The sequence below is a fragment of the Melanerpes formicivorus genome, unplaced genomic scaffold (assembly GCF_026170545.1).
Source record: "Melanerpes formicivorus ecotype bairdi unplaced genomic scaffold, bMelFor1.0.p_v2 SCAF_20, whole genome shotgun sequence".
Taxonomy (NCBI): Eukaryota; Metazoa; Chordata; class Aves; order Piciformes; family Picidae; genus Melanerpes; species Melanerpes formicivorus.
Genome location: NW_027142372.1, coordinates 6,410,041 through 6,520,022, shown reverse-complemented (window position 1 = coordinate 6,520,022; position 109,982 = coordinate 6,410,041). Strand labels below are relative to the sequence as shown.

General features: G+C 44.0%; 4 protein-coding genes and 1 long non-coding RNA gene across 8 annotated transcripts; 2 read left to right on the top strand and 3 right to left on the bottom strand.

The window, feature by feature from the left end:
• Positions 1–12,432: 12,432 nt before the first annotated feature.
• LOC137447411 (protein C19orf12-like) lies at positions 12,433–15,554 on the top strand. Its single transcript, XM_068150894.1, has 2 exons — positions 12,433–12,740; positions 14,773–15,554. The coding sequence occupies exons 1-2, from the start codon at positions 12,581–12,583 to the stop codon at positions 15,036–15,038; spliced, it is 426 nt and encodes a 141-aa protein (XP_068006995.1). The 5' UTR covers positions 12,433–12,580; the 3' UTR covers positions 15,039–15,554.
• Positions 15,555–18,402: 2,848 nt separating this feature from the next.
• PLEKHF1 (pleckstrin homology and FYVE domain containing 1) lies at positions 18,403–28,262 on the bottom strand. The gene is made up of 2 exons (XM_068150608.1): positions 28,189–28,262; positions 18,403–23,604 (listed from the first exon to the last, which is right to left on the bottom strand). Exon 2 carries the CDS (start codon positions 23,590–23,592, stop codon positions 22,771–22,773), a length of 822 nt encoding a protein of 273 aa, XP_068006709.1. The 5' UTR covers positions 23,593–23,604; positions 28,189–28,262; the 3' UTR covers positions 18,403–22,770.
• A 3,565-nt stretch (positions 28,263–31,827) lies between these two features.
• On the top strand, positions 31,828–76,421 carry LOC137447254 (uncharacterized). 2 transcript variants are annotated; one of them, XR_010988835.1, is made up of 7 exons: positions 31,828–32,368; positions 33,325–33,469; positions 53,953–54,075; positions 71,214–71,344; positions 73,928–74,143; positions 74,842–75,006; positions 75,180–76,421. It is a non-coding gene; the product is annotated as an uncharacterized lncRNA (long non-coding RNA). The 2 variants fall into 2 exon arrangements; XR_010988834.1 differs by having other exon boundaries at positions 74,842–76,421.
• On the bottom strand, positions 48,088–51,101 carry POP4 (POP4 homolog, ribonuclease P/MRP subunit). The gene is made up of 7 exons (XM_068150603.1): positions 51,070–51,101; positions 50,944–50,996; positions 50,281–50,504; positions 49,418–49,495; positions 49,175–49,236; positions 48,751–48,852; positions 48,088–48,468 (listed from the first exon to the last, which is right to left on the bottom strand). Exons 1-7 carry the CDS (start codon positions 51,074–51,076, stop codon positions 48,332–48,334), a joined length of 663 nt encoding a protein of 220 aa, XP_068006704.1. The 5' UTR covers positions 51,077–51,101; the 3' UTR covers positions 48,088–48,331.
• VSTM2B (V-set and transmembrane domain containing 2B) lies at positions 70,213–91,932 on the bottom strand. Of its 3 annotated transcripts, none has more exons than XM_068150606.1 (5): positions 91,553–91,932; positions 90,500–90,684; positions 88,869–88,898; positions 87,408–87,819; positions 70,213–70,754 (listed from the first exon to the last, which is right to left on the bottom strand). In XM_068150606.1, exons 2-5 carry the CDS (start codon positions 90,626–90,628, stop codon positions 70,666–70,668), a joined length of 660 nt encoding a protein of 219 aa, XP_068006707.1. In that variant the 5' UTR covers positions 90,629–90,684; positions 91,553–91,932; the 3' UTR covers positions 70,213–70,665. The 3 variants fall into 3 exon arrangements, with proteins under 3 accessions (XP_068006707.1, XP_068006708.1, XP_068006706.1); XM_068150607.1 differs by having other exon boundaries at positions 91,356–91,679; XM_068150605.1 differs by lacking the exons at positions 88,869–88,898; positions 91,553–91,932 and adding an exon at positions 91,356–91,525.
• Positions 91,933–109,982: the final 18,050 nt, after the last annotated feature.

The following is a 109,982-nucleotide window of genomic DNA, read 5'->3' as shown; positions in this document are numbered from 1 at the left end:
ATGTCCAGTATTTAAGCAGATGAGTACAAGTTTCAGATTGATTTCAGACATCAATATTGTGATTCACATTTTACAGGTAGTCATAAATGTGGGTCAAAACCTAGGGGGTGAACTGATTTTTATTACTCAGTGTAATAGACATGAATGGAGCGTAGATTATGTGAGTCGTATCTTGTCTTCTGTGTTATCTGTTTCTTAGAATGTTCTTCCAAATGCTTTTTATTGTGCCCTTAATAAGCTAGTTAGAACTATGATCTTTTAGCCTTCATTGCGGTGTAAAGGAGTTTTGTGTCATATGGATACCCACAGGAATTGGGGGAGGTCTGCATGAACCAGTGTAGCTCATGTTAAAACACACTACTGCTGACCTGAGAAGCTTCATACTCTGTGCCACATAGTACCATGCCCTTAGTCATAATAAATTTATCTTACATAGATTTTCAGATGACTGAAGTGGAACCTGGAAGAAATTGAATTCTGTTTGTTCTGTCTCACTATTCAACAGGTTTGATGCTTGTGGAACTTGGAAGGTGGCAAGTATGCATTTTCAAAATGGTAACAATAGATTTGCAGTTTAGTCTGAAACACATTTTACTGCTGGTAAAAGAAGAGGAGCAGAACCCAGCTCAGGTGTTCATCTCAAGTAGGACATAGGAGTTTGGACATAGAAATAACCACTTCTGATTGTGGTAACCCTATTCACAAGTACTGAGGGTGAACAAGCATGGTATCCCACAGTGGATTTGTTGTTTGTGTTTTGGTAGTTTATGACAGTTCACACTGGTGAATGCTGTGGAAAAATCAAGTCCTACCTTTACTGCTCTGATTACAGCCCTATGCTATCATATCAAGATAAGTGTGATATTTGATATGTGGGTTTATGCAGGCATTTGGGCAGGTTAAATCTCTTCAGTTTTGATCATCTGAAGAAAAGACTAGCTGCATGAGAATGTATTAATACCTATCTGTTGAAGTTCTTGGGTAGAGATGTGGCTGTCCACTGCTCTGTCTGTTGGTACTGGAGACAGCCACAGGCAGGGATGGCATCTTCTGAAATCTGTTCCAGCTGCCCAACATCCAGAGCTGAGTGTGAAGTGCAGTTATCACCTAGGAAACAAGCAGTTCAGGGAAGCAGCTGAAAGAATCACTATGTACATATTTATGTAAAGAAACCATCTGTGATTCTGGGTATTAACCTGGTTTGGATGTAGATGTGACACAATCAAGCTAGGTTTTCAATGGCAGATGCTGGATTTTTAGTTTACAATTCCTTTTCTTTTTTTTTCCCTCACAGAATGTTAGGGGTTGGAAGGGACCTTGAAAGATCATCTAGTCCAAACCGTTTGCCAGAGCAGGATCACCTAGAGTAGATCACACAGGAATGCATCCAGGCAGGTTTTGAATATCTCCAGAGAAAGAGTCAACAAATCCCCTAGGCAGCCTGTTCCAGTGTGCTTTTTTTAAAGCTGTCTGATTTCAAAATAGAAAGCAAACATGATTATAAACTGTTTTGTTAGTGAAGAGGGAATATCTTCTTTTATTTTTTTCCTACAGAAAGAAAACCTGTCGTGAATTCAGATGGATTAGTAATTGAGATGTGCCATCTAGTGGCCGTTAGATAATTTCTTACATTCCTATAAAAGCAGCCTCATATGGGTAATACATTTATATTTTTCCATGAAAAGTAAGATTAATTCCTATTTTTGCTCTTACTCTGTTCAAATGCATGAAATTTAGATCTTTTATTAGATTAGAAATATCAGGACAGCCACAGACTAGGTTAGAATTCATGTACATTCCCTGCTGAAGTAGTTTGGGTTTCTTTATCAGTTTCAAGTCTGGAGCTCACTCAAAGTTTGGAGACATTCTTGCCTCATGTGTGCGCCTGGCCACGTGTAACTGCTGCTCACATGGATCCTGCAGGACTGAGGAATACCAGCCCTGAAAATTCTGTCTTTTGCTAGTCACTGCCACAGCACAGACTTCCTAAAGGTCCTGTCCCAGTGGCATCACAGAGACTCCTGGCTCTGGAAGAGCATGAGAGCATGAGAACACAACAGAGGCCTTGAACAGATGGGGAGCAGGATGCTTGAGTAGTACGCCATGGTGGCTCACTAGATGTGGTACTGTGGTACTGCTTAATTAGTTGCTATGGTTCTCATTATCTGGAGGACTTTTCTACAGGATTTTGGAGAGATCCTTCTGCAGTGGAAGATGCTTCCATGTGTTGGCCCACTGACTCCAGAAAGCACAAAGAACAATAAAAGCAGAACAATTCTGAGATGCCTTTAGCTGACTGAGGTTGAGTTGACAGCAGGCAGTAAGGACCTTCCCAGCAGCAGTAATCTGCCCAAAATGTGATGGGGCAGAGAGCTGCTTTGAACTTGAGAGCAGAGTAAGGAGATTCCCCCACAAAGGAGGATCTGATGGCTCTCATCTCCGCCTGTTAACATCTCATCTCTCAACTCCTACTCCAGGATGGAAAGTAATATGGACCAACATTGTGTGGGCAGTTTTTGTAAGAGCAGCCTCTCTCTTCCAGGGCTGCATACCTGCACATACAGAGCCCTTTGCTGGGGAAGAGCATTCCCACAAGAATCAGTCTCCATCTCTCTCAAAGAGATCACCCATGGGCTGCTGGCCGGAGGAAGCGCTGGGCAACCATCTGTGTGGGGATCCTTGCTTGCCAGGGGAAGCCAGTGGTTTCCTCTGCTGGCTCCTGTTGGCCTGCCAATGCCTGCAGGCTCTGAATGGAAGGGCAGCCTGGAGAGGTGCTTGGCTGCCCAAAAAATGGCAGGATTATCTCCTGCAGCAATAGTTTGCTCTAATGACCTGATTAGCATTGCTTATGTACAACATGGAGGACAAGTCAGATTGTCACTTCATCTCCTGGATTCTTCGTGATTGTCAATGGTGAACTAACTTTTTGGACAAATCTTTTATATCCTTTAAGGTATGTACTGTTTCAGTTTTGGGCTCCTCAGTTTAGGAAGGATGTTGACTTGCTGGAGTGTGTCCAGAGAAGGGCAGCAAAGTTGGTGAGGAGCTTGGAACACAAGCCCTGTGAGGAGAGACTGAGGGAGCTGGGGCTGCTAGCCTGGAGAAGAGGAGACTCAGGGGTGACCTTATTGCTCTCTACAACTACTTTAAGGGGGGTTGTAGACAGGCAGAGGCTGGTCTCTTATCCCAGGCAACCAGTACCAGAACAAGAGGACACAGTCTCAGGCTGCACCAGGGGAGGTTTAGGCTAGAGGTTAGGAGGAAGTTTTACACAGAGAGAGTGATTGCCCATTGGAATGGGCTGCCCGAGGAGGTGGTGGAGTCACCATCACTGGAGGTGTTCAGGAAGAGACTTGATAGGGTGCTTGGTTGCATGATTTAGTTGATTAGGTGGGCTTCTCAGTTTAAGAAGGACATCAAGACACTTGAACGTGTCCAGAGAAGGGCAACAAGGCTGGGGAGAGGCCTTGAACACAAGCCCTATGAGGAGAGGCTGAGGGAGCTGGGATTGTTTAGCCTAGAGAAGAGGAGGCTCAGGGGTGACCTCATTGCCCTCTACAACTACCTGAAAGGTGGTTGTAGCCAGGAAGGGGTTGGCCTCTTCTCCCAGGCAACCAGCACCAGAACAAGAGGACACAGTCTCAAGCTGCGCCAGGGGAGGTTTAGACTCGAGGTGAGGAGAAAGTTCTTCACCGAGCGAGTCATTGGTCATTGGAATGTGCTGCCCAGGGAGGTGGTTGAGTCACCGTCCCTGGAGGTGTTCAAGAGGGGATTGGACGTGGCACTTGGTGCCATGGTCTAGTCATGGGGTCTGTGTTGATAGGTTGGACTTGATGATCCTCGAGGTCCTTTCCAACCTAAGTTATACTGTGATACTGTGGATGATAGGTTGGACACGATGATCTTGAAGGTCTCTTCCAACCTGGTCCGGTCCTGTTCTGTTCTGTTCTATTCTGTTCTATTCTATTCTATTCTTTGCCAGCTTGGTGATCAGAAGGAGGATTGGCACATGTGATTTGCTGCAACCTCCACCACTGTCCTGCTGTCAGTGCAGCAGTCTTCTATCCAGGAGCCACCTGTCCTGTGCTCTTAAGAGCATGGGGTTCTGAGGCTTGACAACAGCAACACATGCTCCATGTGATGATGTGACATCTCTTTTAACTTTCTTGTGCCTTCACATACATATCTTTCTAGTCATACATAATTTTTATCTATTTTAAAGTTTCTGTTAAAATCTATGCAGATTGATGTAGAAATTAATTTATTTTTCTCCCCTCACAGTGTTGCAGCAGCTCCAGTAGTACTCATTACTGAAATACAGGCAGACTCAGGGGTTTAATCCTGCGTAGCTGCAGCAGTAGAACCTGCTGAGCTCAGTCTCCAGCAGTTCAGCAGCACAGTGCAGGCAGAGGATATATAAGCAATGCATTTTTTTTCCCGAGATTTTAAGCTTTTATGGAGAAGGCAATAACTTCTTAGGCTGACATTGCTTGAACAGCTGATGTTTAACTCCAGACTAATTGAATAGCAGCCTTTCAGCTGGGTTGGAAAGCTTTTAAAAAAGCAAAGGTGTTTGCATTACAGTCAACTAAAGCTATTAGGCTCTAATTAGAACATGAGGTTTCATCTTTACCTTTCTAGAGATCACAGAAACCTATGTATTTTCAGGCTGTAAGCCAGAAATCAAACATTGATCATGTAATTGCAGTAGATGTGTGCTAGTACTTCTCATTAAGTGTGATTTATGAATTCCAGAAGATCCTATGAGGTAAATACATACAATAATTCTGAAGACTGCAAAAATGCAGTGTTAATTTTTTTGGATAACTTTACAGCAGGAAGGATTTTGACATATGTGAACATTCTGGCTTTTGGCATTTGGTAAAGACACTGCATTCTGACATCAGTACCTTTGCAAAAGTCTGGCCTCGTTAGTGTCACTGCTGGTCTTTCAGCAAAGACAACCCTTCAGCTGTCAGCAGGGAAGGCATTGTGCAAAGCCCATTTTGCTGGGCCTCATCTTTGCTGCCTCTCTTGCTGTTTGCTGGGTGGCCTTGAGTAATTTCCTGTCTTGATCCAGAACAGGGAATGATGTTAAAAAAAAATGTGATAGCACTATTTTATGCAGCTAACCACTACCTAACCACAGAACTATAGAATTGTTTTGTTTGGAAAAAGGCTTTTAAGATCATTGAGTCCAGCCATTACCTAACTCTACCAAGTCTGATGCTGAACTATGGCCCTTGGTACTACATATGTGCATCTTTTAAACATCTGCAGGGATGATGATTCAGCCACCTCCCTTGGAAGCTTATTCCAGGGTTTGAGAACCCTTTCAGTGATGTTTGTTTTAATATGCAGTCTAAACCTCCCCTGGTGCAACTTGAGGTCATTTCCTGTCATCCTGTCACTTGTTACTTAAGAGATGAGACCTACATCCACCTCAACACAATCTCCTTACAGGCAGTTGTAGAGTGTGAAAAGGACTCCCCTGAGCCTCCTTTTCTCCAGACTAAACAACCCCAGTTCCTTCAACTGTTCCTCATAAGACCTGCTCCCCAGACCCTCCACCAGCTTCATTGCCCTTCTCTGGACCTGCTCCACTGCAATTCTGCAGTCAAGACATAAGCATCAAAAAAGGAGAAGTGTAATAAATGTTAGGAGAGGTTCGCAGCGATTGAGATGCAGAAGAAACTACTAGGTTGTGAAATGTGCAGGAGAATAAAAGCTTTACAGTGGTATTTGACCTGATGTAATTAGACCCTGCACAGGAGTGTCTAACAGAGGATGCATGTCTTGTATTCCTTATTTTCTGCTCAGCCTCAGTGGGCAGAAGTAATTTAGGTTGAAATTAAATTTTTCCTGTGCTCTGACATGCTACTTCAGAATAGAGCACTGTCATATACTCCCTTACACGTGTAATCTGAAGGCAGCATGAAGGGTTTGTTAGTTCTCTATCAGTCAACAAGGTATGATGAATAATCTTTGTAATTTGGGATCAAAACTGATCTTAACAAAACAAAAGCTTTGAAAGTCTTATTTTTACCTCAACCCACTGCAGCTTCCTGAGCAACAAATTGTGTTAGAATACTATGACAAAATAATTGGAGAATCACCCAGCTGAGGCAGAGACAGGAGCAATTCCAGTGAAGAGAGATCATGGAGCCAGGGCAGGTATGTACCCTCAACTACACCTTTCCAGGCACCACCACTCCCTCACAGCTGAAGTGTGTGAGCCACTGGGTAAAGCCTGTTCTGGGTGCAGAACTGTTGGTAAACTTGTTCTTATATTTGCATGAATTGACAACATGATTTTTTGTTCTCACTCAGCTAACTGTGCCAATGGCTAATTCCTTTAGATTTTTGCCCTCTCCCCGGCAGGTAATTCTGCCTTATATTAATGGAAGTTTTCTGCAAGAAAGGAGGCCAAGGCAGCTCTGATTTCTGACTGCCATCAGCATTTCCACAAACTTCTCTCACTCTAACAATCTCCTCTTACAGACAAAAAGGAGGAGGCCATCTAACTTTTCTACCTTGCCATTCCAGGTTAATTTTAAGCCCTATATAACTAGATGTAAAAAAAGAAAATAAAAATCTTAAGTTAAACCTTTGCTCTCTTTTGGAACAGCAAAGAATATAAAAGATGAAACAGCCAAATGTAACACTTGGGATTGAGATAGTGCAAGAGCAAATTTGTCAAGTTCCTCAAGAAAGCAAGGGGATGGGACAAAACAGTTTAGCAAATAACTGAGTTAAAGCAGAAGGCTTGCTGGAGTATCAGTAGGAATCAGCTGCCTGCCCTTTGCCTGTCTGTGAGCTAAAGTTCATGCAGCAGACTTCTGGCCAAACTGCAGTTTATTAATTGCTTATGCAGGAACAAACTCACTCATAAAACATTAAACAGGGTGCTGCAAGGGAGGCTCCTTGGTCTGGCTCTGTTGGTTTCCATAAAAGGGGCTTACTTGTTTTTTTTCCCAGCCATTCTCTCCAGGAATCTGTATAAAACAATTTGTTCCATAACCACAGTGAACAGCCTTCTATTGCCAAGCAGCTGTCTGCATACTTGAGGCTTTCTGCCATCTCTGAAGTTTAACTCTGCAGAAGCCTGTGCTGACATTGACCCTAGTCATAAATTCAGCAGTTCATGTATGCATCCTGGCCCTGTGGGACTGGGGCTGATGATAATGGTGGCAGCACATCCTCGGTGAGTACAGGGCAAAGATTAGCCTTCGCTTTGCACCACTAATGATAAGTAGTAGTGAGGATAATAAGGAGCACAATTTCATAGTGCTCTGCTGATACTAGCTAATTAAGCTGCCACCCAGCCTTTCGACCAAGGTGTGTATTCCTGCTGTTCTGTATTGTTAAGCAATAAGCAAAAATCGGATGGTATCTTCAGTTGGCAATCAGGAAGTCAATTAGCCAACACCTGGCAGCTCAGCCCCAACAACTGAGCCAGCTTCAAAGCTGCCCTGTGTCTTCTGGTTAGCCTTGGTGCATCTTTGGGAACCTCAAATATTTATGCAAAGCAGCACAATGCCAAGTGTTTAACAAAGTGACTCCAGTGTTTTGGTGGCAGCTAAGTTTCTGTCCATGCATATGACTTGCATCATCCCTTAACCGTGCTCAGAGGATGCAGTCCCAGTGCCACAGAATTAAACCCAGGCACTGCTGTGCTAAACTGGTTTCTGTGGTGTTGGTGCTGTGTTCTAAATACAGTATCATACTGGTGTGTACTGGTCACAAAGGAAAACAAGATCACACTGTGCCATGCAGACTTGTGAAGGAGTAGAGTAAATGCTCTGCTTTAACTTCAAAACTTCAAACTTCAGCCTGTTTAAGAAACTTATTTGTAAAGTTCCCTGGGTATCAACCCTCAAGAACTGAGGGGTCCAGGATGGTTGGGCCTACTTCAAACAGGAGCTCTTGAAGGCACAGGAACTGGCAGATCCCATGTGCCAAAAGATGAGCCGGCCTGGATGAGCAAGATGCTCCTGGAGGATTTAAGGGAATAAAAGAGGCTGTATCACCTTTGGAAGGAAGGGAAGGCTTGTCGAGGTATGTTTAAGGAAGTTGTTAGATTATGTAGGAAAAAAATTAGAGAGGCAAAGGCCCAGTTGGAACTGAAGCTGGCCACCTCTGTCAAAGACAATAAAAAGCATTTTTACAAATACATTAACACTAAAAAGAAGGGCAGGAAGAACCTGCACTCCTTATTGGACCTGGAGGGGAACACTGACTGAAGATGAGGCAAAGGCTGAGGTCCTGAACACTTTCTTTGCCTCAATTTTTAACAGCAAGGCAGGAGTTCAAGACGAGTGGCCTCCTGAGCTGGGCAATGGGGTTGGGGAGCAGTGTAATGCCCCGGTAATCCATGAGGAATTAGTTCGGGACCTGCTGAGCCACTTGGACACTCACAAATCCATGGGAGTGGATGGGATCCATCCTAGGGTGCTGAGAGAGCTGGCAGATGAGCTGGCCAAGCCGCTCTCCATAATTTTCCTCCAGTCCTGGCTCACCAGTGAGGTCCCAGATGACTGGAAACTGGCCAGTGTGGTCCCCATCCACAAGAAGGGTCAGATGGAGGAACCTGGAAACCCCAGGCCAGTCAGCCTGATCTCAGTGCCAGGGAAAATGATGGAGCAGATTATCCTGGTGGCAATAACTGTGCACCTGAAGGATGGCCAAGGGATCAGGTCCAGCCAACATGGATTTAGGAAGGGCAGGTCCTGCCTCTCTGACCTGATCTCCTTCTATGATCAGGTGACCCGTCTGGTGGACGTGGGGAGGCCTGTGGATGTGGTCTACCTGGACTTCAGAAAGGCCTTTGACACTGTCCCCCACAGCAAACTGCTGTCTAAGCTGTCAGCTTGTGGCTTGGACCGCAACACTCTGTGCTGGGTTAGGAACTGGCTGGAGGGATGAGCCCAGAGAGTGGTGGTGAATGGTGCCACATCCAGCTGGCGGCCAGTCACTAGTGGCATCTCCCAGGGATCAGTACTGGGCCACATCCTTTTTAACATCTTCATTGATGATCTGGATGAGGGGCTTGAGTCAGTCATCAGCAAGTTTGCACATGACACCAAGTTAGGAGCAGATGTTGGTCAGTTAGAGGGTAGAAGGGCTCTGTAGAGGGACCTCGACCAACTAGACAGATGGGCGGAGTCCAATGGGATGGCATTTAACAAGTCCAAGTGCCAGGTGCTGCACTTTGGCCACGGCAACCCCATGCAGAGCTACAGGCTGGGGTTGGAGTGGCTGGAGAGCTCTCAAACAGAGAGGGACCTGGGGGTGCAGATTGACAGCTGCCTGAATGTGAGCCAGCAGTGTGCCCAGGAGGCCAAGAAGGCCAATGGCATCCTGGCCTGCATTAGGAATAGTGTGGCCAGCAGGAGCAGGGAAGTCACTGTGCCCTGTACTCTGCATTGGTTAGACCGCACCTTGAGTACTGTGTCCAGTTCTGGGCCCCTCAGTTTAGGAAGGACATCAAAACACTTGAACGTGTCCAGAGAAGGGCAACAAGGCTGGTGAGAGGCCTTGAGCACAAGCCCTATGAGGAGAGGCTGAGGGTGCTGGGATTGTTTAGCCTGGAGAAGAGGAGGCTCAGGGGTGACCTCATTGCTCTCTATAATTACCTGAAGGGTGGTTGTAGCCAGGAAGGGGTTGGTCTCTTCTCCCAGGCAACCAGCACCAGAACAAGGGGACACAGTCTCAAGCTGCGCCAGGGGAAGTGTTTAGGCTTTAGGTGAGAAAGTTCTTCACTGAGAGAGTCATTGGTCATTGGAATGGGCTGCCCAGGGAGGTGGAGACACCATCCCTGGAGGTGTTCAAGAGGAGATTGGACGTGGCACTTTGTTGCGGTGGGAAGCAGACAATCAATATGATTGGTAATCAGGCTTCAACTTTATTGTTCAAAAACACAGCTTATATAGTATATTCAGCAGCTAAATAGGCATATGTGTCATTATTCTATTAGCTATTAGTCCAGGGTTATATCATAATATCCAGTCTACTTGTGGTTAGGCCTACATGCAACTCCACAACCTCCTTTCTCAGTAGGTCTTTGTTTCACATATATGCTTTGTTTCACATACTACTGTCTTGTAAGTAACTATTTCACATAGTGCTATCTTATGAGAAACTGCAAGCACAGTCACGGGGCTGTGGTGACCTTGCTACATCAGCATACCAGCTAAGCTGTGAGCAGTAAACAGCAAGATGGAGTCTGGCCTATACTCTCTGATCAAACAGTTGTTCCATAGAACCATGTCCCTGCGATTCAAGCCATTCCTCAACAGCACTTGGTGCCATGGTCTAGTCATGAGGTCTGTGGTGACAGGTTGGACTCGATGATCCTCGAGGTCTCTTCCAACCTTAGTGATACTGTGATACTGTGAACTGCAAGGTTTCAAAGCCTTTATGAGCAGCGGAGTCTCCTGCCCACAGCATTCCAGCACATGGCGTCAACTATCAGGATTGATATGAACCAGCAGTCAGTAGATATTGCCTAATAAGGGTAAATACCACCATAAGAAAGATACTGCTGATTATACTGCCACAGAGCTGGGCTCCGAGTGACCTGTGTGCTGCCAAAGAAACTGCTTTCTGAGAACATGGAACCCTTGGTATCGTACAAAAGGCTTTTCCTGTGATAGGGCAAGACCTGCCCATTTACTTTTGTGCCTATCATCTAGCTCAGAAGTGGAGCCTTCCTCCTGGAGCGTTTTCCTGTGTACAAATAGGTTATTAAGCAGAGCTAGGAAAGTCTAACCTCTTGTGATCCGTGAGTTGCAATCAGTTATTTTATGTTCTCAAAATTAAAAATCAGCTTAAAAATTAGCCCAAATGTTTTTATTGCTTGCACCAACCAGAAAAAATGTGTCTGCCACCAGAATCCAAGTTACTAGGCAGGAAATCTCCTTTCCTTCTGTTCACACCCACGTATGGTGGAAGTTATATTAAGATGTGGTCATGCTATTGTTTTGCTTTGCAGAAAAGAATTCAAGTGCTGGTGGGAGGGAGGCATAGCTGTACTGGAGGCCATCAGGATGCTGTGCTTCAAACAGCTGTTAATGCCACATCTGTTTCTGGAGCTGCCTGTGAAAGCTTATGTGTGGGAAACTGCATTGCTCGTGCTTGGGTAACAGCCAGCTTCTCCGCCTGCTTCCAACACAGGACCATTCCCCATCTCCCAAGGGGAAGAGGAGTTGCAATCCTCTGCAAGTCTGGAGGCTCCTGCCTCCTCATGCTTTGTGGATTGCCCTCATGGTTCTCCTGAGTGGTGAGAGTGCTAAAATGAGGGGGGGGGGGGGGAACTGTGTGGAGTAGTTACCCTGTTTTTACCAGTCTGTCTGTAACTTGTAAGACCTGAACCAACAAACATACTCTTTAGAATCCCATCTCTGCCACTGCCATGTGCTGGGCATTGCCCATGGTATGTTCCTGAGGAGAGAGAGGAAATGTCAGTGATGTGAAGGATGCTTGCCTGGTGATTGCCAAGCTGCTTGCAGTGCTGCTGCTCCAGAAAGGGATGCTGTGAGGAGCTGCCCTTGCTCAGGAGCTACATCAGCTGCATCACAGACCCCTTTTTATGAAGGTAACCTACGTGTACTGCTTAAGTCTTGAGAGAGCAAAGTGAGGCAGTCTCCTTTTGTCATCCTCCCCACATTAATACTGCAGCTCTTTACCAGTGGATTTTGGGAGACCTCTCCTCATTAAGGCTGTTTTCTTGCGAAAAAGGTGGATGCAGCCTGTGACCTCCCGGCTGCCCTTTTTGTCAGTGGTAGTTGCAGCAGCAGCATTATGTAGCCACACTCTGTTGGCTTCTGCAGAAGTGAGTGGGCTTAGGCAGCAGCAACAAGTGAATGAGATGGAAAAGGTTTAGTCTTGGAGTGATCATTCTCAGGACCCACTACTTGCCCCACACTGAGCCTTTTCACTGTGTCTCATCTTGCTGCCTCCTTGTATGCATGAGACTCATCTCACCTGTCTGCTCAGAGTCCTGACTGTCATACATGTGTGCTTACATTTCTGAGGCCCTGTTTCCAGAACTTCTAGTTTATTCACAGTCCCAGGTCTCCTCTGACTCCTGAAATCTGTTCTCTTCCTCAGGCAGCTTCTTGCCTTCAGAAACCAGCATGGAAAGATTTATCAAGCATGTAACAAAATGGGGAGAAGAACTGAGATGTGGAAACAGCAAGGGATTTGCAGCAGGACTTTGGACAAGGAGAAAACACCTGACAGATCTGTCAATTGTAATCTGCTGATTGTGGTAGAGTGAGGCTTTAGTTTGTCTTTTTCCCAGAGCTGAGCACGATGCTGAACATTCTGTGTTTTTTCTTCTGAATTTGTCGTAATTTTTTTTTCTGGTCTGCTCTATTGTTTTGTTTGCAGATTCAGTGACTGTTGGCTGCTCCGAAATAGGAGTGCTTTTCCCAGAACTTAAAGAGAAAGCAAAACTAATTTTGTCTATATTAGCTGTGCCTCTCCTAGTTCAGACTCACAGACACATCAGTTCACTTTTTGCTGCAGCAATCAAAAGATAACTTAAACCTCTTTTCCAGCATCTTAACTTGCCAAAATGCCCATCTACATTCAGGATGTGATGGACCTGTTCTCCCATCTCGCTAAGGTGAAGGGCATGAAGGCTGCTGTCATACACTCTGGTAAAAGAGCACTGGTGGCAGGTGCATCAGCCTTTACTGGGGGGATCTTGGCAGGTCCACTTGGCACTGCTGTAGGTAAGTCTCTTTTGTGTTAGGAACAAGAAGTGTTGTTAACTCCCTGAGTGGAGAAACTGGGAAATCTATGTAGTAGGTGTGGGTTGAAGATTGTTGAGATTTCATGTGTTTGGGCTTGAACAAGATGCCATTTATACATTGTCATTTTAGAAAAGAGGAGGGGGTGTGTCAGCATTTCCTTCTAGGGTTTGATAGCAACCTACCTGACTTTGGTCCTGTGTGGCAAATGGGAAGGCCTCCATAGATCTGAAGTTGAGATAGTAGTGCCTTTGAAATCCTTTGAACAAGTTGTTAACAAAGAGGTGTCTTTGGTTTTGGTTTTGGCTTTTTTTTGTGGGTAGAGCCCTGGTTCCTATGTGCTGATGTAGACCAGTGTCCAAGGTATGGGACAAACCAGAACAAACTCACAGGTCCTGAGCTTGTTAGTGCAGACTCTGCCCAGTGCTGTGGCTGGGGAGTGAAGAGGAGAGGATTGAGGTGGGGGTGAAGGAGCCCAAAAGATGGTGGTAGCAGTCAGGGGTATGTTAGTACCTGGTGACCTCATAGAAAGAAATTTTGTGTGTAAAGCAAAGGTGAATAAGTTTCTTAGTCAGCCTTAGCATGGCATAGGATTATCGTCCTAATGAATTTATTTCTGTATTTCTACCAGTACCTGCTATCTGCTCCCTGGTGAACTTGTTTTCTAACTCTGAATCTCATTATTCTCTGTCACTTTGGGGCTTTTTCCTTGTGTGGAAAATTATGGGGAGGACAGATTCTAATAGAAAACAGTAGTGTCTCTTCCATGTCTGTGGAAGTAAGAGTTGTCTAGCTTGAAAGCTGCCTGGTCACTGAATGCTCCTTACTCCTGTGAGCAGCTCCAGCAATTTCTCAGGCTTATTGGTAGGGGAGTGAATTGCAGTATGCCTGTGTGAGGGCTGGCAAGGTTGAGCTTACAAATATACACAAATATTACCACATGAGGAGTGATAACAGAAATACAAAATTAAGCTATGTATTTACTCTTGTTCCAAGTACAGATATTAATAAATAGGTGAAAATAATACTGTGACAAGTGTTTGAGGTTATCAGGAAAAAAGCAACGAAACTGAGCTTTTGTAAGACATTTGTAACCTGTAAATCAGAAATAAAAGTAAAAATTGGCTTAACGCTTGAGTGAGATGATGAGAATCACTGGAGCTATTCTTGGGTGTGTTTTTTCATTGTGTTTGTTTACAATGTTCTCCAGTCAAGCTGAGTTATTCTACAACCCGTGGTGAAGGCACTGGTTTTGGTGTACAATATACTGTGTACATAGTGAGAATAGTAAGTCTTAAATGTAGCAAAAGCCATGTCCCGATTACAGTGCAACTAAATCAGGAGACCCTCATTTAACCTTATACATTACAAAGGAAAATGACCCAGAGTCTTCAGAGGGGTTTAGGACAGTTGCAGTCAGGTGCACTTCCACTTACACAAACAGCCTGCATAGGTGCAGGACAGTGTTGGCAGGGATTGTCCTTACTCCTGCACCAAGAATTAGAGGATGAGTTACCTGCACTCTGCAGCAGTGACCACAGAAACTTGCAGTGTTTCTTGCACTTTCTGAGGTATGGACTTCATGGGAGTAGGAAGCTGCAAAGTGTGGTGCTACAAAAGCAGAAAGCTTGGATCACTCTGAGAATCTGGGAAGAGATTGTGTTAATGGCAGAGAATGAAATTGATAGTTGGGTGTTTTCCTTAGGCATGGTTTCATTGAAGAGTGGGGCTTATCTTTGAGAGACCAGTGCCCTGTGGAGGGTTGATTTGTTTCTGATTCCTAGCTTGAAGCTATTGCCTTTGATTGTGTCAGGAGTTGCTTTGTGATTGCTGTGGGTGTAAAAAGCTTTACAAATCCTTCCTGGTGCTCTGAGCATCACATATAAACCAGATTAAAGCAGACACAAGCACAGCTCTGCAGTGATTTCTAATAAAGGTGGGAACATTGCTGATGAAGGCTGTGAATAAAGGTTCAGGTATTTAAAAGGTAAAGACTCACATATCTCTTTTCTAGGAGCAGCAGTGGGTGTAATTCTTGGTACCTGGATAGCTACAGGACAGTCCAAGTCAGTCCCTGTGATTCTATCAGAATTGCCTTCAACTGAGCGGAAGAAACTCTATGATGAGGCCATGGCTATTCTTAGGACCTTCAACGTCACTGATGCTTTTGCTCTGATTCCTCTTGTAATGGGAAACGCTCATCTTCAGCAGAGATTCACACAAGTGCTGATAAATTACTTCTCCAAAGAGCTAAATGCAAAGTTGAAGTGTAGTAAATAACCCTTTCCGGAGCAGGCTTTTCACAGTGTGAAGAAATGTAGTCTGACAGTTGTAATTCTTCAACATAGCAATTACTAGTTATCAGTACTAATTATAAACATAGACAGATCTAAGTAGTGTTTTGACTTTTGGTATTTGATTTTTTTCCTTGGTTTTGTTTGTTTGTTGTTTGGTGGTTTGTTGTTTTTTTTTTCTTCCCTGTTTCTGGTTGGGTTGGGTTGGGGTTTTTTGTAAGGATAGTATTAGATCTCTGGAATGTCCTGAGAGTAACTAGCTATGTAATTTTGAATTACTCTGCACTAGAAGTGGATTAGAAATCACTGTTATGCCTCTAGTCAAATTTTCAATATCATTGTGTTTTATTTAGGAGATTTAGTCCTGTTTGTGTAAGTGCTTGAAATTTCAGCTATGAATGGCATGTAGGTGCCAAAGTAGCTAAGGCACTTGGAATAATTTTCCTTACTGTTTCAGTCCTGCAAAGGCAAGTTACAATAAAGTATGTTATTCTACTGTGAACTCAAAGGTCTCAATTCTGACTTTGTTCCTTGTCACATTTATTGTCATTGTCAAGGTTTCTTTCCATTCTGTCAGAAGTGAAACAAATGCCTAAACAGGATTTAAAGCAACAGGTAAAGTGTTTTATACTTGAATGACCACAGTTGGATTGACAAGACAATACAGAGTAATTGCTTGTTTCTTGGAGAGCTGCATTTCTTTGTTCAGTTTTATCATCTTCAAGTCTGCACCTGTAGTACCTCCACCTGGGCTCACACTGCCTTTGGAGAGGTTCTTGCCTCCTGTGTGTGCCTGGCCGTGTGTAACTGCTGCTCACATGGACCCTGCAGGACTGAGGAGTACCAGCCCTCAACAGGCTGTTAGAGTGGTACACCATGGTGGCACACTATGATGCCCACTGTACTGCTTAATTAGTTGCTATGGTTCTCATTATCTGGAGGACTTTCCTACAGGATTTTGGAGAGATCCTTCTGCAGTGGAAAATGCTTCCATGTGTTGACCCACTGACTCCAGAGGGCACAAAGAACAGTAAAAGCAGAACAATTCTGAGATGCCTTTAGCTGACTGAGGTTGAGTTGACAGCAGGCAGTAAGGACCTTCCCAGCAGCAGTAATCTGCCCAAAATGTGATGGGGCAGAGAGCTGCTTTGAACTTTAGAGCTGAAGTTCTGCAGAAGCATCTTTTTATGAGGGTAACCTACCTGTACTGCTTAAGTCTTGAGACAGCAAAGTGAGGCAGTCTCCCCACATTAACACCACAGCTCTTTACCAGTGGATTTTGGGGGACCTCTCCTTGTTAAGGATGTTTCCTTGCAAACAGGTGGCTGCAGCCTGTGATATCCCAAGGGCTTGTTGGAAACTAGCACAGACACAGGGGCTCACTCAGCCTGCTGACTTACAGATGTTGTATGTGTTCTGTCTGCCTTGGTAATGGTAGAAAAAATGTGGCTGCAGCATGATATCCTGTGGTGTAAGTTCTCCTCTGGCCACAGGACAGGTGTGACTGACACCAGCCTGTCTCTGCTGAGGTTTTGGGGTAAGACATTTCCCCTGCATGAACTGCAGCAGCAAGCTCTGCTGCGGAAGCCCTTTCAGGGTTAATGTACCGTGTTGCTCCTCCCTCAGCTCTGCCGGGGTGATTCAGTGAAGTCAGCTGTATTAGAAGTGTGGGGGTAGAGCAGCTGGACGCTGCCAAGCTGGGGGAAAACCTGCCTCTCCTTGCTGAGGATACAGCCCTAAGAGTGCTGTGAGGCTCCCTCCTGCCTTAGCTGTGCAGGGGAAAAAATGCTTGGGCAGCTCTCTCACTTCTGTGGCCACCACCATAGTGGTGCTTGCTCCAGGACTGCTTCTGGAGAGCATGGTTGGGCTGCACAGGGCTTGCAGTCTTTCGGGAGGGTATGAAAGACCTTTGGATTGAAGCAGCCATGCAAAGCGACCCTTTGTTGGGCAGCCGGGCTTCTGGAGGCTGGCCAGTAAACAAGGGTGCTCAAGGTCATTGTTTGGAAGGAGCTGGAGGCTCAGGGTGGTTTCCCTGAAACTTACTGCTGAGCAAACACTCATCAAGTGTCTCTGTCTCTGTGACTTTGATAGAAACCAGGTAGTTGTGACCTGGGTGCTCGTGGCTCTGGTTTGTAGGTTGGGTTGCTGGCTCCATCAGGGTTCCTGAGGCATTCCAGTCACTGGAGGATGACTGTAAGGAGTGCCCCCATAAGCATTGCTCTCGTGTGTGCTCCAAGGTACAGAACTCACTCTGCAGCACTGGCACAATGCAGAACCTGTGTGCAGCAGAGGTGATGTGCAGCTCGGGCAGGCTGCTGACAGGTTCCCCCAGCACACACTCTCTGGCCCCTGCTGCCCTTGTCACAGGCTGAGGGCTCATGCAGATGTGACCTGTGTTAGGTGCCATGACTCCTCCTGCAGGCCTTGACCAGAGTGGAACAAATCTGCAGAGAGGCCGTGGTGTCACACTGCTCCTTCCTCTGGTGCCTCTGGAAATGTCTTTGGATAGGAAACCACTAAGGGTCTGGTTTTGCCTTATCTGTAACTCCTCTGACAATAGACAGCCATGCCTTTTTCTCTTGTTGCTGTCTGTGAGAGGAAGAGAAGCCTGTCTGGCCTTGAGTTAATGCTTTTCCCTTCTCACATCCATGTTTTCTAAGGTTCTCACCAGAGCACACTGTTTAGGACACACAAGGAGAGGCTGGACAATGCTCATGGGAGCACAGCTTTACCTTTCTGCTTGGGGCAGCCTGGGCAGCAGGATGATGGCAGGGAGCAAGATTACGGGCGGCAGCATCACTGTTGGCAGCAAATGCTGTGCGCTAGTGGGGCTTGACCATGCAAGAGAACACTCTGTGAACACAAAGCATCTTATGTGCCTCTTTTCCTCCCTTCTCTGTCCTTCCTACAATAGCAAACTGGGACTCTTGGCTGGTAACTTCTCAAGAAGAGCTTTGTGGAAAACCTGCTTATGGTTTGTTTGCATTTCCAGTCTACTGGAAATGAAGTCAGATGTGAATTTCAGAGGGCCTCTTTTGGTGTTCATCAGCACTCAACAGTGGCTCCCAGTATGCCTCATCTGCTCCAGCTGCTGTGTCAGGACAGCAACACTGACAGCTGTGTCTGTTTGGAGATTCTATGAACAAGTGACACAGCCTGTTGTTCCCTGAAGTGCAGCATCCCACTCCAGGTGCTGTGGAGAGCATTTCCAATGCTCAGGTCTTCATATTTTCCCAGAGCTGTTTTGCTGTATGGTGACCACTGTCAAAGTGACAGTAGAGTAACACCTTCCTGTCTTTTCTTGAGAGTCTATGGCCTGAAACACAAAAAGACAGAAACAGAAGCCTGTATTTTTTTTATTGGACACAATGACTTTAAAGCTCAGCAGTACCTGAGACTATCTGTGCTCCTCAGCTCGTCATCCTGACCAAAAATCCCAGGCTGAGGAACATGATGTAGTGGTTTGGGAGGCCAATTCTCCCACCACAGGCAAAAAATAACAACTCAGACAAACAGATTGCAGAAGTGATGGAAAGTTTAAATGGGAAAACAATAAAAACAACAATGAAAAGTTTTACAGAGAACCACAAGCACTGTGACAAAAGAGAGAGATCCCAGAACATACCCAAGAACATCCCATCCCCACCTAGGGGTACACCCAAAACCCCTCCCAGGGCTCTTTCTCCCACCCCCCCCCAACCCAGTCTTGGGCCTGTCTTGCAGCATTAGTGAGTCAGAAGAAGCTGTGGACTTTGGCAGGGCCAGAACTTCTGCTTGAATAAAAGTGGAGTGTTTGAGTAACCAGGGGCAAGACTGACTGAGAAGCTGTCTGGCTTTACCCCTGCTGCCTCTGAATGCTCGTGCAGTGCTGAGTGAGCACCATCCTGCAGAGTTGATGGTGTGCCTTGCCTGTGCCTTGGGATGGCGGAACATGTTTCTTAGAAACACTTTGTCCTTTCTTTTCAGTTTATTCACAGAGCCAGTCTCCCCATTACCTTTCCTTTGGCTTTGTGATTGGCTGCTACAGCAGTGCCATCCTCTTCCTTGTCTTCCTACTAACTTTAGAGAGCAGAAGAGGATTGCCTCATTGCATGCCTCTTACCTCTATTTTTCTGTCTCTTTGCTACAGAATTCCAAGCAGTTTCAGCAGGTCTGATGCTAACATTCAGGTTTTGATTTCCCTGTTCCATGTTTTGTTTCCTTTTTATTTTTGCTCCTGACAGCTACAGAGACCATCCTCTGGCTTCTGTGTGCCCAGCTGAGAAGGAACCATTTTCCTGAGGGCATTTTTCTAAATATGCCTGGGCTCCAGTTTCTCCTCAAGGGAGCAGTAGAAGGAATTTTCAGCCAGTCCAGTTTCCTAAACCAGCACACCCCAGGGTTGAGCAGTACCATGGCTGGTGTGCCAGTGCTGCACGGTGCTGTGCCTGTTAGGCTGTGACACCTTCAGGTAGAGGCTGAGTTCCTTCTGGCAGCTGATCTCCACACATCATGTTTGGGAGGCTTTCAGGATATGACTCCACAAAATCCCCAGCCTGCAGATGTTTATGTGAAGTGAGCATTCAAACTACTGCTCTTCCTAGTCTATGGGTTTGCAAACTTAATGAATCCCTGCTAAGACATTTATTTACCTCAAAAAATAAAAAAACCCCGTATCATCAGGAAATGCCCCATTAATGCACCAGAGACAAAATCAAGATGAAAAACAAGGCACAGCTCATGATCTAAACTCCATGTGTTCAGCAGGCCAGCAGCCAAGAGCTCCAGGCTCTAATCCCAGCACTCAGCTCCCTAGCCTGGCTAATAAAACTACAGGAAGGAGAGGAGAAGCTTTGCTTATTTCCCCTTTTTCTCCTGGGCAGGCTCCTTTAACCGTATGTATTAACAGTTTACCAGTTACTAAGTTACACGTAGCTTCCATGTGTGATGCATTCTCCAACCTGAGGCAGCTCAGGCCTTTCCAGGTCTTCCCACTCAGCAGCAGCTGTGGCACGACACTGCACAGGGTGCACCTAGCTGGCAATCGGAACGCTCTGGGAGAAGGCACTGGAACACGCACAAGGCAGTGTGCAAGGAAGAAGCCTCTGGAAGTGCAAAGTGCTCGTGTGCACCTCCTCAGCTCCTACCAACCATGTTTCAAAATAGCAGGGTATGTATGTGGTAAGAGTTGCCCTTACGGGGAGTTACCAGAAGTGTTGCAGCTTTTCCATTCTTCACCATTCCCACTTCCTGTAAGGAAAGGGGATGTCCCAGTTTCTGGAGGGTGTATTCCCAGAAAGGCCACAGTATACACAAAAAAGGCAGAGTTGGTTTTGGTGGAGTTTGTTTGGGTTTGGTGTTTTCCTTTGATGCTGTGATTATGAGAAGCTCTTTCCCAACACAAAGGCATTTGTTAGAGGCATGCCTGTCCTTCATTACTGGATAAAACCAGTCCATAGCTCTTTTGGTGCTGATAGTACTAAGATCTTTGGACACATAAGATAACGAATATCTGATATCTAAGAGAACTAAGGGCTAAGTTCAAAACTGGGATACATTTCTGGAGCCAGTTACTAGGAAGAAACTGAGTTTAACCTCAGAAGCAGGGAACTGGAACATCAGCTATGGATGCAGATTCAGCAGCTGGGCTATTTTTGGCTTGTGACTCATTCTAGTGGCTGTTTATTTTTAAGGTAATTTTCTGTTGGCATAGAATGCACACCCTTTTGGTGGGTGGGAGCCATTATACAATCACTGCTGTGCAGAGTTAAGAACTAAGCTTGGAGAGGGATGGAAAAAACAGACCTTGGTGTACTTACTGCTTTAATACTCTGAAACATCTGCTTAGGTCATAAGGTTTGTTGACCTACTGTAAGTTGTGCCCCCACTGGAAAAACACTATTTCAGTTAATACAGACTACTGCAGAGGATTATGAAAGACTTGGAAAAACTCAGAAAGGAAGCATCAGATTTGGCACTTTTTTCGCTCACGCTTAGCTTCAAGCAGCAAATACAAACCCAGAGCATTCACCTCACAGCTGAGGAGTCAGAACTCATGCTGGCCAGCTGGGCCTGAACCTCAGCTCTTGCTTAAGACTCCAGTTAAATAACAACAGACTTCACTGTCACATTTTCCTGGCTTCTTCCTGCTGGCCATATCTTTATTCACACACACTCAAGCGATACAAATTCACTGGCATCGTGGCAGTTTACAAAAGACAGTAAGGATGATTACTTTGAACTGAATTTAAAAAAGCCAAGTCTGTCCATCTGGCAGGCAGTGTACTGTTTGGAACAGGTCATAGTAGTATCATAGTAGTATCAGTTGGGGTTGGAAGGGACCACAAGGATCATCTAGTTCCAACCCCCCTGCCATGGGCAGGGACACCCCACACTAGATCAGGCTGGCCAGAGCCTCATCCAGCCTGGTCTTAAACGCCTCCAGGGACGGGGCCTCGACCACCTCCCTGGACAACCCATCCCTTTATAACATTGGCAGTGTACTCCCAGCCATGTTCCTTTTCCAGAGTATAAAATACACAATATACCATAAGCAATAACAGAGTTTGTAGAAATGTGTGCTGCAAAACAATTGCTGTTGTCTGGTTTTCAGTATATATACTCCCCTGCTATATCATGATAGAATACTTGAATAAACACTCATAAACTCTCTCACTTAATTTGAACTTTACAGTTAATTTCGGATCAACTTTAAAGACTCGGGCTCCAAACAAGGAAGTACATAAAGGACCTTAACTTTGGACTTGTGAGAGTCACAGACAAGAGGCGACCTCACAATTGAGCATTCAATACCTCCTGCTCAGGAGAAGTGAAAGTTGAAGTGCTCTACTTAACAGGATCAAAATTTGGGGTATTTTCCTGGATTTTCCAAGACTTTTAAGTTTTCCCTGGGCTATCCTTTTATCCAACAGGCTTGAGCTCATCAAGTTGCTGGTAATCTGGTGGAATGGCCTGGTTTTGAGATATAGGGCTCTGCACTTAGTTTAGTCAACTGAGTCTCTCCCTTCATATCTCACTCTGTGTAATTTTACCAATACCTCCCCTGTCTCCTTCCTCCCTCCTGGCCCAGAACCACCAAAACCACTTCCGTGTGAGAGAGATGGATGCTCCAGTGCTTTGCTAAGTCTGCTCACACCAAGCATCATATGAGCTCCTTGAATTCAGAGCATTGTGTTTCCAATGTTGAGACACTTGGGTGTAGAAATGGAAGCCTGTGCCAACCTTACCATGCAGAGTTGGAAGACTATCTCCTCAGGCTGGCACACTTGCACTTCTGATGCTCCTGCAGCATCCAGAGTGCCCCATGCCATGACAGGTGAACACACTGCTAGCAGACTTGTATGTTTAAATTCAAGATTTCTTGCTCCTTTTTCTCCCAAGAGGCACTTCAAAGCATTTGAGAAAAGAAATTAGTATTGCTCTCTTTTTGCAGACAGGAAGACTAAGGCACCAAAGGGTGAACTCCTTTGGCCAAGGCTGTTAAACAGGTTTCTGCCCCAGTCTGTGCTTTTCATTGAGCTGTTGCTTTCTGTGCTCCTGTTGTATGAGACACACTTTCAGAGGGGTAGCCCCATCTCTGCTCCCCATGCAGACATCACACACAGGGAACAAAATCCACCTTCCTAAGCACAGCCTTCAGAGAAAACATCAGTAAGGACATGCACAGGAGGCCAGAAGTTGGCTTCCCAATGTCTAAATGCCACTGATTCCCAAGGAGGTCAGCTATGGAAAGACGACCAAGATACTTCTGAGGTATAAAACTCTGTGTCTGCTGGCCACTGGTCAGTTTTGTCATCATCAGACTTGTCGCTGTCATCACCGCTGGAAGGTTCGTAGCCTGGGATAGCAGAGCAGATTGGCTCTGGCTGCCTACGATCTGCCTCCGCCTCTTTCTTCTTTTCTGCCAGCAGCTGCCTGTAGCACAGGTTGCAGACCCTCAGGGGCTTGGGAGACAGTCGGGGCATCAGGAACCTCTGCCTGGAGCAGTCTGCGCAGACAACAAAGCCGCACTTGCGGCAGTGGTGCCTTCGGGTGAGCGTGGAGAACTTGGTCTGTGTGCAGCGCATGCAGATGTCCGTCGCCTTGTCTGGGATCCAGGGAGCTGCGTGCTCTGTGGAGGGCTGCCGGCCCGTCTTCGTCAGCAGGTGCCTGATGCACTCCTCCAGATGGCTGATCCACTCCTTCCTCTCCGTGAGGGAGGCAGCAGAAACCACAAAAGACTTCTTGGAGGTTTTAATCATCCAGCGGTTCTTCATCTGCAAGGTGTCTGGCAGCGTCTCCAAAGTGACATCTTCAAGGGGAATGATGTGCTGGGAATTGTACTTCCTTTTGTTGATGACTATGCTGCCGTAGACAAGGATGTCATTGAAAAGGAAGAATATGCGAGGCTTTGGTTTCTTGCGGCATTCTTTGGTTAAAATCCCTTCTCCTAGAAGGACCCTGCCCGGCACAGCTAGAGGCTGTCCAGAAGCCCCAAAGCAGTTTTCCACAGCAGCAATGCGCTGGCTGTTGATCTCAGTATTTGCAAGATGGTCCACCATCTCCAGCTTGCTCTGAAAAGAGGAGAGTAAACAGGGAAGTGGTGAAGCTGCAGACATCTGCACTCAGGTGAGGCTCAGTAGCAAATGTATGCACAGGTAAGATGCTCTTAATGCAACCTCAGGTTACAAGTAACCTCCTTACCACTCTTCACTTTAGATTGTTACGTTAAATTTTTACACTGAATTTTCAAACTTTCTGGCCTGACTATGCAACAGCCCTGTCTACACTGGGGCAGTTCAGTTTGCAGCAAGGGAAGCCCTTGAAGGCAGACACAGCCATTCCATTACAGCTGTGCTTTTTACCAGTATGATTGTATGCCTGCAGTAAAGGAAACTGGTTGATCTAAACCTGCTCTTATGCAGGTATGAGTACTTGCTCGGGACATACCATACTGTGACAGCTGAAGAGTACTTCGACCTGTCCTGTTCTATCCCTCTTGGAGCTAACTGATACTGGTCTCAGGGAGGGGATGTATGGTCTTGGGAGCAAACCTCCCAATTCTGAATGCATACCTGCTTTCCCAAACATTAGTTGCAGACACATGCACCCCACAAGGCCATTTTGTGCCAGAGCTAAGGCAGGAAAAACCAGTGCGGTATCACTTGTTTCCACTGCTCCTTCTTGCATGATAAAACAGGTTAAAAAACCCAAGCAAACAAACAAGAAAAAAAAGCACCTGCTATGTGAGTAGCCCCACAAGTCAAGTCCCTCCTCCATTACCTCAGTTACAGTGGGGCTGCCCATACTTCCAGCTACAAGACAGATGATTCTGAAAATAGTCTAACCACTGCTGAAAGGGAAGTGGAAGACAACACACTCATACCTTCCCACACCTCCATGTCCTACTTCTCACACAATCTGGGGTTTCGATAGCTTGTTGGGTTTTTTTTTTTAATAGGAAAACCTACATAATGTTACTCTGAAGTTAAAGCAAATGTTTGCTATTGGTGGTTTGCAGTAAGGAATGTGCTCCCTGTTCTAAGTCCATTTTTCGCCTCACCTAGCTCCTCCTGCACTGAAGGGTGCTGCCCAAGGCCAGCCAGCCATGGGAACGTTAGTCATTTCCTGCTCCAGTGAGGTAGCTCAGCCATCACGAGGTGGCTCCGAGGTCACAGGGATATGTGTTGCCCTGATTGCCATTAGCAGTGCATCAAATCACTAGCACAGAGCTGCTCACTGACATTTTCCCCATCCTCCTTCTCCAGAGTCTCTGTAGCCATGGAGGTTGGAGAGGAAAGGGAAGAGGAGGAAGATAACAGGTCCTGGGTGTTTGGGATAAGGATGATTTATATTCTTCCCTTGCCCTTCACCCCAAATCATCCCTTTGGTATTCTAGAAGTGAAACCACAGAGCTGCTGCCACATGCCCACCTGAGCTATCTGGCAGACAGTCTGGACAGTTCCTCTGAGTTCCCAGGATTTTATTCTCCAGAGCAGGCCAGGGTACAGAGGCACAAAGGTAGGAAATGTTTAGCTCTGGAAGATGTAAATGAAGCGATCTACACTACAGAAATAGCTTTCCTATGGAGTGGCCTGTGCTCCTCAACAGCTGGCTTCTTCAGAGTTCTCCCTTGAACTAGAGGGAGGGTTCCAAGGCTTCCAACTCCCTTCGGGCAGGATGTGTATCTTCAAGGCCTGAAGGGACCAGAATGGATTTGACGGAGTTGGATAGTGTTAAGCATATCCACTCATGGGCAGGTTTGCCAGCATGAAGGGCAATTCACCATTAACTGCAATGCTCCAACTGGGGACCATGCTGGAGGGAATGCAGGGGCCTGACACCATCTGCAGCAGCTGAAGGAATATCCCAACCAACCTGCCCTTTCGGCATGGACGTGCCGAAATTGTGCAAAGGGATTACTTGCTGTCAGTGGAAAAGAAACTATGGCTTGGGAAGCTGGGTGTGCAAAGATTCCTAATGCAACAAAATACTGTCAAAAATGTTTGTAACCAACAACACCAAGTAGGATAAACTGAAGCAGGGGATGGACACAAGCCTGCAATGTGAAAGAAATGAAAGTGAACTCTCATCAGGCATCACATTTCCACTGCAGGGTATGTCCTTATTCCCCTACTCTCTGGTTTGTTACCTAGTTAAAGTGACATGAGTGAACCAAAGAAAACCTAACTGTGCTTGGAAATATTCCCTGCTAAGGCTAGTCCAAGGCATTTCTCAAAAGAGTTTTCCCAGGGAAACAAAACCAGAGGTTTTTCCTTCCATCTCTCCCCCCTCTGGCATAAATGGCTAGAGAACAGCACATACTAAGCAGCAAAAACCCAGGAGGGGTGGGATTCACACTGCCCACCTTCAGAATTGGTAACTGACTCTGTTCCTCCACACATTCCTTTTTCAGTCAGGGGGAGCAACAGCCATCTGCAGAAGGTGACTCATCTTGCCCCACCATACAACATCAACCCTGTCCAAGTTCTAGATAATGGTCAGCCTGAACAACCACATACAAGCCCATTTCATGTTAGTATGAAACTCACTATGAACAATATTTTAGACAGTACTCTGTGAACTTGGTAAATAAGCATAGCTGCGGAGTCTTATCATATCCTCCTTTCCTGTGAGGCAAGAGCCTCACTCTTTGGAACAACAGTGGTGAGTTATAAAGTTGAGGATATAAATTCTAATCTAATTTATTAATTTTGGTACTTTTTTCCCTATTTGTTCAAGTGTCTCCCATCAGGTCAGCAGGGTCACAGGGCTTATTGCCAAGTAGCACATACGCATTTACACCCCTTGCAGCAGAAGCTCACACAGTTGAAATGAGGGTGGGAAGTTGTACTGTATTGGCATGCTACTTTTCCTACGAGTTTTTGGCATGGGTAAGTTTGGGATTGGTCTTTTCATCAAGATCTATTGCTTTTGCATGTGATCAAGTATTACGTGGTGAATATATGTGAATGACTATGACTGATACATGAAGAAAAACACCCACAAAACTATTTGGCACCCTACTACAGAAGTAGGCAAGCCACTTCTTTTAACAACGAGTGCTTGTTCACTTGTGATTATAAATAGCCATGTTGATGCATGCCAGGCAGAGCATTTCAACTTAACCTCCCGGGTCAGTGAGTTTGGGGTATGGTTTACAAATCTGTATGGATCTAAGGCCTAGGTGTAGAAATATAGTGAGCTGTTCTACCCAATTCTTCTATTCTTACTGTCAGACAGAACTGACAGTCTTGGTATTCATTGTATGCCTAATGTATACCACATGTAAGGAATGGCCCAGTAGTATCAGCACACTGAGGACTGACTGCTGAATGTATGCAAGCAGTAAATTCCGAACCTCAACTCTCTTTCTCAGAGTCAAGGCTGGCATAAGCTCTCCTTCATCAAGCACGGTAAGCAGGATGCAGCCACCTTTTAGCCAGAGCAGGCATTCAGAGCAAGAGCTGCTGGAAGGGATTTGAGCTTGCCTTTCCCTATCTCCTGGCATATTACAACTGCTGGGCCACTGGGGGCAACAGGGGCCAGCTGTGGCAAACTCCTTCCAGCCAGGCTCATAAAGAATCCAATTCAGTACGTGTACATTCTGGGACTGACTTGACATTAGGCCTTTGAGAAATTCCACCGGGATATGGATTTACTGAGCTTCTTGCCACTACTGTCCAGCATGCCCAGGACCTCTGGCATGTAGGGCCATAGCAAGAGAACAACTGAGAGGTGGTTTGTGAGAAGCTCTGACTGATGCTACCAAAACTAGGGAATTGGTAGTCCAAACTCAGCTGTGGCTCTTGCATGTGCTTACCAGGTTCAGGGGTGTCTGAGTAGTTTTGTATGAAAGAAGGAAAACCTGAAACTCAAAGAAGAGCTTCCCCCACTCCCTCTTCTCTGCTCTCTGCCCACGTACACATCCTTAGGCAGTGCAGCTAGGCAGTGCTTCACCAGCATATCCTGCTCCCAGCTCTGACACTCATCTGTCAGCCTGGTGAGCGGCCACCACGAAGACACCTCTCAGGCACTGGAGCTGGAGGTGCCAGAACTAACCTAACTGCATTTGGTCAGGGCACCCTTACATGCTCAGGCTGGACAAAGGCTCATGACAAAGGACCTGCACAGACTTGCTGGTGAGATGAATTCTCTGCCTCTCCCCGTGTCTGAAAGCCCACGTCTTTTAGAAGAGCTGTACGGCCAAAGGTGGAGGATCCCCCCGCAGAGGCACCGATTTCTCTAGTTTAGTCAATTTCGGGAGTCTCGGTACGTGGCCAAGCTTGGTAACGTAAGAGTGCCTTCGAAAAAACACTTAAAAATCATTACCGTATAGGGCGCTTAGGCCACGAACAGTGTGCTGAGAAGCGGCGGCTGCCTACTTAGCACTGCCTTGCTCCTGCCTGGCGGGACACCCGTGTGTGGGCGCAGATCCCAAACGGGCAGGACATGCATGCCTGCAGGGCCGAGCCTTCCCGGCGGCGAGCGCGGCTTTCCCCACCTCACAGCGGGCTGAGCGCGGCCGCCCGGCTCCCTCTAGCCGCACCGGCCCGGAGCCGAAACCCCTCAGCTTTTCCAAAACTTTCCCCTTCCGCACAAACTGCCCGCCCAGCCGCCGCGCCGCGCCCCGACCGCAACACCGCTCGGCCCCTTACCTCCGCGGAAGGCCCCGGCCGCCCCACAGCTGGCAGCTCCGCTCCACCGAAGCTGAACTGCGCCCCCGCCCACTCGTGCCCCCGACTGCCAATGGGCGCCGGCCGGCCTCGGCGCACGGCGGGGAGCCGTTCCCCCTCGCTGGTTGACGGCCAATGGCGGAGCTGGGCAGGCGGCGGAGGACGGGGCGGGACGCCACCAGGGGGAGCCCGAGCGCGGGCTGCTGCTGCTCGCGCCGGGGGCCGTGAGCAGGTGGCCGGGAGTGTCTGGCGACGCGCGGGCGTTCAGGATTTTCCCTTCCCTCCTGTACGTGTCAAGATGGACATACAGCTTGGTGTCATCCGCAAACTCATCCCTGTCACCGGCAACGATGTTAAGCAGCACTGCTCTCAGTACCGACCCCTTAGGAACGCCACTTGTCACTCGCCTCCCTTTGGACATTGTGCTGTTGAGCACAACTGAGTGCAGCCATCCAGCAGATTCCAGGCACAGCCATGGTCTCCCTGGGGCTGTGTCTCCCTGGTGGCTCGTGGGCCAGCGAGTGCCCCTCCTGCATGCCATTGCCGCGAGGGTGGCACAGGTGAGCAGAGGCCGTGGGCACGCTTTGGCACCCACTGCAGGTGCTCAAGGCCAGAGTAATGGGTGAGCCAAGCGCTGGGCCTTGCCCGGTGCTGCAAAACAGCCCCCGGCTAACCAGGCCCACACTGATCTATAATTCAGGTGCTTGCTCACTCTCTGTAATAGCTTTTCTATTTTTAATGGGAACTGAAGGACCTGTCAAGGTTTTAGAAATATTTTTTTTTCTCCCAGGTTTTGGTTTTATTTGGTAATAATAATGTGGTCTGGGAAGCTCATGGGGCGCTTTAGACCTGAAGTACTTTGGGCCTTCATGAGTGTTTCCATAAGACCTTATTTCTTCATACTTTATGTTTGTGCTAGATAACAGATGGATGAGAACGTGGACTAAGGCAATTGCACTATGTGGTTTCCTGGCAGTGTATGAGGGAGGGTCATAGGGTGGGCCACTGGGTCATCACAAAACCTAGGAACAGAGAATGCACCACAGAGGGCAGGCTGCTGGGCCGAGCAGAGATTTTCAGGTTATTGCTAGGACTTTTGTGGGGGGTCTTGTCTGTCTTTGTGGGAGAGCAGGACTGAATGGCCCGTTACTGGAAGGAGGAGCAGATCATTTGCAGACAACTGGGAGCTGTTTTGTGTTGATCTTGGACATCGACTGTCTCTGTCTTGGCTTCCTTGAGAGCAGTCTTCAAGGTCTGGGGAGATACGCCCAGCTTAAACATTAATCCTTGACAAAATGCCTTTTTAAATGTAAAGCTAACTGTAAACATACAAAGCACTGAACAAAGTATGTCAGAGTTTGTCTTAGCAGACAGAAAATTTTAGATCTAACCAGCCTTAGATTATTATTCATAAATGGTTATTTTCTCATGTGCTAAAGTCATTATGAGTTTGCTCTCATGTTAGCCTCATCGTAGCCTTTATCACTGAGACGCAATGCTTTGCTTTATGTTTCTTGCTGTTTCTCAATACACTTACCTGGCAATAATTAGTACATGTCATCTCAACATAGCATTGGGTTAGCCAAATAGCCTGGGATTTGAGGGTTGTTTCTACTCTCTGATTTCAGAAGGGGAGGTGTGTTTAAGCAACTGCTGCATGCAGCGAGGGGAGCCTCAAGGTACGGGCTGGGCTGGGTGTGCAGTTGGTATTAAGTAGTTGCACTTGAGAGATTACTTTCTCTTGGTATTTTGTGTGTATTGGAAGCTGTTACATCCTTGTTTGAATGCCTTTTTGGGATACAAACTCAGAGTTTAACCAGTAATCTTAAGAGCTATTTGATAGGTAGGTTCAGGAGCTCTTTTTTTCTGGACAGAAAAATGAAACATTTGTGGGACCACCACAAAAACCTGCAGCCAAAATTACTAGCTTTTAATGCAACCGGAGCAAGGTAAAGAGACTATCTGATCTATTGCCTGTGGCATTTTCTCCAAACCCAGTTGTTTCTCCGTAGCAGAAATATCTTGCCCAACTGGGATGCAATAATTTAAAAGCAAGTGAAGGAAACTGCAGCTGCTCAGCTGAGTCAGCCAAAGGTAAGCTCTGCAGGGGAGAAAATGGCTTTTTATTATCTTCTAGTGGCAAAATTACTACAGCAGCCTGCAGGAAAAGATTAGATTATAATGCTAACAGAAACATCTGTTAAAATCTGAGCTCAGTATATGTTTAGTGCATGTTTTTTTAAAAAACAAACATGACACTTGATAAAATTATTTTGGATAAAACTCAATATTGACATTCAGTTTGGGATGTTAGGAACCCAGTGCAATCATATGATAGAGAATGGTTTTAACTAACTGAATACACAGGGCATTTCCTCAGTGGATCAGACAGCTTTTAGCTATGGAGATTTTACTGACTTGAGCTTGGAATACTCCTGTTACTTAATGAGTGAATAAGTCAACATGTGTTCATTATGCAAATTACCTGTAAGCATGAACAACCTCTGTCCTAGGCTCTGTGAGAGTGTGGTGTGCATGTAGGGATGAATGTTTGTCTGATTTGGCTCCAGCTGATTTGGATTCAGCTAATCAGCCTATTGAAGAAATTTATGAATTGATTTGTGTCTCTGAAGCCCTAGCAGTATTATTTTGTAGAATTTTGAAATTAGGTGCTTCCAAGTCTGATGGTACAGAAACCAGAGCTCTGCTCAGCTCATTCTGAAACTTTAGAGCATCCGTTTACATCACCAGTCCACGTCTAAAATGCCAGGCAATCCTGTTTCAGAGGGTCGTTGTGTCCTTGGGGTTTCTCTCAGCTCATGTGTGGGAAGTTACTCACTTCCTGAGTTGTTCCTGGGAGCCTGACTGCAAAACGATTGTCAGAGGGATGAAATTATTCCTGAAAGCAACCTTGAGACTTGTTTGTTCCTCTGCCTTTTGCATAAGAAAGTAATATGCAGCCAATGTGGTTTTGTTTTTACAACGGCATTGCTGTGCTTTGCATGTGGGCAGCACTTTATTCTAAGGATCTCGAAGTGTAGCATGAATGAGAGGGTTTGTACCCTCCTTACAGAGAGTAAAACTGAAACTTGAAGTTACACATAGTCATATACAGTTTGATCCCTGGAATAGGAATAGTGGATTATTTGCAATTGTTTTCAGCATCAACGGGCTCTGTCTCAGAGTGAATCACTTGGGAGACTGAGTCCCCAGAGCTCCTGACTCACTACCCCGTGTGCCACCACCCCCACCACAGGGTCATGTCCCAGCTCAGAAATCTCAGTGATTGTTACAAAAGTCATGTGCAAGGAGCAAAAAACACTTAGGTTTGCAGATTCTGAAATTGCAGGTTTGTATCATAAGATACTCTGTGCTGTTTGTGTCTTTCCCTTTGCAATGGACCGAAAATTATTGTGGATGTGGGAGAATGGTTTGAGACACAGGGAGCCTAGCCTTTGCCCCCCGGGGGTCGACCGAGGCACTTTGGGACCCCGGAGACTCTCCAGTCACGGCACCGGGCATGCGTTCCGCTGCCGAGACGGGGCGGGTGGCTATTTTTGGCAGCCGTGGGAAGCTATAAAAGGCGCCACAGTATGGCAAAGGCGGGGGGGGAAAGGCGACTGGGGGCTCGGCTACTGAGTGTCAGCTAGCTAGGTGCGTGGGAGAGGAATTGCCGGGGAAGTTTTGTTGTTGGAATCCGCTGTGAGACTGACTAGTCCACTGTCGCAGACAGCTAGAACTGCTTGAGGGGTTTGCCGAGAAGCGGCTGGCAGAGCTTGCTGCCAGTGTCATCCCAGCTGCCGTGGGCGCGACGGATGCTCCCTATAGAGCGGACCGCCGCCGTATTCATACCTGCTGCCTGTTAAATAAAAGCGGTTTGGTACTTGGCCCCGCTTGAGTCTCAACTCTGTTCCCGATAATGTTAAGTCGCACTGAAAGATACAATTGCACAGCACTCAGGAGTTAAGCCCAGCCGCCCCCAGCACCTCTGAAATTTGAGGACAAGCTGGAAAGCAAGGGGGTTCAACTTCTGCCAAATTATTCACCGCTGGATCGTGACACCCTTCCCAGCTTGGACCTTCAGCCCTATTCCTCGCTTATGTGCATGGCCTTTGCTTAGAGCTGGAACTGAAGTCGTGAACAGCCAATACTGACCAAGCAGGTAAACAGCAGAGGCCAAATTCAATGTGTTTAAATACACAATAACTATTTGCTCTTAGTTGAGTGCTAGGGAAAAGAAAGATCTCCCCAGTACAAAAGATGTGTGGTTGTCAGCACTATGAGAAGGGTTTGAAATCCATGTTACCTTCAGGCTATATGCTGATATTTGAGATAAGCCTTGACTGCTGTTTGTGCTCTGAAGGCATAAGGTATTTTGCTTCCCTCTGATTTTCTGTGATGATTAGCAGTGGTGAAACATACAGTGGGAGAGGAATGCTGGGGCTTTCTCTGCTAAGCCAAATTCAGTTTTAATAGTTTGTTCTCTTCACAGTGGTCTGTAACTGTACTCACGAAGTGGTTAGAAGATTTGATACAAGGCTTAGTAAGAGTTTTAATTTGTTTTGGAAAAGCATGTTATTTGTTGATTTACAGCCCCCTTCTTAACTGTAAAATACTCAGTATTTTGTCACCAAACTGTTCTATATGTGATGTCAGTGGTGTGCATTCTGTTCTGTATGATAGACTATACTGTGAGTAGGAGGCATGATAAAACTTGAAACTAAAGACATGAGCAAACCAAATACACTGATTTATGCTTGTGGGGTTGAGGGGAGAGTGTTCAGGAGCGTGGTGGATGTCAGAGGGACATGCTGAACCTCTGGTGCTGCGTGTTCACACAGTACTAAGTGGGAAGCTGCTGCCACCAGGACTGTGGATGCACCTTTCCTTGTGCAGAAACATTCCCATCATCCCTTACAATGACAGCTCTTTGGCTTCTCCCATGTGGGCTGTTGGGTTGAAGGTTAGCAAGGACATGTAGCTGAAAAGCGAGCAGGTGCAAGTAAGGAAGGAGCTGTGTTGTTTCAGTAGAAAAGCCTTTTTTTAAAATCCAGGTTACACAGTCTCAGTTTTTTTCAGGATGTGTCACTAACCCATGCTTTCTTTCATACTTAACAGCACGAGCTTCCTGTACGTTTTCTGAGTGGCTTGACCAAGTCCTTTGGTCACTGTGAGTCTCTGGGGTGCACCCAAGAACTGCCCAGTACATGGATGTACAAGAGGGAAAACTCAGACCTTTGTTGTCATCAGAGGAGTGGTATGGGTGAGTATGCAGTGAAAGACAAGTAGCAGGTTTCATATGCTGCTGGAACGCTATTTCTGAGTAGTGTTCCCCCGTAATGGGCAAAAGTTCTGATCAATATATGAAAGAAGAAGGTGAGAAAGAGGTGAGGTAAAAGTGTGAAATGCCAGAACTGTGAGCAGCTGCAGGAATTCAGTGCAGAGAGGGGTGTTATTTTCAATGTTAATTGTATGTTTTTCCTTTAATATAAAAAAGAGGTGTGTCTAAAAAAGCTGCTGAAAGCTGTGGGAGAGTACTGCGCTTCTTGGGGTCAGCTTTCCTTTCAGAATAACACTATTCTGTGCGTGATCCTCAGCTGAACTCTTTTCTTGCTATTGCTATTCTCTTTAACCAGTGATCTCATAACCAGTGTGCTTTTATTGCACAAGATAAATCACAGTGAACAGTCAGGTATTTCAAACACTAAACTTAGGTGTGGATTAGGCATTTCCAATACTAAGGTGGAGAAAAGACCACGGAGAACAAGAGTGTGATAATCATCAGTTAATTTAAAAAGTTGTAAATATGTTCACCTATGATTGACTGGTGAGTCAAAGACAGATAAAGGAGTTTCATTCATAAACTCTGCTTTGCTCATGGGTATAGCTTCTGTTTATGAGAAGAACATGCTTTAGTCTTGTGCCATTGGAGTTGCTACCTGGGCTGAGTGCAGAAAGGAAAAAAATTGTCTCTGTGTGAGGGACCTGCGCCTTGCTCCACACCAATGCTTTTTGTGCAGGAAGGCATCTGTGATTGCCTGGGGAGGTTCTGTGCATCAAGTGTATAGTGCAGAGAGCTGTGAAAAAGGGAAAGGCCAATAAAAAGGAAATCCACATTTCCTTTTGTATTCTTCAAATATAAGAGAAAACAGAAAGGCAGTGTGTTGGGGTTTTTTTTTCTGTTCTCATTATGTCCTTCTGATATCCTAGGAAACAAGAGAGCAAATTTCAGCTTGGCTTGGATCTCCACCATTGGCATGATGGATCTATAAATGAAGCAGTGCTGAGCTGAAGGAAGAGCCATAGGGATTTTTCACCAGATGGAAGAAGCCTATTTGCTTTTAGAGAGTATATTAATGCCGCAGTTGTGCGAGGGTGTGGAGATGTGACATAGGCTAGGGTGTGGTGCGTGAAAGATGCAGAAAGCTTTGGGTTTTGTTTTCTGGTTGTGGTTTTGGGGTTTTGTGTGTCTCAGAATGAAGTATTATCTTCTCTAACCTCAACCCTGAAGAGCAGCTGCAGGCTGGCAGGGGAAGGTACTGCAGTTTGGCTCATAATTTGGTCTGTCTGGGGAACCTGAAGATACACAAGTCCACAGCACTGAATGCGATGCATCCCAGAGTCCTGAGGGAATCAGCTGATGTAGTTACCAAGCCGCACTTCATGATATTTGAACAGTCGTGGCAGTCCCTGGTGACTGGAAGAAAGAAAACATGACACCCATTTGTAAAAAGGGTAGAAAGGAGGACCCTGGGAACCACCAACCAGTCAGCCTCACCTCTGTGCCTAGGAATATCATGGAACAGATCCTCCTAGATGACATGCTAAGACACATGGAGGACAGGGAGGTGATTCCAGACAGTCAGCTTTGCTTCACTAGGGGCAAATCCTGCCTGTCCAACCTAGTGATTTTCTGTGATAAAGTGATCTCTCTGGACTTGTGCAAGGCCTTTGTCATGGTCCCCCACAACATCCTGCTTGCCAAGTTGGAGTGATACAGATTTGATGGGTGGACTGTCCAGAGGATAGTGGTCAATGGCTTGAAGTCCAGATGGAGAGCAGTGATAAGTGGTGTCCCTCATGGATCTGTACTGGGATCTATACTGTCTAATATTTTTACTGATTATGGGGCTGGAGCACCTCTCCTATGAAGACAGGCTGAGGGAGCTGGGGTTGTTCAGTCTGGAGAACAGAAGGCTCTGGAAGGAGACCTAATCATGACCTTCCAGTACCCAAAAGGGGGCCTACAAGGAGGCTGGAGAGGGACTGTTTATGAAGGCCTGCAGTGATAGGATGAGCGGCAATAGCTTCAAACTAGAGAAGAATAGATTTAGACTGGATGTTAGGAAAAAGTTACAACAGATTGCCCAGAGAGGTGGTTGAGGCCCCATCCCTGAAGATAGATATTCAGGGTGAGGCTTGATAGAGCTCTGGGCCACCTGATGTAACTGAGGATGTCCCTGCTCACTGCAGGGGGTTTGGACGAGATCATTTATAGAGGTCTCTTTCAACCCAGGTAATTCTATGATTCTGATGGAATTCATTAGCTTGGGAGCTCCCACAAATGCCTCAGGCTGTGTACCTCCTCATCCACCCAGTTTGGGAGAATCTCTTACCATTAGTGCATCCATTAGCCTTCATTAATACAATTAGCATAATAGCAATTAGGATTCATTATTCCCTACAAAAAGATAAAGCCAGTAATACGTATCTCAGACTCAAATTCCTCAGTGCCTTGTTTTCTGATTATTTTGGAGTTGTTTGCTCTTTATATCTTTCCATCTCCTAGGAAAGAAGAATGCCACTTAATTGTAAAATTGTTTGGGTCAATGAAATGCACTGTGATGATCTTTCATGCATGCTAAATAGGTGAATTGATCTATGGGACCCACACAGCTCAGCCAGCCACTCAACAGTCCAAACTGTGAACTTCATCTTCTTCAAGCAAAAAAGCTACTTAGTTTCCCTGTGTTGAAGACTTTTTATAATAGCAATAAGACAACTCTAGAGAGAACCATCTAATATTAACTCCAGGGAGTAATCATCTAATCACAATCTGGGGGTGATTTGAAGCACTCATCTGGACCAAATGCCTCACAACACCCCAGGAGTGGTTTTATTGCATGATAGCAGTACCCCATTGAGCCTTATTGCTTAATTAAAAACAAATTCCCAAGTAATTTTTTTGCCTTTCCATAAAAACACAGTAGTACATAGCATGTATAAAACATCCATTAAATGATGGTAGATGCAAATTTACATTGTGAGATACAATCCGTTTCTTTACCACTTGGGGTTGAAGTTAAATGTAAAACCATTTCCTGTAATCTGTGCACTGCTGTGTTTAGAGAGGAATAAATATGGGAAAGAGAGGTTCATTGTAGGATGCCTTGTTTTTATTAACTGATATGTTTGGTCTCCTTAGAAAGGAGTTAAAATTTATCATCCATCTTGCAGACACAATAGTCACTCTGCTTCCTCCTGGAGATTTTCTCAGCCTGCAGTCATTTCAGTAGGAATCCTGTGTTATCTGTCCAGGATTTCCATTTCTCTCTAAGCAGAGAGAGCACAAACAGTGCAGGTGATGTGTTTGGGATACCTCTAGCATGCTATACCTGGGTGCCCTTCGTGGGTTTTGTAGTCTAATGCAAATTAAGCTTGGTAGATGCATAGTAGAGCCACTTTTCATGGGTTTACTGCACAGCTGACCCCTGCCTGCAGTGGGTGCACCACTGAGATGTCTCCACCACCTGCAGGTTGTCTGGGACCACTGCCACAACTGTGGCTGCTCTGCAAGGGACCCAGACCACAAATAGGAGGAGTATAAAAGTAGTTTTTGTTCATGTTGAGGCATCCCTTAGCATCACAACTCACAGCTCCCTTTCCCCTTTACAGAGTGCTTTCATAGCACCGAAGTGATCCCCAAATGTAATGCTCCCCTGAGTACTGTTCATATATTACAGGCAAAAGAAGCAAATCCAAGTTTTTAAGTATATGTCCAAAAATCATACAGGCAGCACTGGAGGCACAGCTCAGAAATCCTGGCAGCCAAGGCTGTAACTGGGCTTATGGACACTGAAGTAAATGGAGGAAAAAGGGCTGGTATGACCCGTTCCTGATTTGTTAGGCTGTCTTTTATTAATCAGTGAAGACAAGCTTGCAAGTGTATCTTTCTTTTTAAAATAAAAAGCTTCTGCTTCTGCTGCCTCAGATCAGTCTGAAAGAGTGGCAAGAGTGTGTGTGTATTTTAAAAGAGTTCTGTAGTAACTTGGGACATTGCCAGGTCAGGAAAAGACATGAAAGGATCTGATAGCTTTCTTCAACAATCAACGTTTTTACCTGAAGTATATCTGCTGGCTTTATTAGGAATGCCATTATCTTGCTTTGATCTGACTCTCTAGGACCAGCTGCTCATACAGCTGACACAGAGCAAGTGGCCAGCAAAGGAAAACCCTAATAGGTTTTAATACCTTCAGTGAACAATGTATCTTTGTCTCAGATGTATGTCATTTTACAAAGGCTTTCATCTTAAAGTACCATGGAGATGGCTGTATGCAGTAGGACGAGCATGCCCTGCTGGCTAAGGGGCAGGGTTTTAGCAGACTTGCTGTCAGACTTGATCTGCCCTGTCCCACTGATCTGTATGGAGCTGCAGGGAGGTCAGCAATGCTTCTTGCCTGTCCTGCCTGTGGAGCAGCGGCCACTGGCACTGCTACATCCTGGATGCATCTGCAGGGCAATGGATGGGAGCAGCCCTGGAGCAGGGCTTGAGAGAGCAGCCATGCTAGAGCATCTCCCACTCTATCATTGGTTGTTTTCTTTTGGCAAGTAGGTTTTGAAGCAGAACAGGGAGTTTACTGTTCAACAGAGTGTGAAAAAACAGCTGTTCCTTACCTCATGGCAACCAGTCACACTGGGCAGCATCATGCTGCTGTGATAGCAAAGGCTTGCACCGCATGTGTGGCTTGCTCTGAGTGACTGCAGCAGTGCTCAAGGATTTTCAGTGTACAAGCCTCACCTATTATTTCATCTAAGCACATATTTTTAAGCTTTAAGACATTGAGTAAGCATGACATTATATTTGCATTTATTTGGCCTTTTAACAAGATGAGGCAATAAGATGCATCCATTGATGGTTCTGGGACATGTGTGACTTCCTCTAAGAGGATATAATTCCATGAAGGAAACAAATAGTGTGATAGCTTAGCAGTTGGAAATTTCTGGCTTAGTTTGGTTCTGTTTCCTGATTTCATTTTGACATGGTAAGCAATCCAGAAAATATATTTGCAGTGAGGAGAATTCAGTTGTTATGGAAACATCTGAGAAATGCAGCTGACATAGGCTGAGGCATGCACTAGATTAGCAGTATGCACAGATACAGTTAAAAGGCAAGTTCATGTAAGGTAAGGGAGCAGTTTCTAGGCACTGTCTGCTTCATAGGTGCTTTTTCTGTAGGAGCAAGGATAAAAACCAAACCACCAAAACACTTCAAAAATGTGAGCATGTGGCTCCATCTGGTGGTACAAAAGCAAAATATGTTGCCCTTGGCATAGACGGTGAGGGGATTTTTCTCTTAGCTGCCACAAAAGCAACAATAACAAAAAAGACAGCAACAGTAATAAATACCTGTGCCTCAGAGCCAACCCACAAGTGATTAATGTAGTTTTCCTCAAACTACAAACCATTCTGCTGTGTAGGAAGAAAACTGTCTTTGGAAAGAGCTGTCTCAAGGTGTGACCCCAAAAGTGGCTTGTTTTCCAAAGCATGGCACTGCTGTGCTACACAAACCCAATCTTTGATCAGAGCATGGACTGTACAGAGAAGCTTGATGCCTGTGCAGGTGCTGTTATTACCTTCTGCTTATAGCTCTATGGTGTTTTTCTTTGTTTTCCCTGCCCCAGCAAAAGCAGCTAAGATTTGTGGTATGTCTTCCTGGAATTGTTAGCTGGGTAGGACTAGGAGTAGGAATGATAAGTTTTGAGGTAGATTGCCAGAAGACAAAAGAAAAACCAGTTATATTACTTCATCAAAGAGTGACTGTTGTAACAGTCCACATTGGGCATGCCTAACTGAGCTTGATTACTCAATTTGTTCACCTTAGTAACTCGTTTTAATTGGAAGTCATTGTTCAAAACCAGAAGATGTTATCATTCTCTGAGTAAGTTTTGGGTTTTCAAAGTAATCCTAAAGAATTGCCCCAACTTTGTGGCTTTAAAAAACCCAATACTGACCCCAAAACTCAACAACAAACCAGAAACAAAGGTAATCACCTTGATGCAGTGCTGTCCTAAAACTGTTGTTCACAAATCATTGCAAATAGAAGGTATGGCACTCTAAGTGCAAAATTAAAAATGTGGATTGTGTGTTTGATTTTACTTCTGTGTACCTTGAATCTAGGATATAAGGGACCCTGTATTCTTTGTATGAAGCATTAGATTTCAGTCCCACTCCTGCAAGGCAGAAATGAGAATGAAGATGAGGGAACATGAAGTTAGTGTCACCGCTGCTTCTGCCCATACTTGTGTCACCCTTCCAGTAATACAAATGATGAATTATATGCATGCAGCACTTATCCATGGGGAGGGTTGTGTGGAGACCTTCTTGGAAAGAGTGTGTTCATGTGTGTCCACCTTCTGTATGCCAGAGAATCATATCACAAAAATCATCCCTAAAGTAAGCAACTAGCAAAGGCTACTTGTCGTGGCCTCAGCAAGGCTGTGGATTGAAACCAGAGGCAGAACCAGCCTTTACTCTTCCATGTGGTTCTTGTAAGATCCCATATAGAGGGAAGCATTTTAAATGGCCACAGTCTGTGCTGATTAATATGATTGCATCCTCCATGGCTTGCATTTAGTGTTCCTAACTTGTCTCTGCAGTCAGAGATCACTGGACTTCCCCTTGGCACTACCTGAGGTTTCCTTCCTATGTTTTTTTCCCCCCTCTGCTCCCTATATTTAACCTGCAGCTTCATCCTGTTTCATTTCATCATGGTAACACACTTGAATTTGTAGAGTCCTCACCTCTCTATATCCTGTGAGTTATTCTAAAGGGATGTACTCAATTTTTCTGAAAGATGTCACAAGGGTAACACCTTTCACTGACACTGATAGAAAATAAAAACCACAGACCTTGTATTAGGAAGTACAAACCCACAACAGATCCTGCCTGGAGTGTTGATAAACCAGATCTTCTGCAAGACATCTGGAGATTGTGTTTGCAGATTCTCAGCCAGCTTGTTTTGTAGTCATTGTTACCATAATTCAGGTTAATGTTGTTGCCACTTTTTACTTGCTAAAACACATGTGGTGCTTTATTGCTGAAAAAAAGTGGCTGCCATGGAACAGAAGTTCTTTTAAAACCCTACTTGGAAGTTTGCTGTTTGGAGAAACAAATGCCAGATCAATTGTCCTAGCTCTGAACTGCCATTCTGAAACTGCAGCTGTGAAAAGAGATTACTTGGGTACTGTGATGGGGAGCATGTTAGAATCTGGATTGAGAATTATGTAGCAATAGAGACCTAAAACAACAAGTGGAACAAGTAAACTTTTAGCTTTTCCTGCAAAGATTTGCTTAACAAATAGTAGAACCCAAGTGAGAATGTTCATGCCATGCTCTAACTCTCATTTGAATTTTTATAGCTGGTATAATCTCTGATATATGATCTTGGAAATAGGATCTCATAACAGAAATGCCGAGTCCCTTGACTATTGCCTCACAACAGAGAGTTGCTGCAATAGGCTGCAATTCTGAGACGAGTTTCCAAGGCTGGCTTATGTCTGCATATCATCACTCAAATGGGTCTGTGCTGGGCTCTTCACATCATTTGAAGGTATTTTTGTGTATGTGATCAGCCATCTGCAGCTGTTCCAGTAATGTCAGCCTTCTCAGTATAACAGGCACAATCCAGTGTATCCTTATCCACTGAAATCATAGACTCAATAAGGTTGGAAAAGACCTCAAAGATCATCAAGTCCAACCCATCATCCAAGACTAAACCGTGGCACCAAGTGCCAAGTTGTCACAGGGAGAGGCTCAGAGCTGGGACACACAGTCATGCCTGGAGAAAAGGAAGCTCAGGTGTAACCTTATGGATCTCTACAACTACCTGAAAAAAGGTTGTAGCAAGGGGGGTGTCAGTTTCTTCTCTCATGTACTAAACGATAGGAGAAGATGAAATGGCCTTTAGTTGCACCAAGGCAGGTTTAGTTTGGATATTAGGAAAAATTTCATCCCCAAACAGATTGTAAATCCCTGGAACAGGCTGCTCAGGAAAGTGGTTGGATCACTAGTCCTGGAGGTATTCAAAAGACATGGAGATGTGGTATTGAGGGACCTGGTTTAGTGGTGGACTTGGCAATGCTGAATTATGGTTGGACTTGATGATCTTAAAGGTCTTTTCCAACCTAAACAATTCTATGAAAAGCAACAAATAGCTTCTTTTAATTTTCCCCCCCCTCTTTCTGTCCTTATTGTTCTGTATTTCTGTGGTGGAAATGGAAGTTCCCAAGGACCCTGGGCTACAGGATTCCATGTGCCAGTGCTCTTTTCTCTCTCATTATCATATGCTTGCAATCACACTCTAATTTTTGAAATAAAAAACCTGCAGGATTCTTTATTGGGACTATTAAAACTTCAATCTTCATTATTTAGGATGGCTACTTACCTTTTGCTCAATGAAGCCATAACGCAACAGCTCCTATAAAAACTATCAAAATGGCTGCTGTGGCAGTGAGGAGATTTTCCTCCGTGTAAAATAATCCTCGGTGAGTGAGACATAACTACCATTTACATTAATTAGGCAGCCATATAATGGGGTGTTCAATAGCTATTACACCATTTAAATTCTTCAGTGAGCACCTCAGCCACCCAAGAACTATCCAGCTGAACATTTCTGAGTCCATAATTTTGAAATAATCCTTTAGAGGAAGAATCTGCATGGCAGGCTGTGCAGACCGTTTCATTAACAAAAAGAAACTCAGATTTATGGGATTATTTTAACAAGTGCATAACCCTGTTTCTCCCTCCCAGAGTAACAGTGCTAGTCATTCATTTTGGGGCAGATACTGAGTATACACTAAATGGATGACCAAGGAACTTGTAGCCAGAGGTCTGCATTAGCAGCCAGACTCACATACAAAACAAGCATGCTTCCTAAACATGCTCTTACAACCCTGCAGCCTGAGAGCTATGTGGCTCAACTGAGAAGCCCTGACTCATGGGTAAGTGAGTGTAGCTGAGCTTGAGGCTTTAAGTCTTAACTTTTGCCTTTAACAAGTATATGAAGACTTTAGCATTTATATTTAATTTTGGTTATTAATTTCAATTTTGTGAGGTCAAGCCAAAGTCTTTTGGAATTTCTGGTAATGCCATGCTTCCCAGAAACTATTATATGAATATTAGAATTAATGTTCTAACTATATTATTGCATATTTTAGTATATTTAGTGTGCACAGCCAAGATTAGTGTCTCAGTCAAAAGTGTGCACAGATGTCATGAAGCTAGGATCTCATTCTGAGAGCTGAAAGAAATAAGGCTGAATTTACTAATACACCAGGAAGAGATTTCTATTAACAGGCCTGTACTGCAAGTCTTCAACAGGCTGTTCAGGTGCCTGTAGAAGGCCATGGTTGTTAGAAGATTGGTCAGTGCCTGAAAGTATATGAAAAGGAAGTGTTTTAAATCAGTGTTGTTTGGTAATAGTTAGGTGCTATAGGAATAGTTCCTAGCAGAATGAAAAAAAAAAGTAATAGCCTGAAAATAAGATGGGGGATAGGGCACTATAGACTGTAAAGTTTAGGTTGTACCTTTTCCTTCAGCATCCTGGTTCAAACCTATCAGTTCTGTTATTTTAATCAATTGTATACTCATTTATTTCCCCTCTTAATGGTTATGAGGTATTGTTCCTTAACTGATTATTACAATAATAGAACACAGTAGAGAGCTCTCTTACCAGGGAGAACTGTTAGTTCAGCATGAAATGTTTGGGTTCTCTGTAGTTCTGTGTAATCCCTGTCCGACAGGCAGAATGAGCATAGCTAAGCATCAAAACCCCTCTGTAGGGAGAGTGCCAGGTACTGGCTTTTTTTTCTGCAGCTCAAATTTGTGTGTACCAGATGTAACTGCTTCTCTCAGCAGCAGTGGATGTATGATCCTCTATTTCTCACATTCACTAATTTAATTAAACCAGTATAGAGGGAAATTTCTGCTTTACCAAAAATACACACTTCTATCACATGCTGTAGGGAAGATTGACTCAGAATTGACATTACTTACCATGGGAATGATAGCATTAAGGAAAGGGGAGCATGAGACAAAGGTGGATCAAGCCTCTGGAACTGGCCATTGTTGATATATAGTTTAATTTGTACATAGGACTATGGCCTGGTGCATGTTCTGGCACAACAAGCTTTGTAAATTCCAGTTTTGTTTGGTGAGTGAAGGTGTTTGTTATATAGGTTAGCTAAGGTGGCTTTACTTACCAAAATCCCATATGCTAATGAGCTCACCGTGGGTGCAAGAAGGCAGGACAGCTGGGGTAAGAGGTGCAGCTGATAGGGATTAGTCTCTCAAAATACTCAGGTGTTTTCTATATCAAGAGAGCTTTTGTTTGGAGTTTTGGTTTTGTTGAAGAGGCCAGCTAGGCATTTGCCTCACCTGTGATGGTGCAGGAGACTGGCCTGATGTAGCTGTTATTGGGGTATTGGATACCTTCTATCCTGCCAGTACAGCTCAAACCTCACATGGCGTGCAGGCTAAAGAAGATGGAGCTCTTGGAGTCAGAAAGGAGAGCTTGTGGAGTGATGAAGCCTTGTACTTGCACCATCTCTGGTAAGATCAATGTGGAGGCAAAGGAAGATTAATTAGGGAAATTAACTGGGAAAAAGGGAGGAGTGCATGGGTTTGGGACTTGTAACTGGAGAATGGGCACATATAACTGCTTTAGTAAGGGGCTGTGGAATCCCCCTGTTTAGATAAACACAGTGTCACTCTGGTTTTGTGAAGACATTCCTGAAAATGTACCTAAGAGTGGTAGTAAATGAAGTTAAATCCACTTGGTGACCAGTCAAGTGTGGTGTTCCCCAGGGCTCATCTTTATCCTGTTTTTATCAATGATCTGGATGAAGGGATTGAGTGCATCTACAGGAAGTTTGCAGTGACATTAATTTGGATGGAAGTCTTGATCAGCTTGAGGGTAGGAAGGCTCTGCAGAGGGAACTTGACAGGCTGTATTGATGGGCTGAGGCTGATTGTGTGATTCAACATGGTTAAGTGCTGGGTCCTGCACTTTGGTCACAACCCTGTGCAATGCTACAGGCTTGGGTAAGAATGGCTGGAAAGACTGGCTTGGGGAATAATGGACCTAGGAGTGTTGATACAGCTGTCTGAACATGAGCCAGCATTGTGCCTACGTGACCAAGGCCAACATCACCCTGGCCTGTATCAGGAACAGTGTGACCAGCAGGACCAGGAAAGTGATTACTCCCTTGTACTCAGCACTGGTGAGACCATGCTTTGATTACTGTCTTCAATTTTGAAGCCCTCACAAGAAGAACATTGAGTTGCTGGAGCATGTTCAGAGAAGGGCAATGAAGCTGGTGAAGGCTCTGGAGAAACAGGTCTGATGAGGAGTGGCTAAGGGAAATGGGATTCTTTAGTCTGGAGAAAAGGAGGCTGAGGGGAGACTCTCTTGCTGTCTACAACTACCTGAAAGGTAGATGATCTCTTCTCCATAATAACAAGCAATACAATGAGTGTAAATGGCCTTAAGCTGCACGGGGAGAGGTTTAGTTTGGATATTAGAAGAAACTTCTTCACTAAAAGGGTTCTCAAACACTGAAACAGGTTCCCCAGGAAGATGCCACTCCTGGAGATTTGCCACTCCTGGAGATGCTTAAAAGATGTGGTACTAAGGAACATGGTTTAGCACCTGACTTGATAGAATTAGATAATGGTAATACTCAACGATCTCAAAACAATTCTGTGATTCTGATGCAAAGGAGCAAGATGGTGTCTCAGGTCTAATCAGTACAGTGGGTCCTACCCAACATCACAGTTGTGTCTGAAGTAAATTTTCAAAGGAGTAGAAGGAGGTAGAGAAAAAATACAGCCAGAGGTGTTCACTTTTATGAGGCAAAGGATGCTATTTAAGAAAGGAGTTACAAGCAAAGATGTAATTTATTTCATTGCAAACCTGTTGGTAGCTCTGTGGTGTGTGCTGGTTCTTTGGCATGGTAGAGTGTGAGTCATTTCCATGTTACCCAGTTTCTAAGTAGGTTCCTTCACAAGCAGTGGGTAGTTTAATGCATGCTAGTGAGAGATGAACAGAGAGCCTTGTTCTGGAGAAAGCAGCTGGAACAGGGAGTTGGTTTGAGGAGCTGATGGGTAGATGGCAATACCAGCGATCTACTGGAGTGATTTAGCTTAAGTGACTTACAGGGGCTGTTTGGAACACTTCACTGAATCATTACAAGGCCTTTTCAGGTGATTTACCAACTACAGTAAAGGCATCTTGAATGTCTTGGCTGTTCAGCTGTTATTTTTCATTTGTCATCTCTCTTTATGTGCTACAAGTATGTGATTACCTTGAAGAGACCTTTAAACATCTCTTCAGCACTCTTTGCTGTAAATAACAAATGCATTGCTATTATATATTGAAAGGGACTGCTAGGCATTGTTTGTCTTTTTTGGTTGCTGAAATAGCCACTGCCATTTCCATTTTTTAAACTATGGGAAGGTGCATTGTGTTTGTTTGTCCATATGGTAGACTATGGCATATCCTTCACAGCACAATGAAACATGATTGTGCTCAATTCCAATTTGTATGGCATTCCCATTAACGATGTCTAGTTAAGACATCCATTAAAGACCCTTAATGTTTATTAACTGGACCGTGCCAATAAAGTTCTATTAGCTTCCCCCTATTAATTTAACATGATAAGCATTTAACAGATGTCTTAATTAGATGTTACACTGAAGGCTATGAGCAAAATTAAAATTAGGTCATTGCCCTAAAAGGAAAGTTTCTGCTATGATTTGTGCTGCCACTTAGAAGGAAAAACAAACACATCTCTCACAGCAAACCAGGGGGTTTAATTTCAGAGAACTTTAAGGAGTAATGGGTATTAAGTAGAGTAACTTGTTTCTAACAACTCCAAATGGATCTTGTTCTTGCTTCACAGATAAGAATTCATTAAAAACAGCATCTACTCTTGAAGTGCCTAAGTGTGTATATCTGTATTTTCAAAAGCTTTCCCAGTGTTTCTTTCCCCTAGTTTCCCACTGCTGTGAAATGACTGTACTTCCCTGTATACAATACACCTCTCTAGAAAAAACACTGTCCGTTTTCCCATCTCACAGGCAGGTCTTTGTATAATTGCAACAAGGATTTATTTCCGTACCAACCGCATTATTTCCTGCCTTCAAAGGGGTCAGAGGAGCAGTCTGTCATGAAAATCAGTATCGCCCACACTGATTTCAACTGATCAGTCTGGTTTGGCAATGCTGAATCTGGTTTTGTCCAAGACTGTGCCAGGAAGGTGCAGCTTCCCTGTAACTTATCCCAGGAACGGGTGCAGAAAGGAATTGGGAGCTTTGAAGGCAGACTGAGGTCTGACTGGCAGTTGGTGTTTTCATAGGACTCAGGAGGGGTGGTGATAATGAACTTTGGCTTTCTCATGGCAGATAAATGGCTTGTGTGCCTGTAGCACAGTTAGGACCTCAAACTGGAGCTGGCCTCCAAACACCTGTACCAGGCTTTGGTATAGTGTATGTGAGGAACAACTATGTTCTCTGTAAACAAATTGCCCTGTTTGGCTACAAATGCTTGAATGCTGGCAAGGAGAAACTTCTCTTCCTAGATAAAAATCTTTCACTTGATGTGGAAATTGACTTCCTAATTTAAACTGAAATCTACCTTTATAACAAACACCACAGAGGCTTTTCTGTAATAGAAAAATGGTAAGGCTGAGGCACTCAAAGCTGAACGAGTCTCTGCTGGGGCAAGTATAAGGTCTCCACTGCAGCCACTGTTGCAGACTACTGCAAAAGGCAAATATTTATAAAAGGTTTAAACACTACAGGCTTCTTGTTAAAAGTGCTGGTTTATTAAGGGTGGTTAGTGAGTTCAGAAGACTTACCTCATGAAACTTCTGATTTCTTGTGTTCTGGTGATGCAGTGCTCACACTCAAGTGAAATAAATTGCCATCCACATTAACCTTTTAAAAATGGTAGGTCATGTATGTTTTAAAAGAGAAAGGGCATTTTTTGAAAGGTATAACAAAGACACCACATCTAAATATGTATTAAATAAAGGTTAAAGCTCTGTGAATAGAGGTTAAATATTCATAAAGCAATTTTATGGCTAATTGAAACACTGGATTGAATAGGGTCACTTGCATTTTTGAATTTCTAGCATTAAGTGCTTCTCTTTCCTGTAATGTGTTGTGCTCCCTGCACTCTGGCATGACAATATATACTAATATAGACCTATATGATTTAACCTTACCATAACACATTGTTAGCAGTAAGCACCTGATAAGCAAACAGCTTGCAGGGTTGCAGTAACATGCTTAGTATGCCTATTTTTTCATGTAAACATGCTACCTGTAATAATGCTAAACACAGGGAAGGAGGAAGTCAAAAGGTAAAACTTGTCAGTTGAACCAACTTGTTTGCAGGTGCTTGCACTAGTCAGTAGTGTTGATGCTGGCCCAGGAACAATTGTCAAAGCAACTGTCATCAACTACAGTCCCACTGTAAGCATATGATAGGCAGATAAAGACCAGTTTATACAGAAGGTAACAGTAACATTTACCAGTGTTACAAGATAGAATTTTCATTGTGCAAACTTATGATTATGAATTGAATCAGAAGTCAGGCAATCAGTAGTAATCATTTAAGTTTAATAAGGCAGAATGTTACATACAAATAAAAAACCATAAGAAGTTCCAACAGTCTGAGAGACTCCTTTAAAGGCAACACATACCAGTTAATTCTTTAGTAAGAAGCAAAGTTTCAGAAATATTTCATACAGCTATGCTATTTCCCATGTGCCACAGAACCTGATATTTAAACTGCAGGAAAACAGCACACATTTCTATAAATACTTCTGATTTTTCCATAAAATCATAGGTCAATAGTTCCTTTCAACTTGAATTTTTTTGCAGATCGCTCACTTGCTCTAAACTGGAACTTGCTTCCATAGATGTAGGAAATGAACCCATCAATCTCCAAGCTAAATACATTGTGAAGCTTGGGAACAACTGAAAATGTAATAGGGAAGAAATTAACAAAAGTGGACTAAAGCAAGACCCTGTTATGAAATTATAATGATATACCAGAGGATATTATTCACACCTAGACTTGAGGTTTGCCACCTTTCAAGTTTTGTATTCTTTAGCAAGAGAAGAAAAAAGCCCCAATAAAATCTCAGCATTTTAAACTGGAATTACTGAAGTAATGCTCCTTCAGGAGCATGCATTAAATGTTGCAGAGAACATCTAATAGGAATCAGGTGAATAAGCTGCATGCAGAGTCTTATATACCTTTTAATTTGTCCTCTTCAGTGATAATTTTGAAGACATGTTTAAATTCCTGTAGAATGATTCCTGTTATGCCAACATAAGATGGGCATCTTGATTTTGTGACTGGAAGAGATGTATATTAGAAAATTTCAGATGCAGGCAGTTTGTTTGCTCTTCTACAGTAGCCTCATCATTTTAAAGACTGGTTTGCAATATTCTGAAATAATGTGACTACAGTAATCATGAGTAAAACTTGCAACTAAGAGCGTGAGAGTTTCAAGAGCAGTTAAAAAGTAATTGGTAGGATTAAGTAGAGAGAGAATCCATCAACGTATGGTCTCAGCTATGTGGTTCTACATTAATACTGAAAGGAATGTAAGAAGAAGCACTTAAAATACAGGAGTGTCTACTTAACTTCAGGTATAAAAGAAAAGAAACAGAATACCTGTAACAATAGCTCCATGGAGATCAGCTTTTAGCAGTTTGCCCTGAATCGTATGTGGTTGCCTTGAAGAATGTGGGATCAGAAAAAGTTAGGGTTACAAAATGTGACTACTGAAATCATGGTCAGAGCTTACAGAAATAGTAAATATCCTTATCAATTAACTATGATGTTTTGAACAGTAACTCAGTAAACCTGGAAATATCTGCTTAATAAAAACTACCCTAACTTAAAATCTCAACTTACGCATCTGGTTTAAGTCCATGACACAGGTCTCTGATATACTGTTTCCAGAGTTCATGTAGTGGTAGAAAGAGGGTGTATCTGCAGAAGATGACAAAAAGCTTTATACAAGAACTTAATTATATTAAAAAAAAAAGAAAATAAATGGATAGATTACTGAAGTAATCCATATCTCCAAAAGAATTACAACTAACAAGTTTTGTAACCTGCTCTCATTACCTAAATTGTGACGTATACCACTCCAAACAAGAAGTTTGCTTTAAAAAAAAAGTGCAAACTGCATAGGCACTTGTCATATCAACTCAAACTGATGTGTTTTAGGGGATCAAGCTGTGTCTAAGACCAAAAAGATTTCCACTCTTTCCTCCCCACTTACTCCATGTTAGCAACAGCTTGGGCTTTATGCATCATGCATTAGTTTGAGAAACCTGACGCAGAATTGACTTTGGTTACGGGTAGTCGAACTTTAAAAGCTGAAGTCAGACGTAACTGTATTTGGGTGTGATTTTGTGTCATATTTTGGTATACAAAAGGAAGGAGAACAGACAAGAGTGGAGTCACCATCCCTGAAGGTATTCAAAAAGGGACTGGACATGGCACTTGAAGCCATGGTTTAGTAGTCATGAGGTGTTGGGTGACAGGTTGGACTTGACCTTTGAGCTCTTTTCCAACTTTATTGATTCTATGATGAGAACAGTTTTCTGATGGTGAAATGCTACAGAATCTCAGGGTAATACTAAAGGGTTATTAACCTTATATACTAAAGGATTAGTAACCACGTGTACACACTGCTGTTTTTGTAGACTTTTGATGCACTTTCTACTTTAACTACATAAATAGGGAAGGGAAAAAAAAAAGGCTCTTACCTTTGCTGTTCAGGTTCAATTTCAAACAGACGCAATTCTCGCCTTTGCTTGGCAGTAAAACCTTTCGGTTTTTTCCTCTTTTGTTTTGCCTTTTTTTTGGAATAATGCTCAAGAACTACAGCTTTCCGAGTTAATATATCTTGGATAGCTTCATCTTTCATTTTTGGCATACTGCGCTTCAGGAAGGCACTTATAAACGCTTTGGCCTCTTCTGATCCCTGAGGCTAAAAATATTTTAAAAGATACTTTTAAAATACTACATTTTAATTTAATTAAGAACTTGCCGCTGACTCGTAATAGGAATTTGAGATCTACATACAAGTGTCCGTGTGCTGAAACTTCGCGCATGCGGTGCCGAGTTAAGCGTACAGCAGTTCCTAAGAAAACGCCACTGTGTGCGCTTAGCTTGAGGCGGCGCGTTCGAGCGCTAAAGCTAAAAGCAGCGCACCGGGGAAAGCCGTGCCGGCACGCCGCTGCGGGAACAGCCCCACACCCCTTCCTCTGCCTCCTAACAGGGTTTTTATGAGATTGTGAGAGAATATTTCAACGGCCACATAACTCCCACCAGCAACGCTCCCGAGGTGGGAGCTTCGGGCGAGAGGAGCTGCCCCCGAGACCAGCCCCTACGGCTGTCGTGCCGGGCCAGTGCTCCTCGGGCCGTACCTGGAGTTGCGGCTCCCCCGTCTCCTCCGGTGGCAGGCGGCGGTACAGCTCCCCTGCAAGGCATACCGAGGCAGGGCGTCAGGCGGAGCCGCCACAATGCGGGTCCCGGTCGCCCACTGCGCTTACCCTCCATGGCAGCAGCCTTCGCTTCCGGCGCAGATGGTGACGACACTGAGGCGCGCCTGCGTGGCGAGGTGGCTGGCGGGGCTGGCCGCAAGGTGGCGCCTGTGTGGCTGTGGGGCCTTTCGGCACAGCCGCGGTCGTCTGGCCGTGGGAACGGGGCTGTCCTGACGGGGAAAGGATGGCAGGTTGTGCGCCATGGAATTACTATGCGCTGAAAGTAGCTCATAGTAAATCCTACTCTGGTGAAAGCTTGCAGGGGCCCTCAGAGGTGCCAAGGGCAGAGGCAGACCTGGCGCTTCGGTGGTGTTCCCAGCCATGAGGGAACAGGAGCACAGCCCCTTGGCGCTGGCTGAAACAGGCCGAGCTCACTCATGGCTGATCTTCACACCGCTGTCGTGTCCAGCACACTGCCCTTGGCTCCTTTAATGAGCGGTATGGGAGCGTCAGGAGCTGTCGAAGCGCAGGGGGGGCATGGTAAGGGGGAAGCCACCCCATTCCCTCAGGCCTTGTCTGACATCTGCACAACAAAGTCATAAAAGGTAAAGGGAAAGGTGTATTAAAAACCTTTTTGGTAAACGGGAGACAAAGAAAAGGGGGAGGAGTTGTGTGTGTATAATTGTTAGATTCTGCATTTCAGGAGACATACCGTCTTGTTACCATCTCCCCCACTGCTGGCTAGGGTAGTAAATCACACCCTTAACCTCGGATTAGAGAGGCTGTGCTGATTGGACCCTTTTGTGTTCTGGAAGGGGGAGCCTCAGGGCGTACGCTAGTTTCTGGGTTATTGCCTAACATGGCTGGCACTGGTGTTCCAAAGAACTCTGTGTCATAAATCACAAACCATGCTGTTACTGAAAACAGCAAGTGAATTCCCCAACACTGATTTGAGTTTTGAGTAGACATTCATTTTATTTATGGCTGGGCATAGAGTCACTACCCACATGAGAATCTGACTGAGCATTTTACAGAGAATATGTATAAGCATTCTATGCATATTCACTACATTTCTGGGACTTGATTAACATATTAATCAACCTTTCAGAGCCCATTCTTGCAAATGCCTCCTGCACATGTGCATCCCCATACTCTGGCAAATTTTGGGGAAGGGTCTTCAAGAAAAATTCCCCTGACTTCCTCCCACTCTGATGCTCTGATGTTCTTCATCATTCCATTCCCTAGTTCATCACGAGGTTCAGAGAAGTGTGGACTTATTAGTGAAAGTCTTAATTGTTTAGAAGCTTTCTTATCTTCAAGAAAACTGCTGGCTTCACAGTTTATTACCTTTCCTTTCACAATTCATCACCTTCTTTGAGGCCTGCAAAGATGGTGTCTTTCTCTAGCTGTGTTCTGTGTGATCTCAAAAAACCCAAAGGCTAACAAACTAGGCACTTTTGCTGAGTGGTATCAGTGCTGGACTCTGGTTTAGAGGGAAGCCATTGCTAAGATCAAAATTTAAAGACAGGAATGTTAAACAGGGAAGTTACATTGCTTATCACAGCCATAAGGGTCTACAAAAGGTGAAGCCATGGCCGGGGTAGACTGTTAGTTCAGCCATTTAAATTAAGCTAGATAGAGAACATTTAATACTTTTCATTTGTTAGGTGTATGAACAGTCATGTTACTATTACTAGGCAAGTCACAGGTTTGCTTCAGCAGAGATCAGGATGTAAAATTAACATTATTTCTAGCCAGAGTCAGAGGAAAAAAATCTTACAAAATGAAATCTGGTTATTATTTCTCTTTTACACTAAGAAATTCTCTGACTTGGGAGACTAAGTTGAGCTCCAGACATTTTTTACAAGACATTTTCCCACAATAATAACTGTCTCAGCAATCATATCTTCTGTAACACACACACCAGCTCATTTTTTCTAGTCATCCACCACGCCAAGGTTCTTCCTATCTCACTTCTCTTGGTAGGCAAGATTTTTTTGCCTAGTCCCAGCCTGTCTTTCAAGGTCTCTCCAGTCATTGCAGGTCCCTGTCTCATGTGCACTCCTATTTAGCTGTTCCCAGTAGCTGTGTCAGCTGCTCCCATACCATGCATGTACTTGCACACCCAGCAACATGAGATCTTTGTTTAAAATCTATCCTCATGTTTCTATCAATCAAGGTAAAAAAATCACCTCCTCTTGATAACAAGTCTCTGATTCTTTCATCCTGTGATAGGACAAAGACCTGCTCATTGTTCAACACAGAGGTACCTTGCAACTACAGCAGCCAATTAATTTTCCTTGTCAGCCTTAGCCCTGACTCATGTTGCCCTCTGAACAGACCTGATTGTTCTCCAAATACAGCAGAGGTTGATATTCTTGTCCTGGGAGGATATTGGCTTAGCAGATAGTTAAGCACTGCTTGGTAAAAAGGCTACTTGGGAAACAAGTTACTGAGGCAGTATACAGGAAACACAATGATTTTGTTGAGTGCTGCTGTGGAGCAGAAAGGCACTAAAGTAATCCCTAACAGGGAATGAAATTGTAGATCTTCCTGTATATGTCTAAAGGAAGACAGGGCCAGTCTCTGCAGAGTATTAAGTTTGAGCACCAGTTGGTTTGTATCACAGACCTCCTGGCAGTTAAGTACATTGCCACAGCAAGGAGATCTCTTGGTTCTACAAAGCTTGGACTCCTTGAATTGTCATTGCTGCTAAGAAAAGATCAATTTTCATGAATGGAGTGCCAGGATAAGCGCTATGGCTCTTTAGGGCAGTATGAGTGCTCCTTCACTGGATTTATGCTGCAATTCCTAGGGCACTTCAGGGATTAATAGTCAAATCAGTGTTGGCAGTGCTGGTGTTGTAAATCCAATGATCCAGGCTAAACTGGTGCCTGGGGAAGCCAGTCTCTTCCAACAGCTCTACATCTTCATTTTTCAATTTATCTTCAGGTATAATGTCTGTGGGACTGAGATCAGCACACTGGTGTCCCAGCAAGACAAACACCAAGCAAACATGAAAAAGAATATGTGAAGACACTGAAAACCCAGAGAACAGCTGAAGACGCTTAGCAGGTAAGAAAGAGAAAGCTCAGAAAGATGAGGAAAGTTGAGTAAAACATGAATATAAAATGAAGTGGAAATATGCAAAAAATATCCTGTCCTTCTGCCTTAGACATTTGTAGTTTTTTACATCAAGTAAAACACCTTGGAATTGGTTTATAGTGATGGAAGTCCTTAATATCTATTATTAGTGCCAAGTTATGGGTGCTAACACTGTAATTTCTTGTATTAAATCTATGTATGACTTTATTTATTCCCCCCAATAATAACAATAAGTAAAATACATGCAGTCCCCCAGTAGTGAAGCAATCTAACTGTGTGCACTAGGGGGCCATATTGCTGTACCTATAGGTACTGCTGAATTACAGTGGTGGGGGAAAAAATGTGTGTGGGCCAGGCTAGGTAACAGCTGAGTGAATGTGGGAGCAATTAGAGAAAGAGCTTTATGCTGACAGTGACAGAAAGCTAAAACTTGAGATGCAGAGTGGCCAAAGATGGTAATTAAAGATATTTGTGTGACACAAGAATAGAAGGTAAGTGCTTTTTTAGAAAAAAAGAGTTAAGTGTTAACTGAAGCAAGAGATGAGCAGAGGTAACTGAAATGAACTATGTGTGTGAAAAGTGACTGGTCTATAATCACTGTTATACTTTCGCTGACTGTCATTGATACAAGAAATAAATACTGTAATTCTCTAGGAGTGCCTCAGCCAGCTTTTGAACTCTCAGGATCAGTATAGCCTATTCCTCTTGGCCAAATTGTATTAGCAACTGAATTTGGTCCCTAGGGATGTCTGTACTGGTGAAAATAATTTCCATTTAAACCCCTTTGAACTGATTTCTTCTATCCAGATGTCAAGCTTCTAATACAATTTCCACCCCCTTTCCCATGACTGTGCTAAAGCAGTGTGTGCCAGCCTGTGTAAGTCCCATGGCTGTCACATCATGCCACCACTGCTGATGCTCTCTGGTTGCTGTCTTCTCCTGCCAACACCTCCTCTTCACCTGGCCAGTAGTGCAGGGCCACTCCATGCCAGCATTTTTCAGGTGCCTTGGCTGTTCATATCATGCCTTACCTAGTCTCCTCCTAGTTCAGCTCTGACATGTCAGGGCAGTGCTTGTGTGCCATGTGCAATATGTTTACAAGCATTTGGTGCTTCTGTCTCCCTGGAACAGGGAATGGTCTAGGAAGGGGTCATGTTTGGGGGTGGTAGTGGGGAGGCAGGGTGAGACCTGGCCTTCAGCAAATGGGTGGGCAGAGTATCTGATGTTAGTAGCCTGAATTTTCATTTTGTGTCATGGTATGTTTGCTGGAGGAATAAGCTGTGTGTGTGTAAGGCCAGAGTCTTGCATTGGGGATTTGGTTGGCCAATTTTAGATGGCTGTGATTGGTTAGTAAGTGTCACCTTTTGATGTACCTTGTATCTCTCAAGTTTTCCTTTCCACACACTTCTCCATAAATTTTCGTGCTTTATAAGCTTGTCTTTAACTCATGGATCAGGATGAGATGTGTGTCCTTGTCATTCCCCTCCAGCTCATAAATTATTCTTTCCAGCTGAAGGTTCATTTACAGTCTCAGCTCTTTGACATCTCAAATGGCAGCTGCCACTTTAGGGTAAATACATAGACTAGCTTTCTGAACATAGTGTCATAGTATCAGTCAGGGTTGGAAGGGACCACAAAGATCATCTAGTTCCAATCCCCCTGCCATGGGCAGGGACACCCCACACTAGATCAAGCTGGCCAGAGCCTCATCCAGCCTGGTCTTAAACACCTCCAGGGACAGCGCCCCAACCACCTCCCTGGACAACCCATGATGGAAATAAGAAATTTGGAAACAAAATCCTTTGTAACTTAATAGCACAGAAATCAGAAGGCAAATAATAACCCCAGAGTGTTTTCAGAAAGTACCCCTGAAACAAAAGCCGGGTTGTGAAGTGAAGCCGGAGCTACGGCGGCTCTTTGGGGGTTGGCTCAGCCGTGGCGAGGCTGCTCTCGCTAGAGGGCAGCCCGAGACCGGGGCCGACTGCTGCACTCAGAGCCTCCTGTGCTTACTGCTGCCGCCTGTCGTGATCGCGCAACCAACCGTTCCGAGTGTAAACTTAAAAAGTGCTTCCTTCTTTGGAAGAAATTTGCCAATTTTCAGCTTTCATTTGTATACAGGATCACAGGATGTTAGGGGTTGAAAGGGACCTCCGGAGATCATCCAGATCAACTCCCCTACCAGAGCAGGACCATATAATTTAGTGCAGGTCACATAGGAATGCATCCAGATGGGTCTTGAATGTCTCCAGAGAAGGAGTTCCAGTGCTCTGTGACCCTCACAGTAAAGAACCCTCCTACAGCACCCTCTTGTGCTGTAGTTGATATCCATTGCCCCTTGTCCTATCACAAGGTGCAACTTAGGAGAGCCTGTCCCCTCCCTCTTGGCACCCAGCCAATAAACATTTATTAAATCCCCTCTTAGTCTTCTCTTCAGATGAAAAAGCCCCAGGTCTCTCAGCCTCTCCTAATAGGACACATGCTCCAGTCCCATGCCTCCAGTTCTCCCTTGCACCAACCCCTTCGGCATCCTCAGTGGGAAGAGGATTTTGAAGGAGTTCAATTTCATTGTTAGTTAAGCAGGCTACTTATTTAAACACTGATATAATCTGCTATCAAAACAAGAAGCTATATCCCTCTTAAAATGTCAAAAAGATCAGTGACTTCAGAATACCTGGAGATAATTACTGCAAGCTAGAACTGCCCAGCTTTGTCTCGCAGAGCAGTGCTAATAAAGAAACACTTGCCTCCCAAAACAATAATGAGGAGTCAGTAAGCTGAGGCTTTGGCAGCTGGTTTGCTTTTCCTGCTGCTGAGATCACGTGTCATCCAAACACACATGAGGCTGACAGACATCACTGCTGTTCCTGAACAGTTTGTATTTTCTAATTAATGCCAGCATTCTGCATTCATGTGTTATTCCATGACAGTCTGTCTTACAGTCATTACTTTTGCTGTGCTTTGAGTCTCATCTCGGTATTATTGAATATTTTATTCTAAAACATAATTAATGGTGGCTTATATGATAGGGATGTATGATGCAAAATGAGTATAAAAATGGATAAATTGTAAAGTAATAATAGTAATTTAGTGGTTTGATGCATTTCATTTGGTTTTGGTTAAACTACATGCAATTAACATAGTTCATTAGAATTTAAAAAAAATATAAGAGAAAGAGATCTTAGGGTAAAAAATCAGTTATGTTGGATTCTCATCCAAAAAACCCTTAGACTTTTTTCTAGAAAAGGGTTGTCAGAAATAGGTTCCTGCATGTTGCTATTTGTGAGAGAGTGTAATGCAAATCGATGCCTGAAAGAGCTTTGTGCTGCAATACTGTGGCTACTGAAGTATTTGTGCATTTATGCTGCTTCTGGTCACCTCTAAACCTCCTGGCACTGCCAGGCCACCCACATGCTCAAGGACCACCCACAGCTGAGTTCTTAAACATAAACAAGTGGTTTATGTCTGCTATGTGTAATTCAGCCTCAGGGCTCTGGGGTAAGATGAAGCAGTTCTTACTACAGCTAAGGTGACAGGAGGAGGCACTTTTCACACAAGGCTTATGTTAAAACAATTTGTGCTTTACTGAAGGATCTTTTGCTGCATTTCCATTTCTCTGCTTGGGGCAGAGCTCAGGCAGAGGGCACCCTTCAGCTCAGGGGGTTCTTGCTGTAACCATGGGGGCTACTCCTGCTGCCCCAACCCACAGAGGAGCAGGAATCTCCAGATATATAGGGCAGCATATGCAGTGCAGCCACCTCCTGCACAGCTCAGTGCCAGCAGGTGCTTCATGCCAAACAGCCTCCATGCCTGGAGTTGGGAAGTGGGATGAAATCCCAAGAAAGTTGACAAGATTCATTGATCAAACAGATAGAAATTTATCATTTTTCCTCTGTAACAAGGCATCCTTCTGATGCCCTGTTCCTGCCAGACTGTTTCAAAGTAACACAATTCCTTGAGGTCCCTTCCGACCTGGTGTTCCATGATTCTGTGATGCTGTGGATTAGGCTGTCAGGAGTGAATCATTCTTTGTAACAAAAGGAGAAAAATAGTCGTAGCATCTGGAGGTTTTGACTCCTGCTGCAGGCAAGGTCTTTATGAGTGGTGGTCAGGATGGTCAGCTGCTTTCATGCAGCTAGTGGTGAGGGTTTTAGCTCTCTGCTTGTGAACTGATTGCTTCTGATCTGAGAGTGTGTGGTGGGGCAGTGAGGGGGTCAGTGCTGCTGGATTGCTTTGATGATTGTAAAAAGAAAAAAAAGCTCATCCAAAGCCAACCCAAACCCCCCTGTTTGAGGTCAGTGCTCTAGTAAGTGCCTTTAAAAGAAACAATAACCTGGTGCAATAGAAAATATTTTGTCCATCTCTTCAGTAGAAATCTGATAAACCACAGAAAGAGGCAGGTGTCCAAGGAGATAAAAGCAATAAATGTGGCTGCAGTTCTGGAGTGAGCTGGCCTGTCAGGCTGGTAATTAAATGAAAGCCCCTTTCAGGAAATGCTGGAAGGTAATAGATATACATGGAGATGCCAATTAATTTGCCTCAGCAATGTATGTTAATTTTAGCATGAGATTAATCAATATATTTTGCAGCGGGACAAAATAGCCGGTGTGGGAGAGCAAGGCAATTATTTCAGGTGGTAGAGGTTATTAAGCATCATACACTTCTTAGGACAGTGGATGAGAAAATAATTAATTTAAGCAGATCCTCTAACCAGAATTAACTAATCTCACAGATTTATAACTGACCCGAACACACAGCTGCCAGGGGATCTTTTGCTTTGTCACAGCTCAGTAAATACAGAGCCCTAGTTAGCACAGAGCTTGAGTCACTCTGTGTTGGTGTGGCTTTACTGGATTTCTGAGAGTTACATGAGTGTGAAATGAGGAGTGCTGCAGCTGTGGATTATACCTCCAGGAAGAACAACAGTTACCTGAGACTGCTCTAAGCTTAAGGATGCTGTGGTAGGAGTACAGAGGTGGTGCAGGAAAAGGCTGACTGCATGTAAAAGTGTGCTGGTAATCAGCACAACTCCACATGCCATCTAAGCTTCTGCTTAGGACCTTATCATCTTTAGTGATGTAGCACCTAGTGCTGACAGTTCTGCCCAGCTCCTTCTGGTTTGTGGTTGCCCTGTCCTGGAAGAAAACAAATTCTGAGGCCAGATGGATATCAAGGTGGCAGAGATGTTTGCGTGCGTGTTATGGTCCCTCTCTGAGGTAATTTCTAACTCTTGTGGCCAGTTTCCAACATGTTTGTCACAGCCATCATGCTGTCATATAGCATCCCTGCAGCTCTGGTACACACAACTGCCTGCCCTAGAGGGCAGATATGCCACTAATATTGTGTGCTGTGTCCTGTGGTGAGTCCAGAGTTGCTGGGGCTTGCTGCTGCTGCCACCACACAGGCCTTCCACTGCTGGCAGCACAGGATTGTGCTGCTTGTACAAATGAGGTCCTGATTTACACTTCCAGGTGCAGCGATAAGGGCATGACTATAGGTATTTCAGCTCTAAAACACAAACTGCAGCACAACAGGCTTCTTTCTGAAAAAAATTCTCTGATCTCTAAACTTGCCAGAATTGAGGCAGCAGAAGGCAAAGCAGAGTTTCCTTTGTTTTCCTCTGCTTTAGAGGGGGAGTACTTCCTTGCCCTTCAGAGTGATTACAGCGCATTTACCAACACCTCTTTCTGAATTTCAGACCTGCCTTTTGGAACAGTCACAAGCAAGAAGTGCTTTTTTTCAGAGCCTGGAGCAGTTAGCACAAGGGTAAAGTTTATTTAACAAAAAGAACAGTTCCAGCTGAATTCACATTGTGAAATTACAGGTCCATTTAAAGCAAAATAGAAATGGTGGCAGGTTAGGGTCAGGGAAAGAAGATAATGACTTCTTCTGCAAAGTGCATCCAACAACCATATTCACAACGTTAAGTCTTTTTTATAGGACATTTTTCTTTTCTTTGTATAATTGTATGAGAGAATAGAAGTAAAAAAAAAAAAAGGGGGGGGGGGGGGGAATGGTGAGGGAACCAACCCCCAACAAAACTGTGCTAGATGCTGAAGGCAGGCTTGAGAGTTGCTCAGGGATGGCAAGTGGAGACTTAATAGTGAAATCAGATGCTGACTGATTTCGGAGCTGTAGGCTCGGTCCTTGCTGTCATGGACCAAGACAGAGGTCTGTGGCCTTCCTGTCTGCTCGTGTGTCCCCAAGGGATGTCTTCCTTGTGCAGCTGCCCAGGGCAGGACCTGTGGGGGCATAATCCCCATGAGGGCTGGCCTTGGCTGCACACTCCTTGTTTTGCAGCCACTCCTGATCATGCAGAAGTCACTGCAATACTTTTTGTTCCAGACTGCAGCTGTCAAAACACAAATTTTTCATGAGGAGGCTTGCCACCAGTGTATCAATACAATACTTTAAGTATATTTGCACTTGCCACCCTTGCTACAAGACAGTGGCTGGTACATCTCCTTGCAGCCACTGCTGTTAAGTGTCCTTCTACCCCTACTCTGAGGGCCCCTGGTTAGTGTTACCGTAACACCAGGAGGTGAGGCAGAAACAAGCCTGGGAATATTTTTGAAGTCCTACTTGTATCTGCCCTGTGTGTTTACAAGCCATGGGAGACATGGAGGAGTCAGGAACCCCCTTATCATTACAGGAAGAGCTCCTGTGCCTGTGAGCACATCTAAATGAAGCCCTCCCTATTGTCTGAGAAGTTACCTCCGGCCATTTGAGATTACCAAAGGGACTTCCAGAGATTTTAAGAGGCTTTGGGGCAGGCCTTAGTGTATCTCTGTCTCGATGCTGCTGAGTCCTACTGGGCCCTTCCATAGCCCTGCCACTTAAACAGAGCTCCTATTTATAGTTGTCCTCTTCTTAAAAGTTAGAATGACCAAAAATGATCAAAACAATAATTTCCCAAGTTATGCAAGGTTCACAGTTGCCTCCATTTTTGCTGCTCACACAGACATGCAGGGTCAGTTTTGGGGGTAGAAAACAGAGATGTTCCAGTTGCCATTGAGTATACCTGCAGACTGTAGCTCAATTGCTCTAGCCCAGTAGCACCAAGAAGTATTCTTGCTTAGAGCCTTTGTTCTGTCTAAGCATCTGAGGAGATGTTTGCACAGGCCGACTTTGAGCACACCTTCAGACACAGCACATTGCTAGCTTGCAGCTGCACTCTGAGGTCCTGGTGCTGCCAAGAGCTGTGAGTTTAAAACTAGCTGAGCCTCCCACATAGCAACATGATTTACGAAACCACTAAGATATTGGGTCAGCCTTGTAAATCATTTTAATTATTTCACTAAACAGGTTGTGGAGATAGATCAATAGAAAATATGGCATTTAGGCTTACAATGCTGTGCATTTACTATGGAAAAGAAATTATATTAACTGATTTAGGAGCTAATAATAACTGAAAATAACAATATAATGGAAACCTTCCAATCCTGCACTTTGAAAGCAGGATACAGCTAAGAAACAGTCTACCCATTTTAATCTCCATCAAGTGTGCATAGTAATTTTTTGACTCTCAGCGAAATGTCAGTCAAGTACAAGTAACTTGCAGACTTTCAGCATCCCATAAGTTACATTATAATAAAACAAAACCAAAGAACCTGTCAACAACCATTTTTACATCCTGGCGGGGTCACATAAGCCAGGCAAAAGAAAAATAAGGAGATACATTGTAATATAACAAAGTGGAGGTGTTGCACAACAGGGGCTATTTTCCACTTGCAGTTGCTGTTTCCGTGAGATTGTGGTTAGTGCTGCTGGGTTTGAAGGGCACTTTTCTCTCTAAAATGCTGGGGGTTTGTCTCAAACATCTGAATGTTAAATATATGCTAGGTATGTGAAATATATATACAAGGGATGGAAAATGAACCAGAACATAACCCTAATCTCTCCTGTGCAGGAAAAGCCAGGTGTCATCATTCTGTACCTGGGGTCAGCGTGCCTCTATCACAATTATTTCACTGCAGTTAAACCAAATCTGATAGGCTGTGCCCTGGTTTTCTGAATGCATGCATGTTAGTCACCTGTGCTGGTAAAGTAGTTTCTCCTGAAATGAGCTGTGTGTTGTATTTACTGCCTTACTGGGCATTGAGTAACTAAGCAGCCACCACTGGGTAGAATTTGAACTGCAATCAGATAATGCACCTACTGCTCATTGGAAAGCCTGCAGCCTACTGATAGGCAGTTGTCACAGTTGTCACATCAGCTATCTCCACTCTGGCTTGCAGGCAGAGCTAAGCCATTCTTTAGGCCTTCAGGCTAGATACCATTTGAATGATGCACTTGATCACACCCCAATTAGCTAGGGATGCATGACAAAAATTGTTATCAGTGAGTCTATTTGGGAAAACACAGTATTTTGCTACTTGGTTCAGCATAACAAATAAAAAACCTGCACCTTTTTAAACCACAGCAGAATGAAACTTAGAGCTGTGGCAAATTGTGCTGCTCCTGCTTATTCACCTGTCTCCTTGAGCTTCATCCAGGTCTCGGAATGCTTAGTGTTGCTCAAATAAAAATAAATGGCTTTAACATAACTGCAGAGCCAACTGAGACCATTCTCTGTGCAGGCTGTGCAGCACATCTGTCAGCAGGTTAGTTTTAGTGTCCTCAGGTAAATGGCCCCACAGCTTCCCACACTGCCTCCCCTCCTCCCTTGCCATTTTGCAGTTGCACTCTCCAGCTATCAACAGCAGACTGGGTCGATGTTTTGCCCAAGTCCTATAAATGACAGCAGCAAGAGATGAGCACTGAATGAAGGGCAATGTGCTGTGTGAACACATGGTGTTTTCATGGCCCTGAACAAGAGTAGTGCTTTCTCTGGTGCTGCTCTGCTTCAAAACCCTGCAGTGTTAATGTCTGAATTATCCTGGGTAAAGAGCCTGAACTTGGTTGACTCTTCAATGCACATTTACAACCAGGTTGACAAACACTTTCTGAAACCAGCAAAGCTCCATGCATTCACTTTTGAGATGGTTTGTTTTAGTGAATTGCTTCAGTCTAGCATAGGTAGCATTATGATCTCTCTGGTCTTAAAGTAACTAACTCTGGGCTTAATTAGGGAGCTTTTAAGTTCTTGGAAAATACTGCAAAAAGTTCAACTTCTGCAGCAAGCTGGATTTGGTTCCATTTAGTCAGGCTTGATATTAAATAGTGTTGCAGTGTGGATTTTGACAGGTGCCTGGTATGTATTGCTAATCACTGCTTGCTTGGGTCTGGGCTCCCCCCATGTGGGCAGCAGTGAGGTGAGTGAGCCTTTTTGCCGGCTCTCCCTGCGTGCTGAAAAACAGCAAGGTGGCCACATCAGCAAGCCCACCACAGGACCAGTGCACCTGTATGTATGCAGTTTTGGTCTTCCTCTCTAGTCAAACTCTGCTTGCTTCTCTGAGATCAAAATGCCAGAGTTATTCATTATTAAAGGATTTCACTATATAAGAGCCTGGCTGCTGACTTTAATGGGACTCAGCTAGCTCAGATACAAAGTCATTAGCTCAACTAGCCACTTAAACAGAGGTTCATTTTTACCAGGATTGCAATTAGCACCTTGCTGTGCATTTAACTAACTTGACACTTTCATACCACTATACTATAAAAGGGGAACTTATACCCAAGCACTCAATAAGTGGATTATACTGTTATCATTATTTGTGACACCAAATGATTGTATTTTTACTGTCTTGCACTGAATTAGCATAAATGAATCACAAATGTGTGTGTGTTTGGTAGAGATCATAAAATAACTGATGTTTCCTTAATCAAACTGTATGTCTTCATCATCTCACTTGATTTTGTTGCATTCAGTTTCTCTTGTGCCCTTTCTTCAGTGCTACATTTCCCTCATCAATGGCAGACATGGTTCATCTAGGTCATCACTCAGCAAAGTTATTTCTTGGCTTAACTCAGGATTTAGATGTGCACACCATGTCCTTGTCTAAAGATTTATCAACCTTCCCAAGCAGGCACAGCTCCCGGGCTGACTGCTTGGCTTAGTCACAGCAAGGCATGCTGCGCACTTACTTGCAGCTCTCTGGAGCTTAGAGCAATGTACATTCAGTATAACCATGTGGGCTGTTTCAACAACATCCCAGTTGCTGTTGGAGACACAGAATTAGTCTAACGGGGGAAAACAGGCTTTTAAATCCTGAGGCCCTTGAGCTTCCCTTCAGGAACCAGTGAGTGGATTTTTCCTTGTGCTCCTGTTGTCCTTGGTGGCTGGAAGCTGGGGGAGAGGCAATGACTGTCCTGCTGGAGCAGAGCACATGAGGATGAACTGGGATGCTGGGCAAGAGATGTCCTGAGCTACACTGTCCATGGCTCTGGGAGCCTAGCAACCCAGCCACTGCATTCTGATTTCAGTGCTTTCAGAGAAAGAAATAGAGTCCTCACCACCACGTAGGTGATGTACATCTCAGAGTACTGACTATCCCCTCCCCCAGGGCTGCCTGATGTCCTGAGAGCACACTCGTTCCAAGGGGTAATTTAGGTACTGGGCTCTTCACTAAGGTCTGGCCAAGATGGTCCTATCTAGGCCACACCAACCCACCATATTGCTCGTCTTGGGAGGGAAGGATGAGGCAATGAATGAGGGGTGTCAAAGTCCTGACATTGATCTTCTTTATACCCATCCTAGCAGTGCAGGAGCTCTGCCTGTGGGGCCAGTGACATGTTTTTTAGAACTGCAAAGACAGCTGATTCATGACATACTGACAGGTATCAGCCACTTGGATCAACTCTAACAACTCTGAAACCACTGAAATGCAGCCACCCAGAACACTAAGTAAATTACAGCATATACATTAAAAAGAGACTATCATGTAGGACATGGTGTTTGATAGTAGGCTGAAGGGGGGGGTTAGACTGGATGTTAGGAAGAAGCTCTTCAGAGGCATGGCCATGTGGTTGGACAAGGGATAGGCTCAGGTCTACAACTACCTGAAGGGAGAGTGTAGCCAGGTGGGGGTTGGTCTCTTCTCCCAGGCAACCACCACCAGAACAAGAGGACACAGTCTCAAGCTGCACCAGGGGAGGTTTAGACTGGATGTTAGGAAGAAGTTCTTCACATAAAGAGTGATTGGCCATTGGAATGGGCAGCCCAGGGAAGTGGTGGAGTCACCATCACTGGAAGTGTTTAAGAAGAGCCTGGATGAGGCACTTGGTGCCATGGTTTAGTTGATTAGATGGTGTTGGGTGATAGGTTGGACTTGATGGTCTCAAAGCTCTTTTCCAAGCTGGTGAATTCCTATTCTATTCTATTCTATTCTATTCTATTCTATTCTATTCTATTCTATTCTATTCTATTCTATTCTATTCTATTCTATTCTATTCTATTCTATTCTATTCTATTCTATTCTAATTCTGTTCTATTCTAATTCTGTTCTATTCTAAATGTAGAGCTAAATCTTGTGTTTACCATAGACTATAAATACAGAAGCACTGTTAAAAAAAAAAAAAGATTAAAACCTGTTGTTAAAAACCACAGCACTTGGAAATCAGAAGCATACTGCTATTTTCTGCTGAAACAGCTGGCTTTGACTGACAGCCTAAATATCAACAGCTGTCTAGATAGTACATACATCACCCTGAAACCCAAACTGAGTTAGTGATAATCACTGGATTGTTAGTGCAACTTACAAACGTAAGAAATACTTAGTAATGAAGAATTCCTATTCTGATTTGTTAAAATGATCAATTACTTTCAAGGCAAATGACAAAATGAAAACAAATTGATCCAGTTTTGATGGTTGTTTTATTCATCCTGCAGAACACTCTTGAAGTCTTACCTGTTGCTTACTTTTCCAAGGGCATGAATGCAGCAATGAGTTAAAGTTTTGGGCAGATCTGGTCATGGGATACCCCCCCCCGCCCCAAAACCCAAACCAAAAGCTTAACTTTGAACAGCCTTTTGCATCTTCCCCAGAGTGAATCCCCAAAATGTCCTCTTTGAAAAGTGTAATCCTCAACTGAACATTTTTGGTTAGTTATCAATTATTTCAGTTGTATTAAAGTACAGATGATTTTCCATACAAGATTTAAGAAACATTTTAACAATAGCAGGTAAAAAACAGGGAAATCCATTAAGTAACTCTACAGCCCAGTCTGATTTGACTCAGTGTAATGTGATTTGCTTGGAATGTACATAGTTGCTATAATGAAAAGGCTGCCAGTCACTGGAGGAAAATTAGGAGATTTTAATCAATTCATTGACATTAACATGGATTTTTCAAAAGCCCCACCACGTTCAGCACTATATTTTGGATTGTCATTGATGCAGAGCCCAGCCACCTATTCCCCCCAGCTGGCTCCACTTACAACAATATCCATCTTTACTCAGCAGAGATTGCTGGCCTAAACCCAGCATGGTCTAAACCCAACCAAAATGACCCTTTCTCTTCCCTATCCCTTGTCCAACCACATGGCCATGCCCAGAGAACAGTGTTGCTGTTGCTCTAGCGCAAGACAGGGTGGTGCACAAACTGCTGCTCCTGTGCAAACAAAACCTAAACCTGTCCCATGTGTGCCCCCTGCATTGGGCTCTGCTTCAGGACATCTCACCAGAGAGTGAAGCCCTCAGCCACTCCACAGCCCCCCTACATTGAAGCTCAGTGACCTGTAGTACTACAAGGCTGCAGGGGGACAAAACCACCACAAAACCCAAAACAGCAAAGAGGAGAAGATAAAAATGCTACGTAATTTCTGTTGTAAGCAAATGTTTTACCGTTTAACACTCTGATGGTGGAGAGTTCCTGGGGTAACAGAGGTGGTATGCTCATGGGAAAGAAAGTCACCAGGCTGCTGGGGCCAAGCTGCCCTGACAGGACTGAGTAGAACACCCCCACTCTCAGCAAAACCAGGCAGCACGCTTGCTTACTACAAATTAATATTCTCACAACCACCTCCCCTCCAATCAGTCTTTGCTAAAAGCATTAATTAAGACTTTAACATTTTTGATCCCATCAATTTTCTGTTCTCTTCTTATTAAATAGATGTACTAGGGGAGTTTGAATAATAACTGCCTGAAGTTTGGGGCTAATGAATAAATGAACTTTGGCAGCCTCTGGCTATGCATGAAATTTACTGTGTAACAAATGCAACAGAGGCAGCTCATACATTAACCAACCTAGTTTTGACATATGAGTTTAGGAGCACATTACTTACTAATTCCATGTGAGACTAAGCTCCAAAATGTTTTATGCAGGAAGTGAAAAATGACATGTTCAGACAGTCTTTTGCATTCTCCATCACAGCACAGAGCTGCTCACTTGCCCATCTTCCCTTTGATGGGTCTCTGGCCCTCTTGCCACATACAGTGATGGTCTCAGGCCTGCACATATTATTTTCCTTGTGAGTTTTGCCAGAACAGAACATACCAGGAAGTAGGTAATTTTGCTTTTTTATTTGCTAGAGCTTGGCACTTGGAAGGTCACCTGTGTGCTATAAAACTACTTCTGTTCCATGTATTTTTACATGTGCACAGCTCTAGCATCAGCTCTGTTATGCTGCTGTAAATCCATTTGCTTTGGTAGATATCCATTAACTCACAGTGAATTTATAGCAGTATAACTGTGAGCAAGCTATACCTGATGGTGCAGACTGGAAATATTACAAGGAAAAGTGCAAAGTTCTATTGATTTTTCTCTCAGGAAAAATGTGTTTCCTTATGATTATATTATAGATGATTCAGCTCTGGCCCCTAACAGCCATCACTCGTGTTTCCCAGCTCAGCTGCTTGATGACTTTGTGAGGAGGTGTGTGAGAAGGAGTGGCTGACTGTGCTGCCCCCGAGTAGAGGGACCAGGGACCATCTCCCCATATGCCTGGGGATGGACCCACCTGCCCACTGGCACTGGAGAGCTTTCTGCCCAACTATGCATGGTATTCCAGGAGACAGGCCACCTTTCCACAGCACTGCAATCCAAGCACTTATTCCTAATCGATTCTGACAGCAGACACCACAAGGAATGCTGAGATTTATGAAAGAGCAAGATTTGCCACTAGCCTCTGTACAGCAAAACCTCACATTGCCCTTTGTAAACACAATCAGCAGAAGTGAGGCAGTTGCCCTTTTCAGGAGAGCGAGCACTCTCAAAGGACAGATGGTTTAGTAGAAGTCCTTAACACACAGGCAATAAGACTCCAATTTTTTTATCTTTTCCCACCAACATCTTTCCCACTCCTTTAAATGCTTTTTAAAGACTTAGGTACTGTGCTGAAAACTGCAGCCCCATCTTCAGTCAGTTATTTTGCCCTGCATGATGCAAATATAGGGCCAAACACAGGACATGTATTTTGCAAGCAAGTTGGTTTGAATGTAGGAAGCCAGGGGCCCAAAAAGCTGGAGGACTAATTCTGCAGAGTTTTGAAGGCAGAAATACAGTGAAGGTAAAGATAGAGCCAGGTTATCTTGGCACTGGGAATGAGTTATCTCTGCATGTGTGCAGGTCTTCACTGGAAAGAAAAGATGCCTGTTGTGCTTGTTAGATTATTTTTTATCAAATCCTCAGGTTATTGTTTAGTAGTTCTAAGGCTTTATAGGGAATTGGAATATAAGAATTGTTATTCCTACTGCGACACAATTCTGATCTCAGGATAAAAAAGGTTATTTTTAGTGGCAGATATAATTTTTTTCACCTTTAATGTGATTAAAGTCTGTAAGACCTTGATAATTCTACTCCTGCTACTGCACACAAAGCTGCCACATCCCTGTGCAGGTAACAGGCTACAATACAAATGTAAGATGATGTATCTCCTCTCCTGTTTTCTGCAAACCACACAGTACACAGTTCAATGCACGATGCACTCCATCTGTGATGAAACAACAGTAGCAGATGATCTGTTTACTAAGAGACCATGCAGAGGTATGGCTGCAGTTGAAATAAAAGCATAACCACTCCTAGGTACACATGCTTCAAGCGTCACCTATTTATTTAGATAAATTTAGGCAGATTTTCTTCTTTCCTAGTTGGGGAAAAATGTTTTGGTTCTCTCCCTTAGTAGGAAGACAAGTCACCTAGAGAGATTCACTGCTTTTGACAAAAAGCAGCCATGAGCTCACCGGAGGACCCACAGTTCAAACCCAGGCTGGTTTATTTTCATGACCAGCCATTACTTGAAGGGTTAGAATCCCCATAACATTACAGATACACCTCTACTGTGAATAACTGTCCTTGACAAATTCCCAGACATGAATGCCATAATTAATTCCAGCATGTAGATCTTTTTCCCCCCATTTGTCTTTTCCATTTCCTTCCTCTGCACATACGGAAGCAAAGGACTGTGCTCTTCAGTGCCTCATGCTCTGATACACTTCCAGCCTTGCAACGGCCACCTCCCTGAAGTCTTTTCCAAGGTGAGTTTGGGTTTTTGCAGGAGGATTATGGATTACTCCCCAATCTACAGGATACTAGAGCTGGCATTAAGGGTATGAATATTCTTACCAAGATTTTATCACCTTTGGTGCACTCAGAGGAAAGCTCACGTGGTAAGACAAGTGTCATTTTTAAAATCTGAATACATTTTAAACATTGGAATCAGCTCTGGACACAGACCAACATTTTGGGTTGATTCATTTTTATTTTTCATTGGTTGATTCATCTGTTTTCAAGGAGGCCTGGAGAAAGCCAAAGCAACTTACCTTGATCATTGCACTGTCCATCTGACTAGATTTCTTCATAAACTGCTCAGAGATAACTGAGGGCACCAGAGGAAAATACAGCTATAGCTTGTGACAAGCTGCCAGCACATTCTGCTGTGGGCTTTGCAAGTACACGGGGGTGTGTAATAAAGAATTGATTTCAGTTGTATTCAATTTGTGACACACCTTTCCTCAGTTCTCTGCGCTGTGACACGGCAGGGAACGTACACAGCATGCAGCCTTCTCTTGCACTTTCAGGAGACAGGGACAGGCACACACATCTGTAAAAACTTTATTTCAAAATCTTTTTATTCAACTGTTATTCAGCAATATACAATACAGTTTATAAACAAATGTCTTACCTTGTTCCCAATCTTCATTTAAAAATAAATATTATTGACAGTGACTATTAATCATGGCAAGATGTACCTTTTTCATTAAAATGTCTCCAAAAGAAATAATTTAATTAAAAAAAAAAAAAAAGAAAAGGAAATGCAAAAAAAAAAAACCTAAACACAATAATCTACTAAAAATATTTCCTTTCTTAGGAAGGGCTTTGACCCAACATCTTTACATATTGTCATAAAGATAACTGCTCAACAGTTCGTGCAAAATGAAGAGTCAGAGGAAAAGGTTTAGAAAAGAAAAAAGTAATCACATTAAAATAGAGAAATTGTAAGTGCCATGCACAGAGCAGGGCTTTACACCATAGAATAATGCATCTAGTTTCCAGACTCTATGTGGTTTACTTTCTGTGGCATCCCCAAAAATATGTTTTTCCCCCCATGTAGAATTTGTCATGCTTCTTCAGTCTCTTTCTGTCCATCTTTAAAACTGTAGGGAATTCTTTTTTTTGTCAGGGATTTGTTCTGTTTTTAAATAGGTTCCTTTTTGTTTGGCTGAGGAGCGGAGGCAGCAGTCTGTCAGTGGTTTACTAATAAATGTACAAGCTTATGCAGTATTAGCAGGGACATATATAGGAGTGGGTCTGTAGCATAAATAGGTCCTGTACCTAGAAAAGAAAGAGACAAGGGAGAGAAGGAGATTTAATTCTTTGTCTTTTCCAATATAGAAGATTAAATGCAGAAGAGAAATATAGGAAGATTTATTTTTATCACTTCAGAGCCAGGGGTCAGAAGCTTAATTTTAATAGTAAAACAGCATCCTCAAGCTATTCCACTCAAATAGCTTTCTCTTCCCCCTCCCAAATCTAACACCACTTAGGTCATTTCATTATGCATTACTAATGGATGCCTAAACTTGGCTTCAGCCAAGTTACCAGCAATTGAGATTTCTATAAATACACCTTAATCTGGTATATGATTTCTTGAGAAATGACAGGTATCAACCACCCATAACTTTAAAGGGAAATGACAAATGCTGCCGCTGTACTCCTTGATTAACAGGACATGAACCCATTTCATTTGGAATGGGAACAGCAAGACCTTGACATCTTCTTTACCTTTTACAGGAGAGAGCAGAATTTTAAATAAAAAACTCTGCACAGGAGCTGTGGAAACACAGAGGTCGGATGTGGAACATGTCTGTTACAGTCATTTCATGCAAGCCCAGGGATAGCAAGACCACTCCTGCTCCTATGAGGTAACTTTGGCAGCACACCACAGAGCTGCAGGGGTAGCTGTGTAGGTGCCAGCATGGAAAACAGGTACCTGTGACTTTATGGCTGGAGGAGGCTTTCCTTAGGCAGAGGCAGACACGAGTACCCTTTGCTCACAGCAGGAAGTGGCATCCATAGACTCATAGAATCAGTCAGGGTTGGAAGGGACCACATCTAGTTCCACCCCCCCTGCCATGGGCAGGGACACCCCACACTAGATCAGGCTGGCCAGAGCCTCGTCCAGCCTGGTCTTAAACACCTCCAGGGACGGGGCCTCAACCACCTCCGTGGACAACCCATTCCAGGGTTTCACCACTCTCATGGTGAAGAACCTCCTCCTCACATCCAGCCTGAATCTCCCCACCTCCAGCTTCATTCCATTCCCCCTAGTCCTATCACTACCTGAGATCCTGAGAAGTCCCTCCCCAGCCTTCTTGTAGGCCCCCTTCAGATACTGGAAGGCCACAATTAGGTCACCTCAGAGCCTTCTCTTCTGCAGACTGAACAGCCCCAACTCCTTCAGTCTGTCCTCATAGGAGAGGTGCTCCAGCCCTCTGATCATCCTCATGGCCCTTCTCTTGACACGTTCCAGCACCTCCATATCCCTCTTGTAATAGGGGCTCCAGAACTGGACGCAGTACTCCAGGGTGGGGTCTCACCAGGGCTGAGTAGAGGGGGAGAATCACCTCCCTTGACCTGCTGGCCACACTTCTCTTTCTGCAGCCCAGGATCTGATTGGCTTTGTGGGCTGCAAGTGCACATTGAGAGCTCATGTGGAGCTTCTTGTCCACCAGCACCCCCAAGTCTCTCTTCTCCAGGCTGCTTTCTAGTCACTGCCCAGCCTGTATTTGTGCTTGGGATTGCCTCAACCCAGATGCAGGACCCTGCACTTGAGTCTTGTTGAACCTCATGAGGTTGGCTTGTGCCCACCTCTCCAGCCTGTCAAGATCCCTCTGGATGGCCTCCCTTCCCTCCAGCGTGTCTGCTGCACCACACAGCTTGGTGTCAGCAAACTTGCTGAGGGTACACTCAATGCCACTGTCCATGGCACCCACAAAGATGTTGAACAAGACAGGTCCCAGGACTGATCCCTGAGGGCCTCCACTGGGACATGGACCCATTGACAGCCACTCTTTGGGTGTAGCCATCAAGCCAGTTCCTTATCCATCTAGTGGTCCACCCATCAAACTCATGTGTCACCAGTTTGGAGACCAGGATGTGGTATGGGACAGTGTTGAAGGCTTTGCTCATCCATGTCACAGTATCACCAAGGTTGGAAGTGACCTCAAAGATCATCGAGTCCAACCTGTCAGCACAGACCTCATGACCATACTAAGGTTACAAGGTTGTTCCTGCCTCACATTCACTTACACTAAGATGTTATTCAGGGTTTTTATTTTCTAGGTACCTGCACCAAAAAAGAGGAATTTACACTGTGCCACCATGGTCTGGCTCCTCTCCCTTGTGTGGGAGGGCTGAGGTCTGTTTGCCACACTCTGTCAGGGGAGCCAGACACATAGGCACGGTGTGGGTCTCTGGGGCTGCTCCATCTCTGAAACAAGTCACTGCTCTGCGGCCAGGCAAGGGTGAGAATGGCTCTTCATACAGAGTTCTGCTGTCCTGGTGCAGCCTACTCCATTACTGCAGGTTGAGATTACTGCTGTGCACTGCCCATGTCCCTGCTGAGCCCATGCAAGCAAGGCTGGACTGGTCCACAGCTACAGCTGTTTGGGTGCCAACTGCCAATGTGTGGCACCTTTCCAAGGTCATGACATGGACTAGCACGTGCTATTGTCACCAACACTAACATGGCAATACAAGGCTGCACACCCATAACAAATGTGTGATGTGGCTGTGGGACATTGCCATAGGGGTGAATACAAAAGCATGAGTCCAGCTGGAGCTCTGCTCTGCAGCTGGGTGCACAGGAGCACCTGGGAAAAGGCTTCATCAGTGAACACCCTACATACAGATGTAACTGACACCCAAAATACTGATAGTCACCCAGAAAAGTGACTGTCAGAGCCACTCTGCAAAGCAGGAAAGCTCAAAAAAAAAGGAGCTTTCTGTGTTCAGTGTCTCTGGAAAAGGAGTCTGGCCACTTCTGTTCAGGAAACTCACTTCAGGCACTCTAATGCAAATGCCTGAGTCTTGGTGTGTAGGAGATGTGAGTCTGAGCTCTGGCATGATCAAAAGAAAGACCTGGAACAGCTCCTGTCTGAACTGCTGCTCATGGTCTCACTGTTCAGGCTGCCTCATGATTTATACACACCTCACCAGCAAAGCTGGAGCATTATTACCCAATATAAAAGCATAGTTCATAGTAATATGGTGCGCAGCTGAGGAATTCGTAGTCCCCACAGTGCTAGCTCATAGACACCTAGACTGTGTGGAGATTATTTAGTTATTAAGGTTTTAATTAAATCTTAGTATGCACCCACACGTGGCTAAGGACTGCCTACATAGCAACAGCAAGGCATTAAGATAGAACACAGGATTTTAAAGCTAAAATGCATTAACAAACACAATTCAGGGAACTAACAGAGTAACTCATTAAATCCTTCCAGGCAGACACCAGAAGACACTGCAGGACAGCGCACAACAGCTGATGGAGCTCAGGTTCCTGGCCAGTACATGGGCTAGGGCGTCACCAGCCCCAGATGTTCTTGCAGCTCTTGAGACAGCAACACAGGAGCTCACAAGCTCAGAGTTGCCTTCCCTGCCCCAGGAACATGCCCTGCAGAGCCAAGCTGTAAGGAGGGTCTGCCTCTGGAGACCTGCAGGTAGGATAAGCAATCCCCATTCTTCTGCTGAGAGTGGGGGCAGCAGGAGCCCTACAGGTCTGTGCCAATACCAACCCTGCCAGGCTTCCCAGCCACTTTACCAGTCTGGGAGCAAACAGGGCTGTGACAGCCATTCCTCACCCTCAGGGAGTTCTCTCCTTCAGCAGGTTCCACAGTTCCCTTAAAAATACACAGTCAATTCACAAATCCATTATATCCTTCACTCTTAACAAGGGTAAAGCCCTAAAACAGATCTACCTACACCAATGGAGAACAGCTTGCTGACTGGGAAGGCTGAAGGTAAATCCTCATTTTCTGTCCATGCCTGACATGTGGTATCTGAAGCCAGGTTGCTTGTTCACAGATTGCAGTCACTGGCACAACGTATCCATACTTCAGTCAGCACATCCCCATTTCCAAGCTGTCAGATGGCTCTTCTCACTTCTGGGACATGGCCCAGCTGCAAGAATGCCAGCCCAGCATGGTCCCCATGTGCTGTCACTGTCCCCTGTGCCCAAGGATGGCAAGGGCAGCCTGGCAGCAGCTGACACTCCTGGCAGCTGCATGCAGCTCACAGGTGCTGAATTTGTGCCAATTCCAGACCTGTCCACCACTGTGGTGAAGATTTGGCCTCGGGTATTGATTATGCTCAAACCTGAGGAGAGTGACAGGGCTGAATTTGTTCTTTCAATGAACAGGACTTGAATCTGAAGAAATGCTGCCAGTTACTCAAAAAGAAAGCTGCACATCGGTAATGGGGGGAATTACCCTGGAAATGCTGAGGAATTCAACCTGGAGAAACAGGCTCTTGTAGCTCAAGTGCTCTTACAACCACTATACTGAAGGGCTGCGAAGGACACCAGGTTAGGATTGTTCTGTTCTGAATGGAAAAGAGTATTAGTCACAACTCCAGGCAGCAGCTCTGTGCCTGCTTACCCAAGTCATTCCCACCTTTATGTACTAGTTTTAGTTTAAATCTCAATGCAGAACTGTGAATTAATGCAAGTCCAAATGTTTTTGTCTTTTCCTCCTGTAGCACTTGTCGTTGTTAATCCACAGTCTCCATCTGCTTCATTTGACAGCAGAACGTGAGTTCAGAGTCTGTTACCAGAACCTCAGCAGTCACATAGAGTGTATTTTTAGGAAATTATTATAACTGAAGACCAAATGCAAGCTTCCTTATTCACACTGATTCAGTGTCATTCTGCTCTAAGACTTCAGGCAGTAGAAGCAGACATACAGAACTTCAGATTTCTCCTCTTTCTGTACGTAAGCAGTCATTTCTCCCTGTTTAGTTAACCCAAACCCCTTTTGCTGTGGGCAGCACTGTTTATAAACAAGCTGGACTGAGTCTCCTCGGTTCTGCTTTTGCTGCAGTAGTGGAGCTCTTGATGCTCAGTTAATAAATTGCGACATTTGCAGATGTAAACAAAGCAACTGTGGGTCCTGACCACTAGGATCTGGACACACCATCGACCCAGATTTGAGAACAAAGAGTTTCTGTCAAGAGACTTTAAATCAGGAGCATGCAGTTACTTACAAACAAGAGACACTTAAAAGAAAACATTTATGCTTTGAATATTCATTTGGTGTTTTGTTATTCTAAGCTTATTTATCACTACACAGATGTACAGTTTTGCTTTTAAATTATTTATATGCACATGGCTAAATGGGAAGCCTACCACTAAGCAGAACAATAACAAATTGTTCTGTTGGTGTATGGTGAATTGCTCTCTGGCATCACTCATCTTTCTTTTCGAGTTACAACATAATAATGTTTTACTGTAGTTTTCTATTTATTAATTTGTGTTGTGCCAGCATTCATCAAAGTCTGACTTGAAACAGTTCATCCAGTTGAAAACAAACATTAATTAACCAAGTGACTTGTAACACACAGCAAAAAATGGGAAGATTCTCTTACAAGCTATATTTAACCAATGACCAAAACCCAGTTTCCAGCAGTTTCCTATTTTTCTTCCCAGAAAGAATCTGTAAAGTCCCCTGATGTCTCTTTCTAAGATGCCAGTAAAATGCAGTGGCCCATATAATAAAAAGCTGAAAGACATCAGTAGCCTATTTTCCTTGAAAGATGAGATAACACCTACAGTCTGCCTGCCTCTTCATGATGGGAGCTGGGACCTTGGCTGGCAGTACCATGAGACATTTCTCTGTAGTCATCTGTTAGCCTCAGTCTGTTTTCTTAAGGAACAACATTCAATTCAATCTCTCAAACCTAGCAATTTATTAAGAGGAGAAGGATCAAACTGACCATATAGACTGATTTATTCTCTCAGTCCAGAAACTTTAAACTCTGCTTGAGACATTTTCTTGGAGAAACTTCTACTATGTTGTATCTATGGAGAAAATAGGGGGTTATATGGGTTGTTGGTCAAGGATCATTACTGACAGGAACCTAGATAAAACAAATTCTCACTGACACAGATATGGAGCACTTCCACTGAAATGAAGGGAATTTACCTAACTTCAGATCTAAAAGCTTCTGAGAGTTTTTTAATTAAAAGACACCATTACTAAGTCATTCTCCAGTTACTGGACTGAAGAGGCAATAAGCTGCACCATACCAGAATTGCTCTGCAGTCTGAGACAGGATCTGGTAAGCTGCACGTATCCTTCTTGCAATACTAGCACAATCACATTGCCTTTTTGTTACCATGTCTGCTGTCTTTCTTTTTTCCCAAAGGCTTGTAACTGGTGCCTTAAACTTCCTACTCCTGACCGAGTGCCAGCTCTCCAGGGCTCTGTGCAGCAGTGTATCCAGAGCCTGTGCTAACCTCGGTGCAGCCTCCCACCTAAACCTCATTATGCTGCACATAATGTGAGGTGCTCTTACTAAAAGAAGTGAGTGGTACCACGGAAATCTATGCAAATACACGGAACTGCAGGGTCCCCATCGCTCCTGGTTTTCAGCTGGGTGAGGTCCACCAGGCCTAGGCACAACTAGAAACAGCTGCTAAGCTGCCTTTTGGTACTGCTAATTTTGGTTGTGGCAATTTCTCGTGTATTTATACGCAACTGCACAGGATCTGCTCACCACTGAGCCTGCCTAGAAGGCACAATGACAAAATCAGTTTTCTAACCACCACACATTTTTATTTATGATTAGTTAGATTTTAGAACAGCTTTCCATAACTCATCTCAAAAAACCACCCCATGAAAGTGAGCACATGCATTTTTCCACAGCCAAGCAGCTGTAAGCTAGTGATCCTGCTCTCTTCCTTCATCCATGCCAACAAGGGTTTTATGAGGGGTAAAACCTTCTTATGCATCTGGGTGAAACTAAGCATTGCCCTCCTCACTACTCTTGACAACACCCACCTTTCACTTATCCACACTGTAAACTCTCCAAGAGACTAACCAGTTTTAGTGGCTGGAAGATACTAGCCAGTTGTAGAAACAATGTCATCAGTTTAGGTCTTCTCAAATACACCTGAACTTCGTTTGTCTACCTTTTCTCTTAAGATACCTATTGCTATGTTCAGGCTAACAATTAGAAGTGAATTGCCAAAAAGCCATGTAACAAGGGGAACTGAACTCCTATGCTAATTTTGGAATCTCAGCAGGTTTTAGTATGTCAAGTAAGATTCCATTTGCATTTGGAATATTTAGCACTCCTGAATAGATGGTGTTTGACCTGCATCTATTTATGTGCTGGGCTGAACATGTGTGACTGAACAGAGAGGTGAGGGAGAAAGTGAGGCTTGCTAACTCTACAGAAGCTGCATACAGGGCAGCACAATGCAAATTTCCAGCACAGGTAGAAATGTAAGTATGCATCCTTAAGAAAAATTCAATTCTTTGTCACTGTCTCATTCTTAATAGTTCTTAATATGACATCTGACAAAGCCCCTCAAGAACAAAAGACTTTGGTGTTTTAGTGGTAAACCACAGCATGGGTAGCAGGAAGGCATGGGAATTGCAGCATCTGCTAGTTCCCTGAGCATTTCAGCTGACATGCTTCACTCCCACTTGGGAGAAAGAAAAGTACACCATGGCTGACCACCCTTGAATACCAAGAAGCCCCTGGTTTAACATATTCTATGAAAAATGGGTCACGTATATACATAGTTATGGACAGATTAGAAAACAAAGAGATTGGATGGCAAGGAGAGGGAGATGTAGTCATGCAAGGAAATGATGCAGAAAAGGTAGGATTGCTTCTGATACAAAGCTGAGAAATGAAAAGGATTCCTTCTGCAGCATTGATTTTCTACTGCAGTGCTTTGCTGAAATGAAGCTGCGAGTGCCTTTGGGACAGGAGTTGCATCTATGTTTCTTAAGGCACTTGCAATTATTAAGGTGGATTTCTGCTCACATTAGAGCTCATTTCGACTAAGACGTATTAAGGCCAAATTGTTCTGAAAATACTAGGACTGACAATCCCTTCCAAACATGCATATGGCACACAGATCAGTCAAGTAGTCAATTATCCTCCATGGAGGCTCTTCCCTTTTCCTCCTAGATCACAAGGGCGTTAATGGACACAAGATACAGGATTAGACAGACAGTTGATCTGATCCCGTTCGACAGCTGCTGCAGGTCAGTGCAGCAAGACATTTTTGTATTAAATGCAGCTACTAACAAAAAGCAAGAGGGGTAGTTAAACTAGTGGACTTCACAGTATCACAGAGACTTGATGAATGCATGGAAGTGCATATCAGGTAGAGAGCAAGAAATACTTCTGCCTATAGCAAAAACATTTGGTTTTTTAATGCATCAGAGAAATATGCAGTTTTATTATTGATAAGCTCATGAAATTTCATCTCCCACCAAAGTTACAAAAGGTAGGGATACATAATACTTGGAATGATTGGTACATTTACCCTCAATATCCTCACTTCCTTTCTGTGTTACCCAGATGTACTGCCAGCAGTCTTACTGAAAGCCTCCTTCCACTTCTTCCAAATGGTACATTTGATTATGGAATCTGCTGTACTGAGAGAAGGTCATGCCCTCAGAAAGCCCAGAAGAGCAGCATCTCAGCTGATTCACATGGAGCTGGGCCCTTGAAGGGCTGCTTTTGGGACCTGTCCTGCAATGGAGACAGCCAAATCAACTGCCCAACTGCACCAAATATCCACTCTTTGAGAAATTAAGCAAAAACTTGAAGAAAGCACCAGCACATGCTTCAGGAAAACATCACACTAATGCTGCTATAGACAGTGTCACTATAGAACAGGAACATACCTGAGCAGAGTCCTTCACTCTATGTAGAGCATGCAGCTTGATTACTTTATATTGGTCTGCACCTAAACAAGCCAGTAACTTTCCTCTTATGAGATCTATAGATGGTCTTTAGTTTGTAGTATATTCTGATGAACAGATTTCTGCTTTTGTATCTGTGAGATCACATCCCCTCATCAAGTACTTATTAAAAGGACCCAAACCAGGCAGCTATGGATTTGTTTAATTTCCAGAATCTTCGACATGTCCATGATCCAAAACTAACTTAACAAACCCAAGCACCATTAATTCACTCCTTGACACTTGAATAATGAGACATACAAAATTCTTTGTAATATGATTTGGTGGAAAATTAATTTTGAACTAAAACATTCAGAAAAATAATTAACTACATTAGCGGTAGTTCAGGTGGTAAATGAGCATCCAGCCCTGCACATCTTTCTTCGGTATACTGATACAATCATATAGCAAAAAGCACAACTCACACTACCCAAACCAGGAGGCAATAAAGAATACTGGTAGTGGGGTTTCAATTACTGGGCTTTGAAGTGAGTCTTGGGCATATTCTCAAGGATTTCATTATGAGCAGGAGAATTAAAAAACCACACTGCAAAAAGCAGGCGAGCTAGGCACGGTCACATAATTCCCCAAGTTGACACTTCAGGAAAAGACTTCAGTGAAAGCCACACTGGACAGAACCAATTTCACATTCTGCAATTGATACAAGCTGTAAATATTTGCAACCCAGAAGTAAAGAACATGACACTGTAGTTCTCACTTCACTGTCTTTTAGAGAGTATTTTTTACTTGATCAGGATTAGGAGCAAGCTGCCAGTGTAGTTGTAATTACCACTCCAGCCAGAATTACTGAAATTAAGTAAATCCAAGCACAGATTATCTATGGATTTTTTTTGAAAAACAACCCTATCCTGTCCATGCTTAAACAAGAGAGCTAAGTGCATTAGCAGAACACAAGGCAAATGGCTGTATTGAGAACATGTGCTGAAAAAGCAGAGCCTTTGATTTACACAGAAGAAGGGACTGCCTTTTTGCTACAAACAGACAGCAACATTTGGGGAGTGACCCACAAGTACACAGGCCCTTGTGGTGGGTTGAAAATTCCCCCCTAAACCTTTCTAATGACTGATATTCACTAGGTATTAGCTAACTAAAGACACTACTATATCATGTCCTTTAGTCTGCCATCATGCAGACTTTACAGAATAAGCCAGCAATGGGTTAGCTGGAAAAACTATGGCAGGGTGATACTCCTCAATGCCCTCTTTACATGTGAAATTCCCAGCAACCTGGCATGAGAGGCATTCAGATTAGAACACCAATTAAAATATTTATAAAGTAGTAAAGGAATTCTAATTATACCAGTTCAGTGAATTTTACATATGACTAATAAAATGGCAGACACAGAAGACTGTCCATTACAGGACTTGCCAGCTGTGCTCTGCCTCATTCTGAAGTTAGCAGCCGCTCCCAGCACACACAGTCAGGATACTCTGCTTCCTAGCTGCAGCAGCACAAATGCAGAGCAAGGACAGATAGTGCAGCAACCACTTGACATCCTGCATAAGCTTCGTTAGCACAGCTCCCTTCTCCAGCCGTGGCACAATGATCTGTGCGCTGCGATCACACTGGCTTCTCCACAGAGCACAGCTGCTGCTCTGCCAAAATGCTCTTCTTTCCAGCTAATAAAATTGCCTCCCAACTGATAACAGCCTAGCAATAGAAAATACTCGGTTGTTAACTGCTGTTATGACAAATACTACTATTCCGCTGACAACCCCATTTTTTCCAATACAAACCTACTTGAACCGTTTGTTATTGACATACAAGTCTGCTCTGCCATTATCTAATTTTAAAACACACATAGTAAACAGCAACAGTCAACCTGCCAGCATTCTCTTACTGCTTTAGCAAAGCTAAATCAGAACCCAAAACAAACTTCTACTGCCAGCACAGTCCTGTCAGGCTCTGTTATGTAAAGCAGAAACACTTTCTTCACAGTACTACCGTAAGATGAATTTCCTGACAGATCCTACTTTGTTTGCTTTCCAACAACAGACCACCGCTATTAATGTCCCTCTCAAAAGTAGTACGAGTGAGATTGTCTTTGACATTTCTTTCTGCCATGACTGCTAAGTATGCTGCTTAAGGTATTTGGGTCCTATAGAATCTACAACACAGTTCAAGTGTTACTTTACACGTCAGTGAAGCTGCATCAGTTCAGCAGAGGCGGGGAACGTTTAACAGCTATCTGCCTCTTAGTACTGCAAACTAAGATTTCATTTTGCAATGAATCTGTTGGAAATCAAACATAAAGAACTAGCAATATATGTATATCCTTGCCCAAAATGCTCTTTGTTCATGCAAAATGACTCGTGGGTGCACTGAGTCTTCCCTCACAGAAATTTCTAATTGTCGCCCACTAATGAATCGATCTTGCACAGATAGACCAACATTAGGTACAGCTTCCCCCCTCAGTAGAAAGGCTTGGAATATCCCTTTCACTGTGCTCAGTAATAGTTTTTTGAAACATCTTTCCATCTAAAACTCAAAGATACTGAAGTTCAAATAATATTCAGATTTCTTCAAGGAGACTGCACAGGACTTTGCAGAACAGGTTAGTCAGTTTTGTCTGTTCTCCCAGGAACAAACAAGAACTGCTGAAAGGAGGTTACTCAAATAAATTGCATTGCCACTGTACAAAACCATCCTGGCACAGCTTGTTTCTACCCTAGATAATGAGGTGACACGGTACTGCAGTTCATGCCTTTGTCCAGTTTGAGAATTAATCCCCATTACACACACAGAAAAGAAGATATTTGACCTCACTTGTCCCCAAAGCAGTCTCATTTGCCTAGATATTAAAGTGCTAGTGATGTGTATTTAATGAGGATTCTTTTTGCATGTTTATTATCCAGTGACATTTAGGAGGTCGGCCTGATAATTCAGTTATGGCCTCTGTCTTCCTACTTTACTTAATGTAAAGGAAAATGTGACCCAGGTTGCATTTAACTACAAATAACAACAGAATGAGCACTCATAGGGGAGGGAGTGAAGTAGACCCATACGTTAATGAATTGGAAAGGTAGGGTGCCTAAGCTTAAGAGTAACACAGACTTTCCTTTCTTGCTATTTTGTGTAATGTTAATCTATCAAAGATAAACGAGCTCCATGGGTTATTTCTCAAACTAGCATGCCAAGTCATTCTAATCCTAACAAAGTCTGCAGAGCCCTAGACCCAAGCCCTTACCCAGAGTTAATCCAAACTTGACCACAGCCACACCAAACAAGAGGCCCTCTAATCAGCCACAGCTCATTGCACTGCAGAAAACTGTGTCTGCATTTACTTTCCTGTCTCTGAGCTGCAAAAAAACCCTTTTGCTTCCTAGTGCACAATAGAGATCAACACTCTCCCACAACATGTCCTGCCTCAAGGTAGGTCACTGCAGTTTGACTTTGTGCATGCACTGCTCTTATGAGCATCCCTGAGAGCTGCACATGCAGAGAGACTGCAGAATTTGGACCTCGTGCTTTATTATCTCAGGCTGTGCAGCCCACAAGCAGACGTCCCTCTGCCTCAGACATAAAAGGCTTTGTGGGGGGCAGAGGGGGATAGGCGTGAAGTGAGGACTTATTTTCTTCCGTGCTGTGAACACTTCATCTCTGCATAACACATGAGTCTGTCTGTGTCCTTCCTAGAGCACTCTAAGTATAATGAAGCACAGTTTCTTGTTTCACACTCCCATCTTTGTTTATTTTATTTAAAGCTTTCACTTCATAGCTTTGAGGCTAGAGATCAAACAAATAAAAGGGAATTTGGAAGCTGCAATGTCTGATCTACATTCTGCTCAGAAGCTCGAAATTGCCCCCAAGCCAATACACAAGCACTCAATTTGAAGACTGTTTGGGAGGATATAATAGAGATGGTTTGCCTCCCAGAAGGTCAGTATGAAGATCCTTGTTTATGACTTCACCTATCAGGTGACAAATTGGTAGCCTCATGACTACGGCACTGGGCTTAAATTTAAGAGATCTGAAATTAAGTTTCCATATTTAATTTCACAAGGGCCATACACTTGATAAAGTTGGTCATCACTCTTCCTGCTATTTGTCCAACTCATCTATTTGGACTGCAAACCTTCTGGGATAGCAACACTGCACATCTTGCTTAGTGATGTTCCTATATCCCCCCTTACTTACCCAGTACAAACTAGGAACATTTCCAGTCACATCAACACTGGATGCAGTCCTTCACTTGCACACCCTGACCTTCTTCCTACAGCAAAAGATCCCATTTGCTTATAAGTATCGAAACTGAAAGCTAAATAATATTTTGATTTACAACCACATGGAAAGCAACTCCTTCTCTGGTAATATTAAAGCAAATAATCTTACCAGCAGAGCTTTGCCTCCCTGCAGCCTAAATGATATCTTCTGTGACCACTTCAGCCTACCCTGCTGGCAGACAAGCAGGAATCTTTCTTACTCTCACGAGACCAGAGCACTAAGTTTTTACATGGTCATATAAACACTGCAGATAAAATTCTGTTTCAGTACCTAGTATTTCTGGCACATTGGGCATTTTTTCCTGTTACATTGGATCTATTCCCTTATATACTACAATGCTGACCACAAATTTCTACTAAATGCAATTTCAGATGGCATGTCCAAAACTATGGATGAGACCCTGTGCTCTTTAGAGAATGTCAGTAGCAGACACATTTATTCTAATAAATTCATGCTTCCATTCAACTCTAAGATGTAAAGAATCACATCTTTCCATGATGCAAGACTGTGACTCCAACTGAAGTTAAACAAGAGCCCTGCAGGCACATCTGAAAGCACCACTTGATCTATAATTGCACTTATTGCAATACAAGCACATTAAGGCCCTATTTTACACTACACTGAATGTACTGGAAAGATTTCTATTGCAAGGAAAATTGGATTAGAACACAGCCCATGCAGGACACCATGGCTGGTACCATGGCATCATTTTTTTGGTGGAGCTCTTCAGTGTATTAAGTAAGAGCGTTTGTTAATCACCGATGGCAAATCCATTGTTTGAGCACATTTTTGCTTTTATCCAGAGGAAATATCCCCATGTACAATGACAAGACATACAAATGCTAAAGACTTCTGCAAGTGTATTAGATGATTCAATTATTACACACAGATTTGGTGCAAGTACTTATCTGCATGTGTGCTACAGAAGACAGAATAATGAAAAGAGAGAGTATACAAAAGTATTTCCTACAAAGAAACTGCAGAGGAAAAAATAATTCACCACTTTCACAAACAAATGGGGAGCTCTGAAACTGAAGGATGTAATCTTCTTTGAAGACATTCTGAATGACAGAATCACAGAATAGCAGGGGTTGGAAGAGAACCTCCAGAGATTATCAGGTCCAAGTCCCCTGGCAAAGCAGGATCACTTAAGGCAGGCCACACAGGAATGCATCTAGCAGGTTTTTGAAAGTCTTTAGAGAAGGAGACTTCACAACCTCTCTGAGAAGAAAGTTTAGTACTTAACCCACCCAAGTGACATCACTGGAGACCTCAAACTTCACCAAACCTCACAATATCCCTTTAAGTCCTCACCACACTGACTTCCGCATTAGTATTTTACTCACATACCTTCATTCTGACACTTCATGTCTAAGGGAGATACATCAATTTCTTGTCTCTGCACAAAGTTGCCTCTCTCGGCTTCAAACCTTTCCTTTACACCAGTGAAGTGGACTGGGATGGCAACCAGCAATCTGCTTTCCAAAAGCAACAAGGGAGATACTTTGTAGTAGTAAGTTTCAGATGGTTCTGGTCCAGAGAACACCTCAATCAGGAACTTCGAGGGCCAAATCTTTCAGCTGCTAATCTGAACCATGCTGTGGCTGATGTTTTATTGATAAGTAATTAGAGGCAGCACCAAAATACCACAGGTATGGCAATTACAAAAAAACATGTAAAAGCTTGTCATTCAGGAGGTCTTGATCCAAGCAGAGTAAAAACCCAACATTTTTACAGAGGACCATATCTAAATAACAGTATTAGTTGCCCGTCTCATACACAGTCAAAAGCAGTTGCTGGTTTATACCTTATTAAGTCAGTATTACAAACAGTAACAGGAGTCCTGTGCTCTACACCGACTTCAGCTTTCTCCGGGAATGGAAACTGCCACAGAGTGGCACTGTTCACAGACAACAGGGTTCACAGGAGAGATGGCACAGCAGGAAATTTTGGTTTAGCCTATTCTGTAGTCCTCTTAGCATGCCTCCATCTGGAGATCCCCACAAAAGACTTTTTCTGCATTCCACTACCTTTTTCACTGGTTTAAATAATTCCATTATCTCCACTGCTGGGCACAATGCTCATACTTTATGTTCAGCATTATACCCAGCCTACAAACAATGCAGCAGTGCCACATCCTCAAACTATAGACACGTAAAAAATCAGGTCAGACAGCAGCTTAGATGATCTGGGCAGGGGGTCTTGCCCTAACAGACATATGTGACATGCTCTCTTGGCGGCACACACTCATATCCATCTGTTAGGATGGAACTGAGCCCACTGCACTTCCATTGTCCTGGTTTTAGTTCATATACACCGCATAAGCTCTGGGTTCAGTAGGCAGAGCACACAGTGCTGTGAATCTTAAATGTGTCTTCTATTGTGGGCATGGAAAACATTGTGAGAATTCTCACTATGGGAGAGTGGAAAGAGGAAACACAATCAACCACCACACCTGGGCTCCTGTAGGGAAAGCAGACCTTTCCAATAGGAAAACAACAAGTCTTGAGCATGACAGCATTTGGTTTAATTTCTTGTGGTCAGTGCATTCAGGATAAGCAAACTGATTTTTTTTCTTTGTAGGTCTCATTAGACTTCAGGAATTATCATTTTGTCTTCCACTAAACACCAACGAACACCAGCTTAGTTTTAGAAATGATGAGGAGTGAACCCCAGTTTTCACATGCATTTCCACATAAGAAAAAGCCAACATCATTTAGAAAACACTCAAAAGCAGTAGCCAGACAAAACACAGCACCTAAAAAGCACCAGCAGGTCACAGTGACCCCTCTACAACTGATTCCCATTACTGCGATCCTAAACTTGCAACCATTTGCCCTGAGAGTGCGGAGAGGTATCAGGAAGGAGTGTGAACATTCCTGTGCAAACATTATGAATCTACGTCAGAAGAGACTCAGCAGAGAGGGGAGCTTAGGGCTTTCCCTGCACAGTCAGTGGCATAATATTGTTTCCTTTCTTCGGCAGTTACTTTGACAGGGACATCTGTTCAACATTAGCTAAGTGGCAGTGGCTGAGAAGGGAGTTTAAAGCTCAGCAAGAGCAGCACCACACCTTCAAATCGTGAAACACCTTTGCACTGCAGATTTCAGACTCCGGGTTCTTTATCCCAGACTTTGTTATCATTAGTGTAAATAAGGCTGTAATATAGTACCACGGCATTAATAACTTAATACAGCATTAACTGTTGGATGATCAAAATCAACATGTTTACATTTGCAAATCATTATAGAGCACAGTATCTCTAACTCTTACCCGGCCAGAACCTCAAACGTGGAGCTCATCACACACCAACTGATGTTTCCCTTCAGAACCTGCACCCCGCTCCACCGAGGGCCCGCGCCTGCCCTGGGCGACCAGTCCCTGCAGCCACTCAGTCAATTAGCTGCAGAACAGCCATAGTGTTTCGTTCAGTTGAGGCTGCAGCTACTGACTAAAACACCACGTCAGAAAAGCTGCAGGGGGGTGCTCTCCCACAGCACCTACCGAAAGGCAGCGGGTCAGACTCACCTCCCCAGCCCTACGCCTCTGTGCCAAATTCTGACAGGGCAGGAGTCGGGCGCTGCAGATCACGTGCACTTACAGACTTGGCCGCAGTTACTCAGATTTAGCACTGCAGCGACAGTCCCACCTGTGGCAGAGGCGTGCGCCGGTGAGCGACCCTAAACGGAGCTGAGGGACTCGGGGAGCCCCGGCCGGCCTGGAAAAACGTACCTCCCCCCATGCCCCCGCGCCCTACCTGACCCGTGTTGCTGGCGGAGGATGGCGGCCTGCCCGGGCGGTGGTGAGGCCGAGGAGGCGGCGGCGGCGGCAGCCGAGGCAGTGGCAGTGGCGGCGGAAGTATCCCCCTCGGCCAGGGGCGGCGGCGACGGCTGCAGGCGCTTGCCGGGACCCGGCGGTGGCGTGGGCCGTGCGGCTGGACCGTGGCGGCGAGGAGCCACGCCGCTCTGGATGTGCGAGACCGCCTCGGCCGCTTGCACGTCGGGCGGCGCGAAGCGCGAGAGGACACGCAGCAGCGCCTGGGCCTTGTGCTCCTGCGTCTCGTCGTCGCTGTAGTCCGCCACGCGGCACTGGTAGACGCCCTCGTCCTGCCGCCGCACGCCCGAGAGCCGCAGCCGGTGCGAGATGTCGTTGCCCTGGACGCGGACCGTCTGCAAGAGAGCGCACCCCAGGCGCCGATTCAGCAGCGGCCGCCGACCCCGAGGATCTGAGCCGATCCCGCCGCCTTCCCCTCCCCACAGCAGCCCTACTCTCCTCAGTGCAGCCCCAGCAGAGCTCGCGCTTCCCCCCGGTGTGCGTCTTTCGCTGTCAAGATCAGCGTGCTTGGGCTCCTTCCCCCCATACCGAATGCACCGGGCGTGAGCCCAGCCCCTCGCTGTTAAAGCCCCACCTCGGGATCCTGAGAGGCCAGGATCACTCGTTGCTCCCCGTCATTCCCATTGCACCTCGCGCACTCTGCTATTCCGCTGTTGCCCGACCCTAGCCCCCCTACCCCTGCCCAGGCCCGCGCGGCTCTTCAGAGCCGTCCCAGATCCCGGGCCGCCTCCAGCCCGCACGAATCGCCCCACACCCGAGAGGCAGGAGAAGCCCAGCATTTCGGACATCGCCCTATGCCTGTTGCCGCGGGCCAAGCCCTGCTGGGGGTCGTGCCATCCAGCTCAGATCGAGGAGGTGCTCCGCAACAACGGCGCAGGCCACCTTCCGCCACTGCGGCGGGAGGCAACGGCTCCAGCTGTGCCTCAGCACCGCGGAGAGGGGTTGGCATGCGCCTGAGGCCACCTTGCTAGGGCATCGGCGGTGCCGGGCTCGCATCGACGGGAAGGCGGCTCATTTACTGCTGTGTATGGAGAGAAGGAGATCGCCACAGGCGACTGGGGTTTGCAGAGGGAAAGGTTAAAAAAATCCTGATCTGACCCGCAGTCCTTTTCAGATGTGGCTAAAAAGGGCTGTAGGGCAAGTATCACACAGAATCACCTCCTCCCAATTTGCAGGGAATGAGATGTGATTGCTAAACCGGCAACAGATGGTAAAGTTTCGACCGAGCCGCGACACAGGGAGGAGGGGAAACGTGCCGTGCTGCAGGAGTGGGGCTGCCAGTAAGACCAGCTGCATTCACGTGTCAGGAAAGAAGAGGGGCATACAAGAAATCCCATGTGTATGGGAGGAGGGGTGCATGTCGCCCCTATTGAGCTGCACTTACACTGATTTTGGTTGCATCCTTATTTGTTACCTAAAAGAACAGGGGAAAAAAAAAAAAGGGGAAATTAGACTCAGCTCTGCCAGCACATCAAGATGCTCTATTCCTCTCTTCCCACCCCAGTGCAAGGACAGCAGGCAGATGCAACTTTCTCCACTTGCAATTCACACAGTTCATGTGTGGCTGACAGCAGGGGGAGGGTGGTGGGGGGAGGGAGTTCCCCAGGCAATGGGGAAGGCACCAAACCAGTGCTCTTCTTGGGGGAATGTTTTGGTGAAGCTCCTATGGTGCCCACAGAAGCATGATGGGTGTGAACAGCTGCCAAAGAAGTGCTTGTTGCATGCTGTGCTGCTCACAGCTGCTGACAAACACTGGGGAAGATGCTTTACCAGCAGCATTAGCACAGCAGTGAAGTGCTTGGACAGGCTGGATCCTGCACTGTTCAGGGCAGAGCTTCAGTCCTGAAACATCCTGGGAGCAGGTATCGCTCTGCAGGCTTCATACTGCTGGGTTTTTTTTTTTTTTTTGTCTGCATCCAACTCCTATAAACCTAAGTGATGCCTCAGATCTCAGTGATGCACCTCCCAGGAAGATGGTCATCACTCTCCAGGAAAGCCCTGCCATCATTTATTGTTAAAGCAACTCACGGTTTTTATATAAGGTTAAGAAGACATTTAAATCCATGCGATTTATTTCCCTGTCTGACAACTGACTTACACCTTCCCCAGCTAGGCGGCATCGCATTAGCTCAGTGTCTATATGCTTTGCATCTCTATTTGAGCTCTGCAGGAAAACAAGCATGCCACAGAGAGGGGAGCTGGCACAGGCACAGAGGCTGCCACGGGGCACCCGGCTGGTGCAGGGGCCTGGGGCTGGAGAGGATGATGTGCCCTGAGCAATAGGGCAACACAGCCTGGAACTCCTGTTTCATCCTGCTTCTCGTGTGGCCCCATTTGTCACCAGTTGTGCAATGGGGGAACGCTGCAGAATGAACTGGCTTATGTTGGGGAAATGCAGCTGAAAAATTTAGCCTACCCGCACACCAGGCAGCTTGCTAGGGGGAGGGGAAAGGACATGCAAGATTTAACTCTGCTTCATGCATTTTAATTACTACATCTGACTGTCTGAAAATGTCCTGCTGAGCTACAGATACAGGTGTGTACGTGCACCCCAAGAAACTCTGTGCATTTGTATATGCAGATTGACATATACTTAACATACCACCAAAGAGGTGTATCCCTCGTGTCTTTCTATGTTCCATCAGTGAGCAAACAGAGGCTCTCCCACATTTTTTTCTAGCTCAGTCCACAGAAGCACTGGTTTTTGCTTGTCCTCCCTTCATATCACAGTTATTTTTGACTGCCTGTCTTGGGTCCTCATTGCTGATTTTGCAGTGGGACAGTTATAATTTTCTATTTACAGTGCTTAAAGCACTCATGGTTTTTCCTGAGGTGAAGTCCCCCCACGGTGCATGCACTGTCCTCCTCTGTCCCAGGGAGGTCCTGGGGATGCTAGTGCTTCCAAGTGCTTACTGGCACTGGGTAGAGGAAGCACTCTTCTCTCTGAGACTGCTGCACTTATTCTGACCATGTTGCACTTGATGAAGAGGTATTGCCTCCATAGCACTGTATTACCTTGCTCCTGCTGCCGGGGACACTGATGGCTAATTCATGTGCAAGCTCTCTGGCTGGTTCTTTAAGGTACCACCACTGGATTTCCAAGGAGTAAGAGGTGGATCCGCTGGCTCGGAAAGCACAAGGCATCTCAATATCATCTCCCTCCCTAACAGTCACATCTTTGGGAACTTCAGTAAAGGTAGCTGGGAGAAGAAGACAGAGTTGCAAGGGATGGTTAATGGGAAAGATTAAAAGACAAGATTAGTCCTTTTCAGTGTAACGTGAATTGCTTTGGCTCATGGACTAAGCGCTGAGACACGGGTTTCCTGTAGTCCAGTGACTGCAGGACAACAGCAGAGCCTCCGGGACTGTGCACCCTGGCCAAGGCCGAGCAGGTCCCCACCACTGTCCAGCCGGGGCCCGCGGCTGCAGCGGAAAGGGGAAGTTTCAGACAGGCCTTAAAATCACAAGAAAGCGCTCGGCTAGATACAGGACTCCAGTGTCCCACTGCCCCCTCCCCCGAATCCGGCGCGGGGACTGTCCCGGGCTGCGCGCCCACCGTGCTCCACTCCGGTGGCTGCGAGGCACCAAGCCCGCGCTGCCGACAGCTGTGGCCGCAACAGTGCCACCTTGTTCTGCAGAGCCCTCCCGGGCTGCACTCCCTGCCCCCAGCCAGCAACACTTCCACAGGAAAAATCATCAGGGAGGACGCGACTTGGAGCAATTGACGGCAGGAGCCCAGCGGCTAGAACTCGGCTGCGGATAGGGCGGCGAGCCTCGCCGTGCCCGGACCGCAGCCCCGCTGCCTCCCGCCAGCAAGTTGTGTCCGGAGCAAGCGCCTCTCTGGGGGAAGAGACTGAAGTTTCCTACTCACCGGTGACGATGAACAGCAGAGGTGTGTTGAACATCAGGTAACAGAGGGTGCAGAAGAGCCCCCGATTTCCCATCGCATCTGTGTGGGCTGCGGGCGGGGGCCGGGCTCGGGGCGCAGCCGGGCACGCCTCAATCCATCGCACACAGCGGGGCCGGGTCAGGGCTCCTTCCCAAAAAAGCCAAAGCCACCCGACTAACCTTGGTTTGTGGAGAAGCAAATATAAAATCCAGAGCCGGCTGCTCAAACTCGCTCGCAGGTAGAAGCGACGTTCTAGGAATGAAGTAATAAATCTCGTCCCGGTTCCTTGCTCCGCCGCGAGCAGGATTCAACTGCCCTGTGCTGAATGGAGGCTCCTGATGCCCGCAAACGGGGAGGCGACACTGGGCTCCCCTCCGAGACCCATCACACTGACAAGTCTGATGTCGGGGCTCGCAGAAAGGTCTAGCGAGTCGGCAGGGACGAGACTCGTCTCCTCGAGCCTGGGGAGCGTCCGGCGTATTCCCGTCGCGGCCCGGGCTCTGCCCCTGCACGGGCGGCGGCTGCACAGCGGGGGCGCGCCGGCACGCCTGAGCCCGCCTCTCCCCACCCGGGCGACGAGCGGCGCCGGCCGCAGCTGCCCCGCGGGTCCAGCCCCCACCTCCGCGGCCGCGCACCGCTCCGCCCACAGCGGGAGGCCCCGCCTGGCGCCGGCCGCACCGCGCCGCGGTCCCGCTTCTTCCTCATCGCGCTGCGCCGCGGAGACCGTCTGTGCAGCCTGGCCTCGCCGGCACTCTGCATGTGGCTCCCGCCTGCCTCAAGATCCCAGGCTGGCTCTCGAAGTAGTGCGTAGTACTTGAATGAAGAGCAATACACTGACTGCTTTTTGCTAGCATTGTGATCCAGGTCTAGGTCTCCTCTTGGAGCGTGTGCCCAGAGCTGATTGTTCAGTCCTGTCAGGCTTCCAAACTCACTATGCTTATTACTTGTTCAGATACATTAAGGAAGAAAGCCCCACCAAAACAGCACTATTGATTTAGAATACAGTAGCATGAAAAGAAAATGTTTCTGTAGATCAGCTGTTTCACTGGCAAATGTCCACATTAAAAAGTATAACAGCTCAAACGTCAAGCCAGTAAAGTCATTACAGTGAATCACCGTCAGCAGCAGTTTGATTTTTGCAGTAAGTAATGAGATAGAAATGTTTTTTTAATAAATTTGAGGTGTGTCTTTTAAAAAAGGTTTGCTTTTTTTTTTCCCCTTGAAATTTTATTAAGTCACCATTTTATTCAGCCACAACTTCATTTAATCACTGGATGGCATGGGAAAGTGTATATCATGATGCACAGAAACTTTCCTATAAAGGTTTCATTCTGTACCAGAATACAAAGCTGGATGCATGAAGATTCGTATGGAACAAATTATTTGGAAGCATTCACTTTTTGATTAACTAAATCTGACCAATTTTTAAATGGGTGCTTTTATCTAGCTTCCCAGTTAACTCCCTGCTCAGCCACACAGACTGCTAGAGGTTGAAGTGGTTGGGCCTTGCCAACTGCTGGCTCCCTGCTAGGAAAACCCCACCAGCATGGTTTCCACCAGGAAGTTTGAGTAAAATTCACACAATCCTGAAGAATACTGAAATTCAATCAAATCAGTATTTCCTGTTGGGAAATCTTTTCTTCAAGTATTGTCAGCCATTCCTACCAGCTATAATGATTTAAATCCTGTGACTATCCTCTGGCAGGCCTATGACAGCTTGCCCAAAGAGTAACTTCTTGCCTTCTTCTGTAGTCTTCACTGGGAGAGTAAATCCTGCCAGCAGGCAGAGTGCATTTCCCTGAGCAGCTGGCATCAGCCCTCACCAATCATAAGAGCTTTCATTGTAATAGCTATTAAACACCATTAATTAATCTAATAAACCCTTATGCTCTGCTTTTCTGCACAAAAGCTCAGTGTGCTCCACGCTGTAGGTAAGCATCATCTCTTTTCCCATGTAGCCATGTTGCACTGCATTGGATTTTATTGCCACCACAGTCCCCACACAGGACTTCACCTAACAGCTGGTGTGAAGGCAAGGAGAAGTAGTCACGATAGACATACCTGAGGAAGTAAATCCAGCAGCCACTCCACTCAGCAGCAGAAGTCTGTCAGTCAAATCCCAAGACTGGGGTAACTGGGTCCTCTGCTAGTGAGGCAGTTCCACAATTTTGTGCCCTCTTCATCAGGACTAGTTAGAAAACTCCTAACGGATAAGCAGAATGAAAACAGTATTTTTTTTAGATCAAATTACTAGAGACAAAGAATATTTCAAAAATTTTTACTTAAGTCTTTATGAATATTGATGTTTCAAATTTTCTTCTGAATCTGCAGCACTGAGAATGTATGAAGGCTTGGAACAGGAAAAAAAAACCAGTTCATGTTAAATGAATTTTGTTTCTCAGATATAAAAAGTAATAAAATTGAAAAGAAAAGGAAAATGCATTTAAACTTAGTTCTATTTTAATAAATCTGCAGTAATAGTGTTGCTGAAGTGAAGACAGTTTCATCATGAATGCATCTCTCGATTTGTAACATAAACCCTTCAGTTCTACTGTATTTACTACCCACCAAATTTGATTTTATATGGAGCTGCTGCATGTTGAAGCACTGATGTCTTGGTATTCAATTAAAGTACAGAAGGAGGAACACAAGCATATTTTTCAGTCTTAGAGTAATATCAAGATTCCTTTTATGTTCTCCTCTTTTACTGAAATTGTAATGGGGGCCTATTGTGTTCTACACTGACTAGCAAGTACTCTGTGCGAATGATTTTGCTCTTAGGATTCTAACAACATTGAAAGTAAAAAAAAAAAAGGGACTTCAACACAGAAGCTTCACCTGCTGGCACTCTTACCCTGAGCAGGTGATGAATAGCAGGAATACCACGGGGAGAACCTCCCTCTGCATCATTATCCTCCTTTCATCATCATCCATACCAGCGATTCTCAGTGAAATCAGGGAAACTGTTCAATGCTTCAAGTAAAGCCTCTGCTTTGCTGACCATATATTTATTTTTTTCTGTATGTCACTCAGATATTACACTGAGTTGTGTGGCAGATAGGTAACAATATTTTACATGTAGGCAAACTGAAATTGTTTGGTTTTATGGAGACATGCTGTAGCATTTCCATAGCTTTCCATTTCCAAATCAGATTTTAGTAGAGAAGATTCTCTTTGCTGCAGAGTAAGCTAAAACACAGGACTCAGGACTGGCAACAGGACTCTTCATCACTCTCTCCACCTGACTTCATCTTTAAGCCATCCCCAAAGAGATGGTAGTAGGGTAGTTCTGAAGTTCCCTTCCTGGCTTGTGAGCACCTTTCCAGGGAAGCCAGAAGGAGTCTGAAGGGACCATTAGATGAAACAATAGAATTCCTCCCAAAGAGACAGTCATATCTTCGTTGTTTCTTAGTCCCATTCTCATATTCCACTGTTAACCCATATCCTCTTTTGATACAAAATGCAGGAGCATCCCTAACTTCAGGAGGTGACAGTGATTAACAGCAGATGAGTATTTGGCGCTTTAAACAGACACAGACTTACAGGACTGGTAATGGCAGACTGATTTTGCTGTTGCTGGACCATGCTTTATAGCAACCCATTAAATCCCCTAAGCTCTGTGTAGTTGATGACATTTAAGAACATCTCTCCCTGTAATTTTTTTAAACGACTACCAACTCCATTATTTAAATAACCAAAATACTTTTTAATGGTTGCTTGAAGAGCCTTTAAGTCATACCCTGCTGTTTGGAGTTAATCCATTCAGAAATTAAAACAGTGTAGGTCACCTTTGAAAAAGAGAAAGTTGCAAAAATATCCAGTTTTACACACAGAAGGCACATGTGATGAGACATTTATGTTGAGTTGGTGTGAAAGTGCTGTACCATACTTCATGTGATGTAGTATTCCTACCATATTTAAGTAATATTTATCTCTGCCCTAAATCCTCTGGCTGAAATAAGTCCTGTTCATCATTCTATTCTTAGATTTCCCCCCCCCCCCAGTTTTCTCATTAGACTGACATGTTTTCATAGTCACAGGGACCAATTTCTCTCACATTGAACAATGGTTTTGCAAATGACTCCTGTGAATGTGGAGAGCACTCCTGGCCCTCCATTCCTGTGCTGCAGCAGGCAGTGCTGCTGCTCGTGGCTCTCAGGCAGCGCTCAAGCAGACAGGGACTCATCATGCCTCCCCAGGAACCTGGCTATGCAGATGGCATGCTGGCTGGCTTCTGAAAATGGTATTATATTTAGAAAATAGGTGGGGGACAGAAGTGAATATTGGATATAAAGAAGCCCCCAAAAAGCAAAAGTGAGAGATGGTGACATGTTTACATCTCTGCTTCCAGCACAGTGACCTTCACCGTGGAGTTTCTGCCTCAGAGTAGCTCATAACAATAGGCTGGCAACTGCCAGCATGGTTGCCTTTAAAATGTCACTGGTTTAACATCAAATCAAGAGGTATAATTGCATTTTTCCTTCCTTCTTCCTACCCCCTAAATTCTCATCCTGATCAGGCCCAAACCAAGCTGACAGTGCATTTGTTTTCCCACAAGAAGTCTGTAAAATTTGGTCACAAAAGCTGCAGGTTCCAAGGGCTCGATTTTTTTCAGCACACATCATAACTTTCTTATTTCCCATATGCAAGCAATGGACTGCGCTGCCTTGAAGTTATTCTAAGATCTAGGGAGTAGGCAGAAATGCAATACAAGTGTTTGAGAAAGAACTGGTTAATCTTACCTTAGGAAATTCAGGGTTAAAACTATCAGACTATGTATCTCTGGTTTACCCATCCTTGGTCAAGTGGCAATTCCACCAAAAATGCTTCATTTTACTTTTCATGAAACTGATTAAGGTAGAAAGCATGATTCTGCATTCTGTCTAGGCATAGTTCTAACGTTATGCAGCAAATGCATTTCTAATTGCCTTTTGGTTCTACTTTAACTGGTATATGGTCTGTTTTAATAAAAGACATGATACTGGCTGCCTAACACTTAGACAGGAGGATAAGATAGCATCTTTGTGTTTAACTCACACTAGGATCTTTATAAACTATGTTAGATCACACTCTTGTAGTGTCTTAGCTCTTAAAGATATTTATTATAGTACTTTATAGATTATAAATTAACTTGTTCCTCTTCTGGGAAAAAAAAAAAAAAGTAATATAATCATCCTTTGAAAGAGAGAAACACGTTGACAAAACTCAAAATACTCTACATTTGGATCTACAAAATAATTCTAACAATTTTTTTACCAATGGGGCATTAAAATCAAAATGTAAATAAAAAATGTTACCACTGAGTTAGGTGATACTTTGTATTTCCCACTGGGCTCAGAGAAACTAGGAACATCTCCTACACAAAAACCTGACATATATTTGACCTCAAAAAACACCCAGCACCTCATATAAAAAACCATCCATATAAGAAATCAACAGATCAGACAAGGTATGCAGCAACTTCTAAAACGTTTAGGCCTTGGATCTGCAGGCATTTCTGTGTGAGCTGCAATGTAAGTGTCTCAGCAGTCTGCCAGCTCCTGATGTGAATGGGTGAGGACATGAACCTACTGCACAAGGTTTTAAAGCAGATTGTATGTTTTCCATGTGTAAAGTTGGAGAGTTTGCTTTACTTCTAAAATAAACTAAGCCTGTTTCTCATTTGTTTTCCATTATTTGCTTTGCCAGGATCACATCATGCTAGGCTTTCCAAGAGTACAAAGCCAGAAAATCAAAAGAATTAGAAATTCAAGTCACATCTCTTCAGTTTTGCAAGACAGACTCAATGGATGACTGGAGAATTAGTATAATTACTGCAACATCACAGATACTAAGTGCATAAAGCCTGATTAACTGGAGGTGGGGAAATGAATCTTATTTGCTAGAAAGCATTGATTTATTTTCTTTTTAAAAATGTTTTAACAATTAATACTTGATAAAATATTAGAAGGAAAAACGTTGCTGTTAAAAAGTAATCTCTTGCATCCCTCTGGTCAAGAGCTGAAGATAAAGCTAGTATGAAAAAATGTATTAAATGTGGTTGCATGAGGTTTCCTGATTTGGCTGCTAGGTAGCTCACAGCAACAAGCTGCTATGGCAGAGATACTGCTCTTGCAGAAGAAATGAGGAGGAAAGCTGAGCCAGCAGGAGTTGCAGCATCCTCTGAAGCTCCATGGTCTCTCTTTCCTGGCCTCACCTCACCTTATCCAGGTGTGGGGGGTAACCTTCCTGTGCTCACCTGTGGACCTTTTGCCAGAAGCAACAGTTTTAATAATAGGTGAGCATAAAATAAATTTAATGCTATATATATCTATATTTCTCTCTAGTATATGTAGAGATACTCAGTATTTGGAGTTATGCTTTAAATGATTTATAAGATTTTAATTATTAAATACTTTTATAAATGCCAAGTAAGGTGTAAGAACATAGGAGTACTCCAAATGGACACGAGTTACCTCAGCTGTCAATTAAGGAATTAAATGCACAGCATGCCAATGTACTATGTCTTTGAATCATGGGTGTTGACTGTGAATCTGGCTAGTTGATAAAGCCAAAATCATGACTTTTGTTAGAGCAATCAGAAAATGTACAGAAATCTTGTCTTTCCAATTAACACTAAAGCATAAAGGAAAAGTTGAACAAGCATGTTATGCTTTACATAAGCCACACACAACACAGAGAACTGTGTTAGGCATAAACATTCTTCTGTTCTTCTCTTAAATACTCCATATCTAGGGTGATGTGCAGAAAGGCTTCTAAACATTCAATTAACTTTCCTTTACAGGTCAGGACTGTACTTTTATTTTTTAAGGTATTATCTGCAGCTGCTCTCTGCCTAAACCACAACAACCTCTCCACTTAATAAAAGGATGCAACACAGAAGCTAACCGTTTCAAAAAGCATCCATTAATTTTGGATGTTTCTGGTTTTAGATGTCTCCCTTAATGAGCTTGAATGTAAACATGCTTTTAATAATTCTGCCAAAACTAGGCTAATAAGTTGATGTCTTAATTTATCAGCTGACCTCATGCTGCACAGATGAATTAAATGCTTTGACTTAAGCACTTATATTACTTTTTTTCACATGAAATAAAAAAGAAACTTTGGGCCAGATTCCTTATTCAGTTTCCATTCCTCCCAGCAATGCAGCACTGAGAGAAAGCAGTCTGAATGGAGATACCAGCAGGGCATCTTTGCAGCCTGCCTGAGGGCACTGGGGTCACCTCCACATTCCTCTCATTGCAGCATGTGTTTGTGGAAGGGAGAAGGGAATGCAAAAAGGATGTGTATTTTTGAGTTTGCAGATAACCCTTTCATCAATAATGTATCTCTTCAGTCTGTTGGTGAATCAACCTGCTACCCACTGTTTCAGAAAGACTGTTAGAGACTGTGGCTCCTAAATTAGAATTGAAATGACTATTTTGTTCAAGCAGGATCAATTACTTGCTAGTGTTCCCCCAGTGCTCACCGTAGTTAGAAAGCTGCAGAGCTGATTCACCTGGAGGATTAAGTGCTGAACTGGGAGGTGACACTGTGGAAGTTTGGCTATGGCCTGTTGATACGTTAACATTTTATGGCCATGGTAGGAAGGACTCAGACTGAAGAAAAATCCATCCAGAAAATTGAACTGCTTATTTCCCAAAATGAAAGAAACCAGTCAGTGGAAGTCTCAGGCAGATGCTGGCAGTCACTTGTGAAGGGCTGTGTTTTGAGCTTGGAAATAGGGACTGCTCCAGTGAGTGACCTGAGAAACTAATGTGACAGAAACCTCTCTGCTTCTCAACTTCTGTCTGGGAAGGTCAGTGCCAGGATGAATTTTCTCATTGGTAATTTTCCTGAAGCCCACAAGCCTAAGGCATTTTTTCCCAAAAGAGAAAGACTTGCACAGCCCCAAATGACCAACAATATCTTAATAATTGATGAGATTTAAGTCACTTTCTTGGTCACAAATGGCTCAGGAATAGGAGCCTCTCCCCATCCTCCAAAGAGGTTATGCTACCAGAAGACCTGGGAAGATGCTGCCATGAGCAGAGGAAAGATGGGAGCTGAAATGCAGATTGCCCTTGATTCCACATCCTTTGTGTGTGAACTCTGATGGTTTTCAATGTTCTTAGGGAAATAAAAATATTTTCTCATCTCCCTCTCCCAAGATCAGAATGGGTTAACTTCTGACAAGGGTTTTCTGTATTCTAATAGTGAACACCAAAACCTAACCTCAGCAGCAGAGTTGGTAGTTCTGCATTACAGAGTGGTAACTAATTATCAATTTTCAGCAGAAAAGAGCTTGGCAGGTGGAAGGAGAGGAGGCAGAAAATACTGGCTGTAGATAAAGCCCAATACTCAGATAAGGTATTGAGCATATGGGAAGATGGATTCCAGGAAACACTTGAGAGAGCTTGACGTTGACAAAAGTTTAAATAAGGTTTTTCTAGTTTAAAACAATGACGATAACCACTGTAGAAATACACAAGTTCCAGCAATTAATCTGCAAAATCATTTTGGAAGAGTCTGAGACAAAAGATCTTAATCAGATGAATCCATAGGAGGTGAGCAAATAGCTTTGACAAAGTGTTTCATGGAAAAATAGTTCTATTTGCAGAGTTTTAGGGGGGAAAAAAGCAACATACATTATTTCAGAGTGGCTCCTGTTTAGGAAAAGCATGTGTCTAACTTCACATGCTTCCCTCTGAAAGCTCTGCTGACTATCAGGAGGCTAATTTAGGTGATAACATGCAGATTATAAAACTTGAGCACATAAATACATCTCTCCCTTCCTTGTCTCTTACATAGGTAAGAGTCCTGATGTTCAGATGTGACTTTGCTCTGATTTAAGCATTCTACATAGTGAAAAATTTTGAGCAGAGTGATTATGTCTCAAGCTGTAATTCAGTCATGCCAGTTCACTGCAGGCAGCCATTCAAACACAAAGGCAGGTATCCAGGTGAATTGGAAAGGACAGTCTTCATAGCATGCTAGGAATTAGTTTGTGTTTCTGGGACTCAGGCTGTAAGGATGACATTTGTGAGGTATTTCAGCAGGTGGGCAGGGTAACCACCCACTGGGCAGTGGTCATGGTGCTGGGGACTGCAGCTCTAGCCCAGCTCTGCCAAGGCACGTTCTGTCCCAACCTCAGGGATTTACAGCCTGCTCAGATCAGCATCCTCCTTAAGTGTATTGCAACCAACAGGAGGAAGATAAAGGTATGTGTAAATCATATCACAAAGCAGAAAGATGTTTGAAATAAATAATAATAACTGTATAAAAATGCTAAAAGTCAAATATTTACAGCTACTTAAATATTAAGGCTTTTAGTTCACTAATCCAAGATTAATCAACCATATAAAAACAGACATTTGTTTAAATAAACTGACTACACTGCTAGTCAGAGATAGGAATTTCCATTGTTGAGAAAATCTGCTTTATTTTGATCTTTTTTAGGAGATAGTCCTCACAATCCTGTATAAAGTTTACTATAATATGGGTTCTCCCTTAGAGCTCTCTTCATACAGCAGCAAACCTGATGCCATGTGCTAGTTTCTCCTACTGTGGAGTTCAGATTTTCAGGAGGAAACCAGAAAGCAGTTATTAAGATGTTAACTGCAGTGATAACCAGAATGAATGCAGCCACAATACTGTTAGCAGTTGAACACTGCAAGGAAAACTCTAAGCACTGATTAGAGTTTTCTATCCCAGCCAGGCCAGTCTTTTTTCTTAGCGCTCTCTGTGCACTCATGGTCTGTTCCACTGCTTCTAACTCAAGCCACCATATGTGGAAGTTCAGTCTGTTTTCACAGCATTATTATTCAGTGTATGAAAGCTCTACATGTGATGTTTTCTGCTTATCTGTTTTTATTGCATCTTTCTTAGCAATAAAATCTCTCTGAGCTGTGCTTTATACCTCAGAACAAGCCCATTGGCCAGATGGTTGCTCTAATAAATGGGGAGAAATGTCAGAAGCACTTTTGCATACCTGGGCAGTGAGGCGCACCACTCCTGCTCATCACTGCCAGCACTGGCCATGCTGGGGCTGAGCACTGCCTCGCTTTCTCAGCTGGAAGCTGAGGTACAGGGACCACCTCTCCAGAGGCAGTCACTGCACTGGAGAGAGGCTGCTTTGCACTGTCTGACCTATTTGGCTGTGCCTCTGAGACCTGCTCCTGAAAGATGAAACCTCACCAAAATGTTTTGTTTCCTTCCCAGATGATACACATGGATTTTGCTATAAGCACTATCCTCAAAATTTCCAAGGTGGCTTTGAATGAGAATCTTCTAGTTGACCTTCAAAATCATATCCTTTCTGTACTTCAGCTTCTACTGATTACCAGTGTTACATTATCTGCTTACTAGAGTATTATTTTATCTTGTGGGTAATGATTCCCCATTGCTGCTTAAGATCTTTTACAAAACACTTTCTGCTGTCAGGAAAGATGTACTTCATGACCTTGTTTTGTGGATGAGAAATGCCAAGTCAAATAGGCAGGGCTGGTTGGCTAATGAGACTCTTCACATCACAGTGAATCACAGATTAGCTGATGATCATTGAAAATCCTGATAATAACAAGCAACATTTCTTTGCATTAGGAAGCTCTTCTGTTGTCTGTAGTGTTTCTGACAATATTATACCGTAAAGTCAAATCAGATCTCTGGAAAGCAAAAGCATAAAGTTGTTGGTGGTGGTCACAGCTAAAAAAAAAATCATATTAATTTTAAAACTAACTCCCATGTTATAGCATGGCCCTACAGAAAAGGGAGAGGTGCTGAGTGAAGGAAGAGCACTCTGCTGGAATAATCTATGGCTTTCTGCATGTGTGGGCAGTTACTAGCACCTAAAACCAGGGGAGAGATGTGCGGGAGAACTTGCACAGAAGCTGAAAATAAATGAAGCTCTTTGTTACCCCAGGCTCTCAGGGGGAGAATGAGGCCCTGGAGAAATATTCACTCTGTGAAATCCTGCTTTGTTCCCAATCATTCTGGGAAACAGGTGGAGAGATGGACAGGACACAAGGATGTGAGGGCACAGGCAGTAAGGCAATGGAGGCCTCCTGAGCACTGTGTAGCTACAGCCCACAGGCACTACTGTCATGAAGCCTCCAAAAGATGTCACCTTTTTAGGGGTAATGTTAATATTAGAGATTATTTAAAATGCAGGTAGATTTCTCCTTCCAATGTAACTGCTGTGCTATTTTATGTTTTTAAGTTTACTTGGCTTTTTTTAGAAGGTATTTTTTGTTGTTGATTTGGCTGTACTTTTACCAACCTGTGTTTCCAGTAAGAAAGAATTCAGTCCTTTTGGCAGTTATTTTTGACCTTTTCTCAAGCAATAACTGATAGCTTTCCAGACTCTTTGTCTAACATTAGAGGTTAAACTAAGACTAAAATGTTCACCTGATTGCACTTGAACTTGCGGCTTACCCAGGCAGAACAAAAAAGCTGCACTTTTGACACAGGGCTGCTTCCAAAAACATTGAACAAGTGTTTGGACTATAACTTTATATGCCATTGACTTGTATTGCACAGAAGATTTCCTGCAATATTCCACACAGACTGAAAACTGCCTTTGTAGTTTATGAAACATTAATACCATAGTGTGACTTTATATAGGTGCATAATTAGAAATGATAGCCCAGGGGGGGAAAAAATAATCTTATTTATGAAGTTAAATTTGTTAAATTAAAAATGCAGCTAGGAGTTACCTTTTTACTCTCCAAATATATTAGGTGCCTATACTTTCATGAATTCTGCAAAGTAATTGCTAGGCATTAGTGTAACTCCGATAAGACATGAAGGAACGTTACATGAATGAATGTTTTGGATGTGGTGAATCCAGTGTTAATTATAGAAAGGCCTCCTTACACATCTAGGATACCACTTATCCTAAAACTTATCCTTGAGCTAGCTCTCTGCCTGCATTCTGTGCAGTTATACTTGTTCAATGCACTCAAAATAAATAAGAGCATGCTGCAGTACAAGTTAATGAATAAATGACAAATTACTAAAACTGTCTGACCAGATTATTCAGTCTCTGAGTCAGAAATGCTACTTATGTTTCTTCATCAGCTGTATTTACATGTGTATGCTCCTCCAAAATATGCTTTTTGTTGTCATTGGTTAGATTTGTCAATGGTTGGTTAAACTTGTCAATGGTTGGTTAGATTTGTCAGATTTTTGCAAATTCAATGAAAAGCTAGACAGAGAAAACACATGAAACACAGCATAGTTTCTGCTGAAGAATTATTGTTATTTCCACATTTGACTTGTGCTGCTGTTAGGAGACAGAGGGAAGGAAGAAGGTATTCCTGATACCGCATGCTAATGCTGCCAACCTGAAGGCAAAAAATCCTTTTTATCTTGGACTCAGCAGTGTTTTCGGTCGTACCTCTGCCTTTGGACTGAAGGTTTTGTGAATTTTTAGTTTTGTGAGTCTTAATACTGATCTCTTCAGAGACTGCATCTTATCTCCAGGACAAAGAACCACAGAAACCTTTGGTTTAGGTAAACAGTAATGGTGGTGATCTGTTCCTTAAGTAGGACATTATGGAAATATCACTTGGAGTGGCATGGAGAGACTGTTGTTTGTTGTTGTTGTTTGGTTTTCTTTCTCCTCCCTCCCTCCCTCCCCAGCTATTCATTGTCATGATGCCCTTTTCATGGCTAATTATCTGAAATTTTCTAGCAGGTGCTTGGGGGGCACTATAGCATTCATGTTTAAAACTTTTGCCTTGTTCAAGCCCAGAATTCTTTCTAGACTTGTGGTGATGCTCCTTCCCTTTACCAAGGAGTAAATTTCTCTTCCATTCCTGTAACAAACCCTGGCTACTTTTAATATAAGTGTTATTATTTAAATTTGTTATGATTAGTAAGTTCAGAGGATGTGAGGGCTACGAATGCAATTGACTGCCTCCTTTACCTAACCACTTTTAGCAGGAAAATGCTTCCTGGGCAGTTCACATTGGGTAACTTTACTGGGGCCTTTTCACAACTTGGGATGAGTTAGGAGCATCACACAGATGCATGTGTGAAGCTATAGCCCCTGGCTCTGGCAGTGAGGGTCAACATACCTAAGTGTGTCCAAATGGGTTGGGGTAGATAGATGTGGGCAACTTTCTTCCCAAATTGTTATCTGAAAATCTGGTATTTTTTAACAGCAGCTTAGAATCTGTGGAGTCACCCACACTAGGCAGTTAACAGTCTCCATTCTGCAGGCACAATGAAGAGGCCCCTGTGACGGAGGAGAATGATCTCTTTCAAGTCTTAATTTCAGTCCTTTCATCTTCTAGTCCTTTCCATGCAACAATACCTAATCATAGTGTACATTAATCAGTTTCAGGGTCATAATTTTCTCTGGTCTTTAACCCTCTGTAGATGAGAGCTTTTAGGCAGTCACTCCTTTACTGGAGGTGGACACACATACACCCGTACTGCTGCAAGCAGGAGTGGACCTCGCTAGTCTCATGATGGCTTGCTTTTCCCATGGCCATCAGCTAAGTGCATTTTTTATACCCCATTGAAATGCACAAAGACACACTGTCCAATGTGACAAAACTTCCAAGCAATTATAAAGTACTTTTTGCAATTTCCTATGCAATATCCTTTCAAAGTTGTCTTGTTTTCTTTCTCTTTGAATGCGTATTCAGAGCAGGCAGATTTGTAGGCACACAATAAGAAGCTGATTTTGAAAAGAGGTAAATAAATTGCACTGGCTAGAAAAGGGCTTCTTGCTGCCCTTTTTATTATGATGTGCACACAACTTGCTACCAATTCTTTACTTTGCATTTCTATCACAAAGATAAATGAAATTGTCAATCCTGTTCACATTTTCTTTTGATGACTATATAAAAGTTATAGCCACGGTGCCAAAAAAGGCTGTCATTAATTTTCCTATTTATTAAGGTGAAAGGAGGACTATTTTGCAAACAAAGAAGAATAAACAGACTGCAGTGAAATGCCTGCTTATTTTCCAGAGGATATACCTTCTGAACAATTCCTAACTTCGGGGTTATTCTAAGCCACTCTTAAAATGAACAAAAAACTTATTGATTTCAGACTTCTGTAACTTCATTGCAGTATTACACCACCTCAACAATAAACAGGGGAAGTGAAACACTGTACAGTAATGCTGAAATTTAATCCAGGGAATGTGACCACAGAAGGAAAATAAAATTACATTAGTGTATTTAAGTACAGAGATGTTTCATTTTATGAAAAATAAACCAGCACTGCTTTTTGTACTTGTGTGTCCATAAACACATAGATAAAGATATCAGGGTAATTTCTTCAAAACCATCTTGGAAAACAATGCCCCTCATAAATCATTTTTATTAGGAGTAGTTTGGAGCAGAACAAGCCCCGAGTGCTGCCATGTAGCTGACACAGAGTCTACCAAAACTTACACTTCCTTGGCAGCACACCAAAATGAGTTACAGCACAGCAGGACAGCAAGGAGGTAGTTCCAGTGCCAGGAAGGTGAAAAAGAGCAAGACATTTGCCATCACTGCTACTGCCAAAGATGAAAACACTAATCACTTGTATCTAGGGAAGGATGGGTAGACACAAGTTGGGAGGAAGAAGGGTAAGGGCAGAAAGCCCTCTTGGGGAGGCAATAGAAAGGGGAAGTAGAGAAAACCAATCAACAGGTTAGCACAAGGCAGCCAGCCATGAGACTTGCCCTCTGAGATGGTCGTCAAGGTAAACAGAGATTGGGCCCTCAAGAAGGAGGTGGAAGAATCAGATGACAGTTTTCACAGACCATCAGAGCCTGTGCAGATGGGTGTAAATCTCTGCAGAGGGGGTAAATTCTCATAGTCTCAAATATTTATGTGGGCTTTGGTCTTTTACTTTTTTCACAGCATTGCTTTTCCCCCCCCTGTAGTTTTGTTGTTACTGGCAGAGGAATAGGATTTATTAGAATTGGATTTTGAGAAAACTGCATGTCTCAAGAGAGAAATAAAAATTTGGAGACTGATAATTAAGATGGATCTGAAGCTTACCAGCATTGCTGTCAGCTCTGGTGTGCTCTAGCCTCCTGCCCTGCATGGGAATTGTTTGAACAAAGAGTTCGTAAATGCTTAGTTGAGAAAGAAATCCGGTTCTCTATGGGACAGAGAAAGGTCAATATGTCCCTAAACTCCATGACACAAGATCAAGTCTGAATTACCAGACTGAACTTGTTTTATTTGTCCTTCTTACAAGATGCAAAAAGTCTCAGGACAATTAGTTCTGTCTTTTTCATTGTTTCAGCATAGAGCTTAAAACCTCTGACCTTCCTTCACATTTATTTTGCTGTATATCCATGGCTCAGGAGACAATAAAAAATTAGATGCATGTGCTGCATTTGGCAGAAAAATGCAGTACTATTTCATTTTCTGGCTACAACAGTAGAGCTGTATTTGGTTTTTCCTTCTTGCATTTACATCTAAATCTGCCTCCCTTTTTCCACTGCATCTATATGTGTTTATGTGTCTGTGTAAATCTTCAGAGTAATTTTTTACTACACTTGTTATTAGTACAGAGTATATAAGACATTCTCCAAAGGTTGGAGTTTTCAGAATATAAAACTCTTTTGCTTGTTTAGATTCAATTCAGCCTCCTCTAAATACGATCATAAAACATTCATTCCCAGACACTTGGTGGCCCACAAAGCATGATATCGACTCTGCTCCTAGTGCAGCCGTGTATGATGTTATTCACAGACAAAGTCCCAAGCCATCTTTCTACTTCACTTTGAAGGAATTACTCTCTTTATCAGTGAAGAAAACAAGCAGCTTGTCTACTACAACATTCAGAAAGTTCCCCTTCCATCTCTTTCTCCTCCCTCAGTGGCAATATGAACATCAGAGGTGGGAGAAAAAATAATGCCGTGTTTCCCAGCGCAATTAATTTTCAATAGTTCAACTTTAACACCTTTGGACATAAGCACAACTGGGAAGAAAAACTAAAGATCAGATTCACAAAGCTATTCAAACAGCAGTAAACTGCTAGCCTTATCATAAGCAAGCAAAGGAATTAGCCACTGGGAGATATTTTTAAACCAATGTTTTAAACAACAACAAAAAAATAACCTACATAAACACTATTTATGATTCCATGTGAAATTCAGATCCAGTTCCAAAAGCTTCAGGCAGGAAAGCTTGAGATCTTGTTTGAACAGAAAAGGTATCTGAAAGGAAAGCCTTCCCTAATGAAACCATGATTTAAATGTCATGTTTCACAAAAAGCAGAAAGACAAATGCTCAAAACTAACCCATACCTTGTATTGAAATCATCTGGTTTTAAAGATTGTCCCTTATTTTTTATTGCTATGTGTTTTGACAGATCTTGTGCTAATAGTAGATACAGGGAGAAACTAGCCCTCTAAATTAACCAAGGCACAAGAAGGCTGCATTTCTGGTGTTTAGCAGTGTCATAAATGCTATTCCCCATGATGGCAGACCACAGGAGCCAGTGAAGCATCACTGCTCATCCTGCCTCACCGTGCACCCACACATCCTCTAATGAGTCATGCTTTATATTAGCCAGACCAGAATCTAACACATGTGCCCTGCCAGGGCCATTGCCTTTCCCTGTAGTGGGACCTCAGCATGCTGACCTACTCCATTGAACAAGGGGCTGCTGGGCACTGCCAGTTCCATGAGCCCTACTTGCCTTTGCTATCACACTGCAAGTGCTCTTCTGTATTAAGAGGAAAGACACTTGGTAGATCTGATTAGCCTGTAATTTCTCCAAAGTAGAGGCACCTTTCTGTCTGTTCTCTCAGCTCTTCATTGAAAGAAACTTTGTGGTAAAAATGACACTACGGAAGAACTGAGGCCCTGAAAGGTTTCCCAGCTAGATTGCTTTTTCTCCTTCCTCCCTCCCCCTCCCTTTTTTTTTCCTTTTCAGTTTTGGATTTTTTTACTCCCTGACACTTAAAAATGATACAAGTATTATGGTCTTAGATTTCTGTTTCCTGAACTTCTAATTATATCGAAGCAGGAAAGGTGTCTGTGTTTAATACAGGATGCTCACTATCTGGTTGGCTGAATGTTCTCTGCTGGGTAAAGCTCTGCAGTAGTTTCAGTAGTGCCTTTTAATGTCAGTGTTCAGAGTATATGATAAGGTATCTTCATGGTTTCATATTGCATCAAGTGGAAATCCAGCATACAAATGACTAGCTCAGGAATACTTTCCACAAAATTACTGGCATTTTAAAGCTGCTGCTGCTTTTACACAGGAAGTAGAATAGATTATATGGTATAAAAACAATTTTAGGGAAGTTTTTACTTTTTGGAAGGATAATTTAAATGAGGAATGTTTTATTTACAGACTGCTATATGCTTGTCAACCCATACATTCCCCTCCATCACCTCAAAGAAAGGACTGTATGTCAGAACAGTCAGCAAACCCCACGTTTGGTAATAGGGCTATATTCAGACCATGCATCTACCAACCCATATGAGACACAAGAATATCCCTCTCTTGCCTGCTGAGTGGCTCTGTACCTGATGTTCAATCATTCTGTTCATTAGTGGGGAAAAATCCTTCAGGTTCATTCTTTTTAAAAAGCCATATGTGATTGTGTAGCTAAAAAGCACAAATGCCGCCAATTAGATCAACCATGCTTGCCAAATAAAGGCATAATAACCCGTCTGCATTCATGTAATACTGACCTGAAGTCAGTATTCATTTGTGTAAATCTAGTTAAAAAGTAAAGAAGGAAACACACACATGAGTGTAATATTTAGAGTCTGTGATGGATTGGAACAATATAAAACGTGTGAGATGAGTAAATTAGTAATACCACACACAGAGGAAATCATGGGAAATGCTGGATGATGGTGTGAGAAGCAGAGATATTTGCCTTTAGACTTAAAGGCTTTTCTACACAAATTTGGTGTGAATATTGTCAGTCAACCTTCACTTTAATAAATCTGCAGGATGAAGCTCAGGAATATCTTAAAAGTAATTGGAGCCTCTTGGATATGAAAATATCTCAGCAGACCATCTACTAGTGGGCATCAACATGATCATTAAACTTTCTACTCCAGATCAAGCTTCAGATTCTGGTAGGGAGCTACACTCACTGAATTTTGAATATAAATTACATTAAAAGTGTTTAAATATCTATAAGGAACATCCAAAAATCCTTTCTTAGACATTGAATAAGCAAAGGCTTCAGGATCAGGTCCTTTGTTACTGTGTATTTGGTTAAAATATACAACAGCATCAGTGTCAAACAAAAGGATGTACTTGAAAGAGCTACAAGGAATTACAAAAGACTCTTGCTCTCTTTACATCAGCTGTGCAATGCTTCATGCTGCTGCCTCTTTCTGAAGCTGCTGCTGTAAACAAATAAGCAAACAAACAAATCCCAGAGCTGTGTAGGCAGTGTTGAAGACATCATTAGCCATGGCTAGGGAATAAACCAAGACATCCTGACACTGGAAAGCAAAGTGTGTGTTGAGTCACTGTTCAAGCCTGTTCACTGCAGCCATTTTGTGAGGGAAGGTGGCATATAAGCAATATATATAAGCAATATGAACTGATTTCATTTAGGATACTTTTCAGGATTGTTGTGAAATTGCTGCTGTGATTAGTAACAGTGCAATGAAATCATTGTAGTATAACAGTGAA

Excerpts from the sequence above, each read along its gene's own strand:
- LOC137447411 (XM_068150894.1), top strand. The coding sequence starts at position 12,581 with ATGCCCATCTACATTCAGGATGTGATGGACCTGTTCTCCCATCTCGCT. Across the intron at positions 12,741-14,772 it reads TCCACTTGGCACTGCTGTAG|GAGCAGCAGTGGGTGTAATT; the intron begins GTAAGTCTCTTT and ends TCTCTTTTCTAG.
- PLEKHF1 (XM_068150608.1), bottom strand. The coding sequence starts at position 23,592 with ATGGTGGACCATCTTGCAAATACTGAGATCAACAGCCAGCGCATTGCT.
- POP4 (XM_068150603.1), bottom strand. Across the intron at positions 50,505-50,943 it reads CGGGGGAGCCGCAACTCCAG|CCTCAGGGATCAGAAGAGGC; the intron begins GTACGGCCCGAG and ends AAATATTTTTAG. Across the intron at positions 48,469-48,750 it reads TGAAGAGGACAAATTAAAAG|TTGTTCCCAAGCTTCACAAT; the intron begins GTATATAAGACT and ends TTACATTTTCAG.
- VSTM2B (XM_068150607.1), bottom strand. The coding sequence starts at position 91,428 with ATGGGAAATCGGGGGCTCTTCTGCACCCTCTGTTACCTGATGTTCAAC. Across the intron at positions 90,685-91,355 it reads TCTGCTGTTCATCGTCACCG|CTACCTTTACTGAAGTTCCC; the intron begins GTGAGTAGGAAA and ends TTCTTCTCCCAG. Across the intron at positions 87,820-88,868 it reads AGGATGCAACCAAAATCAGT|ACGGTCCGCGTCCAGGGCAA; the intron begins GTAAGTGCAGCT and ends GCTCTCTTGCAG.